Below are 120,794 nucleotides of genomic sequence, written 5' to 3'. Positions count from 1 at the left end.
TTTTTGATTTTTTGTTCACCTTTTTTACACCTGTTGTTTTGGGTCATCCCTGGCTAGTGTGTCATAATCCTTCTTTTGATTGGTCTAGTAATTCTATCCTTTCCTGGAACGTTTCTTGTCATGTGACGTGTTTAATGTCTGCTATTTCTCCTGTTTGTTCTGTCCCCTCTTCTCAGGAGGAACCTGGTGATTTGACAGGAGTGCCGGAGGAATATCATGGTCTGCGCACGGTCTTCAGTCGGTCCAGAACCAACTCCCTTCCTCCTCACCGGTCGTATGATTGTTGTTCTGATCTCTTCAAGAAGCGTTTTGCATCCGCTCCTATCCTTGTTGCACCTGACGTCACTAAACAGTTTATTGTTGAGGTTGACGCGTCGGGGTGGGCGTGGGAGCCATTCTGTCCCAGCGCTCCGATACTGACGATGGGGTCCACCCTTGTGCGTATTTTTCTCATCGCCTGTCACCGTCGGAACGTAACTATGATGTGGCTAACCGCGAACTGCTCGCCATCCGTTTAGCCCTAGGCAAATGGCGACAGTGGTTGGAGGGGGCGACCATTCCTTTTGTCGTTTGGACTGACCAAAAGAACCTTGAGTACATCCGTTATGCCAAACGACTGAATGCGCGTCATGCTCGTTGGGCGTTGTTTTTCGCTCGTTTCGAGTTCGTTATTTCTTATTGCCCGGGTACTAAGAACACCAAGCCTCATGCTTTATCCCGTCTCTTTAGTTCTTCTGTGGCTTCTACCGATCCCGAGGGATCCTTCCTGTTGGGCGTGTTGTCGGATTGACTGTCTGGGAATTGAGAGACAGGTTAAGCAAGCACTCACGCACACTGCGTCGCCGCGCTTGTCCTAGTAACCTTCTTTTCGTTCCTGTTTCTACTCGTCTGGCTGTTCTTCAGTGGGCTCACTCTGCCAAGTTAGCTGGCCATCCCGGCGTTCGGGGTACGCTTGCTTCTATTCGCCAGCGGTTTTGGTGGCCTACTCAGGAGCGTGACACGCGCCGTTTCGTGGCTGCGTGTTCAGACTGCGCGCAGAAGAAGTCTGGTAAATTTTTTTCTGCTTCTGCTCCTGGTCTTGCTGGGTCTCAGTCTGTTCCCTGCCATCGCATCTCTCCTGTTCTTGTTCCTGCCCTTGCTGTGTCTCAGTCTGTCCCTAGTTGTTACTCTCCTGGCCTGTTTGGTCCTGTTTGCTCTAAAGCTTTCAGTTCTCTACCCGTGTCTCATTTTTTTTTTTTTTTTTTAGAGTAGTACCCTAGTTTCCCTTTTTATCGTTTTTCGTTACGGTCCTGAGGAGAGGAGTTGGGTTCTTTCTCGGGACGTGCTGGACCGTTTGTGATCTATGATTTCCTCCGTTGCCGCCAGTGTTCCTCCTCGAGAGCGCCAGGAGGCGCTCGGTGAGTGGGGGGGTACTGTCATGTTTTACTGTACTGTCAAGTCAAGTCACCTGATCAAATACAGTAGTTTGATAGCCCAAGTACACTACGTATTATTGTTGTGTTTTATTTATTTTACATTGACATAGAAAATTGCAAGGAGAAAATCGACATTGAAGTCTTCAGCCTACCCTGGAAGCCTGTGTTTCAGACATATGGAAGTGGATGGCGGCAAACGTTTTACTTTTAAACTCAGACAAAAATATGCTAGTTCTAGGCCCCAAGAAACAAAGAGATCTGCTGTTTAATTTGACAGTTCATCTCAATGGTTGTACAGTCGTCTCAAATAAACCTGTGAACAGGAGGTTGGTGGTACCTTAATTGGGGAGGACAGGCTTGTGGTTGGAGCTCGTGGTTGGCTGGAACGGAATGGGTGGAATGGTATCAAATACATAAAACACATTGTTTCCATGTGTTTGATGGCATTCCACATTTTCTCCATTCCAGCCATTATTATGAGCCGTCCTCCCCTGAGCAGCATCCCCTGTGAAGGACCTCGTCGTTACTCTGGACCCTTTTCTCTCATTTGACAAACATATACAAATTGTTTCAAGAGCAGCATTTTTCCATCCTCGTAACATTGATAAAAAACGTGAAACTTTTGTCAGAAAATGATGCAGAAAGACTAACCATGCTTTTGTCACTTCAAGATTAGAATACCGCAATGCTCTACTCTCCGGTTACCCGGATAAAGCACCAAACAAACTTTAGCTAGTGATAAATACGGTTGATAAAATCTTGACTGGAGCCCAAAAATGTGATCAGATTATTCAACACTGCCTTCCTGTTAAGGCTAGGATCTGATATCAAGATTTTACTGCTAACCTACTAAGCATTACATGGACTTGCTCCTTACCTATCTTTCCAATTTGGTGCTGCCATACATTGTTTATGATGATGGTCACAAGATGAAGGCCTTGTTCCTAGAATTTCTAAGCAAACATCTGGTGGTAGGGCTTTCCCCAATTTTTATGGAATGGTCTGCTGATCCATGTGAGAGACGCAGACTGGGTCTTGACCTTTAAGTCTTTACTGAAGACTAATCTCTTCAGTCGGTCTTACGATTGAGTTTAGTCTTGACTTGGGGTGTGAAGGTGAATGGCAAGGCACTGGAGTGACAAACCACCCTTGCTGTCTCTGCCTGGCAGGCTCCCCTCTCTCCACTTGGATTCTCTGCCTCTGTCCCTATTACGAGGGCTGAGTCACTGGCTATCTAGTGCTCTCCCATTCCATCCCTAGGAGGGGTGCTTGAGTCACTGACGTGATCTTCCTGTCTTGTTTTGCGCCCTCCCTGTCTCAGTCCCCAGTATCTATGCTGCAATGTGAGAATGCTGTTCATCGACTACAGCTCGGCATTCAACACCATAGTACCCTCCAAGCTCGTCATCAAGCTCGAGACCCTGGGTCTCGACCCCGCCCTGTGCAACTGGGTACTGGACTTCCTGACGGGCCGCCCCCAGGTGGTGAGGGTAGGCAACAACATCTCCTCCCCGCTGATCCTCAACACGGGGGCCCCACAAGGGTGCGTTCTGAGCCCTCTCCTGTACTCCCTGTTCACCCACGACTGCGTGGCCACGCACGCCTCCAACTCAATCATCAAGTTTGCGGATGACACAACAGTGGTAGGCTTGATTACCAACAACGACGAGATGGCCTACAGGGAGGAGGTGAGGGTCCTCGGAGTGTGGTGTCAGGAAAATAACCTCACACTCAACGTCAACAAAACTAAGGAGATGATTGTGGACTTCAGGAAACAGCAGAGGGAACACCCCCCTATCCACATCGATGGAACAGTAGTGGAGAGGGTAGCAAGTGTTAAGTTCCTCGGCATACACATCACAGACAAACTGAATTGGTCCACTCACACTGACAGCGTCGTGAAGAAGGCGCAGCAGCGCCTCTTCAACCTCAGGAGGCTGAAGAAATTCGGCTTGTCACCAAAAGCACTCACAAACTTCTACAGATGCACAATCAAGAGCATCCTGGCGGGCTGTATCATCGCCTGGTACGGCAACTGCTCCGCCCTCAACCGTAAGGCTCTCCAGAGGGTAGTGAGGACTGCACAACGCATCACCGGGGGCAAACTACCTGCCCTCCAGGACACCTACACCACCCGATGTTACAGGAAGGCCATAAAGATCATCAAGGACATCAACCACCCGAACCACTGCCTGTTCACCCCGCTATCATCCAGAAGGCGAGGTCAGTACAGGTGCATCAAAGCTGGGACCGAGAGACTGAAAAACAGCTTCTATCTCATGGCCATCAGACTGTTAAACAGCCACCACTAACATTGAGTGGCTGCTGCCAACACACTGTCATTGACACTGACCCAACTCCAGCCACTTTAATAATGGGAATTGATGGGAAATGATGTAAATATATCACTAGCCACTTTAAACAATGCTACCTTATATAATGTTACTTACCCTACATTATTCATCTCATATGCATATGTATATACTGTACTCTACATCATCGACTGCATCCTTATGTAATACATGTATCACTAGCCACTTTAACTATGCCACTTTGTTTACTTTGTCTACACACTCATCTCATATGTATATACTGTACTCGATACCATCTACTGTATGCTGCTCTGTAGCATCACTCATTCATATATCCTTATGTACATATTCCTTATCCCCTTACACTGTGTATAAGACAGTAGTTTTGGAATTGTTAGTTAGATTACTTGTTGGTTATCACTGCATTGTTGGAACTAGAAGCACAAGCATTTCGCTACACTCGCATTAACATCTGCTAACCATGTGTATGTGACAAATAAATTTTTATTTGATTTGATTTGATTTTGATTTGCAATAGTTTTTGTGCCGGGGTGCTAAGGTCAGTATATCCTAGCTGGTGTAATTCTCCTGTCTTATCTGTTGTCCTGGATGATCTTAAGTATGCTCCCTCTAATTCTCCCATCCCTCTCTGTCTCCCCTCCTGGAGGACCTAGGACCATGCCTCAGGATTACCTGGCCTGACGACTCTTGGCTGTCCCCAGTTCACCTTGTCGTGCTGCTGCTCCAGTTTCTGCTGTTCTGCCTGCAGCTATGGAACCCTGACCAGTTCACTGGACGTGCTACCTTGACCTGCTGTTTTGACCCTCTTTCTCCCTCTCTACAAGCCTGTGAATAGAATGTGTCTGACTATATGGTGGAAAGACTACTGTATTTATTTCTTTTTTACTTTTGCGTTTTACTAAGAAAAGGCTGTATGCTTTTTATTTCAGTAATATGTGTTCAGGAAGTGTAAATGTGTCTAATAAGCTATAGGTTTGTTAATGAATATTTATATTTTGTGTTTTTAAGTTATCATTTCAGGTTTACTTGGTGTTATCACTGTTACTCACTGTCCCAAGCTCTGAATGCTCAGCTATGAAAAGCCAACTGACATTTACTTCTGAGGTGCTGACCCTCTATAATCACTATGATTATTATTTGACCCTGCTGGTCATCTATGAATGTGTGAACATCTTGAAGAACGATAGGTTTCTTCCTAGGTTCCTGCCTTTTTAGTGAGTATTTCCAAGCCACAAGGGCTTCTACATCTGCATTGCTTGCTCTTTGGGTTTTTAGGCTGGGTTTCTGTATGATGATGTAAAAATGCTTTTTTAAATACATTTGATTGATTGGTCTAGGGCTACTTAAGACAGAGCTTTTCAAAAAGATATAATCCTATTTTCGTGGCAATGATCTTTGTTCTTATGCAGATATGATTTTTGTGATGTATTTTCGAAATCTAGAATATTTCCTGCTGTTCACAGGCGACTGGTCATTTCAAGTAATAACATATACCAATTGATTCTTGAAGAATGTCTTAGGCAATATTAGTCCATTGTTTTTAGTCATATATACTGAACAAAAATACAAACGCAATGTGCAACAATTTCAATGATTTTACTGAGTTACAGTCAACTGAAATCAGTCAATTGAAATAAATTCATTAGGCCCTATGGATTTCACGACTGGGCAGGAGCGCAGCCATGAGTGGGCCTGGGAGGACATAGACCCAGCCACTTAGGAGCCAGGCCCAGCCAATCCGAATGAGTTTATCCCCACAAAAGGCCTTTATTACAGATAGAAATACTCTTGTTTTATCAGCTGTCCGAGTGGCTGGTCTCAGACGATCCCGCAGGTGAAGAGGCCAGATGTGGAGGTCTTTAGCTGGTGTGGTTCCACGTAGTTGTCAGGCCGGTTGGATGTACTGCAGAATTCTCTAAAACAACATTGGAGATATGTATGGTAGGGAAATTAACATTAAATTCTCTGGCAACAGCTCGTGGACATTCCTGCAGTCAGCATGCCAATTGCACACTCAGATCTGTGGCATTGTGCTGTGTGATAAAATTGCACCTTTCGGTGTTCTTTTATTGGCCCCAGCACAAAGAGCACCTGTGTAATGATCATGATGTTTAACAAAAGGGTGCACAAAATGAGTTAAATTTTTTGAGTGCATTGAAACATTTGAAGATATTTTATGTCAGCTCAAGAAACATGGGACCAACACTTTACATGTTGCGTCTTATTTTTCAGTATAAGTGTTTGTAAACAATGTAGTTTCAATAAAATGAAAACCACCATGCCAATCTCAAACTATCAATCCTTGCATCCAGCTCTGAATTTGAGAATGGCTACATTTCCCCAGCCCTATCCCTCAACTTACCGAACAAAGTGGCAGGGGCAGGCTGTTGAAATGGCAGGTTGTGGCATTAAATTAATTCACTTTTGTTAACTACATTTGTGGTTTATGACTTCAGACATAAATGAATATGATGGATTGATCATTTCTTTAAAGTCAAGCTTGATTTTTAAACATCCGATAACCCCTTTCGTTCTAGGAGAAAAATATTGTTTATGGCTTTAAAAAAAATGAAGTCACATTGATGAACTTTTACTTAATTACAATAACTCCTTGAAACTTTGAGAAAGGCCTTTTATTCAATCATACATCCAAATAAGTAGCATTGGTACATATAAGACCACAAAAAAACAAGAAACCCCATTTCCAGTGTTAGGAACCTAATTTTTAAGCCAAAGAACTACTCTGTCCTAAAAGGATATTGGTTGTGAGAACAACCACTCACTAACCAGGTTGCCATCCAACCTTTTTATGTGAGTAAAGTTTTTTAAAATAATGTCACAACAGTCCTGATGGAAACAGCAAATACGAGCCGGTAAACTTTCCAAATGTCAACAAAACAAAAAAGGCTAGACAAGGTGGGAACTTTGTGTTTCTGGAAAATTAATTACACTAGAAATGGCAGTGGAAACAACTTCATACTTTAAATGTTGATATAATAACCATCATAGCAAAGTAAACTTGGAGTCACGTGATGGTAACATCTCTAGTTGGAAAATGCGCGATTCGTTTTAGAATATTTGCATGAAAATCCATCACCAATTGGATAAAAACCTAGCTACTGTGATAAAGAGAAACTTAATTTAATTTTGGTCATTTCATCCGACATAAGGGACAGTTCACTTGACTTACGGATTTCAAAAAGTAAAATCTACTCTAGAAAAAATGTCAGAAATGCATTGAGAACAGGAGAATTCTGGGATATATCCAATAGCTGTGACAATCTTTAAAAGTGTCCACTATTTGGGGAAAATAAAAATAATCAGACACTTTGAATCTGGGGCACATGGCATAGTTAAATCTGTTGCCTTATAATTGTCACCAAGTTATCAGGAGTACACTTAGCATAAGACTCATTATTATACGGTGCTGTAATAGGCACTAGGCAGTCATTGCTTCTTGCCCTTGCTGGGTTTGGCCAACAGGGCAGGATCGATGTCCTCTGCAGAAAGCCCTATGGTGGAGAAAAGGCGAGCAGCGCGCTCTGACAGGGTTCCCCCACACTTCATTCCCCGTGCAATCAGTTCCGCCTTTAGCCTGTCCAACCCCAAAGTCTCCAACTCCTTGTCTGAGTGCACTGCCTGGAGGTCTAAGGGCCCATCTTCACACTGCATACCAGGGGAGAAACACACATGAGTTCATCTTTAAAAGTAACTGTTCATTACACTGTTCTATTTTGCATGACTGCAGCTGGTCTTGTAGCAAAGTCCTATTCATGGTGCATTGTGAGCCATTAAACATCTTTGGTCATCCCAACATCTCATTTTCATTATGCTCACAAGGAAAGCTGCTTAATGTTTGGGATGACCCAGAACAACGAAGGAGCATGTATGGGTGGATAATGAAAATGGAAAACATTAAATAATGAAATAACAAGGCCCAATAGGACAAATCTTGAGTGGAACATTAAGAAACTCACAGCGGCTTGGTTGACGCTACTCTGAGCTACGCTTAGATTGTCGGGCTTTGGGAATGTTTCTTCTGTGGGGACCACCTTCTGCTCTCCACTACCACTGGTAGCAAAAGCTGCTGCCTCTGCTTGAGATTGTGTCTGCACCTCGGCTGGGCTCTCTGGAGAGCTGGGTCCTGAGATGGAGTTGCTGCTTGCCCTAGGAGCTTCCGGAGTTGCCGTTTGTTCCGCTCTGCTCTGAGAGGCTGATGTGTAAGCTGACGTTGCTCCCGTTACGGGACAATCGGGTACCCCTGAATCGGAAGCAGATGTGGAGGGAGAGTTCCCGCTGTCGCTTGCATCATCGTCATCCTCAGAGCTGTCGAGGTCATCCAGGCCACCAACACCCGTCCTGTAATATCCAAAACATTTCACTATCAGTTTTGTCCGCATGACATTTTTTTGGCATGTTTTAATTTAAGAGGCTTTAAAAAGATTATTATTATTTATTTTATTTACAAAAAAATGTTAAACCAAGGTGACAAAGCTCATTCACCAAAAGCATTTCTTCTTGCTTTTCCCTTGGCCTTTGTTTGGAGGTGGCTTTTTGCGTTTCGGTGCCTCGTCTACTTTCACTAGTCCGCTGGAAGAGGCTTGCATTCCTAAAAACAGACTGTTAGACTCACCCTTGAATTAGTTCTATGGAACAAACAGCTCTTTACATTGTAATCATTTTCCACAGCACAGATCATTAAGAAACGTATATACAGCACCAGTCAAAAGTTTCAATACATCTACTCATTCAAGGGTTTTCATTTATGTTTTACTATTTTCTACATGGTAGAATAATAGTAAAGACAACAAAACAATGAAATAACATATGGAATCATGTAGTAACCAAAAAAGTGTAATAAAATATATTTTGATTTGTCCATTTGAGATTCTTCAAATAGCCACCCTTTACCTTAATCACAGCTTTACAAAAGCATGGCATTCTCTCAACGAGATTCACCTGGAATGTTTTTCCAACTATCTTGAAGGAGTTTCCACATATGCCGAGCACTTGTTGGCTGCTTTTCCTTCACTCTGCAGTCCAATTCAACCCAAACCATCTCAGTTGGGTTGAGGTCAGGTAATTGTAGAGGCTAGGTCATCTGATGCAACACTTCATTTTCCTTCTTGGTAAAATAGCACTTACGCAGCCTGGAGGTGTGTTGGGTCATTGTCCTGTTGAAAAACAAATTATATTCCCACTAATCCCAAACCAGGTGAGATGGCGTATCGCTGCAGAAGGCTGTGGTAGCCATGCTGCTTAAGCGTGCCTTGAATTCTAAATAAATCACTGACAGTGTCACAAGCAAAGCACCCCCAAGCATAACACCTCCTGCTCCATGCTTTACAGTTAGGAAATACACATACAGAGATCACCTGTTCACCGGCACTGGGTCTCACAAAAACACAGCCGTTGGAACCAAAATCTCCAATTTGGACTCATCAGACCGGTCTAATGTCCATTGCTCACATTTCTTGGCCCAAGCAAGTCTCTTCTTATTATTGGTGTACTTTAGTGTTTGTTTCTTTGCAGCAATTCGACCATGAAGGCCTATTTCAGTCTCCTCTGAACAGTTGACGTTGAGATGGGTGTTACGCGAATTCTGTGAAGCATTTATTTGGGCTGGAATTTCTGAGGCTGGTAACTAATGAACTTATCCTCTGCAGCAGAGGCAAATCTAGGTCTTCCATTCCTGCGGTCCTCATGAAAGCCAGTTTCAGCGCTTGATGATTTTTGTGACTGCATTTGAAGAAACCTTCTAAGTACTTGAAATGTTCCATAATGATTGACCTTCATGTCTTAGAGGTGACTGAGGGACTATCATTTCTCTTTGCTTATTTGAGCTGTTCTAGACATTTTTATTTTAACTAGGCAAGTCAGTTAAGAACTAATTCTTATTTACAATGACGGCCTACACCGTCTAAACCCGGACGACGCTGGGCCAATTGTGCGCAGCCCCATGGAACTCCCAATCACAGTCGGTTGTGATAGAGCCTAGAGTCGAACCAGTGTCTGTAGTGACGCCTCTAGCATTGAGATGCAGCACCTTAGACAGCTGCGCCACTCAGGAGCCATAATATGGACTTGGTCTTTTACCAAATAGGTCTAGGCGCTGCATCTCAGTGCTGGAGGCGTCACTACAGACACTCTGGTTCGACTCTGTAAAGCCCCCTCTACCTTGTCACAAATTCCACAAATGAACTTTTAACAAGGCACACCTTAATTTAAATGCATTCCAGGTGACTACCTCATGAAGTTGGTTAACAGAATGCCAAGAGCGTGCAAAGCTGTCAAGGAAAAGGGTGGCTACTCTGAAGAATCTAACTATTATTACAATGTAGAAAAGTCAAAATAAAGAAAAATCCTTGAATGAGTAGGTGTTCAAAAACTCGTGCCCAGTAGTGCATATATAAACATATCTTCATAAACATTACACCAGGGGCTCTGCACTGTTTGGCCCTGTGCAGCTTCCATGTGTCTCAGAGGGGTTGGGTGAAAAACAAACATTTACCATTCTTACAAATGGACAATAAACATACTATTCCACCATTTCATTCTAAATATCCATTTGAAATTCGTGCCTTTTAAAACGGAGTCCTCCAGGCGTTCTGAGAGATCGTGGCACTGCTTCTCGTACTCTGGGTCTGTAAAGTGATGCTTGGGCTCGGCCAGCTTCCTCTGCAGTCTCTCCAGACGCCTTTGCTCTTTCTCTGCCTCGCGGTCTGCCTGCTTCTTAAGCCACTCTGCCATCCTGAAGACACACACACAATATGACTACATTTTCATTACCTATTTATTCATCCCATTGTACCAAAAGTGCAAACTGACGATCAAATCCAACAGGTGAGCTTCATCAAAAACCCCTATTTAGAAAAATAATTCAAATACAAGATAAAATTGAGTCTGTGGGTGACCATTTTACTCTTTCTCATGGTTGACATCTCTTAGTCTCCTTCCACTTAGATCTCTGCAGGCTTCGCGGTTTGTAGTCTTCTCAATTTGTGCCCCAAGAGCCCTAAGCATAGACCCAAAACCTGCCAGTTACAAATAATGGAACAGTTAATTCTTCATTTACTCACTTATTCAGAATCATGTAAGCAACATTTCACACCTGTCCACTAACTTTATGGCTTAACAGTAAATTATCATTTTCTTAAGTAGCTAGCTAACTAGAAGTTATATTAATGAACCTGTTACTGTAAGTCTAAGGGACAAGCAGACTAATAACTACTTAGTTACCTCCTTTCCCTCCACAGAGACGAGGCTCCAGTCGATACACCGCTCCAGCCTGCAATTTCTCATCAAGCTCTGATAGTCGTCCATTATTCTTGACATAGAGATCCGATGATGGGATTCCCTGAAAAGTATAGAAGAAACATTAGGCAAGTAGCTAGCTAGTAGGGACGCAATGATTGAACAGCAAACATTTGAACCGGGGACCGGTGTGAAAGATACGAGTGTGGTTGGTCTTCATGAGTCCAAACCGATCCAAATGTAGCATAGGCCAGGAAATCGATTCAAACGTTACGAATCACAAGTTCCATTTTTTGTTGTTGCTCAAATTACTTTCTACCTTCGGGAAAAAACTAATCTTTGGTAACAAAGTGTAGAACTAAGTATTTAACTAAGTATTTAATTGTGTTGACAGTCAATAAGCTACAACCCCAGGCAATATCAGTAGCTGTAAATAAGAATTTGTTCTTAACTGACTTGCCTAGTTTAAAAAAATTATAATAAAGTGACCTTTAAGTATTCAGACCCCTTTACTTTCTCCACATTTTGTTACATTACTGCCTTCTTCTAAAATGTATTTTTATTTTTTATTCCCCTCCATCTACACAAAATACTGCACATCAACCCTCGATGATAGTGGGCGCTAGATCTGCACAATCGACTGCCTAGGCTATATAAAACATAATCTCATTAACAACTGTGATTATCTTTGTCAAAGATTATGGATATACTGACAAGATACATGTCTCTCCGCCCAAATAATGGGAATCGTGGTCCTCAGAGGCACGGGGGGCTGTCTAGCTCCTGCCTATCCTTTATCTGGATAAATCTCATTATTATACTCCTTTTTTAGATATTAAAATGAGGGTTGTGACGTCAACCGCCTGTAGTCAATGGAGAGAGATGCTATGCTACTAGCTTCAATACATGAATATGCATAGCAATTTAGAGACAACTCCAACAGTGTTTTATCTCAAAGTTGATGGGATGCCACGTGTCCTACTTATATAAATCAGTACACTCTTAATTTGTGCTTTACGAAACTACTTGATCAAATAACATCACATACCAAATAAGCCCCCCGGGACCACCCATACCACAATGATAAATGTTGATATTTAAATAAGCCCCCAAATATAAATGTTGACCAAATTCAACACTGTCATTGACCTCCATAGAAAAACAACTTTCTTAATTGGTAAAAACACAAAAACCACCACCTGCTGGAGGGAGACAGATTTTCCGCTGAGATGGGCCTCTCTGCCTTTGTGCAAAGAAAGGAAGTGAAGTCTCCTCCCTTACAGACAAACTCTTGGCTAAACCCATCTCTTCCGCTAATGTCACCCCAAAACATTTGTGTTTTCAAGAATTTTTACAATAGAACCCATTTTGACTTTGTGGCTGTGGATTCTAGTGGACATCAGTTTAACCACCGCCTTCGCCCAATCCCGAGTCATCCAAATAATCAGACGAAAACCCAAAACCAGGAAAAACTGCTACTCTTTATTAAAAATGCTTTGTCAATGTACAAATACAATAAGGCATAACATATATTCCTTTACCAAGACAGCTTGTCACAAATTAACTTTCCTTTCCTAGATAGTCATCGTATCAAAGATAATTGTGTTGTTTAGGTTTAGAGTGTGTAGTCTTAGAGTGATTATCTTAATTTACCGAGGTTAGCTAGCCAGCTATTTGTCGTCCTTAACGTAGGTGACTCTGCTAGCTAGCCAACGCTAGCCAACGTCTTCTGTATAGAACTCAACAACCCGGTCGCATTCACAGGTAGTATCACATTTTCACTTCATTTCATTACAGTACAACGGTTTGATTTGTTTGATCGTAGCTAGCTACATAGCTAGCTACATAGCAGTCTTTGTATCAAAGATAATTGTGTAGTCTAGAGCGATTTTCTAGGTTCGCTAGCCAGCTATTGTCGTTCTTTTAACGCAACGTAAACAACACTGCTAGCTAGCCAGCTAGCCCCCGAATAGCAACACTGCAGAAACTATTACACTCAACGGAACATTTACATTTAAGTCATTTAGCAGACGCTCTTATCCAGAGCGACTTACAAATTGGTGCATTCACCTTATGACATCCAGTGGAACAGCCACTTTACAATAGTGCATCTACATATTTTAAGGGGGGGGGGGTGAGAAGGATTACTTTATCCTATCCTAGGTATTCCTTAAAGAGGTGGGGTTTCAGGTGTCTCCGGAAGGTGGTGATTGACTCCGCTGTCCTGGCGTCGTGAGGGAGTTTGTTCCACCATTGGGGAGCCAGAGCAGCGAACAGTTTTGACTGGGCTGAGCGGGAACTGTACTTCCTCAGTGGTAGGGAGGCGAGCAGGCCAGAGGTGGATGAACGCAGTGCCCTTATTTGGGTGTAGGGCCTGATCAGAGCCTGGAGGTACTGAGGTGCCGTTCCCCTCACAGCTCCGTAGGCAAGCACCATGGTCTTGTAGCGGATGCGAGCTTCAACTGGAAGCCAGTGGAGAGAGCGGAGGAGCGGGGTGACGTGAGAGAACTTGGGAAGGTTGAACACCAGACGGGCTGCGGCGTTCTGGATGAGTTGTAGGGGTTTAATGGCACAGGCAGGGAGCCCAGCCAACAGCGAGTTGCAGTAATCCAGACGGGAGATGACAAGTGCCTGGATTAGGACCTGTGCCGCTTCCTGTGTGAGGCAGGGTCGTACTCTGCGGATGTTGTAGAGCATGAACCTACAGGAACGGGCCACCACCTTGATGTTAGTTGAGAACGACAGGGTACGACTTGATTAGTGTAGTGTCAACAACGCACCCACTGCTAGCTGGCCTACTTCAGCAGTACTGTATCATTTTAATCATTTTAGTCAATAAGATTCTTGCTACGTAGCTTAAATTTCTGAACATTCGAGACGTGTAGTCCACTTGTCATTCCAATCTCCTTTGCATTAGCGTAGCCTCTTCTGTAGCCTGTCAACTATGTGTCTGTTTATCCCTGTTCTCTCCTCTCTGCACAGACCATACAAACCATACAAACGGTCCCAGCGCGCACGACCCACGTGGAGTTCCAGGTCTCCGGTAGCCTCTGGAACTGCCAATCTGCGGTCAACAAGGCAGAGTTCATCTCAGCCTATGCCTCCCTCCAGTCCCTCGACTTCTTGGCACTGACGGAAACATGGATCACCACAGACAACACTGCTACTCCTACTGCTCTCTCTTCGTCCGCCCACGTGTTCTCGCACACCCCGAGAGCGTCTGGTCAGCGGGGTGGTGGCACCGGGATCCTCATCTCTCCCAAGTGGTCATTCTCTCTTTCTCCCCTTACCCATCTGTCTATCGCCTCCTTTGAATTCCATGTTGTCACAGTTACTAGCCCTTTCAAGCTTAACATCCTTATCATTTATCGCCCTCCAGGTTCCCTCGGAGAGTTCATCAATGAGCTTGATGCCTTGATAAGCTCCTTTCCTGAGGACGGCTCACCTCTCACAGTTCTGGGCAACTTTAACCTCCCCACGTCTACCTTTGACTCTTTCCTCTCTGCCTCCTTTCCACTCCTCTCCTCTTTTGACCTCACCCTCTCACCTTCCCCCCCTACTCACAAGGCAGGCAATACGCTCGACCTCATCTTTACTAGATGCTGTTCTTCCACTAACCTCATTGCAACTCCCCTCCAAGTCTCCGACCACTACCTTGTATCCTTTTCCCTCTCGCGCTCATCCAACACCTCCCACACTGCCCCTACTCGGATGGTATCGCACCGTCCCAACCTTCGCTCTCTCTCCCCCGCTACTCTCTCCTCTTCCATCCTATCATCTCTTCCCTCCACTCAAACCTTCTCCCACCTATCTCCTGATTCTGCCTCCTCAACCCTCCTCTCCTCCCTCTCTGCATCCCTTGACTCTCTATGTCCCCTATCCTCCAGGCCGGCTCGGTCCTCCCCTCCCGCTCCGTGGCTCGATGACTCATTGCGAGCTCACAGAACAGGGCTCCGGGCAGCCGAGCGGAAATGGAGGAAAACTCGCCTCCCTGCGGACCTGGCATCCTTTCACTCCCTCCTCTCTACATTTTCCTCCTCTGTCTCTGCTGCTAAAGCCACTTTCTACCACGCTAAATTCCAAGCATCTGCCTCTAACCCTAGGAAGCTCTTTGCCACCTTCTCCTCCCTCCTGAATCCTCCTCCCCCTCCCCCCTCCTCCCTCTCTGCAGATGACTTCGTCAACCATTTTGAAAAGAAGTTCGACGACATCCGATCCTCGTTTGCTAAGTCAAACGACACCGCTGGTTCTGCTCACACTGCCCTACCCTGTGATCTGACCTCTTTCTCCCCTCTCTCTCCAGATGAAATCTCGCGTCTTGTGACAGCCGGCCGCCCAACAACCTGCCCGCATGACCCTATCCCCTCCTCTCTTCTCCAGACCATTTCCGGAGACCTTCTCCCTTACCTCACCTCGCTCATCAACTCATCCCTGACCGCTGGCTACGTCCCTTCCGTCTTCAAGAGAGCGAGAGTTGCACCCCTTCTGAAAAAACCTACACTCGATCCCTCCGATGTCAACAATTACAGACCAGTATCCCTTCTTTCTTTTCTCTCCAAAACTCTTGAACGTGCCGCCCTTGGCCAGCTCTCCCGCTATCTCTCTCTGAATGACCTCCTTGATCCAAATCAGTCAGGTTTCAAGACTAGTCATTCAACTGAGACTGCTCTCCTCTGTATCACGGAGGCGCTCCGCACTGCTAAAGCTAACTCTCTCTCCTCTGCTCTCATCCTTCTAGATCTATCGGCTGCCTTCGATACTGTGAACCATCAGATCCTCCTCTCCACCCTCTCCGAGTTGGGCATCTCCGGCGCGGCCCACGCTTGGATTGCGTCCTACCCGAAAGGTCGCTCCTACCAGGTGGCGTGGCGAGAATCTTTCTCCTCACCACGCGCTCTCACCACTGGTGTCCCCCAGGGCTCTGTTCTTGGCCCTCTCCTATTCTCGCTATACACCAAGTCACTTGGCTGTGTCATAACCTCACATGGTCTCTCTTATCATTGCTATGCAGACGACACACAATTAATCTTCTCCTTTCCCCCTTCTGATGACCAGGTGGCGAATCGCATCTCTGCATGTCTGGCAGACATATCAGTGTGGATGACGGATCACCACCTCAAGCTGAACCTCGGCAAGACGGAGATGCTCTTCCTCCCGGGGGAAGGACTGCCCGTTCCATGATCTCGCCATCACGGTTGACAACTCCATTGTGTCCTCCTCCCAGAGCGCCAAGAACCTTGGCGTGATCCTGGACAACACCCTGTCGTTCTCAACCAACATCAAGGCGGTGGTCCGTTCCTGTAGGTTCATGCTCTACAACATCCGCAGAGTACGACCCTGCCTCACACAGGAAGCGGCGCAGGTCCTAATCCAGGCACTTGTCATCTCCCGTCTGGATTACTGCAACTCGCTGTTGGCTGGGCTCCCTGCCTGTGCCATTAAACCCCTTCAACTCATCCAGAACGCCACAGCCCGTCTGGTGTTCAACCTTCCCAAGTTCTCACATCACCCCGCTCCTCCGTTCTCTCCACTGGCTTCCAGTTGAAGCTCGCATCCGCTACAAGACCATGGTGCTTGCCTACGGAGCTGTGAGGGGAACGGCACCTCAGTACCTCCAGGCTCTGATCAGGCCCTACACCCAAACAAGGGCACTGCGTTCATCCACCTCTGGCCTGCTCGCCTCCCTACCACTGAGGAAGTACAGCTCCCGCTCAGCCCAGTCAAAACTGTTCGCTGCCCTGGCCCCCAATGGTGGAACAAACTCCCTCACGACGCCAGGACAGCGGAGTCAATCACCACCTTCCGGAGACACCTGAAACCCCACCTCTTTAAGGAATACCTAGGATAGGATAAGTAATCCCTCTCACCCCCCCCCTTAAGTTTTAGATGCACTATTGTAAAGTGACTGTTCCACTGGATGTCATAAGGTGAATGCACCAATTTGTAAGTCGCTCTGGATAAGAGCGTCTGCTAAATGACTTAAATGTAAATGTAGTCTAAATTAAAATGGCTTTCATGGATTTTCTTTAAGCTGGATAAATGCATCTGGATAAACTTTCTATTTTAGTTAAATATATGCGACCAAAGAGAGACATCTCTTTGCATCCATCTGTTAAGTCTGGCCTTGCATTCATCCAAATTATTCCAGACACTGAAAGTCACTTATCTTATCATCTTTGGTAATATGTATACCTAGATATTTGTCTGTGGATTTAATTGGAATATCATGAGCCACCACAAGGTGACAGTCATGCAAGAGCCATTAATTCACACTTCCTTAATTGAAGGTGTAAAACGTATGCTTTGGGAAATTGTTTTATGGTTCGGAGAGCTTTTGGAAACTGGACAATATTTCTCAAAAACAAACTGCCGGCTGATTTATGAAAATCTGGTCATCAAAAACACTCTGCTGTTCAATATCAGAATTCTTGATAAGAATTGACTGAATTTCTGCAGACATAAGAACGAGTGATGGTGAAATAGAGCAGCCTTGTTGAATTCCACGACTTATGTCAAATCGTGGAGAAGTCCCTAGTGTTAAGGACACTGAGCTATTAGTGTTTTGATAAAAGGATCTAATCATGGTCCTGAACTTTCCTCCAAAACCATAAAGCTCCAAAGGATAGAAAATATGGGTGTTCAACCATGTCAAATGTTTTTAAAAAAGAAAATCAAGAAAAAGAGTACATCCATCATTTATCAGAAAAGAGCAAGACTTGGACCGAGCGCATGTTGTTCTACTTGGGCTTTGACAGATTCTTGCTGTTTCATCTGTACACAAGAGATTAACAAAAATAAACTGAACCAGCACTTGCGCACCCCCCCCCCCCTTCTAGCTCGGACTCTAATGATGGCTACTTTGAGGAAAATGTCCATTTATATGCACGCGATGTGGTTGTCGACCATTGCTATTTTAGGATTAAAGCACTAAATGTAAATAACTCTAAATTACAGCATCTGCTAAATCAGGGGTTCTCAAAAGTCAAATTGGGGACCCCACTTCCAGCATTGGGTAACATCCCACGCCCCCCACGACTATTTCTATCAGCAAAAGCACAGTCCATGACACAAACCGTTCACACCCCTCTTGTAGGTGGAAATTATTTTGCAGGGTTAAAACTTTTTTCCTTAATAATATATGCCATTTAGCAGACGCTTTTATCCAAAGCGACTTACAGTCATGTGTGCATACATTCTACGTATGGGTGGTCCCGGGGATCGAACCCACTACCCTGGCGTTACAAGCGCCATGCTCCAATTCTACAAATTGTCATGTGGCGCACAAAAACAAAGTGCAGTTTTAAAGTTACTTTTTGTTTTGCAATTCTATACAATTTGCTATCTAATGTGTATTCATGTAATATTTGAGTGACTAAAAAAATACAACAATATCTACGGGCAAAAAAAAAAAGCTACATTAAAAACAAAACACTGCTGACATAGGCTAGTTGATCAATGACAAACATGACAAGAGGACCGGAATGATTTGTTGTTAATAAAAAAAAATATTTATATATATATATTTTTTTAAACACAAGAGGACCGGATAGTGCACTACTCAATTTCGAAATTGCACATTGTGCATGCTACTATTACAACGTTCAAGAGTACGTTTAAAGCCGGACGGAGTTCTTTATAAACCCACCAAAAAGTTTGGGAACCATGTTCTAAATGACTAAAGTGTTGAAAAATGTTTCGTTATTGAATCGCATCGGAGCCCATCGAACGTTAAATGCGTATCGAATCGTCTTGAAAGGAAAATACGCACATCCCTACTAGTATTAGTAATGCCAGTACTATCTAGCTAGTTAACATTAAAAAAATACAGCGCAGAAAATACTACGTATGTTCAAACCCTGGTAGGCAAAGTGTGTTAAACTAGATAGCTAGCTAGCTTCCGCTAATACCGCGTTAGTTATCAAGCTACCAGTAGCTAGCTTCTTGGATGTAGAACCTATGAAGTAATATTTCAGTTGAATTGATAACACGACCATTTTGATACTAACCTTTTCTTTCGTAAAAATATCAACTAGATCACGAACAGATGCTCCAGTAGGAAAAGAAGCGTTGCAAAAATGAAGAAGTGGACCAGAAAGAAACAACTCCATGATGTTGCCAAAGATAGCACAGAAATAAGTAAGGATACTTTGTCGCGTGACTACCGGATATTTACGCTGACGTCAAAATGTTTTATGCCACGGAAGCCGGAGAGCTTTTAAAAAAACGTAACGTGACGATGTAGCGTTTTTTAAGGGTTTTGTTTTTTTATACTAATTTTGCCACCACCTATGTAATGAGTTTGTTATTTTTATTGGATTATTGTGGTATTCCTTCCTTTTTTATTTAAATGTAACACAAATAAAACACCCACCGTCCTTTGCGGCAGACACACCAAGATGGCAGCTTTGTGCAAGGTCGTAGCAAGTCTGAGGACTGGCACATGTGTGTTTCCAAAACGAGCAATTGTTATTTGCAAGTCCTTATTCAGCACAGATAGCGGGGAGACATCGGAAGGAAAAGCGGTGGAAGAAACGCAAAAACCAGCAGCCGACAAGGTGAAAAGTGGCTTCGCTGCAGCATATGAACAACACACAGACCTTCAGCAGAGACAAAATCAGACGGGAACTACTGTCAGACTTGGGTCGACAAGAAATGAAAAATCATTTGCGTCATTGCTACGAAATTCTCCTCTCATGCAGATGGGACCAGCAAAGGACAAAATGGTAATCGGGAAGATCTTTCACATAATCAAAGACGATTTATACATTGACTTTGGTGCCAAGTTCCATTGTGTATGTAAACGACCGACCGTGGATGGAGAGAAATACCAGAGGGGGAGCAGGGTACGTCTGCGTCTTGAGGACCTCGAGCTCACATCTCGCTTCCTGGGTGCGAACACCGACACAACACTACTAGAAGCAGATGCCTTTCTTCTTGGACTGATCGAGAGCAAGGACGCAAAGACCAAAGAGTAGAACAGCATTGACTCCTCCGACCAATAGACCTGCCCCAGCAGAGGACAGTTTTTCTTGTTGATGTCACTATTCCCACATTATTGGCATTTGTCACTGAGAGCTTGAACAATAAATGTATCCAAATGTAATGTTTGTTTCATTTTGAGAAATCTGCTACATCCATGTTAAATGGTCATTTAATTTACCTATTTATTCTGGAAGAGTCATTAAATGCCTCATGCTTAGTAACAGTCATGTATAATCATAACCCCAAATAAGGTTGTAGCTTTCAAATGTTTAATCAAGATCTCATGGACTGTTAATCCTTGCATGTCAATGTTTGAATATGAAAGTGGTTACATTTCTACCTCAGCAAATCAAGTGTTGGGGTAGCGCTTGATCATGACTCTTAAATTTCATTACACTATACTATAAGTCATTGGACAAAGGTGTCTTCTGTAAGGGAGAGTTCTTTAAAGATCCCAGACGCTCGGTCTGACCATTAACATTGCTTGCGGTACGGTTTTGGAAGCAAAAGGACCTTATATTTCATATCAATGATAAATAATCATTTGTATCAAAAGGTTACATTCATACACACCTTGAATGCATTGGGGATTATAACTATGCATTAACCATTGTTAGAGTTATGTAAATTTGAATCTGGAATCAGGATAAATATGACTGAGTCACTGTATATGTATTTTTTATTAACTAAGCAATAAATGGCAAATGCTTAGTTAATGTAATACTGTAATACCTCGCAGGGCAGAACAGGGAACTGACAGGATGTATGTAAACAGTGTTCTTATACTCTGATGGACATAGTTCCAACCTTTCTGTTTGCCTATCACAGTAGAGGCTGAGCGTGGTTTAGACTTGCTCAGCCTATCGCAGGCCCTCAGGCGGATCCCCGCCTCTTGGCGCTTCTTGGAGTCCTCCCTCAGTCGATGTACAGATTCTTACTGGTCTGGTATCGCAGCCTTGTTATAACAGTTGCTCAGTTCCTGCTATTGTGTTGTTCAGTATTTTTCCATCTCAGTTAAACCTCGTGATTACAACCCCTCCCTATGCCTGCTTAACCACAACTTTGTAAGTTACAGCAAGTCACACCATGTACTCAATATGGTTACATACAAACACAAGGACAAAGCATCTGCTGGGCTGTTATCTACAGTTTTGCAACATGCAGGTCACACCATGTTACTCAGTTCTTGTCACACACACGAACAGGCGAACAGATGTAGCAAGCAGCTGTTTAATCTCATGATGATGCTCAAGTGCACAAATGCAGATACTTTACACAGCCAACATCAGATAATATTTAATCATATATATATGGTAATGGCTATAATGTAAAATACAGAATCCCACACCATGTTCTCAATCATCTTTAGAAAATGAATAACTCAAAAGTTATATAAGTCTGTTTTATTCTGTGACATTCTTTGCATAATTAAAATGTGCAGTTCAGCATACACCTCAGTTACTTTTTACCTTGTCACATTTTGAGGAGTACCTTTCCTTTTTGTGTTTTAGTTGAAAGTACCCTCGCCAATTTTTTGACTAAAATTGCCATCTTGAGAAAAATATTAGTTATATTTCTGTCTTTAACTGATGTAGTTTACTGTACTGAGGTATCCTAAAGACTAAGGCATCAGTACAATTTACAGTTCATTAGCAGCCTATAGCAATACATACTTTCTATAATCCAAGATCCCGTGACAGGTAGTCAAAAATACATAATGTCAGAGTATGATGTCATCATCTCTTATTACAGACTAGCATCTGAATTTGATGGTTAAACAAAGAGAGGAAATCCTAAGAGGTTTGAAATGGAACTTTAAAATACAGGCATTTTTTTGCACAACGGTATGTCCTGAAAACTTTGCCATTGTATAATGCGTGCAGTGATTTATATGCAGCGACTCCCTTAGTAGAGCATTTTATTTTCATTGCGTGTAATTGACCAGGTTAAATGCAATTGCCAAGTTATTGAGCAGAGGCAGCAAAGTATTTGTGGTGGTTATTAAAAAGTAGGGAATAGTAGATTCTTTGAGATTGTTTGAGATGATGCAAGCCTTAGTTGGGTGCACTGAGATGCTTTGGAGGCTCTTTGAGGCTATGGTTGTCCTCTACTATGGGTGTGTATGTGTCCTCTTCTACAGCATACTAGGTCACCATACACTTCAACCACACATGGTCATATACAGCCACGGTGAGAGACAAAGACAGAGTGGATAAGGTTATGTTTCCATCGTGAACCAGTGATTAAAAGACACAAAGCATTGAAATTAAAATGGTCTCACCTCTATGACATTAATTTCAGCAGTTCCAGTGCCTTCTCTATCCAACGCCTGGAAGGCCTCTGTGAAAATTAGGGGAAATATATATATATATATTTAATTGTGCTTTAACACTATCTATAATTAAGGCCATGAACTTTTCTTGACCATCTGACCAATGACATCTTTAACCTGTATTTCGATTCTTAGCACCACTGCAGGCTCCCCCCGCCCCTTCCCCCCAATCTCACCAGTTAAATCTCACATTAGGACCTAATTATTAACAACTTTAAAGTAGAAGACTGGAGTTTGTTCACAACGAACAAGACTGTTAAACATCTCTTTGGAAGTATTTCCCTGCTTGCTGTTGTCAAATGAAAAATAACCATTGTTGAACAATTTTTTGTTATGGTGGGTAGCAGAAGTAATATAAATGACCCAGTTAAAGAAGAGTGCATGGACAATTCACATGCATAGAAGCTTAAATAGAAGCTTAAAGGGATACATTGGGATTATGGCAGAGGCCATTTATCTACTTCCCCAGAGTTGGATGAACTTGTGGATACAATTTTTAAGTCTCTGTGTCCAGTATGAAGGAAGGTAGAGGTAGTTTCGTTAGCCAATACTAACTAGCGTTATCCCAAAGACTAAGTCTATGGGTACTTGCTAGCATTCTCATTGTCAAAATCCTGAAGTATCCCTTTAATGTGTGATAAGTAGAATATTAATGGAAATGATTAAGGTATGAAGATGTGATGAATGACTGTAAGCTTCAGAGGACATTACATCAATGTCTTGGTGCTGGAGGACAGAACTAGCAGTACAGACAGAAGTCAAGAATATCTCCTGGTCCTAGTTATGAAATTATCATGTGAATTCAATCACAAAATCACAGTCCAGAAACAATCACTGGCCTAGCCCTCCCCTTTTGCAGATGTAGAAGAATCAGATATGTATGCAAAATGGTGATAATGGCTCCACTAACCATTCCAATCAGGCATAGGGGAGCATACATATATCCAAAACCTTCAGGGCTAAAATGTTCTATATCTGGAGCTCCGCCCCATAGTGGAGCTCTGTTTCTATTGGTTTACTGGCGCCTCAGTCAGTGCATCTCAGACCCGTGTTGCGTTCAGGAAGGGTTGGAACCACAACGCTGTTTTTATTTTATTGGTTTTACCTTTACTTAAATTGGCAAGTCAGTTATGAACAGATTCTTATTTTCAATAAAGGAACAGCGGGTTAACTGCCTTGTTCAGGGGCAGAACTACAGATTTTTTACCTTGTCAGCTCGGTTACTAGTTCAACGCTCTAACCACTAGGCTACCTCCCGACAAAATGTTGGCGCCCCCGTTTCTCACAGGAGGTGCCAATATTTCCTCCCCCTTTCGAGGGGGGCCCACCCTGGCCTGTACCACCACTTCAGTGTCGAGGGACATCAGCAGCTTTCGCCATAGAGGAATACAGGTCCTTCCTAATGTCTATACCACAGCTTCTCGCTCTCCCACTCTCAGAGCTTTACTCGGAGTGGCAGTGAAGCTCAAAATCAAATCAAATCAAATGTTATTTGTCACATACACATGGTTAGCAGATGTTAATGCGAGTGTAGCGAAATGCTTGTGCTTCTAGTTCTGACAATGCAGTAATAACCAACAAGTATTCTAACTAACAATTCCAAAACTACTGTCTTATACACACAAGTGTAAGGGGATAAAGAATATGTACATAAAGATATATGAATGAGTGGTGGTACAGAGCGGCATAGGCAAGATACAGTAGATGGTATTGAGTACAGTATATACATATGAGATGAGTATGTAAACAAAGTGGCATAGTTAAAGTGGCTAGTGATACATGTATTACATAAAGATGCAGTAGATGATATAGAGTACAGTAGATATGTATACATATGAGATTAATAATGTAGGGTATGTAAACATTATATTAGGTAGCATTGTTTAAAGTGGCTAGTGATATATTTTACATCATTTCCCATCAATTTCCATTATTAAAGTGGCTGGAGTTGAGTCAGTGTGTTGGCAGCAGCCACTCAATGTTAGTGGTGGCTGTTTAACAGTCTGATGGCCTTGAGATAGAAGCTGTTTTTCAGTCTCTCGGTCCCAGCTTTGATACACCTGTACTGACCTCACCTTCTGGATGATAGCGGGGTGAACAGGCAGTGGCTCGGGTGGTTGTTGTCCTTGATGATCTTTATGGCCTTCCTGTAACATCGGGTGGTGTTGGTGTCCTGGAGGGCAGGTAGTTTGCCCCGGTGATGCGTTGTGCAGACCTCACTACCCTCTGGAGAGCCTTACGGTTGTGGGCGGAGCCGTTGCCGTACCAGGCGGTGATACAGCCCGCCAGGATGCTCTCGATTGTGCATCTGTAGAAGTTTGTGAGTGCTTTTGTTGACAAGCCGAATTTATTCAGCCTCCTGAGGTTGAAGAGGCGCTGCTGCGCCTTCTTCACGATGCTGTCTGTGTGGGTGGACCAATTCAGTTTGTCTGTGATGTGTATGCCGAGGAACTTAAAACTTGCTACCCTCTCCACTACTGTTACATCGATATGGATAGGGGGGTGTTCCCTCTGCTGTTTCCTGAAGCTGCACCCTCTCCTCCGATTTAAGTCGGACACTGGAGAATGGTTATGCCATCCAATTCCACCGAACTCCTCCCCCGTTTTCGGGCTTGGTGGAGACGGCGATGAAGACTCCAGAGAAAGTTGCCGCTCTTGTAAAAGAGATTACGGAATTTATGGCGAAGGTGGCGGTTACAGTAGTTTCCCAACACCAAAGGAACAGTGGGCTATAATTCGCCCTGCTTCATAATGCCAAAAAGGATGGGGGGAATGAGGCGACTATTGGATTTATGCACTCTCAATGAGATCGTAGTCAAAAGGCCATTTCGAATGCTTACGTCAAAACGTCTGCTGGATTGTATGTATCCACAACAAATACTTTTGTGTAAGTATAGACCTAAAGAACGTATACTTTCATGTGCCGGTGCATCTACCTCATAGGAAGTTTCTGTGTTTCACCTGTCAATGGGTGGCATAGGAATATGCAATGATGCCATTGGGGTACGTCCTGGCACCCCGCACCTTTTCCAAATGCGTGGAGGCGGCATTGGAACCGTTGCATCATCAGGGGATAAGGCTACTAGCCTACCTAGAAGACCTAATGGTTGTCGCCACGTCAGCAGAGCTGGCGATCACACACACGACACAGACTGATTCATCTCACACGTCTGAGGTTCGCTCTGTATTTGGGAAAAGAGCGTGCCTTGGCCCAGTCATCGGATTGTCTACCTGGGGTTACACCTAGACACCGACTTTGTTGCTAGCCCTACGAAAGTTTTATCCGAATGACATGGTGACAGCGCATTCCGTCATTACGCTTTTGGGTCTCATGTCGTCTGGACACTCTGTGGTTCCGCTGGGACTTCTGCACATGCGCAGAACACAACGATGGTTTGCCTAACTACGACTGGACTAAGTGAGGCATCGTCGTCGGTTGTTCCCCTCTTACGCAGCGCGAACCTGCACTATTGGAGGACGCAAGGGGTTCCAATAGGCAGTCTTCCTACATTCCAGTGTTTACAGGCGCTTGTCTGACTGGATGGGGAGGGACATGCCAGGCTCAGGCGGTCAGAGGTGTGTGGCCTCCCTCGGGACGCCCCATCAACCTCCTAGAGTTGGAGACAGATCTACTGGTTCAGACCAGGCGGGCTGTCAATCATATTGTTAGCCCCGGATTGCCCAGCATCTCTGAGGTACACAGAGATGACGCAAATGTTGATTGCGCCATCATGGTTATAATATTGTTTATGGTTTAAAAATACAAGTCACATTCACGTATTTGAGCTTAAAACAATACAGTAAGTCCTTTTATTCAACCATATATCCACAAAAGGAACATGTATAAGACCACAGAACAACAAGATAGCCATTTCCAGAATTATGAACCTAATTTTTAAGCCAAAGATAATTTCTCTGTCCTAAAAATATGTTTGTTGTGAGATCAACCACTCACTAACCAGGTTGCCATTCAACTTTATGTCAGTAAAGAACATTGGATTTTAAAAAGTCAACAGGCCTTTTGGAAACAGCTAATTGTGTTAACTTTCCAAATGTCAACAAAACACAAAAGGCAAGACAAGGTGGGAACTTTGCGTTTCTGGAAAATTAATTACACGAGAAATGGCAGTGGAAACACCTTCATACTCAAATGTTAATATAATAACCATCATATCAAAGTAAACTTGGAGTCACGTGATGGTAACATCTCTAGTTGAAAAATGCACATATCGTTTTAGAAAATTTGCATGAAAATCTGTCACCAATTGGATAAAAACCTAGCTACTGTGATAAAGAGAAAGTTCATTTAATTTGTGACATTTCAAACATAAGGGACAGTACATTGACTTAATCATTTCAAAAGTCAAATCTACTCTAACAGGAGAATTCTGGGATATATCCAATAGCTGGGACAAGCTTTAATTGTGTCCACTATATGGGGCAAACAAAAGTAATCACACTTTGAATCTGGGGCACACGACATAGTTATATCAGGAGTCCACTTAGCAGAAGACTCAATATTATATGGTGCAATAATAGGCACTAGGCAGTCATTGCTTCTTGCTGGGTTTGGCCAATAGGGCAGGATCGATGTCCTCTGCAGAAAGCCCTACGGTGGAGAAAAGGCGAGCAGCGCGCTCGGACAGGGTTCCCCCACACTTCATCCCCCGTGCAATCAGTTCCGCCTTTAGCCTGTCCAACCCCAAAGTCTCCAACTCCTTGTCTGAGTGCACTGCCTGGAGGTCTAAGGGCCCATCTTCACACTGCATACCAGGGGAGAAACACACATGAGTTCATCTTTAAAAGTAACTGTTCATTACACCGTTCTATTTTGCATGACTGCAGCTGGTCTTGTAGCAAAGCCCTATTCATGGTGCATTGTGAGCCATTAAACATCTTTGGTCATCCCAACATCTCATTTGCATTATGCTCACAAGGAAAGCTGCTTAATTTCTGGGATGACCCAGAACAACGAAGGAGCATGTATGGGTGGATAATGAAAATGGAAAACATTAAATAATGAAGTAACAGGGCCCAATAGGACAAATCTTGAGTGGAACATTAAGAAACTCACAGCGGCTTGGTTGACGCTACTCTGAGCTACGCTTAGATTGTCGGTCTTTGGGAATGTTTCTTCTGTGGGGACCACCTCCTTCTGCTCCCCACTACCACTGGTAGCAAAAGCTGCTGCCTCTGCTTGAGATTGTGTCTGCACCTCGGCTGGGCTCTCTGGAGAGCTGGGTCCTGAGATGGAGTTGCTGCTTGCCCTAGGAGCTTCCGGAGTTGCCGTTTGTTCCGCTCTGCTCTGAGAGGCTGATGTGTAAGCTGACGTTGCTCCCGTTACGGGACAATCGGGTACCCCTGAATCGGAAGCAGATGTGGAGGGAGAGTTCCCGCTGTCGCTTGCATCATCGTCATCCTCAGAGCTGTCGAGGTCATCCAGGCCACCAACACCCGTCCTGTAATATCCAAAACATTTCACTATCAGTTTTGTCCGCATTACATTTTTTTGGCATGTTTTAATTGAAGAGGCTTTAAAGATTATTATTATTTATTTTATTTACAAAAAATGTTAAACCAAGGTGACAAAGCTCATTCACCAAAAGCATTTCTTCTTGCTTTTCCCTTGGCCTTTGTTTGGAGGTGGCTTTTTGCGTTTCGGTGCCTCGTCTACTTTCACTAGTCCGCTGGAAGAGGCTTGCATTCCTAAAAAACAGACTGTTAGACTCACCCTTGAATTAGTTCTATGGAACAAACAGCTCTTTACATTGTAATCATTTTCCACAGCACAGATCATTAAGAAACGTATATATACAGCACCAGTCAAAAGTTTGAATACACCTACTCATTCAAGGGTTTTAATTGATTTGGACTATTTTCTACATGGTAGAATCATAGTGAAGACAACAAAACTATGAAATAACATATGGAATCATGTAGTAACCAAAAAAGTGTTATAAAATATATTTAGATTTGTCTATTTGAGATTCTTCTCAATCGCTGCAGAAGGCTGTGGTAGCCATGCTGGTTAAGCGTGCCTTGAATTCTAAATAAATCACTGACAGTGTCACCAGTAAAGCACCCGCAAGCCATAACACCTCCTGCTCCATGCTTTACAGTGGGAAATACACATACAGAGATCACCTGTTCACGGACACTGCGTCTCACAAAGACACGGCCGCTGGAACCTAAAATCTCCAATTTGGACTCATCTGACCGGTCTAATGTCCATTGCTCGCGTTTCTTGGCCCAAGCAAGTCTCTTCTTATTATTGGTGTCCTTTAGTGTTGGTTTCTTTGCAGCAATTCGACCATGAAGGCCTATTTCAGTCTCCTCTGAACAGTTGACGTTGAGATGGGTCCGTTACTCGAATTCTGTGAAGCATTTATTTGAGCTGGAATTTCTGAGGCTGGTAACTCTAATGAACTTATCCTCTGCGGCAGAGGCAACTCTAGGTCTTTCAATCCTGCAGTCCTCATGAAAGCAAGTTTCATGATAGCGCTTGATGGTTTTTGTGACTGCATTTGAAGAAACATTCTAAGTTCTTGAAATGTTCCATAATGACTGACCTTCATGTCTTAAGAGGTGACTAAGGGACTGTCATTTCCCTTTGCTTATTTGAGCTGTTGAGATGCAGCACCTTAGACAGCTGCGCCACTCAGGAGCCATAATATGGACTTGGTCTTTTACCAAATAGGTCTAGGCGCTGCATCTCAGTGCTGGAGGCGTCACTACAGACACTCTGGTTAGACTCTGTAAAGCCCCCTCTACCTTGTCACAACACAACTGATTGGCTCAAATGCATTAAGGAAAGAAATTCTGCAAATGAACTTTTAACAAGGCACACCTTAATTGAAATGCATTCCAGGTGACTACCTCATGATGTTGGCTGACAGAATGCCAAGAGCGTGCAAAGCTGTCAAGGCAAAGGGTGGCTACTCTGAAGAATCTAACATCTAAAACATATTTTGATTTGTTTAACAGTTTTTGGATTACTACATGATCACATATGTTATTTCATAGCTTTGAGGTCTTCACTATTATTACAATGTAGAAAATAGTCAACATAAAGAAAATTCCTTGAATGAGTAGGTGTTCAAAAAAAATAGTGCCCGGTAATGTATATATAAATATATCTCCATAAAAATTACACCAGGGGCTCTGCACTGTTTGGCCCTGTGCAGCTTCCGTGTGTCTCAGAGGGTTTGGGTGAAAAACAAACATTACCATTCTTACATATGGACAATAAACATACTATTCGACCATTTCATTCTAAATATCCATTTGAAATTCGTGCCTTTTAAAACGGAGTCCTCCAGGCGTTCTGAGAGATCGTGGCACTGCTTCTCGTACTCTGGGTCTGTAAAGTGATGCTTGGGCTCGGCCAGCTTCCTCTGCAGTCTCTCCAGACGCCTTTGCTCTTTCTCTGCCTCACGGTCTGCCTGCTTCTTAAGCCACTCTGCCATCCTGAAGACACACACACAATATGACTACATTTTCATTACCTATTTATTCATGCAATTTATACATCCCATTGTATCAAAAGTGCATACTGACAATCAAATCAACCAGGCGAGCTTCATCAAAAACCCCTATTTAGAAAAATACTAAAAATACCAGATAAAATTGAGTCTGTGGTTGACTATCTTACTCTTTCTCATGGTTGACATCTCTTAGTCTCCTTCCGCTTAGGTCTCTGCAGGCTTCGCGGTTTGTGGTCTTCTCAATTTGTGCCCCAAGAGCCCTAAGCATAGACCCAAAACCTGCCAGTTACAAATAATGGAACAGTTAGTTCTTCATTTACTCACTTATCCAGAATCATGTAAGCAACATTTCACACCTGTCCACTAACTTTAGGCTTAACAGTAAATTATAATTTTCTTAAGTAGCTAGCTAACTAGAAGTTGTAGTAATGAACCTGTTACTGTAAGTCTAAGGCACAAGTAGACTTTAATAACTACTTCGTTACCTCCTTTCCCTCCACAGAGACGAGGCTCCAGTCGATACACCGCTCCAGCCTGCAATTTCTCATCAAGCTCTGATAGTCGTCCATTATTCTTGACATAGAGATCCGATGAGGGATTCCCTGAAAAGTATAGAAGAAACATTAGGCAAGTAGCTAGCTAGTAGGGATGTAATGATTGAACAACAAACATTTGAATCGGGGACCGGTGTGAAAGATACGAGTGCGGTTGGTCTTCAGGACTCCAAACCGATCCAAATGTAGCATAGGCCAGGAAATCGATTCAAACTTTACGAATCACAAGTTCCATTTTTTGTTGTTGCTCAAGTGACTTTCTACCTTCGGAAAATAACTAATCTTTGGTAACAACTGCCTTATCTCCTTCAGTGTAGAACTAAGCATTTAATTGTGTTGACAGTCATTGAGCTACAACACCAGGCAATATCAGTAGCCAAGTCAAATCGCACGCTGTATGCAGCTTTGCGCGCTCACCAACGAGAGGTAGGCTGATTCCTGATCTGGCACATTTTTATTTTATTTCACCTTTATTTAACCAGGTAGGCAAGTTGAGAACAAGTTCTCATTTACAATTGAGACCTGGCCAAGATAAAGCAAAGCAGTTTGACAGATACAACGACACAGAGTTACACATGGAGTAAAACAAACATACAGTCAATAATACAGTATAAACAAGTCTATATACAATGTGAGCAAATTAGGTGAGAAGGGAGGTAAAAGGCAAAAAGGGCCATGGTGGCAAAGTAAATACAATATAGCAAGTAAAATACTGGAATGGTAGATTTGCAGTGGAAGAATGTGCAAAGTAGAAATAAAAATAATGGGGTGCAAAGGAGCAAAATAAATAAATAAATAAAATACATACAGTAGGGAGAGGGGTAGTTGTTTGGGCTAAATTATAGTTGGGCTATGTACAGGTGCAGTAATCTGTGAGCTGCTCTGACAGTTGGTGCTTAAAGCTAGTGAGGGAGATAAGTGTTTCCAGTTTCAGAGATTTTTGTAGTTCGTTCCAGTCATTGGCAGCAGAGAACTGGAAGGAGAGGCGGCCAAAGAAAGAATTGGTTTTGGGGGTGACTAGAGAGATATACCTGCTGGAGCGTGTGCTAAAGGTGGGAGATGCTATGGTGACCAGCGAGCTGAGATAAGGGGGGACTTTACCTAGCAGGGTCTTGTAGATTAAATGGAGCCAGTGGGTTTGGCGACGAGTATGAAGCGAGGGCCAGCCAACGAGAGCGTACAGGTCGCAATGGTGGGTAGTATATGGGGCTTTGGTGACAAAACGGATTGCACTGTGATAGACTGCATCCAATTTGTTGAGTAGGGTATTGGAGGCTATTTTGTCAATTACAATCGCCAAAGTATTACAAGTTTTACATACCCAGTTTTACAAGGGTATGTTTGACAGCATGAGTGAAGGATGCTTTGTTGCGAAATAGGAAGCCAATTCTAGATTTAACTTTGGATTGGAGATGTTTGATGTGGGTCTGGAAGGAGAGTTTACAGTATAACCAGACACCTAAGTATTTGTAGTTGTCCACTTATTCTAAGTCAGAGCCGTCCAGAGTAGTGATGTTGGACAGGCGGGCAGGTGCAGGCAGCGATCGGTTGAAGAGCATGCATTTAGTTTTACTTGTATTTAAGAGCAATTGGAGGCCACGGAAGGAGAGTTGTATGGCATTGAAGCTTGCCTGGAGGGTTGTTAACAGTGTCCAAACAAGGGCCAGAAGTATACAGAATGGTGTCGTCTGCGTAGAGGTGGATCAGAGACTCACCAGCAGCAAGAGCGACATCATTGATGTATACAGAGAAGAGAGTCGGTCCAAGAATTGAACCCTGTGGCACCCCCATAGAGACTGCCAGAGGTCCGGACAGCAGACCCTCCAATTTGACACACTGAACTCTATCAGAGAAGTAGTTGGTGAACCAGGCGAGGCAATCATTTGAGAAACCAAGGCTGTCGAGTCTGCCGATGAGGATGTGGTGATTGACAGAGTCGAAAGCCTTGGCCAGATCAATGAATACGGCTGCACAGTAATGTTTCTTATCGATGGCGGTTAAGATGTCGTTTAGGACCTTGAGCATGGCTGAGGTGCACCCATGACCAGCTCTGAAACCAGATTGCATAGCAGAGAAGGTATGGTGAGATTTTAAATGGTCGGTAATCTGTTTGTTGACTTGGCTTTCGAAGACCTTAGAAGGGTAGGATAGATATAGGTCTGCAGAAGTTTGGGTCAAGAGTGTCCTCCCCTTTGAAGAGGGGGATGACCGCAGCTGCTTTTCAATCTTTGGGAATCTCAGACGACACGAAATAGAGGTTGAACAGGCTAGTAATAGGGGTGGCAACAATTGTGGCAGATAATTTTAGAAAGAAAGGGTCCAGATTGTCTAGCCCGGCTGATTTGTAGGGGTCCAGATTTTGCAGCTCTTTCAGTACATCAGCTGACTGGATTTGGGAGAAGGAGAAATGGGGAAGGCTTGGGCGAGTTGCTGTGGGGGGGTGCAGTGCTGTTGAGGAGTAGCCAGGTTAGCCAGGTGGAAAGCATGGCCAGCCGTAGAAAAATGCTTATTGAAATTCTCAAATTATGGTGGATTTATCAGTGGTGACAGTGTTTCCCATCTTCAGTGCAGTGGGCAGCTGGGAGGGGGTGTTCTTATTCTCCATGGACTTTAGTGTCCCAAAACTTTTTTGTGTTAGTGTTGCAGGAAGCAAATTTCTGCTTGAAAAAGCTAGCCTTGGCTTTTCTAACTGCCTGTGTATAATGGTTTCTAGCTTCCCTGAACAGCTGCATATCACGGGGGCTGTTCGATGCTAATGCAGAACGCCATAGGATGTTTTTGTGTTGGTTAAGGGCAGTCAGGTCTGAGGAGAACCAAGGGATATATTTGTTCCTGGTTCTAAATTTATTGAATGCGGCATGCTTATTTAAGATGGTTAGGAAGGCATTTAAAAAAAATACCCAAGCATCCTCTACTGACGGGATGAGATCAATATCCTTCCAGGATACCCCAGCCAGATCGATTAGAAAAGCCTGCTCGCTGAAGTGTTTCAGGGAGCGTTTGACAGTGATGAGTGGAGGTCGTTTGACCGCTGACCCATTACGGATGCAGGCAATGAGGCAGTGATCGCTGAGATCTTGGTTGAAGACAGCAGAGGTGTATTTAGAGGGCAAGTTGGTTAGGATGATATCTATGAGGGTGCCTGTGTTTAAGGCTTTGGGGAGGTACCTGGTAGGTTCATTGATAATTTGTGTGAGATTGAGGGCATCAAGTTTAGATTGTAGGATGGCTGGGGTGTTAAGCATGTTCCAGTTTAGGTCGCCTAGCAGCATGAGCTCTGATAATAGATGGGGGCAATCAGTTCACATATGGTGTCCAGACCACAGCTGGGGGCAGAGGGTGGTCTATAGCAGGCGGCAACGGTGAGAGACTTGTTTTTAGAGAGGTGGATTTTAAAAGTAGAAGTTCAAAATTTTGGGGTACAGACCTGGATAGTAGGACAGAACTCTGCAGGCTATCTTTGCAGTAGATTGCAACACTGCCCCCTTTGGCAGTTCTATCTTGTCTGAAAACGTTGTAGTTTGGGATTAAAATGTCAGAATTTGTAGTGGTCTTCCTAAGCCAGGATTCAGACACAGCTAGAACATCCGGGTTGGCAGAGTGTGCTAAAGCAGTGAATAGAACAAACTTAGGGAGGAGGCTACTAATGTTAACATGCATGAAACTAAGGTTATTACGGTTACAGAAGTCATCAAAAGAGAGCGCCTGGAGAATAGGAGTGGAACTAGGCACTGCAGGGCCTGGATTCACCTCTACATCGCCAGAGGAGTAGGATAAGGGTACGGCTAAAAGCAATAAGAATTGGTCGTCTAGAACGTCTGGAACAGAGAGTAAAAGGAGGTTTCTGGGGGCGATAAAATAGCTTCAAGGTATAATGTACAGACAAAGGTATGGTAGAATGTGAATACAGTGGAGGTAAACCTAGGTATTGAGTGATGAAGAGAGAGATATTGTCTCTAGAAACATCATTGAAACCAGGAGAAGTCATCGCATGTGTGGGTGGTGGAACTAATAGGTTGGATAAGGTATAGTGAGCAGGACTAGAGGCTCTACAGTGAAATAAGCCAATAAACACTAACCAGAACAGCAATGGACAAGGCATATTGACGTTAAGGAAGGGCATGCTTAGTCGAGTGATCAAAAGGATCCAGTGAGTAGTGAGGTTGGTTGGGGTCACGGCGATTTAGACAGCTAGCCGTGCAATCGGTAGCAAGCTAGCATAGGATGGAGGTCTGTTATTAGCCACCTCGTGCGTTTCAGTCGGTAGGATTAGTGGGGTTCCGTTTGGTAGAGGGGATGAATCCAAATCACACACAAAAAAAAATAGATATAGTTAGAGGCCTAAGAAAAATAAATAATAATAAAATAAATTTGCCGATAGGTCTATCCAGATAGCAGCCGATAAGACAGCTAACGGTTAGCGGGCCACAGATGGGCATTCAGGTAACGTTGCGACGGAGGATGATGGAGATTATTCAATTTTACTTTGATTGTTCAGGTTCACCATCAGCAATGGTGTCACTTGAAAACAGAGTGCACACACACACACAAAAAGTGGTGCAGCGCCCTAAGGCACTGTATGTCAGTGCAAGAGGCTTCACTACAGTCCCTGGTTCAAATCCAGGCTATATCACATCCAGTCGTGATTGGGAGTCGCATAAGGTGGCCCACAATTGGCCCAGCGGTGTCCGGGGTAGACCATAATTGTAAATATGAATTTGTTCTCCACTCACTTGCCTAGTTTAAAAAAAATATTTTAAAAAAGTGAACGTTAAGTATTCAGACCCCTTGACTTTTCCACATTTTGTTATGTTACTGCCTTATTCTGGATTTTAACAAATGTTTCCCAATTTAAAAATAAACACTAAAATATCACATTTACATAAGTTTCAGACCCTTTACTTTACTTTGTTGAACCACGTTTGGCAGCAATTAAGACTCGAGTCCTCTTGGATATGACTTATTTAGCTACCAGCACTTCATGGTTGAAGCAGGAGAAGAGAAGCTCAATCAAGTGTGTCAAAACTTCCAAACGGTCTAAACCATTTGATGAGACGGGGGTGAAATCCAAATTCATGCCATTTATTCATTGACTATGTCATCGATATTTTTTTAAGATATAGATATATATAAATATATATATATATTTATATATATCTTGATACATTACTAGCGTGAAGACTTTAAATCTGATGGTTATTTCAGCTGAAAAGTTAGGAGTGTGCACTTTCGAAAGCGGTGCGCAACATCCTAAGAAAGCGGTGTGCAACATTCTAAATTGTCTGAAAATACGAAAATGGTGGTGGAAGGTGTAAAGACAGGACACATTTTTCCTGTTTTATTTCCAGTGACTCGCCATTATAGAAAGCAAAGGAGGAAAATTATGCCTTTGCAACCTGAATGGAAGATGCTTTATGTACGAGCCGGTCCACGGGGTACACGAGTGTAGTACCAAGAACGCACATCAATCCTAGATGATTGTGCAGATCTAGCGCCCACTATCGGCTGCATAGGCTATATAAAACGTTCTCTCATTAACAATTGTGATTACCTTTGTCAAATATTATGGATATACTGACAAGATACACGTCTCTCCGCCCAAATAATGGGTTGTGGTCCGCAAAGAAGCACAGCGGGCTATCTAGCTCCCGCCTATCCATCATCTGGATTGGTGGATAAATCTCACTACTGTACTCCCCCCCCCCCTCCCAACTTTCTAGCTCGGACTCTAATGATGGCTCTGGATTACAAATCACTCTGGATTACAACATCTGCTAAATCAGGGGTTCTCAAACTTTTTCCAGTTGGGGCCCCCACTTCCAGCATTGGGTAACATCCCGTGCCCACCACCTCTATTTCCATCAGAAAAAGCACTGTCCATGACACAAACCGTTCACACCCCTCGTTGGTGGAGATAATTTTGCAGGGTTAAAGTTTATTTCCAGCAATTCTACAAATTGTCATGTGGAGGACAAAAAAAAGGTCGCTTTAAAACTGCAATTATACATTTGTCTATGTCTAATGTATATTCATGTAATATTTGTGTGACTAAAATATTACAACAATATCTATGGGCAAAAAAATAAAAATAACACTGCTGACATAGGCTAGTTGATCTGGACATTTCTGACAAGTTATAAATAGTTATCTAAAAAGGTATGCAAAAGACAAACATGACAAGAGGACCTGATGGTGCACTACTCAATTTCGAAATTGCACATTCTACTATCACAACTTTCAAGAGTACGTTTAAAGCCGGACGGAGTTTTTTATAAACCCACCAAAAAGTTAGGGAACCATGTGCTAAATGACTAAAGTGTTGAAAAATGTTTCGTTATTGAATCGCATCGGAGCCCATCTAACGTTAAATGCGTATCGAATCGTCTTGAAAGGAAAATACGCACATCCCTACTAATATTAGTAATGCCAGTACTAGCTAGCTAGTTATAAAGAAAAGTACAGCGCAGAAAATACTACGTATTTTCAAATCCTGGTTGGCAAAGTGTGTTAAACTAGATCGCTAGCTAGCTTCCGCGAATACCGCGTTAGTTATCAAGCTACCAGTAGCTAGCTTGTTGGATGTAGAACCTATGAAGTAATATTTCAGTGGAATTGATAACACGACCATTTTGATACCAACCTTTTCTTTCGTAAAAATATCAACTAGATCACGAACAGATGCTCCAGTAGGAAAAGAAGCGTTGCAAAAATGAAGAAGTGGACCAGAAAGAAACAACTCCATGATGTTGCCAAAGATAGCACAGAAATGTAAGGATACTTTGTCGAGCTAATACCGGATATTTACGCTGACGTCAAAATGTTTTATGCCACGGAAGCCGGATAGCTTAAAACAAAAACGTAACATGACGATGTAGCGTTTTTTAAGGGCTTTGTTTTTTTATACTAATTTTGGCACCACAAATGTAATGAGTTCGTTATTGTTATACACAGTACGAATTGGATTATTGTGGTATTCCTTCCTTTTTCATTTAAATGTAACACAAATAAAACACCCACCGTCCTTTGCGACAGACACACCAACATGGCAGCTTTGTGCAAGGTCGTGTCAGGTCTGAGGACTGGCGCATGTGTGTTTCCAAAACGAGCAATTGATATTTGCAAGTCCTTATTCAGCACAGATAGCGGGGAGACATCGGAAGGAAAAGCGGTGGAAGAAACGCAAAAACCAGCAGCCGACAAGGGGAAAAGTGGCTTCGCTGCAGCATATGAACAACACACAGACCTTCAGCAGAGACAAAATCAGACGGGAACTACTGTCAGACTTGGGTCAACAAGAAATGAAAAATCATTTGCGTCATTGCTACGAAATTCTCCTCTCATGCAGATGGGACCAGCAAAGGACAAAATGGTAATCGGGAAGATCTTTCACATAATCAAAGACGATTTATACATTGACTTTGGTGCCAAGTTCCATTGTGTATGTAAACGACCGACAGTGGATGGAGAGAAGTACCAGAGGGGGAGCAGGGTACGTCTGCGTCTTGAGGACCTCGAGCTCACATCTCGCTTCCTGGGTGCGAACACCGACACAACGCTACTAGAAGCAGATGCCTTTCTTCTTGGACTGATCGAGAGCAAGGACGCAAAGACCAAAGAGTAGAACAGCATTGACTCCTCCGACCAATAGACCTGCCCCAGCAGAGGACAGTTTTTCTTGATGTCACTATTCCCACATTATTGGCATTTGTCACAGAGCTTGAACAATAAATGTATCCAAATGTAATGTTTGTTTCATCTTGAGAAATCTGCTACATCCATGTTAAAATGTCATTTAATTTACCCTGGAAGAGTCATTAAATGCCTCATGCTTAGTAACAGTCATGTATAATCATAACCCAAAATAAGGTTGTAGCTTTCAAATGTTTAATCAAGATCTCATGGACTGTTAATCCTTGCATGTCAATGTTTGAATATGAAAGTGGTTACATTTCTCCAGTACCATCCTACCTCTCAGCAAATCAAGTGTTGGGGTAGCACTTGATCATGACTCTTACATTCCATTACACTATACTATAAGTCATTGGACGGAGGTGTCTTCTGTAGGGGAGAGTTCTTTAAAGATCCCACACGCTCGGTCTGAACATTAACATGCATCTCTTGCGGTATGGTTTTGGAAGCAAAAGGACCTTATTTATCGTTGATATGAAAGGTAAATAAAAGGTTATTCATACACACCTTGTTTGCATTAGGGATTATAACTATGCATTAACCATGTTCTTAATCATCTTTAGAAAATGAATAACTCAAAAGGTACATGATCAGTCAGTTTTTATTCTGACATTCGTAGAATTAAAATGTGCAGTTCAGCATATGCATCGAAGTTACTTTTTACCTTGTCACATTGAGGAATCCCATTCCTACATTTAGTGTTTTAATTGAAAGTACCCTCACCAATTTGTAGACTAAAATTGCCATCTTGAGAAAAAGATGAGTTATATTTCTGTCTTTAACCGATGTAGTTTACTGTAATGAGGTATCCTAAAGACGAAGGCATCAGTACACTTTACAGTTCATTAGCAGCCTATAGCGATACATACTTTCTATAATCCAAGATCCCATGAAAGGTAGCAAAAAATACATAATGTCAGAGTACGATGTCATCATCTTATGACAGACTAACATCTGAATTTGATGGTTAAACAAAAGAGGAAAACCTAAGAGGTTTGGAATGGAACTTTAAAAATACATATATTTTTTGCATAACGGTATATGCCCTGCAAACTTTGCCATTGTATAATGCGTGCAGTGATTTATAGGCAGCGACTCCCTAAGGTGAATGCACCAATTTGTAAGTCGCTCTGGATAAGAGCGTCTGCTAAATGACTTAAATGTAAATGTTAGTAGAGCATTTCATTTTCATCACGTGTAATTGACCAGGTTAAATGCAATTGCCAAGTTATTGAGCAGAGGCAGCAAAGTATTTGCGGTGGTTATTAAAATGCAGGGAGTAGTAGATTCTTTGGGATTGTTTGAGATGATGCAAGCCTTAGTTGGGTGCACTGAGATGCTTTGGAGGCTCTTTGAGGCTATGGTTGTCCTCTACTATGGGTGTGTATGTGTCCTCTTCTACAGCATACTAGGTCACCATACACTTCAACCACACATGGTCATATACAGCCACTGAGAGACAAAGACAGAGTGGATAAGGTTACGTTATCTGTAGTGAATCAGTGACTAAAAGACACAAAGCATTGAAATTCAAATGGTCTCACCTCTGTGACATTCATTTCAGCAGTTCCAGTGCCTTCTCTATCCAACTCCTGGAAGGCCTCTGTGAAAATAAGGGGAAATATATATATATTTTTAATTGTGCTTTAACACTACCTGTAATTAAGGCCATTACCCTTTCTTGACCATCTGACCAATGACATCTTTAACCTGTAATTCGATGATGCCCCCCCCCCCCCCCCGGCCGGGAAAAGGGAAATGTGAAAGTATTTCCCTGCTTGCTTTTTTTTTTTTTTTACACCATTGCTGAACCATTATTTTGTTATGTTGGGAAGCAGAAGTAATATAAATGCCCCAGTTAATAGAAGACTGCATGGACCATTCACATGCATAGAAGCTTAATAAAGGGAGACTTCGGGATTTTGGCAATGAGGCCATTTATCTACTTCCCCAGAGTTGGATGAACTTGTAGATACAATTTTTAAGTCTCTGTGTCCAGTATGAAGGAAGGTAGAGGTAGTTTCGTTAGCCAATACTAACTAGCGTTATCCCAAAGACTAAGTCTATGGGTACTTGCTAGCATTCTCATTGTCAAAATCCTGAAGTATCCCTTTAATGTGTGATAAGTAGAATATTAATGGAAATGATTAAGGTATGAAGATGTGATGAATGACTGTAAGCTTCAGAGGACATTACATCAATGTCTTGGTGCTGGAGGACAGAACTAGCAGTACAGACAGAAGTAAAGCATTTCTCCTGATCCTAGTTATGAAATTATCATGTGAATTCAATCACAAAATCACAGTCCAGAAACAATCACTGGCCTAGCCCTCACACCCCTTTGCAGATGTAGAAGAATCAGATATGTATGCAAAATTGTGAAAATGGCTCCACTAATCATTCCAATCAGGCATAGAGGAGCGTACATATATCCAATACTTTCAGGACTAAATGTTGTTTCTGGACTAGGTTGTGTAGTCAAAGACGAAAAAATACATACTGAACATGGCTTCTAGCTTGACCAGACAGCAGACAAAGTTATCAAAGTCGATGACCTCATTTTCAGCGTATCTGGCCACAAGCACCTGGTTCAGCCTGTTGTTCAGTTTGAATCCTGTGAAGATCATAAAGCATGTAACACATGAAAACCAAACTGTTTTTCCGACATCACATATGGTTGTCTAAGCCTGGTCCCAGATCTGGTTGTGTTATCATGTCAAGTCATAGTAATACAATGGCAATAAGTGACAAGGAGTTGACATGATAGCACAAACAGATCTGGGACCAGGCTACTGTAGTCTGACTGTATAGATGAAAGCAGTGTTATCTATTGATATCAACCAGTGGAGGCTACTGAGGGGAGGACGGCTCATAATAATGGCTGGAACAGAACGACTGGGATGGCATCAACTTATTCAGCTCCAGTCATGACCACAAGCCTGTCCTTCCCAATTAAGGTGCCACCAACCTCCTGTGATAAACAGTACTGAATGACCTATAATGTCCTTGACGTAATTGACAACATCAACTCTGCAATTCATAATGTGTTGTAGTGCATAAGTTATCGTTATTAGCTGTTTAATTGAAGCCCCTGGATTGTGTTCAGTAGGTACACTGTAGCAAAACCTACACGTTATTTTCAAGTGCAGGTAGCTAGTACATCTGTCTTACTCTATTCAAAAATACTTTTGCCTGTTTCATGTCTACTGTACAACACCAATCCAGTAGTGCGAAGATAGAGTAATCACCAGCAGACTCCAAGGCCAGACGCATCTCATAGGAGCTCATACATCCAGACTTGTCCAGATCAAACTGGCGGAAGATTCCCTGGGAAAAGAAGAGATCAGAGCCTTGCATTCTTGCATGCCATTGTCAATTGTACTATTACAGAAGTGAAATATTGTCATACAATTATCAGCATATTTCAGCATATTTCAACTCACCAGCCACTTCCTGATCTTATTCCACAGAATCTGAAACTCAACTATACCAAGGCGAGCGCTGCCATCTTTCTGCGTGACAGGTGAGTCAAGGTATCATGATAGCAATTGGAAATAGAGTGCAACATTTGTCTGTTCGTGTCACATCAAAAAGTAATGATACTTTTTTTGTGATCACGCAATTGGTTAGGTATGTATTGTATTTTTCATTAATACTGCCGTAATATATCCTTGCCCAAATAAAGTTGAGTATGTATTGAAATGAAGGGCAGGGAGTGTTGAAGTGACTAGCTGAGGAAGGATACGTCTAATAGGCTGACCATGCCTCTACAGGACTCCATGCTGAACCCATCAGTCTTCAGGTCCTTGTCTGGGAATCAAATCCAATTTAAAATCACAACACACTTTACATTAAAGCAATAAATGCAAAAAAAAATTAAAGAATTAAAGAGGATAAATAAAAGAAAATAAGATCACAGAAGATGTGTAAAATAATCACTTATTAAAGGCCCGGCTAAAAATGTGGGGTTTTAAAAGTGATTTAAAACCTCAATGGTGTATTCCCCTTTTACCTGAATATAGGATAACAGACCACATTTCAGAAATTGCATTGAATGGACAATGAGTCACTAAACCCCCTGGACCTGAAGAGCATTGAATGAACAGTACTTACGTTTGGTCACGACCCTATTGAGAATGGTCCTGAGCTCATGGACAGAGATCTCCATGTCCTAAAATATAAAGCAGATAATGGTTTTGTTCTCAAAATGTCTCCATGTTCTTAAACATAAAACACATCTTTGCACTCAAATGCGTTTCGGAGCAAAACCAAACTTGAAACTCACCTCCCCAGATAACTGAGCGAACATGGCCCTGAATGAGTCCTCAATGTCACTCTCTGAGATGTCCTCCTGTGAAGATAAAGACTCGGTTGTCCATCCATGTTGATACATGGTCAACAAGTGAAATAATAGTGCCTTGTGAAAGTATTTAATTGCTTGCAATGTTCTGACATGTTGCAGTAACTATATATATATATATATATATATATATACACACACACACAACCTACTCCACACTTTCAAACTTAAAGAAAAATACATTTGTATTTTTCCCGAAATAAAAAATGGAATGTCTCAATTGCATAAGTATTCGCACCCCTGAGTCAAGTTCTTGGTTAAGAACGTATTGCAAGAGAGTTGACACTTGAACATCTAAGCTTGACTCTTTACCTCATCTTCAAAGTTTGCCACCACATCATCATCCAGTTCTCTGAAATGACATAGCAACTATTTAAAAATAAAATTCCATAAATGTTTACATGCAATGTTTAGATTATACCAAAGCTGCTTTTTACATTCAGTAATAGCCATACAATACAATAGCCAGACTCTTATTCCAATTCTTTAACAAATTGTGCCAATGTCTAGAAGCTACAGTGGTATACAGATGTCAAATCTTAACTTGATCACTCTTGTCACTGAGAATTTTCCTACTGCATCAGGAAATTCAAATGTGATACCCTGAAAAGTTATTTTATAAAATGGGTCAATTTAAGACCCATCATCTGTACATAATTACCAACAACTGATTAAGGTGTATTGAGAAAACCAGACGAGAAATTATTTAGGATTGACAATTTTGCTGCTAAGAGAACTGTATTTCTCCATTTAAGTTGCACATCCCTGAAGTACTAATATACTGTACTCACTGCGTCTCTGACTGCTTCTCAGTGAAGACTCTGAGGACAAAGTCAGCCTCTTTCCCAGGTTCGAAGGTGGAGGGTACCACCAGATACTCCCCGGGTGGCAGGCGCAGCCGTGCGCTCACCTCCCTCAGGTTGATAAAGGTCTCAGAACGTGCACATGATGAGTGCTTCAAGAAGAAGTCTTTCTTCAAATGAACACTTTGACAACCCTTAAACTGAGAGAAGGACAGGGGTAGATAGGGCAAGTCTGTGTGTGTGTTTATGTGGGTAACTGTTACATACCTCTTCTGGAATCTGTAATGATAGAAAGGACAAGGTCAGTTTTAGGGACATTTTGTTTTGGTCTACTGTTGATTCTTTGGTCACTGGGTATCACATCAAATAAACAGACATTATACACAGAATCTACTCTACTTGGCTAAATGCATCTTTAGTTTATTCTACCTTTCATCAACTTTTATTGCAGCTTAATTTTCTCCTCTGCTACTGGCATGTCACCTTTGACCCCTCACCTCGTAGATGGCAAAGCCAATGGTGTGCATGTCCTGCCCCTGGCGTCGGTAGCGACGCCTATCCTTCTGCATGAGAGCCACCAAGAAGCTGCAGGCCTCCTCTTCATCCTCAGGGTCGTCGTCCTCCTCCAGCAGGGTAATCTTATACTGGGGGTTGATCCAAAAGGTGTCTAACAAAGACAGAAGTCATGATAATGCCTCCTTTTGAACATAGCAAGTAAAAACGCCTGCAGTCAAGTCTAACTAAACTCAGGCCTCTATTCTAACAAACCAAACACAAATCTTAGCACACCCGCGCAGTGCTGTGGGTGTGTCAGAAATAATTGTTTGTTTTGACAGCGGGAATTATGGGCACAACAGCTGGTGGTAGTGTAGAGGCACGCTTTTCATTAATTTGTTGTGGGTGTAACGAGGGCTTGACCACTTACTGGCCAATGAAAACCTGCTCTGAAGCTTTTAATGTGGTTGTGCATTTACGGTGTTTGATGTTCCGTTGTCATGAACTCCAATTCATTAGGAAGGCATGGCTGTGCGTCCTATCCATTGAAGACTGTTTATTAAACGACATAGGCCTACAGTAACCCTATAATAGGCCTAGTTTAATTTAAAAAAACATGTACCCAGTTATTCACAAAAGGTCATTTCCTTCAACATGGGAAAACTAGCCTACACATTGCATTTGCATTTCCATAGCCTAAAATGCAATGCAGGTCCGAGCCATGGACATTGCCTGCAAAAGGTTTTAAGATTAGCCAACCTTCGCTGTTGATATGGTCTGTATAGTGACTTTGCCACGTGAAGAAAACAAACAAACAAACAGGCAAATATCTTAGATCATGTCTCTCTGTCTGCAGTACTTGTTCACTTCTCTCCTTTATCTGATTCCTTATGATCCTACAGCACCCCCTAATGTCATAACTAGGTACTTGAAAGCATTACACCAAAATATCAGTATATTCCTTATAAAATATGTTATGTTATGTTCTCACTAGGATATTTGTATTTAGCAACATATGCAATCCATGAACAATGTATGCAACTCATGTGATAAACAAAAGACATGCAGTTAGTGACTGATGAAGTTGAAGTGTATCCCTGAATCCGAAATCAACTCCTAGCCCCTACCACCTAGGTGGAATTGTTACCATATTGCTTACAACTATCCAATCCTATCAGGACTACACAAGGGCCTACAAGGTAGTGGGTGTAGTGTGGTGGTCATGGTGCTCTCTCACTTGGGTGGTTCCGGCAGCCTCCAGCCGTGCTGCCCTTCCTCCAGCCTCCGTCAAACTTGATGGTGTTCCAGAAACTCTGGCTGTCATCACTCAGAGCATCTGCTGTCAGGTTACAGATCTCCAGCCGGGAAAACTGGCGCAGGAACTCCTGGAAGGGCATCCTGGATATTCAGAGAGCAGGGAAAGGGAGACAGATGGAATCTGTTTGATAAAATTGGAATATTTCCATCTGGTTTAGGTCAGGTGTGGGTTGGGTTAGATTATTATCGGGTGCCGGTATGGTATACAGGGTCCAGCCTCAACAAACAGGACACCATAGAAAACAGAGTTGTGGGTGGAAAACACACAAGGTAATATCTCAGAATGTGAACTCACCAGAACTCCCCGTCCTCCATGTGACAATTCATGTCCTCCCTCTCTGTTGGATCAATCGCATTCCACTCAGACGAACTAATAGCAATATCCAAGAGAGAGAGACATGGAGAGAGAGAGAGAAAAAAAGAGAGACAGTGATGAGTATTGATTAACTACAAGGCAAGCAGGTACGAGCTCCGCAAATCCATTAGGGACGCAAAAAGTCAAAGACACGAACTTGAATTGATGTTCAACAACTCAGACTCACGACGCATGTGGCAAGGACTACAGACTATCACAGGCAAATCCAGCTTTGTGTGTGGTGCTCACCGAAGCCCACCTCCCAGACGAGCTTAACACATTCTATGCTCGCTTCGAGGCAGCCAATAAAGAGCCTTCCAGGAAAACTCTCGCTGCTCCGGATGACCAGGTGCTTTTGCTCTCCGAGGCTGACGTGAGGACAACTCATGAGTGAATACTCACAAACCCACCAGCCCAGATGAGTGTGTACTGACAAGGGCTGGGATGATACCAGTAACATGATACTCGTTAGTATCGTGGGCAAGGAAACAAAGCACAAAGCGGATTCACCTTCTTTAGGAAAACAGCCCTAATGTTGGTAACAATCATCATCACGTTGTCATCCAGAGTCACATTTATTTATTTTCCAAGCTATAGCAGACAATATGTTACATATCGAAGGTTTTAAAGGACCAAAGAGTTTGTTCTGCTTCGTTTTTCCATTTTTGCCATGGAAAAGAAATATTCCGATATCATCCCAGTCCTAGTGCTTACCAGCTGGGGGGCATCTTCTCTGACATCTTCAAACTGTCCCAGGCTGTAGACCCCACATGCTTCAAGGAGAAAATTACATACCAGTGCCCAAGAAGAACAAGGTGACATGCCCAAATGACTATCAGACTCACCCCGGTCATCATGAAGTGCTTCAAGGGGCTGGTCATGGCCCACATCAAGGCTAGCATGCCAGGCACACTGGACCCACTCCAATTTGCCAACCTCTCCAACAGATCCACAGAAGATACCATTTACATCACTATTCACATGGCCCTAACACATCTGGACAAGAGGGACACTTGTGAGAGAATGCTGTTCATTGACTACAGTTCAGCACTTTTGTTTCCTCCAAGCTCAACACCAAGCTCTGCAACTGGATCCTGGGCTTCCTGACAGGCAGACCACAGGCTGTGAGGATTGGTAACAACACCTCCCCCACACTGACTCTTAACATAGGGCCCCCCATGGGTGTGTCCCCATCCCTCTTCTGTGCTCCCTGTTCACCCACGACTGCGTGGCTTTGCATGACACCAACAAGTCAGCCTATAGCAAGGAGGTAAGTGAACTGGCATTGTGGTCTCCCTCAACGTCCACAAAACAAAGTAGTTGATTGTTGACTTCAGGAAGCAAGGGAAGGAACATGCCATGATCCACATCAACGGGACTGCTGTAGAAAGAGTCTGCAGTTTTAAGTTCTTCGGGGTCTACATCACCAAGGACATGACAATAACCAACACCACCACCACCAGTCTTGTCAAAAGAGTGCAACGGCATCTCTACTTCCTAAGGTGACTAAAGAAATTTTGCATGTCACCCTGGGTCCTCTAAATACTACAACTTCATTATCGAGAGCGTCCTGACCGGTTGAATCGCGGCCTGGTACAGGAATTGCTCCGTCCACGACTGCAAGGCCCTTCAGCCTGTGGTAATGAGCATGACGTATCGGAGCAATAGACTGTCGGAACTAGAAGCACAAGCATTTCACTACACTCGCATTAACATCTGCTAACCATGTGTATGTGACAAATAACATTTGATACCAACAGACTCAGACACTTTCTATCTACAAGCCACCAGACTGCTGAACACTTGAACTGGACTGACCAGCAGCCTCCGATTCTCCACACCTTAGCACACATGCACCCACTCACGGACACACCCAACCACACAGATATACACACACACACATTCATGCTACACACACACACACACACACACACACACACACACACTGCTGCTAACAAACAGACTCTTATTATTATTGCTAAATACTGCACAATTTAAAACACTTGCCCCCCAATCCCCCCTTCCCCAAAACAAGTGTAAATATTAGATTATAAATTGTGGCCTCCTCTACTATACTTATGCTAAAATGATTATTCTAATAGTAAAAAACTTTATGTTTGTATCCTTAACTTTTCTTAGTTCTTATTGTTGTTGCATTGTCGAGAAGGAACCTGCAAATAAGCATTTCGTTGGATGGTGTATACAATGTGTATCCTGTACATACGTCTAATAAAACGTGAAAATTCAATAGCGAATTTGTGCACACAAACAGATGTACACAGACACACACGCAGCCTTTTGGGGGCCCTAAGCGAGATTTGGTTGCAGTTTTAAAGCACATTTTGCCTTGACTTATGCCATGTTCATACGATATCTGGGTGAATAACAAAATCAATGGGGGACCCCTGGAGGTCAGTTGCCCCCTGAAGATCAGGGCCCCTGGGCACATGCCCTTCATGCCCGGTAGGTAATTCAGCCATGAAGGTTTAGATATAGCTGGCTTGGCTAACTTACCTAGCAATCTTAGAAAATATTAGCTGACATGGGCTAATTGAGTGACTGTCAGTGACTGACATAAGAGAAAAACTGCTGATGCGCATTGACTATTATACCCGACTGAGCCACGGAGCCCTACGCTGTCAAGAAAAGCATGATGGTTGTGATGTGAACTCACTTATCACTCCAAGCCCCGGTCCACTCCACCTGACCCCAGGGGTTACGAATACGGATCAACCTCTCCATGCGACCCCGGAAATCCACCTATGATGATAGACAGACACAAAATTTGCGTCAGATTTTACTTAGAAATTTTAACCACTTGCCACATTCCAATTTGAGAGTAGAATTTCTCAATCATGATGTTTGATAGTCACAGATGCCCGTATAACTATTAATTTGGTAATAAGTCATTTCTGTAAAATACTGCCTGTTTACTGAAAGATGAGAATACGTGCTTCTTATTTTGCTTTTTGTGATTTGTTGACGTTTATATTCCTGTTTTCACCACTCCTTTTCCTCCTATTCCAGATTCACACTAGGGTCAAGCTGAGCCACGTTATGCTAAGTTGTACTTAGCTGGCCTGCTTACGAATCCACCATGGAACCCATGCTGGAAAGGACAATGTGAAAATGAAAAATCTGAGCTATTACAGTATGGTTCGGGTCTGCCCTTTAGTATGAATCAGGCACAATCGCCTAAGGCTTGAAATGGCCCGCAGGAAGAGGCAAATCCCTCACTTTTCCACAAAGCCTCATTTTCACTCACTCACCTGCTTCAGACCTGTGACAGAGTAGGCATGGCCTTTAACCAGCTTCTTAAAGGTCACTGCCTCCATGTCGAAGGCACTGGTGATCTGGTAATGCAAACAGATGTCATCATACATTTCCAATTGTTACCACACACACTTCGGACATGACATCTATGGCCAAAACTACAATTGTGACAACAGACACTTTTTATCTCCACTTTAAAGAGGCTGCATGGATGTTTAGTTATTGTTTACCTAAAATGTTGGCTTGAGTGTTGCCTGTGTGGTACATATACACATATTACAATATAAATAATTTCTTAAGTAGCTTCAGGCTAACAATATACCTTATGTCCATGGGCGTGGGAAGATGTGCCCATTTCTGTCCAATGTGGCAATGTCTAAACCAATATTTCTGTCCATTTTAGGGGACCACTTTTGGCTCAAACCATCCCCAGAGGCAAACGATGAGCATACTGCAGCTCAAAATTCCAATATGTGGAAAAATAGCTTGTTTTAAAATAAGCCAAGATTCATGTTGTGAGTGATTGTTGTTTTGGGGAATTTAAAAGCTGAATGGGGTAAAATGTCAAGCTAGATTAGAACCAGTGACATAGGTCCCATCCAGAAACAACCCCCATCTGAGAGGACTGCATATGTGTACTGCAGGTTGTCGTGTGTGCCATGTAACAGGGACGCCACTTACATCAATGGAGCATCCCAGAAGGGAACCTCTCTCCAGGGCTTTACCGATGATCCGGTACAGATCCTTAGGTGCCTTACGTAGCTCGTAAAACTCTGCCACGCCACCGGTGAAGTCCTCAAAGCCCTCTGTGGTGCTGCCACCAGACAAGGCCTCATAGGAGCCACTCAGTCTAACACAAAAATGTCAGTGTGTGTCAATCCTGGAAAATAATTATATCCCTTCATGCAACAATGTAAAAGTATTTGCAATCTACAATATTCGTAAATGAAATGTTCATAAAACAAACATAATAAACATAACATTATAGCTACATAGATTTATGAAAGCTTAAGAAATGTATGATGCAATTACACATTAGTCAGAGCTAACTGGACTTGTGACATGTATGCTTTATGAACATTCAGTTGTTACCCACTGTTTACTTGGTGTAGCAAATTAAACTTAGAAAAAATACAATTCTATTCTAAGATGGATGCACTGTATACCTGAATTAAAGCCTGTTTTACGGTACCATTAAAAACATTTAAAGCTTTTGACACGGACAATAGCTAATATTAGGAAAATCATACTTAGCATAAGCTTTCTCAATCAGGGCACTCCAGAACTCGTTACCCTCAGCAGAGTGAACAAACATGAGCTCGCCATCTTTGACAGGCAGTCGATCATCGATGACAACATCCACCCACTCTCCAAACTGCCAGAACTGTGAACAAACAAAACAGTTTGGAGTCAGACACGAAGGTTATAATTGTTTTATGCTCCCATATGAAGCTAAATAACGTCTCCAGCATATGTTTCTAAATGCTCCCCATAATCACCTAATAATATATGCGAGAACTGTTGTCTCTCTAGGAATTTTTGTGGAAAAGCACTGTGACCTGATAATTCAGGAATTGAGCCTCCTACAAAAGGTTGATTTAAAATCCCTCCAATCAAACTTCTGAATATGGCAAGTCATTCTTTCTTACATATTTAGGCTACAATGCTGTATCATTATATTATCTTTCATTAAAAGGTTCTTCTATTCCATTTCCTCTATTGTATTTGATTGAATGGACCTGGAAGTGGAAGATGCCAGCGTAGTTGTCTTGGAAGGATTGACCATGAGGGACCACCCTGTGTAGCAACTTCTCATTAAGGGTGAGGGAAGCAATGGCTGCCAGGAGCCAGCAGTCACCTAACCAGAGGTAAAATAGTAAAAAAAACAATTAATCAAATGTATTTATAAAGCACTTTTAAACACTGAGCGATTGTCACCAAGTGGTTCACAGTAACCTGGCCTAAACTCCAAGAGCAAGCAGATGCACAGTGGCCTGGAAAACCTTCCTACGAGGAGGAGGAAACCTAGAGAGGAACCAGGCTCAGAATAGAAGCACCTGGCCCAGATGGGAGAAGAGGGAGATAGTTAAAGCATTTTCAAACGTAATCATTTCAACCTGGGGTGAAAGTGTGAGAGGGTGAATAAATAAGCTAGCTTAGCCTCAAATGTTTTCTTAGAATAACACCAAATAACGATACAGAAACCTTAACATTCAAAATCTAAAAAGGCACCATAGCCTAAATTAGTAATGTGTGCATCTTTCTAAAATATTACCCATGTGTCTTAAAAACACAACATTTACACTGGCTGGTGCGGTTTCTATCTCACCACTTTAAATGAAGGCTGCTGTTAGTAGAAAACAAAACACATAACTCATTTCAAGCACTCAGCTCAAATCACCCTTGTTCAGCATTTAGTAGTGAGTGAATAGCCAACCTAATGCATTTTGGCCAGTCTGAGCCAAGCCTTCAAACATTTGTTCTGGTTTTCCAAAACCTCAACTCCTCTTTGAAAATCTCTTCCAATTTGCTTTAACTGAAATCATATACCATCAGTAGACTACTATCAATGGCATGCAGCAAGAACAGCTGAACATGTCAAAGGCTTATTCCCACCATCGTCACATTGTTAAAACCATGAGGCAACCTCAGCTATTATAGTCCCGTGTAGATCAGTTGGTAGAGCATGGCGCTTGTAACGCCAGGGTAGTGGGTTCGATTCCCGGGACCACCCATACGTAGAATGTATGCACACATGACTAAGTCGCTTTGGATAAAAGCGTCTGCTAAATGGCATATATTATTATTATTATATTATTTTAAGTGTAATTGCTGTTATCGACTGAGGGGTTGAAATCCTAAGGCTAAGGCCACACTCAAATACATTAACAGATTAAATTGTGTATGACCAATATTATTGTCTGTTTTTGTCAAAATGACCACTTCAAAAAGCACTGGCTTCATATGAAATTCTCGAACATAAAATTCTAGTGTGTCGGCGTTGGAATGTGGGTGCATATGACAGCAGCCTTATCCATATAAGTGTACACTCAGAAGTAGATGTGTTTAATAAGCTTAGCACTGCTTTCTGGTGAAGAAGTTCAAGAATGGACCTTATAGTGAGGAGTATTATCAGATTGTCAATCATTGTCACATCTTCTATTACATTTCAAGCACTGGTTAGCTTCAACCTGAAGTTTGACGAGCCTTATAGAATACTTGAAAGGCTACATAACTCAGTCAAGATAATTCCCCAAAACAAACAGAGGGGGAGCCCACAGGCCGTGACATAACAGGAGAGTCGACTCCTGCCAAAGACAGAAAGAGAGAAGTTGTTCGTGGGCTGGGTCTTCAGAACGTCGTGTGTATAACAATTACACATCCGACCGCCTTTTCAGTTCCAACTAGACTAGAGATGTGAGAAAAATTTAACCAAGACAGAACAGTTTTGGGCTTTTTTTGGGCCATATCCTGTGATCTACTCACAACAACATTTTCTCAGTAGTTAAAAAGGAAGCTGATCATGGCATTAATCACGACTGATAGCTCGCTGATTGAACAATCTTTTATCTTGAATTCCATTCCAGTGGCTAGGTCCATTATCCGCCTCCCTCCACCCTGTTTTGCAAACATACGCCAGAGATTGCTGCATGGGACATCAGCCAAGATCCATTAGCACGCTTTCTCTGTAGGCGTGTCCGCTATTAGCCTTTCTGTGAATCATTACCAGTGTCTCCCTGACTCACAAATGGGTTCTGCCACACCCAAACAGTCAGCTGCCTAGTCAGGGTCATTCTTATTTTACACACAGAGCTATTACAAAAGAGATATACAGTACCAGTTAAAAGTTTGGACACAACTACTCAATCAAGGGTTTTTATTTGTTATTATTTTCTACATTACAGAATAATAGTGAAGACATCAAAACTATGAAATAACACATGTGGAATAATGGAACCAAAAAAAGTGTTAAACAAATTAAAATATATTTTAGATTATTCAAAGTAGCCATCTTTTGCCTTGATGACAGCTTTGCACACCCTTGGCATTCTCTCAACCAGCTTTATGAGGTAGTCACCTAGAATGCTTTTCCAGCAGTCTTGAAGGAGTTCCCACATATGCAGAACACTTGTTGGCTGCTATTCCTTCACTCTGCGGTCTAAATCATCCCAACCATCTCAATTGGGTTGATGTCGGGTGATTGTGGAGGCCAGGTCATCTGATGAAACACTCCATCACTCTCATTCTTGGTAAAAGAAATAGCCCTTACATAGCCTGGAGGTGTGTTGGGTCATTGTCCTGTTGAAAAACAAAATGATAGTCCCACTAAGCCCAAACCAGATGGGATGGTGTATCGCTGCAGAATGCTGTGGTAGCCATTCTGGTTAAGTGTGCCTTGAATTCCAAATAAAATCAGACAGTGTCACCAGTAAAGCACCCCCACACCATCACCTCCATGCTCCACGGTGGGGACCACACATGCGGAGATCATCCGTCCACCTACTCTGTGTCTCTCAAAGACATGGCGGTTGGAACTAAAAATCTCAAATTAGGACCAAAGGACAGATTTACACGGGTGAAATTTCCATTGCTTGTGTTTCTTGGCCCAAGCAAGTCACTTCTTATTATTGGTGTTCTTTAGTGGTTGTTTCTTTGCAGCAATTCAACCATGAAGGCCTGATTCACACAGTCTTCTCTGAACAGTTGATGTTGAGATGTGTCTGTTACTTGAACTCTGTGAAGCATTTATCTGGGCTGCAATTTGTGAGGCTGGTACCTCTAATGAACTTATCCTTTGCAGCAGATGTAACTCTGGGTCTTCCATTCCTGTGGCGGTCCTCATGAGAGCCAGTTTCATCATAGCGCTTGATGGTTTTTGCGACAGCACTTGAAGACACTTTCAAAGTTCTTGAAATTTTCCAGATTGACTGACCGTCATGTCTTAAAGTAATGATGGACTGTCATTTCTCTTCACTTATTTGAGCTGTTCTTGCCATAATAAGGACTTTTACCAAATAGGGCTATCTTCTGTATACCAACCCTACCTTGTCACAACACAGCTGATTGGCTGAAATGCAAGAGTGCGCAAAGCTGTCATCAAGGCAAAGGTGGCTACTTTGAAGAATCTCATATATTAAATCAGCGAGCAGGCCTTTCTAATCGACCTGGCCGGGGATTCCTGGAAGGATATTGATCTTATCCCGTCAGTAGAGGATGCCTGGATTTTTTTATTTAAATGCCTTCCTAACCATCTTAAATAAGCATGCCCCATTCAAGAAATGTAGAACCAGGAACAGATATAGCCCTTGGTTCTCCCCAGACCTGACTGCCCTTAACCAACACAAAAACATCCTATGGCGTTCTGCATTAGCATCGAACAGCCCCCGTGATATGCAGCTGTTCAGGGAAGCTAGAAACCATTATACACGGGCAGTTAGAAAAGCCAAGGCTAGCTTTTTCAAGCAGAAATTTGCTTCCTGCAACACTAACTCAAAAAAAGTTCTGGGACACTGTAAAGTCTATGGAGAATAAGACCACCTCGCAGCTGCCCACTGCACTGAAGATAGGAAACACTGTCACCACTGATAAATCCACCTTCATTGAGAATTTCAATAAGCATTTTTCTACAGCTGGCCATGCTTTCCACCTGGCTACTCCTACCCCGGTCAACAGCACTGCACCCCCCACAGCAACTCGCCCAAGCCTTCCACATTTCTCCTTCTCCCAAATCTGTTCAGCTGATGTTCTGAAGAGCTGCAAAATCTGGTTCCCTACAAGTCAGCCGGGCTAGACAATCTGGACCCTTTCTTTCTACAATGATCTGCCGAAATTGTTGCCACCCCTATTACTAGCCTGTTCAAACTCTCTTTCGTGTGGTCTGAGATTCCCAAAGATTGGAAAGCAGCTGCAGTCATCCCCCTCTTCAAAGGGGGGGACACTCTTGACCCAAACTGCTATAGACCTATATCTATCCTACCATGCCGTTCTAAGGTCGTCGAAAGCCAAGTCAACAAACAGATTACCGACCATTTCGAATCTCACCATACCTTCTCTGCTATGCAATCTGGTTTCAGAGCTGGTCATGGGTGCACCTCAGCCACACTCAAGGTCCTAAACGATATCTTAACTGCCATCGATAAGAAACATTACTGTGCAGCCACAGTATTCTTTGATCTGGCCAAGGCTTTCGACTCTGTCAATCACCACATCCTCATCGGCAGACTCGACAGCCTTGGTTTCTCAAATGATTGCCTCGCCTGGTTCACCAACTACTTCTCTGATAGAGTTCAGTGTGTCAAATTGGAGGGTCTGCTGTCCGGACCTCTGGCAGTCTATGGGGGTGCCACAGGGTTCAATTCTTGGACCGACTCTCTTCTCTGTATACATCAATGAGGTCGCTCTTGCTGCTGGTGAGTCTCTGATCCACCTCTATGCAGATGACACCATTCTGTATACTTCTGGCCCTTCTTTGGACACTGTGTTAACAACCCTCCAGGCAAGCTTCAATGCCATACAACTCTCCTTCCGTGGCCTCCAATTGCTCTTAAATACAAGTAAAACTAAATGCATGCTCTTCAACCGATCACTACCTGCACCTGCCCAACATCCCTACTCTGGACGGCTCTGACTTAGGTGTCTGGTTAAACTGTAAACTCTCCTTCCAGACCCATATAAAACATCTCCAAACCAAAGTTAAATCTAGAATTGGCTTCCTATTTCGCAACAAAGCATCCTTCACTCATGCTGCCAAACACACCCTTGTAAAACTGACCATCCTACCAATCCTCGACTTTGGTGATGTCATTTACAAAATAGCCTCCAATACCCTACTCAACAAATTGGATGTAGTCTATCACAGTGCAATCCGTTTTGTCACCAAGGCCCCATATACTACCCACCATTGTGACCTGTACGCTCTCGTTGGCTGGCCCTCGCTTCATACTCGTCGCCAAACCCACTGGCTCCATGTCATCTATAAGACCCTGCTAGGTAAAGTCCCCCCTTATCTCGGCTCGCTGGTCACCATAGCATCTCCCACCTGTAGAACACGCTCCAGCAGGTATATCTCTCTAGTCACCCCCAAAACCAATTCTTTCTTTGGCCGCCTCTCCTTCCAGTTCTCTGCTGCCAATGACTGGAACGAACTACAAAAATCTCTGAAACTGGAAACACTTATCTCCGTCACTAGCTTTAAGCACCAACTGTCAGAGTAGCTTACAGATTACTGCACATAGCCCACCTATAATTTAGCCCACCTATAATTTAGCCCAAACAACTACCTCTTTCCCTACTGTATTTAATTCATTTATTTATTTTGCTCCTTTGCACCCCATTATTTTTATTTCTACTTTGCACATTCTTATTGCAAATCTACCATTCCAGTGTTTGACTTGCTATATTGTATTTAATTTGCCACCGTGGCCTTTTTTTGCCTTTACCTCCCTTATCTCACCTCATTTGCTCACATCGTATATAGACTTGTTTATACTGTATTATTGACTGTATGTTTGTTTTACTCCATGTGTAACTCTGTCGTTGTATGTGTCAAACTGCTTTGCTTTATCTTGGCCAGGTCGCAATTGTAAATGAGAACTTGTTCTCAACTTGCCTACCTGGTTAAATAAAGGTGAAATAAAATCAATAAAAATATATATTTTGATTTGTTTTGCACTTTTTTGGTTACTATGTTATTTCATAGTTTTGATATCTTCACTATTATTCTACAATGTATAAATTAGTTTAAAAAATCTGAAAAACCCTTGAATGAGTAGGTGTGTCCAAACGTTTGACTAGTACTGTATGTATATATGTACACTACCGTTCAAAATGTTGGGGTCACTTAGAAATGTCCTTGGTTTTGAAAGAAAAGCTCATTTTATGTCCATTAAAATAACACCAAACTGATCAGAAATACAGTGCAGACCTTGTTAATGTTGTAAATGACTATTGTAGCTGGAAATGTCTTATTTTTAATGGAATATCTACATAGGAGTATAAAGGCCCATTATCAACAACCATCACTCCTGTGTTCCAATGGCACGTTGTGTTAGCTAATCCAAGTTTATCATTTTAAAAGGCTTATTGATCATTAGAAAACCCTTTTGCAAATATGTTAGCACAGCTGAAAACTGTTGTCCTGATTAAAGACGCAATAAACTGGCATTCTTAAACTAGTTGAGTATCTGGAGCATCAGCATTTGTGGGTTCGATTACAGGCTCAAAATGGCCAGAAACAACTCGTCAGTATATTCTTGTTTTGAGAAATTAAAGCTATTCCATGCGAGAAATTGCCAAGAAACTGAAGATCTCATACAATGCTGTATACTACTCGATTCACAGAACTCCCACCACTCCCAAGGAATGTGAAAAACCATAATTGTAATCTATCCCACTGCAAATCTAGGCAAGTTAGGTCTGGCAAGAATTGATGAGTTGTTTTTCTGTTCTATGGAGCAGAATGAACTACTGTGTTTCTCAGAATGAGGGAAGAGCTATTCACTGTTCCATGCAGGCAGTAATTTTGTTAGTTTTTCTAGTCCTCTGGTTTCACTTAAGTGCTCTGTCAAGGAAAATAACATTCACATTGAAAACATGCAACACATTAGAGGGAGGGGGAGGGACACTGCAGTTAAGCAACAAGTTTTTTTTATAACAGGGACTTTTTCTCCCAGAAACCGCTTAAGCAAGAAACACACAGAAAATCTGAGTGTAGATAGACTCCCAATAGGTACTTATCACAGAAGGAGGCCATTCCTTTTCTTGCTAGTACAAAATACATACCTGCTGAGTATCGACCTAGTACCGCCAAAACTACAGCTTCTACTTGTAGAATCGCAATGCTAGGCAGTAGCCGACAACTTGACTTTGAGACAATCAGAGAGCACGAACCTCCACATGGGGGAGCCGACAGGAGTTACAAGGGGGGAAAAAAATAAGGCACTTTTTCTGGTCTAATCCACCCTTTTCGCCAGTGTTCTAAATAAAACAAAGCTCTATAATACATATTTTTTTCTAGAGCAAGTCTTTATATTTTTTTACGTCTAGCTAAGGAGTTTTGTGCTCGAATAATTACTTTTTACTAATGCGCACTAGCTTATTAGTTTGCTAGATAGCTAACGTTAGCTTGCTAACTGAGCAAGGGAGTCACACAGACTTCATATAAAATGAATGGGGTGGTAATAAGTGCAGCACAATGCACACAACACTAAATGCTTTACCAAGCTAGCTATCTGGCCACTGTAGCTAGTAACATTATAATGAAATCACAATGGACTCATTTCCATGAAGCAGCAGCCTGTAGCTGGCTGCCCAGAGTCAATACAGTGTCTTTACGTTACCTAGCTAGCACAACAGCTAGCTAGCTATCTAGAGAATCATGCTAACAATTTAGCTAATGTTAGCCAGCTAGCTAAACATCTATGGACTGTCCATGTGAGAGTAAATTAAATAGTTTCTTTGTCATCTTGCTAGCTATTATTTAGCTGTTGCCAAACTAGCTGTGGCCAGCTGGCTGGTATCAACAATGGCTTTCTACAACAATAGCAACATTAGCGCAGTTGGCTAGTTAGCTAAGTAACATTGACTAGACCATGAAGCAACTCACATGGATATGCATTGCCAAACAAGGCTACTGCCACCTTCTGGTCTGGAGTATTTTAACAAGGCTGAATAGCTGATTACTTCAAGGTCTTTGCTGTGTGAATACAAAAGAGATCGACTGCCAACACTCTGTTCAGAGGTGCTAAGTACTGTCGGCAAGCAAAAGTTTGACAATCCTACCATTGTGTCGGAGCTATTACAATAGTAGTACTGTAGTTCCTGGAGTACCACACTGCAGAAAACAGAAATACATATTATTTTTAAGGCCTTCCATTAAGCCCCCTTTTAGTGTCAAATTATTACAGCACATTGACACCTAAGCACATTGATACTCACCCAGTGCTCCTTGACAGATATCAGTCCTTGTGGCACCGCCCAAAATGAACTCAGGGTTATCTGAAAACTCCTATTGAAAATGAAGTTAAATCAGAAACAGTATTTTAAAGACACGCAAATATGGACACATCAAGACAAATATCATGAATGAAAATGTGGCTGATGTTTTTAAATCTGGTGCAAAAGCTTGTGTAATTACAGTACCCCTACTTAGGATTTTGCAACTTTAACCCATGGCCATTTTGGACTGACACTGAAAGTATCTTTGGTAAAACTTTTCAAGCTTTCAAAATGTCTGTCAAAAGTAGATTGTTACTCTCTCAACAAATCAAATGTTATTTGTCACGTGCCGAATACTTACAAGCCCTTAACCAACAATACAGTTTTAAGAACCCCCCCCCCAAAAAAAGACAAATAACAAATAATTAAAAAGCAGCAGTAAATAACAATAGCGGGGCTATATACAGGGGGTACCGGTACAGAGTCAAATGACATCAAAGCATGATTTGAGGAGTGAAAAGCTGCCGCTAGTGTGAGAGAGCAGGGCTGCCATCTCAGCCTTAAGTTATTTAAATAAATTAGCAGCTTGTGCTGTTCGTTAGTATACACAAGCAGCAGCTGTTGGAGGAGATATGTCTGGCATGTAGGCCTCTAGACTGTTTGTTCAACACTTCCCGACAAGGGGCGCTGAATGAAGTGAGCATGGCCCTCACGCCAGCCCACCGCCACATTAATCTATCAACAGTGCTGTCTTTACCTCTGCTACATAATGACAGTGTCATCACATGCTGCGCGAAAGAGGGATTTTGAGTTACATTTGTTTTTTGCCCACCAGACACTAACATTTTCCAATACAAAGAACTAATTTGAAAACAGAAATAGACTGGCACATTGTGACCACAGTAATGTATCAACCATTTGTGGATACATAATCAAGGAAGGGACTAATTTGTTGTTTGAGTGTTTTATTTTTATATTTCACCTTTATTTAACCAGGTAGGCCAGTTGAGAACAAGTTCTCATTTACAACTGCGACCTGGCAACTGCGACCTTTATCTTTGCATGGAGTGGGAGGAATCACTGGTAAGGACACAGAAGTCACAATGAGAGACTCATCTTAACCTGAAAAGGTGCTGTTTTGGTGAAATGCTAACCCTAAAAGCTAACTCTCAACACCCTAACCCTCTTTGTTGAAAAGACCAGCTGTTTTTTTTTCTCATGACATGCCATTCATTGTGCCCCTCCATGCCAAAATAACTATTTAATTCTCAGCACAGGCACAAAATATATCTAGAGTTCCATGTGTCTGCAAGTAGCACATACTGTGCACATCCTGCAGTCTAACCACACAGGAACAAGGGTTTGATTCAGAGGCTGGAGCAAAAGCCATTTAGACACCACAAGAATAGCTTACACACTTTTTTGCAATACCATTTATGAGTTTAGGGACAAATCCTTGAGATATGCATTTATTTTATTTAACCTTTATTTAACTAGGCAAGTCAGTTAGGAACAAATTCTTATTTACAATGACGACCTACCCCGGCCAAACCCTAAACCAGACGACGCTTGGCCAATTGTGCATGGCCCTATGGGACTCCCAAACACGGCGGTTGTGATACAGCCTGGAATCGAACCAGGGTCTTTAGTGACGCCTATAGCACAGAGATGCAGTGCCTTAAACCCCTGTGCCACTCAGGAGCCCAAAGGGTTGATACAACCATGGGATTTGTATGTGTATCTCTTGTATGGCTTCAAATTCAATGTTAATTTGGAACACTAACTCCTATCAGTCTCTTACTGTGGGCCTCATCCACTCCACGCCCTGGGTTTTGGATGAGTGGGGGGCCAGCTCTTTGAAGCCCAGGGATGGTGGCTCGGGGGGGAAGCAGGAGTCCTCGAACAGGCAGCCGCTCTCCAGGCACTCCTGCTTCAAGGCCTCGTAGTCCTGGTTGAGGAACTTCAGCGCCCGCTCGTTGGTTCCCATTCCCTCGGCGTGTAGTCTCTCCCTCTGGATGCGCGCTGAGACCCCTCCGAATGGGTACATGCTGGGATGGAAGAAATAAGAGGGTGTGTGGGTGTGTATTAAGAGGTGGGTTACTGGAAGCTAGCATATAAATAGCCCCAACAGAATAAACATGCAGGCAGAGGGACATTGTTTCAAATAAGAGGGTACACTGTACGATGTGGCTCATTATCAGTAAATGCTTTTTACTCATGACAATGGAGATAATGTATCAGAACTAGGAGCCGTGATGGGCCCTGAGTGGCCATGGATAGGACACTCTCTCTGAGTGCTATCTGAATATTTCATAGGTAAAACTGAGTGCCACAATGTAAAGGCATTTGGATTGTCTGGAATTCCACTGGTATTTTCATGTAAATTAATAAGTGGGATGATAGCCTTTTGCAGATACAGTTTGACTATTGATCATACACTTTCAGTATGTTTATATCCAGCCATATAAAACATATATTTTGTTTATATGGCTGGATAGTTATAGGGTAGAACAATCACTATGCTCAAATACTTTGAAGAGGCATTCTTCCTGGCCTGCCCTAAAAAAGGTGATCATGCTCTAACATAATTGGATACAGAGGAAGGACACCCTGTGTCCGTCAACGCAATTCAGTTAGGCACAAAACTGAAACTGCAGCATAAAACATTATTTGATGCTTAAGTTAGAGAAGGGACTACAATTCAAATCTGTACATTAGACTCCATTCCAGTCACTGAACAGACCATGACAAGAACACACATATATATTATTGTACCTTCAGTCCTTCAGTGTGGGAGGCAGCAGGCTTGGGAAAACAAAAGTCCAGTTAATTTAGGATTCAGTCTTCACAGGCGCAGTCACATGGATACATAGCTGGAATTTCACTGTAGTATAGCAAAGCAGTGAGCTATACACACATGCAAGCAAGAAGCACTGTTCGTTGTCCATGTCGTCCGTGTTGTACATTTCACTGACATGAGATTGATAAGGACAGTAGCTGGTAGAGAACTCTTGTAGGTACCTATAGAGCTGGATGGTACAGTATGTCATGTCATTCACTAGGTTAATTGACTAGAGGGGGGATTGCTTTGAAGACAGCGGCACTGTAGCATCACAGACTTATAACAAGAAGCAACTGTTTTTGAACGCTGAACTGTGTCTCATCACGAAAAAGGTTTATGGTACAATAGTCAATCTTTGTAGCAGATCTGTATGGTACATGACAAAGTAGGAGCTAAAAACAGAATTCAATTGTTGCAGACAATGACTCCCTTCCTCCATCCAAAGACACTTGCTGTGGAAATCAAACACAATTCAATAAACTGGTAGTGATGCTCAATTTTCAAACAGTTGGAATCCCCTTTTGTTTTTGCACTCATTTACACCGTGCACCTAATACAATAAACAGCCCTTGTCTTCTTCTATTACCAATAAAATACATTTTTTATGGGGTATACTCCATATATACATTTCACATAGTAACCAGAAAGAAAGTCTAACAAGGCATTTGTTTGGGTTGATATATCAATAAACAAGGTTGCAACAATACATTTGAATCAATACTGTTGATTGAAACTGAAATGCTTGTGGCAAGTCCATTGGAACTAACGCCAATTTGCCTGCCAACACTATAGTTAACTATGTGGAATTAAATGTGCATTTCTTGTTCATTTCATGGTCATCAAGAAAACGGTGAATGATCATTTCATATTCTTGGATAAATCCAACAGCCTATGCTGTAAGCCTGCATCAAACTGATCAAAGTGTTGCTTTGAGTATTGATTTCAGTCTAGTCAGGTTCACACCCCTTCCAGAAAGCTGCATCACCTTTAAAATAAACCCTCAATAACACTGTGTTAGCCTCCTTATTACAATTCATTGAACCACAATCTACATGGTTGCGAGTCATTTGAAGTATAGGCCTGTAGACTACTTTACTTTCTGCAACAATCCCTGTGCATATCACATTTGTTCATGTTGTTTTCAGTGGATCAAATGAGCTCATGATATTTTTATAGTTGTATAAATAAAATGCCACAGAGCAGCATGTCAAGTGTTGACCGTGAAGGGTGTATGACAGTAATGGAGCCTTTCAGAGATAATTTATTTTGTTTTAGAAATCATATCAAGGACCAAGGATAACGTCTCTCAAAGAAGAGAGTCGCCTGCCATGTTTGGAGGAATCAGCTGATACTGAGCAGTTCATCACATCATATTGCATCATCCAAACCCGCAAAACTAATTTCAAAGACTGGACATGCTTCACATATATCACCATTGCAATGAAGCATGGTAACATGCACTATATGCTGTTATGCTGAGTTTCAGCGCATTTAATTTCAGTAAATAGTCCCAATTCAATAACACAATCACATAGAGACATGCATCTTGCATTCCAAATCATAGATCAGACATAACTTACCACTGACCCGAAATCTTTTTAGACACTTTCCGAGGTGACGTTCAGTGTCTCTGTTAACCGATATGTGTAAATATATCTATCATGTCATATGAGTGAAGGCCAGAACAAAGATGCAATCAGTGTTGTTACTGCAGTGTCTTGCCCAGCCCATTCCGGTGGGAGGGGTTTAGCAGCATCAAAATGAAGGGATTCGATTAATCCCGCCCGGCAGGCGTGTTTTGCGACGACTAAAAGTTGATTGCATTCGATTTGGAACAGGACTGCCAGGAGTCCCGTTCAAAGCCCACGGCGAAGTCGGTTCATTTTTTATTTAACCTTTATTTAACTCGAAAAGTCAGTTAAGAACAAATTCTTATTTACAATGACGGCCAAACCCGGACAATGCTGGGCCAATTGTGCGCCGCCCTATGGGACTCCCAATCACCGCCGGATGTGATGCAGTTCAAAACAAAAGTGACGCAATGAACCTACTGTTCTGTGTTTTCCCATGTAAAAGGGATTGCGTTAGATAAAAACGCGTTATCTCCTTTCCTATTGAAAACTAGATAGAACATTCAAACATTTATTTTATGGAAAAGAGATGTGTTTCTGGACGATGCACCATGCTGCCTTGATGCCAAAATGACCGAGCGAGGCAGATTACTGTTTGGTTTGAGAAAGGAACGCCTCCTTTTCGCCCGATGACGTGTGGTGCCTATGTGCGGTGCCCCGCGGCTCAGCATAAATGAATCAACCAGGCCAATCTTATCCACCCAATCGTATTTAGCGTATTATTGAAGGGCCAAGATCCGTGTATAGTTGGTGCGCAACTGGGCATCATAGGCCTATAGACAGTCGTAGACCGTTGGTTTATAACCTAAAAGCCTACATATAGCGGATGGATTCATTTCCGACTGTTAACATTATTAGAATATAAGAAATATTTATTTGAGCATTGCATGGAATTCCATGTGGACATTCCATAAAACAGGGCAAAATAAAAAGCAATTTCACAATTTCTACAAGGCATATTTTCTAATAAAAAAGGAAACAGATTACAATGGTTTGCGAACAAATATTTCCTTGTTCCTCTTACAGAATGACATTCACATGAAATCTACCACAGTAATATCATACCACAGCTAGTAATGTCTAACCAAATACACAATACCATGCAGCAGTGAATAAAATACATAAAAAATGTGACGTAAAAATATTTTTTTAAATCCATTAAATAATGAATTTAATACTTGTTTTTTTAACTTGCACATTTTTCTTCGGAATGAACAGGGGTCTTCTAGATCATCGTAAATGTTAGCCACTGTAACAAAAAGAACAGACCATCATATTGCATTAGGCCTACCTGTGATGTGAATCCAAGCTATCTGCAGTACCATATCCATCATATCCAAGTCTGAGCAGCCATCCTTGTTTCTTTGAATAATTCATTCACTGACCTGATGGAAGTTGAGCTCAATGGAGCCACTGTCATGAGCATCAATCTTCATAAAGACTCCTGTATAAAATAGAGTAGTTATCCATTGTTTACAGTAAAAAACACACAGGTTACAGCTCAAACTATGAAATCAGTGCCTGGTGTTAGACAAGCTAGATTTTATATAATTGAAATGTTTTTAAACACTGTTTCTTCATTAGTTTTAAAATGACCACAAACTGAAGTTTGTGTTTCTGCCCAAACAGCCACTTAGTCTGGAAGAGAACAAACTACATTGTTTGGAGTGAAACTACAGGCTTTGGGTTATGATACGGGGCGGCAGGGTAGCCTAGTGGTTAGAGCGTTGGACTAGTAACCGAAAGGTTGCAAGTTCGAATCCCCGAGCTGACAAGGTACAAATCTGTCGTTCTGCCCCTGACCAGGCACTGGCGGCCTGTTCCTAGGCCATCATTGAAAATAAGAATTTGTTCTTAACTGACTTGCCTAGTAAAATAAAGGTAAAAAATAATAATAATAAATAAAGCAACTGTAATTAAATCCCTCAAGAATAAATGGCTATATTATTAACTGAAATGATGAACAACAGGACATCTTTATGGTTTGGGATTTTGAGAAATCCAACTATACTCACTGAACATCATATCCAGACGCATAAGGCAGGCCACAAAGTTATCAAAGTCGATGGTCATGTCTGGCTCAGCGTAGCGAGCCACGAGGATCTGATAAATGCCATTGTTCAAAGTGAAGCCTGAGGAAGGAAAAGAAGCGTTTCCTTGTTAGAAACTGAGCAGTGAAGCATTGAGTGCAATGACAGCCTGTGTACCTAAGAGTTTCTTTCTGTTGCAAACACCTTCAGTTCAGCTCAATTCCCCTTACTCCAAACTGCTTCAATGGGTTTTTAGTCTGTTATGCACATACATTATTCACTTCTAAGACCAATCAGCTTAGGCCTTGCTCAACGGCTCAATTTCTGGAATTTGAACTCTATGGTTACGAGCACCAGTCCTTTTCCAAATCGGGTGCCTCATTGCAATACCATTGATAGTTGTCCTTCGCCTATCTACTTCTACTTAAACGTGAACACTTTCACCAACCCATATTTGTCAGATCAGCGACATCTCCAAGGAAGTCAAAAAGATAGGCTCAATTAAAAAGTAGTCACAGGATCAGAAAATGCCAAGAGACTCGCCTGCTTCTTTCAGGGCCATACGCATCTCTGGAGTACTCATGGTGCCTGAATTGTCCATGTCATTCTTCTTATAGATACCCTGTAGGAACAAACGGCACGTTACCCAATTAAATCTTTTTTTGGTTATATATGCTCATAATAACAATGACGTCTTCTGCACTGCTGCCAGGTAAAACATAGCATGCTCCACATTATCAGCATGGGTAAGTACTACATCCACTATTTCCAACTTAAATGTAATGTGTGATTGTATACATTGTGCATTATTTCTAAGTAGTATTTAGTTGGTTTGTTTATCTTTTAGTTTTGTTGTAAATGTTGAGTGTCTTATGTTCTAGTGTTTAAAATATGAGACCTTATGTTAAATCTATTCCGACATATATATCTGTACTATGTCGATTAGATTAAGATCACTTTATTGGTCAATTGAACACAAGGTCCAAAATGTGACTTCTGCTTAAAACCCAACCCCTCCGAGAGCACACATTCACTCACATACAGGTGGAGATGCCACACGGGGTGCCCAGGTAGCTGTTGTTTTTAAGTGCCTTGCCCAAGGGCACACATTGGCATTAGGATACCTTCGGGTTGCCAACTCACTTCCCAACAAATTTCTTCCATCAGACCTGGGATTGGAACTGACAACCCTACAGTTGCTGGCACGCCTTTCTAACCGCTCGGCTACCTACCGCCGAAACGATGACCATCTATTTGTAATAAATATGAGAGTATTACAGGGGTCAAGACCCTCCCCTTTTCTTTGTGTAACTAATCTCAGATATGCATCTCATCATTGTTTTTGGTTGAGCATGTCATGTCATACCTGTGACACCTGTTGGAGAAATTGCTGGGAACTACCAATAGAAAATTGCAATCAGGGCACCCACTTTGGGGTAGAAATTCAAACCCTTCTCGACACATATCTTACCAGGTATTTCTGCACTTTCTTCCACAGAGTAGCGAATTCCCCAAGGCCCAATTTTCCATTCCCACTGTCCTACTGTAGAGTTAAGATTCAAACTTTCAGTACGAGCACACCATATCATATAATTGGTTGAACATGGAACTTAAGCAAATGTGTACCACTGGCCAGCAGATGAAAACACTGCTTTACTTAATGTGATATAAGTTAAGAGATTGACATACTATAGTATAGAACAGAGGAGGCTGGTGGGAGGAGCTATAGGAGGACGGGCTCATTGTAATGGCTGGAATTTAATCAATTGAACGGTATCAAACACATCAAACATATGGAAACCACATTTAGTCTGGGAATACTGACAGAAAGAAAGGATACATCCATGAGGTTGACCATGATTCTACAGGTTTCAAGACTGAAGCCGTCTGTTTTGATGTCAGTTCCTGGAAAACAATAAAAAGGACTATTGAGGGATGTTCCAGAAAAGGGAGATTAATGAGTTAGCCAGCAAATTTGTCAGATCTTGAATCAACGCTGCTCTAGATAGAATGTTCTGCGCCAGAGAGAGCTGAAACGATGGCAACGAATCATCCACAAAAAAAGGATAACTCAACTCTATCCTGAATTTGTGGCTACATTCACAAGTTCTCAACTAATCAAATCAAATGTCCTACCTCTTCCAAGAATCATGTCACTATTCCAACATGTGACACAGTGACAGATAAAATGTGGATGAATTTGCTAGTTGTTTGTTGCACTGATACATTTGTACTAGGGCATCAATGAGTGTAACCTACATAATAAAAGCTTGCATTTGCTTTATTTATCTTTCTGGAATAGCCTTCAGGTCCATCTGAAGCTGTGTGCTATGTAAGTAGTAGGAGTAACAGAGACTAACCCTGAACAGCAATCCTTGGACAATCCAATGGTCCCAGCAACACCTTGTCACTCAAGTCAACTGTGTAACCGGAGTGAGCAACAGTTGACTAGATCTTAGGGTGGTTGAAATCACTTGTACAATGGGCTATCCAGCACTGCGTATCCAACACTGTTGCCTGGTTTACAGGCAACATTTGCACTGAGCTAAAGGGTAGAGCTGCCAATTTCAAGGTGCGGGACTCTAACCCGGAAGCTTACAAGAAATCCTGCTATGCCCTGCAACTAACCATCAAACAGGCAAAGCGTCAATACATGGCTAAGATTGAATCATATTACACCGTCTCAAACGCTAGTCGGATGTGGCAAGGCTTGCGAATTAATACAGACTACAAAGGGAAGCACAGCCGCGAGCTGCCCAGTGACACGAGCCTATCAGACGAACTAAAACAATTCTATGCTTGTTTCAAGGCAAGCAACACTGGGGCATGCATGAGAGCATCAGCTGTTCCGGACGACTGTGTGATCATGCTCTCCGTAGCCGACCTGAGTAAGACCTTTAAACAGATCAACATACACTAGGCTGCGGGGCCAGACGGATTACCAGGACGTGTGCTCCGGGCATGTGCTGACCAACTGGCTGGTGTCTTCACTGACATTTTCAACATGTCCCTGATTGAGTCTGTAATACCAACATGTTTCAAGCAGACCACCATAGTCCCTGTGCCCAAGAACACAAAGGCAACCTGCCTAACTGACTACAGACCCATAACACTCACGTCTGTAGCCATGAAGCGCTTTGAAAGGCTGTTCATGGCTCACATCAACACCATTATCCCAGAAACACTAGACCCACTCCAATTTGCATACCGCCCAAACAGATCCACAGATGATGCAATCTCCATTGCACTCCACACTGCCCTTTCCCACCTGGACAAAAGGAACATCTATGTGAGAATGCTATTCATTAACTACAACTCAGCGTTCAACACCATAGAACCTTCAAAGCTCATCACTAAGCTAAGGAACCTGGGACTAAACACCTCCCTCTGCAACTGGATCCTGGACTTTCTGACAGGCCGCCCCCAGGTGGTGAGGGTAGGTAGCAACACATCTGCCATGCTGATCCTCAGCATTGGAGCTCCCCAGGAGTGCATGCTCAGTCCCTGTCCTCCCAGTTCACCCACGACTGCATGGCCAGGCACGACTCCAACACCATCATTAAGTTTGCAGACGACACAACAGTGGTAGGCCTGGTCACCGACGATACAGCCTATAGGGAAGATGTCAGAGACCTGGCCGGGTGGTGCCAGAATAACAACCTATCCCTCAACGTAACCAAGACTAAGGAGATGATTGTGGACTACAGGAAAAGGAGCATCGAGCACGCCCCCATTCTCATCAACGGGGCTGTAGTGGAGCAGGTTGAGACCTTCAAGTTCCTTGGTGTCCACATCAACAACAAACTAGAATGGTCCAAACACACCAAGACAGTCGTGAAGAGGGCACGACAAAGCCTTTTCCCCTCAGGCAACTAAAAAGATTTGGCCTGGGTCCTGAGATCCTCAAAAGGTTCTACAGCTGCAACATCGAGAGCATCCTGACCGGTTGCATCACTGCCTGGTATGGCAATTGCTCGGCCTCCGAACCACAAGGCACTTCAGAGGTCATTGCGTACGGCCCAGTACATCACTAGGGCAAAGCTGCCTGCCATCCAGGACCTCTACACCATAGACTGTTCTATCTACTACCGCATGGCAAGCGGTACTGGAGTGCCAAGTCTAGGACAAAAAGGCTTCTCAACAGTGTTTACCCCCAAGCCATAAGACTCCTGCACAGGTAACCAAATGGTTAGCCGGAGTATTTGCACTGTGTCCCCCCCAACCCCTCTTTTACACTGCTGCTACTCTCTGTTTATCTTATATGCATAGTCACTTTAATTATACATTCATGTACATACTACCTCAATTGGCCCGACCAACCAGTGCACCCGCACATTGGCTAACCGGGCTATCTACATTGTGTCCCACCACCCACCACCCACCAACCCCTCTTTTTACGCTACTGCTACTCTCTGTTCATCATATATGCATAGTCACTTTAACCATACCCACATGTACATACTACCTCAATAAGCCTGACTAACCGATGTCTGTATATAGCCTTGCTACTGTTATTTTCAAATGTCTTTTTACTGTTGTTTTATTTCTTTACTTACCTACACACACACACACACACACACACACACACACACACACACACACACACACACACACACACACACACACACACACACACACACACACACACACACACACACACACACACACACACACACACACACACACACACACACACACACACACACACACACACACACACACACCTACTTTTCACACTATTGGTTAGAAACTGTAAGTAAGCATTTCACTGTAAGATCTACACCTGTTTTGTTCGGCGCACGTGACAAATCAACTTTGATTTGATTTGATTCACATCTGCCTCAGATCCACAAAATAAAACTTTTACTTACGTTTGGAGACAATCTTATTCATGATGGTTTTCAGCTCTGCTGCAGAGATCTCCATGTCCTGAATAAATAAACAATACATTTAAAATACAAAATGTTTTTTTTTTTACACAATTTTGAATTGAATACTAAAGAAATCAGAACTCCCAAGAACCGCAAAGAGAATCCTTTTCCAGATTAATGATGTTTAGGTTCACCCTCTTTAACATCCTTTGTAAGTGGATGAGGTGGTTAGGAGGTTGTAATGCACTGATAAAAGTGTCAAAAGAATGATGTGTAAAAATGAATGTACATCTCCTGCAAGCTTTGTAAACAAGCCTCTAAATCCTGCGTCGACTTCAGCATCAGATACAGTCTCCTAAAAAATAAAATAGTTGATTTTAGAACATAATTAGAATGTTTATACATGTAAAGATATGAGAGCAATACTCACAATAAACCAAGAAACCTGAGTTGTAATCACATGTTTGTTTCTTTGGGATTCTTCTAAACAAGGACTATTAGGCACGGTTAGTTATCAATTGTCTTAAGTATCAGAAAGTACCTTAAGCATTGTTACTACCCAATTTCCTAGTAAATACTAGAGGGAACAATAGCATAAAATAAAGTGAAACCGAAACATTCTGTGCACTACTCACGTCATCTAAATCTGCCTTGACAGGATCGTCGCATGGTCTAAATAGCACAACATACAAAAAGTTGACATCAGGCAGTAACAAGTCAGACTACCAACACATTATACTGTATGTCAGAGGTCATTGTGTGTGCAGGAGTCATTTTATCACTTGGCCCTGAAAATGTATGAAACCTGAGCAAAGGTGAGAGCATTACCGAGTCTCAGTCTGCTTCTCTGAGAAAACACGGATGCAGAAGTCACCATTTAGGTGGGGCTCGAAGGTGGAGGGCACAATGAGGTACTCCCCGGGGGGCATTTTGAAGCGGGTGCTAACCTCCCGAAGGTTGACGAAGGTCTCAGACCGGGCCTTTTGAGCATGTGTCAGGAAATAATTCTTGTCCAGGTGTACCTCCCTCTGACCATGAAACTGACAGGAGAACGAACCAATCAGGGAAAGATGCAGGGTGTGTTTTAAGAAACAAACAAACAAAAGGCATTCCTAAAGGTTATTTAAAGAAACAGGGGTTGGAACCAAAATTATTTTCTAATTGTTTCATTCTGAACAGAACCAATATTTTTTTCATCCCGTTCCACTGTTCCGAAAAGCAAAATAAAATTCTAAACCGGTTTGAACCAAAAAGCAATTTATATTGTTCCCTTTTCAACCTCTGAAATCAGCATATTTTTTACATTTAGCTCGACATTACATAATTTTACCAATGGATAGAGCAGCTCGCTATGGAGCGGGCAAGCTATGTAGATGCATTGGACAGGCAAGTGTAACTAACGCAGGGTGCGACATGCGACAGAAATGATGCGGGTGAGGAGAGTGCTAGGCATGAAGCGCTGGGCATCTTGTTATTATAACGTGCATTATCTGAATTAGGCCTACAAAACTTTACCTACGGAGGAGCAGCTTATATGAAGGAACTTTGAATGTCTTTGTACTTCAGAGAGTTGGCTTAACTAACATTTTACCAGAGCTTGATCATAATTCTCAGTTCCATCACATTACACATAATGCCACCTAGAGTTTTCAAGGGCTAGACCAGAGCTAGCGAACAACCGTATTCTTTTTTTTTACCTTCATTTAACTAGGCAAGTCAGTTAAGAATAAATTCTTATTTTCATTGACAGTCTAGGAACAGTGGGTTAACTGCCTTGTTCAGTGGGTTAACTGCCTTGTTGTTACCTTGTCAGCTCTGGGATTCGATCTTGCAACCTTTCGGTTACAAGTCCAACGCTCTAACCACTAGGCTACCTGCCACCCCAAAGTGTATGCAGAGTGGCACTAGAATTCAAATAAAAACACATCTTACCTTTTTGTAGTTAATAAATCCAATGGGAAACATGATAACTGTAGTTTCCTTAACTTGCATTGAAAAAGTAAATCTATTGTTCTCGAATAAAAAATCTCTCTCCCTAATTTCGGAATCATGCCTGTAAATTCAGTAGCTTACAGTAGACTATGCATGCTTCGGATAGAGGGGGAGGGGCAGGAAGCCTACACACACACTGGCAAAGATTTTCAGCTGGCAAGCAGACACTGGAATATACGTTTCTGAGTGACAGTGAGGGCTTGAAATTTTTTGTGGGACTGGAAAAAAATGCCTGGAACGTAAAATAACGTTATTAACCGGTTCCCATGTTTTTAAAATAACAGTTCTGTTCCAGAACAGTAGAGATCACTTTCATTCTCGGTTCTGGTTCTGTTCCTAAATTTTTTACAATTATTTTCCAGATTTTGGTTCTGTTCCCTGAACCAGTTCCAATCCCTGGTACGGAATACAATTAAAGGAAATAACTGTAACATATGTAAACATATGTAGCAGACCTTTGTTGACTATTGGTCCTTACACACTGCATGGTCTCTTTAATCCCTCACCTGTGATGGAACCTGAAACAAAAGAAAAATCACTATATTTTCACCTCATATCAACAAATTTGTTTTCTGCCAATATCTGTTATTGTGATGCAGTTATAATCATTATAAAACTTCTGATAAGTCTTAGTATCATCTCATAATGACAATGAAATCCTGAATTAATAACAGATATTTTCAGTCAGTTAAAAAATTACAGCATCGAAATAAACAGTTATCCAAATATATACATTCAAATATATAAATGCCAAAAACAAAACAAAGCATTTAAATGCATTTGCTAATGCCAACAGAGCATGTCAGACGCCTTTTATTGTGATTTAAACACCTTGAACACTATCTAGTTCAACTTGTACGAGGAGTATGGAGTATGTGGAACTTTTAGTGAAACTGCTTTGCCCACTACAACCTACCCCCCTTCCTCAAGCCACACCGCAGGGGGTTGAGAAAGACCTTTCTCACCTCATAGATGGCAAAGCCAATGGTGTGCATGTCTTCGCCTACTTTCCTCAGCCGGCGCCGGTTCTTCTGGATCAGGCCCACCACGAAGCTGCAGCCCACCTCGTTATCATCAGGGTCATCGTCCTCCTCATCCAGCCTGATCACAAACTGGGGGTTCATCCAGAAGGTGTCTGGAGTTGGGAGGGAGGTAATGGAATATACTTTTTTAAAGCATGAAATAGTGTGAGTTTACTTGGAAAGTATTTTGTTTGAGGAGTGTTAAGCTGAATGAGGTTGAATACAAGCACAAGACAGAGTAACAGTACACCCAGCAAACCAAGGACATTCCCAGCTAGTATTAGCTGACAATTCCATTATTAATTTTTATTTAGGTAGCATTATATAATAATAGCAAACAATAGCATTATATAATTTCACAAACAAAGTGCTATTTATAGTCTACTTTCAAATATCGTTGGAATGTTGTGCTAATATTGAATACAATGTTGTGTACAGCATTTGTAACAACTACCACTGATACCACTGAACAAGCACTGTACACAGGCAGTTGTTTTGTAAACAAAGACACTGTGTAAACATTGCTATGAGTTCAATATAATTCCAGCTTTTGTACTGGCTTTTGCACTATTGATGCATATCAAATAGGTTCCATTGAAATGAATGGTTCTCTGCTCTCTAAGTGAATGTGAAAGTAGAGAGAGACGAATATGGTCACTTTTGAATACTTCAGCAATTGTACTCACAGGCGTGGTTCCTGCACCCCCCAGCAGTGGAACCCTTCCTCCAGCTACCATCATAGTTACACACACTCCAGTGCTTCACAGAGTCATCCGTTAGTGTATCTGGGGTCAGAGTGCAAATCTCTATGCGAGAGTAATGCCGCAGGAACTCTGTAAATGACATCCTGCACATGGGCAAGAATGGATGGAATACTTAGCTGATACCAGTTAATAGAGGGGACAGATCCACTTTAAAGGTAAATGCATTTTGTAACTTTCATTTAATTGTCATATTAGGTACTATAAACACATTTGAGCAAGAAGCATAACTAAAAGATAAAACAGAAGAAAAAAAAACAGGAACACTAACAAATAAATGACATTTGCTACGATCCACCCTTCAGTTTAGAAACAAAAACAGCGGCAGCACTTTTGACTGGAAATGACAGAATGCACCTTTCATTGGTTATAACATAAAACATCTTCTGGTACCAGTGGTGTAAAGTATTTAAGAAAAATACTTTAAAGTACTACTTAAGTAGCTTTTATGGGTATCTGTACTGTACTACTTATATATTTTTTACTTTTACTTCACTACATTACTGAAGAAAAGTATGTACTTTTTACTCCATACATTTTCCCTGACATCCAAAAGTACTCATTACATTTTGAATGCTTAGCAGGATGGGAAAATTTTTCAAATTCAAGCACTTACTAAGATAAATTCCCTGGTCATCCCTACTGCCTCTGATCTGGTAGACTCACTAAACACACATGCTTAGTTTGTAAATGATGTCTGAGTGATGGAGTGTGCCCTGGCTAAGTATATTTAAACCCAAATACTTTTAGACTTTTACTCAAGTAGTATTTTACTGGGTGACTCACTTTAACTTGATTCATTTTCTATCAAGGTATCTTTACTTTTACTCAAGTATGACAATTGGGTACTTTTTTCACCACTGTCTGGCACAATAGTTACTGTTAAGCGAATGCATATAACATAACATATCTCTTAAGGCTACAGCTAGCAATTTTAGCCTAACAGGTTTATTAATGCTTTGACTACAGGTAGAACATTTTAACTAACAGGGTTCAAGGCTTTGGCTACATCTAGAAATGTTGGCCTAAGTGTAGCGGACATGAGTCCGGCTCATAGTCTCGTAATGGGGTATCCCCGCATGCAAGCGACTTCAAAATCAATGTCACTCTGGGCCCAACAGGAAATATTGTGGGTTTCTCCTGTGAGAGACCAGGGTTCACATCCTGCCCATGACATAAGGGCAACATTTTTGTAATGCAAAACCATTATGTGCAAAACTTATCATAAACCTCAATATAATTTGGCAGCTTGATTTATTTGGAAACTCTTCAACAATAAGCATTAAAAGGACAAGGTTATCTAAACTAGTATTAATCACCTCATAATACACATTATTGAAAAGTTTGTAACTTGGCATAAGATATGTAGCTCAATGTGTTACCCATATTTCTTAGTATTAGACACAAGGTTATCAACTCTAAATAACTAAAATTGTTGTACCAGAATTCTCCATCATCAGCTTTGACGTTCTGGCGCTCTGAATCATCAACGGAGTTCCACTCTGAGGAGCTGGAAGGAGGGCAAAGCAGTGAAAGGTCATATTAATATAAGGTACAAGGAACCTTCATTTCTCTGAGCTGTAGCTCAGTTGGTAGAGCATGGCGCTTGTAACGCCAGGGTTGTGGGTTCGCTTCCCGGGACCACCCATACGTAGAATGTATGCACACATGACTGTAAGTCGCTTTGGATAAAAGCGTCTGCTAAATGGCATATATTATTATTATTATATTACTATTGTTCTGATAGAGGCACACCTGTCACTCCAAGCCCCTGTCCACTCCACTTGGCCCCAAGGGTTACGTATCCTGATCAGCTTCTCCTTACGGCCACGATAGGTCACCTAAAAACACATGCACAACTTACACATAAGTACCCTCATGGACCATCAATTGGGATCATGTGGGTGGGGGAATGATTGCGTCTTCACAGTCATTATCATTTGGGTGACACTTTACATTAAGTTGCCCTTATGCCATAACAAGAATGTTTATATTTAGAAGAATGTAGTAATTTATCATTTATCTTAATTTTTTTGACCAAAATGTTTAAAAAACCTCACATATCTATAGTTGTCGGAAGTTTACATACACTTAGGATGGAGTCATCTGTACAAACAATAATATGCAAGTATAAACACCATGGGACCACTCAGCCGTCATACCGCTCAGAAAGGAGACGTGTTCTGTCTCCTAGAGATGAATGTACGTTGGTGCGAAAAGTGCAAATCAATCCCAGAAGAACAGCAAAGAACCTTGTGAAGATGCTGGAGGAAACAGGTACAAAAGTATATATATCCACAGTAAAAGGACTCCTATATCAACATAACCTGAAAGGCCACTCAGTAAGGAAGAAGCCACTGCTCCAAAACCGCCATAAAAAAAGCCAGACTACGGTTTGCAAATACATATGGGGACAAATATCATACTTTTTGGAGAAATGTCTTCTGGTCTGATAGAACTGTTTGGCCATAATGACCATCGTTATGTTTGGAGGAAAAAGGGGGAGGCTTGCAAGCCGAAGAACACCATCCCAACCGTGAAGCACGGGGGTGTCAGCATCATGTTGTGGGGGCACTTTGCTGCAGGAGGGACTGGTGCCCTTCAGAAAATAGATGGCATCATGGGGTGGGAAAATTATGTGGATATATTGAAGCAACATCTCAAGACATCAGTCAGGAAGTTAAAGCTTGGTCGCAAATGGGTCTTCCAAATGGACAATGACACCTGGCACACTTCCAAAGTTGTGGCAAAATGGCTTAAGGACAACAAAGTCAAAGTATTGGAGTGGCCATCACAAAGCCCTGACCTCAATCCTATAGAAAATTTGTGGGCAGAACTGAAAAAGTGTGTGCGAACAAGGAGGCCTACAAACCTGACTCAGTTACACCAGCTCTGTCAGGAGGAATGGGCCAAAATTCACCCAACTTATGGGAAGCTTGTGGCTACATTGTGGCTACATGAAGCGTTTGACCCAAGTTAAACAATTTAAAGGCAATGCTACCAAATACTAACTGAGTGTATGTAAACTTCTGACCCATTGGGAATGTGATGAAAGAAATAAAAGCTGAAAGAAATAATTATCTCTACTATTGTTTTGACGTTTCACATTCTTAAAATAAAGTGGTGATCCTTCCTGACCTAAGACAGGGAATTTTTACTAGGATTAAATGTCAGGAATTGTGAAAAACTGAGTTTAAATGCATTTGGCTAAGGTGTATGTAAACTTCCGACTTCAACTGTACATCATCTACTTTCATTTTGGGTCTCACCTCAACAGCCCCTGTTAGGGAGTAGGCATGCCCTTTCACCAGCTTCTGTCGTGTGACTGCCTCAGAATCAGCGGCGCTGGTTATCTGCACCAACACAGGAAAACTAGGATTAGACCAAAGAATTGTAGGGGTGTGAGAAAAAACTTGGAATGAACTATGAACTGAATAGTTACACAAGACCTAGATGTTAATACTGTATACAGTATATTTTGAACTTCAACTTGACCAGGTTACTTCCTACCAAGATACTTTTTCCTTGCCACTGACACCCCTGATAGGTATTTTGGCTTAGGTCTAGGTTACTATTGTTAAGCACTTTGCAACAATTTAAAAAAATAATAACTGCATAACTTGCTTGATTGATTGATCTGTTTATGTTACACATTTACGCCTTTCTACTCTACCTCTCGTAACGTACTTCACACATTGATTTTCCATTTCTAAACACACACACTGTGCAAGTAAACCTATATACCCAACACACTATCCAAAAGTATAACTTGAAACATATATTTTAATGATATTTTTAAAATATCTATATTTTAATGGTCAATTATTTGTGCTGTTAAAATAAACAGAGTGAAAAGGACAGAAAAGAGAGCCTTACGTCAATGGAGCAGCCAAGCAGAGCCCCTGACTCAATTGCCTTCTTAATAATCTGGAACATGTTCGGAGGGGGTTTCCTCAGGTCGTAGTTCTCTGCAATGCCCCCAGTGAAGTCCTCAAAGCCCTCAGTGGTCGAGCCCCCAGACAGGGCCTCGTAGCAGCCATTCACCCTGTGGGCAAGGCAGAAAGACTGAAATTAAAAAGACTAAATCACACATGTTTAAAATAGGTCACACAATGGTTTCCCCTACAATGCCTAAAGAAAGTATTGTATTCTTAGCATTTGCCATGCAATATTTGCATTCTGTCAGCATAGATTTTTGACTGCTACACCGGCAGTTAATCATTAAAGCAGCGCAAATATATAGACTCACTTAGCGTAGGCCTTCTCCAGCAGTGCACTCCAGAACTCTGAGCCCTCAGCTGAGTGAACAAACAGCAGCTCTCCATCTTTTGTGGGCAGCCTGTCATCAATGACAACATCCACCCACTCCCCAAACTGCCAAAACTGTGTGGGGGACAGAAATTAATACATACAATTTCGTACCATAATTTAGATTTAGTTTAGACCTGGTGTATTCTCAACCTGTGGATTTAAATGGTTAAACACATGTAGCATATGTTGATTACGTTAAAGGTACACATAGTTACCTATTTGTATTTTGGGTGAGTACACAGAGTACACATAGATTACAAACAGAGGCCTAACATTATTTTGCTTTTTTCGCTTTTATTTTACCTGAAAATGAAAAATGCCAGCGTAACTTTCCCCAAAGCTCTGTCCAACGGGGACCACTCTAGCCATGACATCTTCATTGAGTGTCAAAGAGGCAATGGCAGCTAAAAGCCAACAGTCACCTAAATAAAAAAAAAGAACAGAATCTAAGTTTGTATATTTGGGTTTATTTGCATTATTTATATAGATTACGGTTGTGTACTTTAGGGGAATACTTGCATTATGATGTTAACCACAAGCAGTGAGTGCACCAAGCTATTGCCCAATGCAAACAAGAGTGCATTGTGACATGGCAACACACTGGAAGGATATGTCTGTAGCTAACCTCCTCTCATGTTATGTAGTTTCCAATGGGGACAGGGAACAATAAACAGATCTGTGTCCACCCAGAGAACAGCAGAAAGCGAAAAGCCAACAGTCACTTGACAATAAAATAACTGGTTCTAAGTGGTGTAACTGGTTGATTTTGGGTTATCTATTATATTATCAATGCAGTTGTGACATTTGCAATGGAAGGCGAACCATTAACTGGAGACAAACGATTCTGTATACTAGGGTCCTATCATAAAGTTTGTTATGAGGACATAGGCCATTGAGTCCAATTTTCAAGTTAAGTCAATTGAGGAAATCCAATGAACAAAACTAGGTAACAAAATATTAGTTATATTATAACGTTTTTCTCAATCGCGTGCAAGCATTTTTTTTCCTCCAGAACTGTGGACAAACGTAACTGTAGCAGAACAACAATGATCAAATGGCCAAATTAATTTGAAAAACTTCTGATCACTTTTTTTGTCTTTGTATCTGGATTGCATATCTTAGACACCCTTTTGCACAACTATAAATACAAATAAATACAAATCAGTGAACACAAAATTTGGTAACACTTTACTTGACACCTAGCATCATAACACATTATGATACGGTCATAACCATGTCATAAGGTGTCATAACAGCTGACATACCTTGTGATAACCTGTGATAATATGGTGATAACACTGTCATGACCCTTATATTTACACCTGCTGTGACATATATGGCGTTATTCTATGGCTGGTTATGACACCTACATTCAAATGTGTTTTTTTCCCTGCCAAGAAGTTTCCTTTCGATTGAAAATGTGTTTCTGAAATCCTGTGTCGTTGTTGTAATGAGTTCTTTAAAGTTGTGTTATTAAACTTTATAACACTGTCAAGAAGCACTATGACCATCCTGTGTCACTTTACTTGGACTAATAAAATACACTTTAAGACACTGTCAAGAAGCATTATGACCGTCAGAATCATATAAGCCAGATAGGCCTATTACATTACATGCCCTTATGTCAATCATCAGTCTGCTCCTGCATTCATCCCAGTCATCAGCAACAGAGAATTGGGGTAGGTACATGTTTGACATCAGTGTGTGCGCAATTACAATGATAATTCAATATGGTCAATTTCAGAAAATGTTTACAACATATAAATACTGATGACAAATAGGCTATGGTGTAATTGAATGTTTTGCCTTGTGATGTGGGTTTTGACACTCTTATGTTGGTGCCATAACCAGCCATGAAACAATGCAATATATGTCACAACAGGTCTAAATATATGTGTCATGACATTGTTGTGACCATATTACGACAGACGACACGCTATGTCAGCTGTTATGACATATAACGTGTACTGACACTAGGTGTCAAGTGTTTTGTTCTCTAAATCATTTCACATTTTCATCCGAAGAGAAATAAGTCTGATTGTGTTCCCTGTTGCCAGCCATCATCAGTAAATAATAGTGCACAAAATTCTAAATCACCATCAGTTCCATATTTGAACAACAATGCGGACATGCAGAGGCGCAGAGAATAAAGGTTGGGTTATTTCTAAGTAACTTTGGTTTAGTCCTAAGTCGTCATTTCCAACATTGTGACCTTCTATTACAGCGCTTTTCTTTGGTGTGTGTTGAGGCTTATACATTCATCATATAAGTTGTGTTTCTCCACTGTATTTCTATTTCGTTACTTCTATTGGGGATTGTCTGCTTGGTGATGGAAAGGCTACAAAGGTATACGTAGACCAGCCTACTTATTATATACATGGAATTGGTTTCTGATGATACCGATTAATATATCCTGCACACAATGTGCTATTTTCCATTTTCTTTTTGATTCGAAACAATATTTAACTTGATGTATATCAATTTATTTGGTGAAAAACGCATAAAAGGACAATAATTGCCCATAATATAGCACCTTGATAGTTGAATTTCCAATTTGATCAATAGGTTACTGCAAAGAAAATATATTGATTTTTTTTAAGACAGACTAACTTTCTGTTTTGTCAGTTTGACTCAAGAGGTATGTATGTTGTGTTAATCCTTTTGCAGGAAGTCATGTTCTTTTAATGATTGTATTTGCGATTGATTCATGCATTTTCTGTTTTGATAAGGTAACTAGTGTACACTGTTTTGAAAATCAAAACGGGTCTAAAAAATGCTTGTATGCGAGTGAAAACATTTGAAATATATACGTTAATTTAACTTAATATTTCACATCAGCAGGGTAACTAAATTGAAACAGATAAACAACTTACAGTCTGTTATACACGCTCAGAACATATCAAGATTAAAAGAAGCATTATAAATTGGCCTTGAAGCTGTCAGTTTACAAAAAGAAAGCTTAGCTGGCATGCACGTTTTCACAGTGGTAGCTTTGAAAAAAGATAAACTAGAATTCTGGTGTGGTTTTACAGAGGCACGCACACAAGTGGTGAGCCAGCCTGTGAAAAACAAACAATTATATTCTCCAATTCTGCAAACTAGTTACAACAGGGAAAGGCAGACTTTGCGTGTGTGTGTGTGTGTGTGTGTGTGTGTGTGTGTGTGTGTGTGTGTGTGTGTGTGTGTGTGTGTGTGTGTGTGTGTGTGTGTGTGTGTGTGTGTGTGTGTGTGTGTGTGTGTGTGTGTGTGTGTGTGTGTGTGTGTGTGTGTGTGTGTGTGTGTGTGTGTGTGTGGCCTTCACTTCCCACTTGGGCACAGTCTCCTTAAAAGCATATGGTTCCGTTGATTAAACCAGTGACAAACAATGGCCAAACCCCTTTCTGTGGTATGAGGATGATATCAAATTTCAGCTGCATTTTTTCAAGGCCAAAAAAACTTTATTATCCCTTTTAGATGATTGCCCTTCCTGAATATATACTAGAAAAGGCACAGTTATATGTTTCAGGTGGTTTGTATTATTTATTTGGCAGAAGACTGGACTCTACAATAAACAGTGCTGAATAAGGCCATAGAGCTCTTATGCAGTGCATGAAGAATGTAAATGTTTTAAGCCATGAGTGTAGGGACTGTACTGGTTCAACTCGCCTTTTGATGCAATGGGGGCTTTTTCCAAAGGCAGTTTTTCGAATAAAATTTGCTTTGCAGTGGAGCCTATAAGAGTGTGACATAACTTACCTAGAGCTCCTTGACAGATATCTGTTCTGGTGGCTCCTCCAACAATGAACTCTGGACTTGAGCACAACTCCTGAGGATATTATGTCACATTTAACCATGCATTAACTACAAGAACAGAACACAAACAACAAAGCCAAGAGCATTTTCTATGCTTAGGATATCTCATGTAAAAGCAAAGGAAATATGGATAAATCAAGTAACAATTTCAAATGATATATTAAGAAATTCACAATCTACATAGTATATGGAATATTGTCAAGCTGTCGCAAATTCCAAATTCTTTACAAGCATTCCCTAGAATCATTAAACTGCATAAATCAATGCTTAGCGTGGTTTTATCCTGGCCTCCGTTGGACAAATCTTGTCTCAGCAGCAGGAGTAGACTATTGACGCAGTTGAGTTGAGCTTGATTCAAAAGCCCCTCTACTTAATATTTTAGAAAATAATCACAGAATAGGCTATAGGCCAAATGATGCACGGGTAGTTTAAAACGCACGGAGCAACAATATGAACGGAGCAAATATGATGGGAAATTGGAAATACATATATATATTATAATGTTTAAAATAAAACTTTCTAAATAAACTTAAACATATAACATTAATGGGTGGAAAAATAGACTTACTCCTGGCCTTTTCCATTGCACTGCTCTAGTTTTGTACGAGCCTGGTCCGAGTTCATTAAAGCCCAAAGATTCGGGTGCGGCTGGGAAAGTTGGATCCGAGAATAGCCCTCCACGACTTAAACATTGCGCCCTAAGCGCTTCAAAATCCTGATTGAGATATTTCACCGCATTAGCATTAGTGCCAAACCCTGCAGCCAATGCCCGCTTTTTAGCTAGGTTAGACGCCATTCCAGACATTATCAGTGAGATGCTGTACAACGTCGTTATCACCAAAAAATCTACAGATGTTAATGGAAAGTTTTGCTGTGACTCTCCGCCCAAAACTTTTACAGGCGTGGCTTGTCAGACGCAAGTTAATGCGTGTTTTCTCAACATCTCTTACGGGAAAAAGAAAGAGCTCTTGAACATCTCCATACAATTTTCACATCTTTAATTGCACATTAACAACACATATTTTAGAAATCAGAAATCTCTAATATTCATTGGGCATTTGACATTAATTGAACGTTCTTTGTAGTGTAGCCAACACGACGAGCCTTTCCATTAACAAGGTCAACTAATAAAAGTCTAGGCCAGGTATTCACATTTTTTAAATATATATTTTTTTAATTAAAAATATATATTTTTAAACATTCTTCACATTTTCAAACAGTCCATTTATATTTTCCAATGGGGCTATACATTTGGGTGAGGTTTTTTTCTTGCCTGAGTAGCCTTGTTTCACTGACATCTGACCATCTCGTGTTCAGCGAAATTACAATACAATGTCAAATACAGGTAGCATAGTCATATAATTAACATCCAATCACATTAACCTTTACTCTCTAGCGGGAATTCCACTAACAGTCCATATGTAGTCAGTCGAAGAGGCGCAAATATGATGAGAACTACATTGATTTGGGGTTCACTTATATTGGGAGTAGTGCCTTTCCTCAGCCACAGTGTGTCATATGTGCAAAAGTACTATCTCACAACTCGATGAAACCTTCACTCTTGCACAGACATTTAGAAACAAAACATGCCAATTTGAAAAATTGGCCACAGGAGTGTTTTGAGTGAGAATTAAGACAACTTTCGAGTAGTAAGATGTGTATAAAAACAACAGATACCATTAATAAGAAGGGGCTAGAAGCGTCTTATATGTTGAGCTACTGAGTGGCAGGACAGGCAAGCCCCATACTATTGTGGAGGACTTCATTCTACCTGCTACTGCAGATATATATGGCTGGGACAATGCTGGGGGAAAAGGCCCAAAAAACTTTTTTTCCTTCTTTTTTTTCACCTTTATTTAACCAGGTAGGCTAGTTGAGAACAGGTTCTCATTTGCAACTGCGACCTGGCCAAGATAAAGCATAGCAGTGTGAACAGACAACACAGAGTTACACATGGAGTAAAACAATTAACAAGTCAATAACACAGTAGAGAAAAAAGGGGGAGTCTATATACAATGTGTGCAAAAGGCATGAGGAGGTAGGCGAATAATTACAATATTGCAGATTAACACAGGCAATGCCTTCATCAAACAACACTGTTTCACAACATATCAGTGACATGGCAGGAGATGTTTTGAAACAATTACTGCTTCGCATACAAGCCAGTGAATTATATGCATTACAGCTGGATGAGTCAACAGGCGTGGCGGGCCTGGCACAGCTCCTGGTATCAGCTCCTGGTATATGTCCATTACGTTTATGGGGGGTCAATTAAGGAAGACTTCCTCTTCTGCAAACCACTGGAAACCAGGACAACAGGAGAGGATATTTTAAAAGTACAGCTTTGTGAGATTAAATGGACTTTGGTGGTCAAGATGTGTTGGTTTCTGTACTGATGGCGCAAAACCCATGACAGGGAGACATAGTGGAGTGTTAAGCGTGCAAGCAGTTGTTCCCGACGCCACTTGGGTACACTGCAGCATCCACCTATACTGCAGCATCCACCTATACTGCAGCATCCACCTATAATGCAGCATCCACCTATACTGCAGCATCCACCTACACTGCAGCATCCACCTACACTGCAGCATCCACCTATACTGCAGCATCCACCTATACTGCAGCATCCACCTATAATGCAGCATCCACCTATACTGCAGCATCCACCTACACTGCAGCATCCACCTATACTGCAGCATCCACCTATACTGCAGCATCCACCTATACTGCAGCATCCACCGAGAGGCTCTTGCTGCCAAGGGAATGAATGCCTGACAGCTTGAAAGATGTTTTGGACACTACAGTGAAAATGGTTAACTTTGTTAAAGCACGGACCCTGAATATTTCTGCACTATGCAATGATATGGGCAGCGACCATGCAATGCTTTTACAACATACAGAAGTGCACTGTTTTTTTTAAATTGAGAGACGAGCTTAAAGTTTTCTTCACTGACCATCATTTTCACTTTGTCTGACCACTTGCATGATGGCGAGTTTCTCACATCTGGGTAATGTTTTTTCTCACCTGAATGATCTGAATCTAGGATTACAGGGACTTCCCTCAACTATATTCAACATGCTGGACAAAATTGAGGCTATGATTAATTAAGAAGTTGGAGCTCTTCTCTGTCTGCATTAACAAGGACAACACACAGGTCTTTCCATCACTGTATGAATTTTTTTGTGTGCAAATGAACTCAAGTTTACGGACAATGTCAAATGTGGTATAGCGATGCCCCAGGGTGAGTTGGGTGCGCAATTACGCAGATGACACAAACAACTGGATTCGTTATCCCTTTCATGCCCTGCCTCTAGTCCACCTATCACATTTACATTTACATTTAAGTCATTTAGCAGACGCTCTTATCCAGAGCGACTTACAAATTGGTGCATTCACCTTATGACATCCAGTGGAACAACCACTTTACAATAGTGCATCTAAATATTTTAAGGGGGGGTGAGAAGGATTACTTTATCCTATCCTAGGTATTCCTTAAAGAGGTGGGGTTTCAGGTGTCTCCGGAAGGTGGTGATTGACTCCGCTGTCCTGGCGTCGTGAGGGAGTTTGTTCCACCATTGGGGAGCCAGAGCAGCGAACAGTTTTGACTGAGCTGAGCGGGAACTGTACTTCCTCAGTGGTAGGGAGGCGAGCAGGCCAGAGGTGGATGAACGCAGTGCCCTTATTTGGGTGTAGGGCCTGATCAGAGCCTGGAGGTACTGAGGTGCCGTTCCCCTCACAGCTCCGTAGGCAAGCACCATGGTCTTGTAGCGGATGCGAGCTTCAACTGGAAGCCAGTGGAGAGAGCGGAGGAGCGGGGTGACGTGAGAGAACTTGGGAAGGTTGAACACTAGACGGGCTGCGGCGTTCTGGATGAGTTGTAGGGGTTTAATGGCACAGGCAGGGAGCCCAGCCAACAGCGAGTTGCAGTAATCCAGACGGGAGATGACAAGTGCCTGGATTAGGACCTGCGCCGCTTCCTGTGTGAGGCAGGGTCGTACTCTGCGGATGTTGTAGAGCATGAACCTACAGGAACGGGCCACCGCCTTGATGTTAGTTGAGAACGACAGGGTGTTGTCCAGGATCACGCCAAGGTTCTTAGCGCTCTGGGAGGAGGACACAATGGAGTTGTCAACCGTGATGGCGAGATCATGGAACGGGCAGTCCTTCCCCGGGAGGAAGAGCAGCTCCGTCTTGCCGAAGTTCAGCTTGAGGTGGTGATCCGTCATCCACACTGATATGTCTGCCAGACATGCAGAGATGCGATTCGCCACCTGGTCATCAGAAGGGGGAAAGGAGAAGATTAATTGTGTGTCGTCTGCATAGCAATGATAGGAGAGACCATGTGAGGTTATGACAGAGCCAAGTGACTTGGTGTATAGCGAGAATAGGAGAGGGCCTAGAACAGAGCCCTGGGGACACCAGTGGTGAGAGCGCGTGGTGAGGAGACAGATTCTCGCCACGCCACCTGGTAGGAGCGACCTGTCAGGTAGGACGCAATCCAAGCGTGGGCCGCGCCGAGATGCCCAACTCGGAGAGGGTGGAGAGGAGGATCTGATGGTTCACAGTATCGAAGGCAGCCGATAGGTCTAGAAGGATGAGAGCAGAGGAGAGAGAGTTAGCTTTAGCGGTGCGGAGCGCCTCCGTGATACAGAGAAGAGCAGTCTCAGTTGAATGACTAGTCTTGAAACCTGACTGATTTGGATCAAGAAGGTCATTCTGAGAGAGATAGCGGGAGAGCTGACCAAGGACGGCACGTTCAAGAGTTTTGGAGAGAAAAGAAAGAAGGGATACTGGTCTGTAGTTGTTGACATCGGAGGGATCGAGTGTAGGTTTTTTCAGAAGGGGTGCAACTCTCGCTCTCTTGAAGACGGAAGGGACGTAGCCAGCGGTCAGGGATAAGTTGATGAGCGAGGTGAGGTAAGGGAGAAGGTCTCCGGAAATGGTCTGGAGAAGAGAGGAGGGGATAGGGTCGAGCGGGCAGGTTGTTGGGCGGCCGGCCGTCACAAGACGCGAGATTTCATCTGGAAAGAGAGGGGAGAAAGAGGTCAGAGCACACCCATCGATATCTGAACAAGAGAGCCTCATCAAAATTGCAACAAGCGGTCCTGTGAAAATTGAATTTAATCAATAGCCACTGCCAGATTCCTGGATTGGGCTGCGCTCAGAGTATCCCGCCTTGGCAAATCGTGCTGTTAAGATACTGATTTCCTTTGCAACCATGTACCTATGTGAGAGTGGATTCTCAGCCCTCACTAGCATGACTACTAAATACAGGCACAAACTGTGTGTGGAAAATGATTTAAGACTGAGACTCTCTCCAATACAACCCAACATTGCAGAGTTATGTGCATCCTTTAAAGCACACCCTTCTCATTAACATGTGGTGAGTTATTCACAATTTGCAATGAACAAATAAGGTTTTATATGTAATATGGTTAAATAAAGAGCAACATTATTGATTATTATTATTACTTGTATCCTGGTCCTATAAGAGCACTTTGTCACTTCCCACGAGCCGGGGTGTGACAAAAACTCACACTCATTTTTATGTTTAACGAATGTATCGTATAGTGTGTGCGTGGCAGGCTTACAATGATGAATGTTTGAAGGGGTACGGGACTATAAAAAGTTTAGGAACCACTGGTCTAGGCTTATAGTAACTAGTCTACTTTGCATAAAAGGGTTCCCTTTGAAGGACCATCAAGTCCGCGCGCGCGCGCGCACACACACACACACACACACACACACACACACACACACACACACACACACACACACACACACACACACACACACACACACACACACACACACACACACACACACACACACACACACACACAGCACTCCGCTCTTGCTGTTGTCATATGCCATCTACAATTATCCCCTGGGAATATGTTCCTCAATATTGCTGAGACTTCTTAGGCCAGTACCTATATGGGGCAGGCAGAAGATGCCACACCTCCACCTCTGTCTTTATAGACTGCAGGTAAATTGACTCCACCCCTTCACATCTACCTCCCCAGTCCCAAAAGCCTTTTAGCATACACACAGAAGCAACTACGGCACAGTTCACACAGTCACACTTCACACACTGCAGCCATCTGAGTTCACAGCACCATGTCCAGTATAGCTAACCACTTGGCCAGGAGGAAAGCTAGGGAGGAAGGTGAAGGTAGCAACGACAAGGCCATCCCCTTTAACAAGCAAAACTTCCAGACCCTGAGGAGAGAGTGTCTGGAGAGCGGGAAACTCTTCAGTGACACATCCTTCCCTGCTGATTGGAACTCTCTTGGGTACAATGAGTTGGGTCGCTACTCTTCAAAAACCCGGGGCGTGGAGTGGAAAAGACCAAAGGTAAGGACTATGTCTCAGTGTAAAGACTTTGTCTCAGTGTAAAGAGGATAGCTGTAGGAGGTATATCCACAAGGATGTGGTAGGCTAACCACATCTCACATGATATTAGCCATTTCTGCTTTAGTGATTTGTTAGATGTGCAGTAACAGAGGCACTTATCAATGAGATTCTTGCTTTGGTACTTTCATCAAGATACATGTATCGAGTCTTTTGGATTATTAACTTGATTTAGGCTTTTGTTTTACTTTGTTTTAGAAGGGCCCATTGTTTTCCATTCTCTTACTTTCTGTGTGCTTATTTAATATTCTGTGTATTGGGATTGGTCAAATTCCATGAACCGTCCCTATATTCTGTCACTGTTTTTGCTCTGCCCTTGAAACAAATTACACTCCATTCAACACATTTGGTCTTAATGTCGGGAAACAATTCATGCCATTTAGCATCATGTGGAGCAAAGTACCGATTGCTTAGTAATTTTTAAATGAACCGAATTCCTCCTATTCATTCTGTTCGTTAAACAACCTATGCATTTTCCAAACAGGAGTTGTGCTCAAACCCTCAGTTCATTGTTGAAGGAGCCACGAGAACTGACATCTGCCAAGGGGCTTTGGGTGAGTTTGACACCTAACCCCCATATGTATATTGCTCTGTATGTTTGCCATAACATGGGATAGGGTGTAATGATATGATCTTTTATTGTTTGTTTGAAAATGTATTGGCTTTACATATCCAAACGGCACCTTTACTACAGATATGTATTTTGATTAAATCAAAAATTCTAATAATACATTAAACCACATATTGTTGTCACTAGTTTCTTCCAGACAACATACTGTAGTGTACATCCCAAAGCATGGTTATTAAGGATAAGTTATCTCACTTATCTCACTCACCTATGTTTATCTGTATTCAATGACAAAGGTGTGTGTCACTGTAGTCATCGAGTCATCAATGGGAGTGAAATGGAAGTGGCACCAATTGTTCAAAACCTCTTACTTTTCAAATAGTGTCTATACACCTGTTGTATGTGGTATGTTCCCACTTCCCTTTAGTGTCCCAGTAATGTTCACAAAATGTTACATTCATGTAAAGGCCTACAGTACACATTAGTATAATTTGCCTACTATACTGCTGCTTGAAGAAATGATACACCAGGTTCGCCCTTTGTAGTAAACATACACCACCTCTAATTTACACATACATGGAAGACTCAAGTGTGCAACGCTGAACAAACAAGATTTTATTCACAGCTAGCTACAGATTTGACTCAATTTCTATTACAATATAGGGTGGTATACACCTATTCATATAGTCATGAAGAATTACTCATGCTGAGAATGTTTGCTCACTGTTGTGCAGTCCCTTTGCTTTGGCTGTTACTGTTCATGTTTGTACAGTTAACTATGCCTTGATTTTACAGTACTTTGATTTCGCTCTCCAAAATTGACACCGGAGCTGATATATCTGCAGTCTTAAACTATTCAGCATTTATGTTTCACTATATTGCATCATGTAATATTAGTATTTCATAATATATTAATATAATAATAAGGGATACAAAACTACCAGTAATTTACCAAAGTTACCTAAATGTTCTGGAATTTTGGTAATTAACAGGTAATCTATGGCAATCTATGGTAACTTTGGTAGTTTATACTTGAATACTCTACCAAGTGACATACCCATTTCTTGGTAGCACACTAAAGTATTCAAATGCAATGTTTTTACTATTAGCACTTTGAGTGTAAGATATGAAGTGTTTAACAAATTAAGTTATTCAATAAAGTTGGATTATTATCAAAATCAAAATAAACAAATGAATATCAAGAAGAATCTCAAAGTTCTCTAGAATGTTCCCGGTATCTAAAACATTCATAAGAATGTATACACATGTTTTATTACTTATTTATTATAGAGAGTAAACATATTCTTATTCCCACTGGTGTATGTATACAGGTGACTGTTGGTTGCTGGCAGCCCTTGCCTCTCTTACCTTGGACAAAGACATCTTGGCTCGAGTGGTACCCCCTGGCCAGAGCTTTGATGAGAATTATGCTGGCATCTTTCACTTCCAGGTGAGCAATGTGTTTTTCGTAGTGATAGATGAGGTTGCTCATAAGTGCTGATTTAAGATCAATTTGTTTTTTTTTAACCCCCTTTTTACCTCCAAAAGTTAGGATTGGGGGTGTAGGGTAGATGTTATTGTACACTCAGAGAAATGTTCAACCTTTAATGATGTATTTGTGAAGAGTGGTAAAGAAGAAACAGTACTTAAAGGGTGAAGCTGAACAGGAAGGGGAAGTTGTGTTCTACCTCTGCTCAGATTTCCTTGTTTACAGTTTTGGCAGTATGGACAGTGGGTGGATGTTGTGATTGACGATAGGCTGCCCACAAGAGAGGGGAAACTGCTGTTTGTTCACTCAGCTGAGGGCTCAGAGTATTGGAGCGCCCTGCTGGAGAAGGCCTATGCTAAGTGAGTAAACATGGGGTCCTATTCAATGAGAATTGGTAACCACACATAAAAACACATTTTCTTACAGTTTTTCTGTTGTTGTCAGTCTATAAATACTTTGCAGTCAGATTTATTTTATTTATTCAAATATGCATCCCTGCAATTCAAGAAAATGTGGCTTTGACTTATCCCGTAAACCCAGTGACTGGGTTTGATTAAAAAGGGCCCAAGGCATTGATACTGCACAAAGTGAATAACACAAAGGACATGGATTTAAATAGAACTGTTCCGAATGAATTACAGAACATTCGCTATAGTATAATTTTGATCTGGACCATTGTGGTGACCAGCAGAGTCTTTAGTCATAGAGTGACTGTTGAATAAATATTGAAGTGTACCTGTAGCCACCAGGCACAGCCTCAAATGTAAACATGCCACCAGATTGCTCCCCTCACCTTCTTTACTTACTGTGTTTGTTATGCCAGTCCCTATTATGCTCTAAATTGTATCATTTGTCATATCTTTTACAAAACATCCCTGTACAAAAACCTCAACACCTATTGCAGTATTTTGAAAACCTTCTTAGCATGGCTTTTGGTTAGCAATATTATTGCTATTGTTTTAATATAGTTATTTTAGCTTATTAAAAAAAGTTATTTTATTGTAAAACGATTAATTAAAAATAATTAACTATTATTAACCCTCATAGTACCGACTGGGGTCATTTTACCGCAGAGGCATATTTATTATCATAGCTCAAAGGTGGTTTATTCAATTCTTAAACTTTTTCCGGACTTTGTCAATAACCTTGTTCTTACTTATAACTTCGGGCATCATTTTGACCCCAGCTAAAAACACCTAATTCCACCTGTAATAATTTGATAGATGGGACCTTTATTTGAATCTAGGTTTCTCTGGAGACCCAATAAGTTATCCATACCACCAGAGGCTGGATTTTACTAAAACAACAAGCAAAATATTATATTTTCAGAACATTTATTAAGTGAAATACTGTATATGTGGACAACTACAAATACCTAGGTGTCTGGCTAGACTGTAAACTCTCCTTCCAGACTCATATTAAACATCTCCAACCCAAAATTAAATCAAGAATCGGCTTCCCATTTCGCAACAAAGCCTCCTTCACTCACGCCGCCAAACATACTGTTATGCAGGTGAATGAGGACCCAAAAGCGACTTGGCGAAAACAGAGTCTTTAATCCAGTTAAGGAAATATGCAACACTCCTAGACAAATCGGAGCGGTAAATAAAGCACAAAAAACAATTCCACTCGTAATGATGAGAACAGACTGGAGACTCGATCATAAACTGCAGGTTGCCTCGGGAAGGCACTTGACCGTAGCAGACTCAGACACCTGCTCACCACGCAGCATCTGAGGGAAACACGACACGACAGGGCGATACAAAGACACAGCACGGTGAACAATATACAAGGATCCGACAGGACAGAAACGGAAAACAAGGGGAGAAATAGGGACTCTAATCAGGGGAAAAGATAGGGAACAGGTGTGGAAGACTAAATGATTGATTAGGGGAATAGGAACAGCTGGGAGCAGGAACGGAACGATAGAGAGAAGAGAGAGAGAGGGAGGGAGAGAGAAAAAGGGGAACGAACCTAAAAAGACCAGCAGGGGGAAAACGAACAGAAGGAAAAGCAAAATGACAAGACAATATAAGACAAAACATGACAGTACCCCCCCACTCACCGAGCGCCTCCTGGCGCACTCGAGGAGGAATCCTGGCGGCAACGGAGGAAATCATCAATCAGCGAACGGTCCAGCACGTCCCGAGACGGAACCCAACTCCTCTCCTCAGGACCGTAACCCTCCCAATCCACTAAGTATTGGTGACCCCGTCCCCGAGAACGCATGTCCATGATCCTACGTACCTTGTAAATAGGTGCGCTCTCGACAAGGACGGGAGGGGGAGGGAAGACGAACGGGGTGCGAAGAAAGGGCTTGACACAGGAGACATGGAAGACAGGATGGACGCGACGAAGATGTCGCGGAAGAAGCAGTCGCACAGCGACAGGATTGACGACCTGGGAGACACGGAACGGACCAATGAACCGCGGAGTCAACTTACGAGAAGCTGTCGTAAGAGGAAGGTTGCGAGTGGAAAGCCACACTCTCTGGCCGCAACAATACCTAGGACTCTTAATCCTACGTTTATTGGCGGCTCTCACAGTCTGTGCCCTGTAACGGCAAAGTGCAGACCTCACCCTCCTCCAGGTGCGCTCACAACGTTGGACAAACGCTTGAGCGGAGGGAACGCTGGACTCGGCAAGCTGGGATGAGAACAGAGGAGGCTGGTAACCCAGACTACTCTGAAACGGAGATAACCCGGTAGCAGACGAAGGAAGCGAGTTGTGAGCGTATTCTGCCCAGGGAGCTGTTCTGCCCAAGACGCAGGGTTTCTGAAAGAAAGGCTGCGTAGTATGCGACCAATCGTCTGATTGGCCCTCTCTGCTTGACCGTTAGACTGGGGATGAAACCCGGAAGAGAGACTGACGGACGCACCAATCAAACGACAGAACTCCTTCCAAAACTGTGACGTGAATTGCGGGCCTCTGTCTGAAACGGCGTCTAACGGGAGGCCATGAATTCTGAACACATTCTCGATGATGATTTGTGCCGTCTCCTTAGCGGAAGGAAGTTTAGCGAGGGGAATGAAATGTGCCGCCTTAGAGAACCTATCGACAACCGTAAGAATCACAGTCTTCCCCGCAGACAAAGGCAGACCGGTAATGAAGTCTAGGGCGATGTGAGACCATGGTCGAGAAGGAATGGGGAGCGGTCTGAGACGACCGGCAGGAGGAGAGTTACCTGACTTAGTCTGCGCGCAGTCCGAACAAGCAGCCACGAAACGGCGCGTGTCACGCTCCTGAGTCGGCCACCAAAAGCGCTGGCGAATAGAAGCAAGAGTGCCTCGAACACCGGGATGACCAGCTAACTTGGCAGAGTGAGCCCACTGAAGAACAGTCAGACGAGTGGAAACAGGAACGAAAAGAAGGTTACTAGGACAAGCGCGCGCGACGCAGTGTGCGTGAGTGCTTGCTTAACCTGTCTTTCAATTCCCCAGACTGTCAACCCGACAACACGCCCATAAGGAAGAATCCCCTCGGGATCAGTAGAAGCCACAGAAGAACTAAAAAGACGGGATAAGGCATCAGGCTTGGTGTTCTTGCTACCCGGACGGTAAGAAATCACAAACTCGAAACGAGCGAAAAACAACGCCCAACGAGCTTGACGAGCATTAAGTCGTTTGGCAGAACGGATGTACTCAAGGTTCTTATGGTCTGTCCAAACGACAAAGGAACGGTCGCCCCCTCCAACCACTGTCGCCATTCGCCTAGGGCTAAGCGGATGGCGAGCAGTTCGCGGTTACCCACATCATAGTTGCGTTCAGATGGCGACAGGCGATGAGAAAAATAAGCGCAAGGATGAACCTTATCGTCAGACTGGAAGCGCTGGGATAGAATGGCTCCCACGCCTACCTCTGAAGCGTCAACCTCGACAATGAATTGTCTAGTGACGTCAGGAGTAACGAGGATAGGAGCGGACGTAAACGTTCTTTAAGAAGATCAAAAGCTCCCTGGGCGGAACCGGACCACTTAAAACACGTCTTGACAGAAGTAAGAGCTGTGAGAGGGGCAGCAACTTGACCGAAATTACGAATGAAACGCCGATAGAAATTAGCGAAACCTAGAAAGCGCTGCAACTCGACACGTGACCTTGGAACGGGCCACTCACTGACAGCTTGGACCTTAGCGGAATCCATCTGAATGCCTTCAGCGGAAATAACGGAACCGAGAAAAGTAACGGAGGAGACATGAAAAGAGCACTTCTCAGCCTTCACGTAGAGACAATTCTCTAAAAGGCGCTGGAGAACACGTCGAACGTGCTGAACATGAATCTCGAGTGACGATGAAAAAATCAGGATATCGTCAAGGTAGACAAAAACAAAGATGTTCAGCATGTCTCTCAGAACATCATTAACTAATGCCTGAAAAACAGCTGGCGCATTGGCGAGACCAAACGGCAGAACCCGGTACTCAAAATGCCCTAACGGAGTGTTAAACGCCGTTTTCCACTCGTCCCCCTCTCTGATGCGCACGAGATGGTAAGCGTTACGAAGGTCCAACTTAGTAAAGCACCTGGCTCCCTGCAGAATCTCGAAGGCTGATGACATAAGGGGAAGCGGATAACGATTCTTAACCGTTATGTCATTCAGCCCTCGATAATCCACGCAGGGCGCAGAGTACCGTCCTTTTTCTTAACAAAAAAAAAACCCCGCCCCGGCCGGAGAGGAAGAAGGCACTATGGTACCGGCGTCAAGAGACACAGACAAATAATCCTCGAGAGCCTTACGTTCGGGAGCCGACAGAGAGTATAGTCTACCCCGAGGAGGAGTGGTCCCCGGAAGGAGATCAATACTACAATCATACGACCGGTGAGGAGGAAGGGAGTTGGCTCGGGACCGACTGAAGACCGTGCGCAGATCATGATATTCCTCCGGCACTCCTGTCAAATCGCCAGGTTCCTCCTGAGAAGTGGGGACAGAAGAAATGGGAGGGATGGCAGACATTAAACACTTCACATGACAAGAAACGTTCCAGGATAGGATAGAATTACTAGACCAATTAATAGAAGGATTATGACATACTAGCCAGGGATGACCCAAAACAACAGGTGTAAAAGGTGAACGAAAAATCAAAAAGAAATAGCCTCACTGTGGTTACCAGATACTGTGAGGGTTAAAGGTAGTGTCTCAAATCTGATACTGGGAAGATGACTACCATCTAAGGCGAACATGGGCGTAGGCTTGTCTAACTGTCTGAAAGGAATGTCATGTTTCCGAGCCCATGCTTCGTCCATGAAACAACCCTCAGCCCCAGAGTCTATCAAGGCACTGCATGTAGCACCCGAACCGGTCCAGCGTAGATGGACCGACATAGTGGTACAGGATCTAGATGGAGAGACCTGAGTAGTAGCGCTCACCAGTAGCCCTCCGCTTACTGATGAGCTCTGGCTTTTACTGGACATGAATTGACAAAATGTCCAGCAAGTCCGCAATAGAGGCACAGGCGGTTGGTGATCCTCCGTTCCCTCTCCTTAGTCGAGATGCGAATACCTCCCAGCTGCATGGGCTCAGTCTCTGAGCCAGAGGAGGGAGATGGTTGCGATGCGGAGCAGGGAAACACCGTTGACGCGAGCTCTCTTCCACGAGCTTGGTGACGAAGATCTACCCGTCGTTCTATGCGGATGGCGAGAGCAATCAAAGAGTCCACACTGGAAGGAACCTCCCGGGAGAGAATCTCATCTTTAACCACTGCGTGAGTCCCTCCAGAAAACGAGCGAGCAGCGCCGGCTCGTTCCAGTCACTAGAGGCAGCAAGAGTGCGAAACTCTATAGAGTAATCCGTTATGGATCGATCACCTTGGCATAGGGAAGCCAGGGCCCTAGAAGCCTCCCTACCAAAAACTGAACGGTCAAAAACCCGAATCATCTCCTCTTTAAAGTTCTGGTAATTGTTAGAACAATCAGCCCTTGCCTCCCAGATAGCTGTGCCCCACTCTCGAGCCCGGCCAGTAAGGAGTGAAATGACGTAAGCAACCCGAGCTCTCTCTCTAGAGTATGTGTTGGGTTGGAGAGAGAACACAATATCACACTGGGTGAGAAAGGAGCGGCACTCCGTGGGCTGCCCGGAGTAGCAAGGTGGGTTATTAACCCTAGGTTCCGGAGGCTCGGCAGACCAGGAAGTAACAGGTGGCACGAGACGAAGACTCTGGAACTGTCCAGAGAGGTCGGAAACCTGAGCGGCCAGGTTCTCCACGGCATGACGAGCAGCAGACAATTCCTGCTCGTGTCTGCCGAGCATGGCTCCTTGGATCTCGACGGCAGTGTTACGAGCGTCTGTAGTCGCTGGGTCCATTCTTTGGTCGGATCCTTCTGTTATGCAGGCGAATGAGGACCCAAAAGCGACTTGGCGAAAACAGAGTCTTTAATCCAGTTAAGGAAATATGCAACACTCCTAGACAAATCGGAGCGGTAAATAAAGCACAAAAAACAATTCCACTCGTAATGACGAGAACAGACTGGAGACTCGATCATAAACTGCAGGTTGCCTCGGGAAGGCACTTGACCGTAGCTGACTCAGACACCTGCTCACCACGCAGCATCTGAGGGAAACACGACACGACAGGGCGATACAAAGACACAGCACGGTGAACAATATACAAGGATCCGACAGGACAGAAACGGAAAACAAGGGGAGAAATAGGGACTCTAATCAGGGGAAAAGATAGGGAACAGGTGTGGAAGACTAAATGATTGATTAGGGGAATAGGAACAGCTGGGAGCAGGAACGGAACGATAGAGAGAAGAGAGAGAGAGGGAGGGAGAGAGAAAAAGGGGAACGAACCTAAAAAGACCAGCAGGGGGAAAACGAACAGAAGGAAAATCAAAATGACAAGACAATATAAGACAAAACATGACACATACCCTCGTAAAACTGACTATCCTACCGATCCTCGACTTCGGCAATGTCATTTACAAAATAGCCTCCAACACTCTACTCAGCAAACTGGATGCAGTCTATCACAGTGCCTTCCGTTTTGTCACCAAAGCCCCATATACCACACACCACTGCGACCTGTATGCTCTCGTCGGCTGGCCCTCGCTACATATTCGTTGCCAGACCCACTGGCTCAAGGGTTTCTATAAGTCTTTGCTAGGTAAAGCTCCATCTTATCTCAGCTTACTGGTCACGATAACAACTCCCACCCGTAGCACGCGCTCCAGCAGGTATATCTCACTGGTCATCCCCAAAGCCAGCACCTTCTTTGGCCGCCTTTCCTTCCAGTTCTCTGCTGCCAATGACTGAAACGAATTGCAAAAATCGCTGGAGACTTAGATCTCCCTCACTAACTTTAAACATCAGCTATCTGAGCAGCTAACCGATCACTGCAGCTGTACACAGCCCATCTGTAAATGGCCCATCCAATCTACCTCAATCCCCATATTGTTTTTATTAACTTTTTTGCTATTTTGCACACCAGTATTTCTACTTGCACATCATCATCTGCACATCTATCACTCCAGTGTTAATTTGTTAAATTGTAATTACTTCGCTACTATGGCCTATTTATTGCCTTACCTCCTCACGCCATTTGCACACACTGTATATAGACTTTTTCCCCCTATTGTGTTATTGACTGTACGTTTGTTTATTCCACGTGAAACTCTATGTTGTTGTTTGTGTCGCACTGCTTTGCTTTATCTTGGCCAGGTCGCAGTTGTAAATGACAACTTGTTCCCAACTGGCCTACCTGGTTAAATAAAGGTGAAATAAAAAAATAAACATAGAAATATCATAAACAAGCACTCTTTTCATGAAATAATACAAGTTGGGCATAAACTAATATTTCACAGCCTTTCAAACCTGATTCTGGGGTCCATTCTTCATCGTTGTCGTGGTCCTCAAGCTCACTGTCCTCACAACCAGAGGGTATGATCCTAACTGCTCGATTAGGCTCCTTTCGCCCATAGAACGTCTCTGTGTCCATTGCCTGTGAATGTCAGATGATGTGTTTGCACATTTTTTTTTTTACATCAAATTACATGTCTTTCATTGAGCATGATACTGAATTGCCCTGAAAAGTAGCCTAACTGCACAACGTTGCACTGAGGCAAAAAAAGTAGCTTAAATGCACAATATTGTCCCGAGACAAATATATATATATATATACAGTACCAGTCAAAGTTTGGACACACCTACTCATTCAATGGTTTTACTTAATTTTGACTATTTCTACATTGTAGAATAATAGTGAAGACACCAAAAATATGAAATATCACATATGGAATCATGTAGTAACCAAAAACGTGCTAAACAAATCAAATAAATTAAATCACCTGTTTTGTTTGATGTGAGTTTTTAAACAGAGATGGATTCTTACTTTGTTTTTTTTCAAGAAATGTGTTGTATTGATGACATTGCATTTGATTTTGATATAACCAAACATAATCAAACTCTTCTTTTCTTTGTAGAGTCAACAGTTCCTATGAGGCCTTGTCTGGGGGCTCCACCACAGAAGGCTTTGAGGACTTCACTGGGGGCATCGCTGAGACATATAATCTTGGCAAGGCCCCACAGTGCCTGTTCAAAATCATGAAGAAGGCCCTGGGGCTGGGTTCTCTTTTGGGCTGCTCCATTGATGTAAGGGTGTTTTTGATGAGTCATCTTTAAATACAGAATATTCTAGTTGTACATTACAAGAACCAAGAAATATAATGCTGCCAAGGTCCTGACGTGTTTCTGTACCTTTGGGATACACCGAAATGCTTTTTCATTGTGAGCCTTAATCCCAGAAATCCAATGTCCATAGTAACAGTTTTTTGAATATAGGTCTGATGTCATGACTGTTTTTTAAATGTATATGTCAGACAAAGGGCGAAACCCTACCTTAAGATTGGCATGTGTAACTACATACATCTCTTATTGACGTGAGAAGACAAAATTATACAATTATACACCTGTTTGGATCGGTCCTACATGAATAAATTAGAGTATGCAGTAGCAGTAAACATGTTTGATATGTAGTGTTCTGGGGTACTGTAGATAACAAGTGCGTACGAGACGGAGGCAGTTACTGGTCAGAAGCTGGTGAAGGGGCATGCGTACTCAATCACTGCAGCAGAAGAGGTAAGAATACATTCTCAGTACATAAAACTATCCAGGAGAAGTCAAATAAGTTAATATAATGTGGTCAGCTTTTTTAGCAGTTCAATGAGTTTAACTGTTTTAAAAATACTGCTTTGGTAACATTACACTTAATGTTGTCTCTGCAACAATGTCATAAAAACGACTATGATATCATTAGTAGTAGTCTAACTGACATACTATTACTATGTCATTTTATGACACATGACACATAGATCATTTAAAAAAATACGTATTTTAGACAACAGATGGTGATGCATGAAGTTTGTAGATGGCGTGTGTTTTTCAACAAGATAAGATAGCCAGGTAGCCTCTTGTCAATCGTAACAGTCTGTCGAATTTCCGTGTTGAGTGAAGGTACACCTGCATGGGAATCCAGTTGAGCTGGTGAGGATCAGAAACCCCTGGGGTCAGGTGGAGTGGACGGGTGCCTGGAGCGATGAGTGAGTAAATAACTCAATTAGTAGCAGTGTTGAGCAACTTTATTGACCATATAACAATTTTTGATTGCTGTGGCACACACACAACAAACATTTATTCAACACTTAATTGCAGGTATATACAGTGCATTCTGGAAGTATTCAGATCCCTTGACTTTTTCCGCATTTTGTTACATTACAGCCTTGCTCTAAAACTTTTTTTTTTTAAATGTCCTCATCAATCTAAACACAACACACCATAATAAAACAGTGAAAACAGGTTTTCAGAAATTGCTGCAAATGTAAATTTAAAAAACAGAAACACCTTATTTACATAAGTTTTCAGACCCTTTGCCATAAGCCTCCAAATTGAGCTCAGGTGCAACCTGTTTCTATTGATCATCCTTGAGATGTTTCGACAACATGATTGGAGTCCACCTTTGGAAAATTCAATTGACCTGACATGATTTGGAAAGGCACACACCTGTCTATGTAAGGTCCCACAGTTGACAGTGCATGTTAGAGAAAAAAAACAAGCCATGAGGTCGAAGGAATTGTCCGTAGAGCTCCGAGACAGGATTCTGTCGAGGCACAGATCTGGGGAAGGGTACCAAAAGGGTACCGACCCATAGCAATCACGTCTGTAGCCATGAAGTGCTTTGAAAGGCTGATCATGGCTCACATCAACACCATTATCCCAGAAACCCTAGACCCACTCCAATTTGTATACCGCCCTAACAGATCCACAGATGACTCAATCTCTATTTCACTCCACACTGCCCTTTCCCACCTGGACAAAAGGAACACCTATGTGAGAGAATGATATTAATTGACTACAGCTCAGCGTTCAACACCAATATTCCCTCAAAGCTCATCACCAAGCTATGGACCTTGGGACGAAACACCTCCCTCTGCAACTGGACTTCCTGACGGGCCGCCCCAAGGTGCTAAGGGTAGGCAACAACACGTCTACCACACTGACCCTCAACACGGGGGACCCTCAGGGTTGTGTCCCCTCCTGTAATCCCTGTTCACTCATGACTGCATGGCCAGACACGACTCCAACACCATCATTAAGTTTGCAGATAACACAACAGCCTGATCACCGAAAATTATGAGACAGCCTATAGGGAGGAGGAGACCTGGCCGTGTGGTTCCAGGAAAACAACCTCTCCCTCCACCTGATCAAGACAAAGGAGATGACCAATCAAGAGCATCCTGAATGGTTGCATCACTGCCTGGTATGGCAACTGCTCGGCCTCCGACCGCAAGGCACTACATAGGGTAGTGTGTACAGCCCAGTACATCACTGGGGCCAAGCGTCCTGCCATCGAGGACCTCTATACCAGGCGGTGTCAGAGGAAGGCCCTAAAACCTTTATTTAATTAGGCAAGTCAGTTAAGAACAAATTCTTATTTACAATGATGTCCTAACCCGACCAAACCTGGACGACGCTGACTCCCAATCACGGCCAGATGCGATACAGCCTGGATTCGAACCAGGGACTGCAGTGATGCCTCTTGCACTGAGATGGAGTACCTTAGACCCTGCGCCATTCGGGAGCAGAGCTCTCTCTGCTATCAGCACGGCAAGCAGTATCGGAGCGCTAAGTCTAGGTCTAAAAGACCTCTTAACAGCTTCTACCTCCAAGCAATAAGACTCCTGAACAGCTAATCAAATGGCTACCCAGACTATTTGCATTGCCCCCCTCTTTTACGCTGCTGCTACTCTCTGTTTATTATCTTTAACTATACCTACATGTACATATTACCTCAATTACCTCTACTAACCGGTGCACCCTCACATTGATTCTGTACCGGTACCCCCTGTATATAGCCTCACTACTGTTACTTTACTTGTGCTTGTTAATTATTTGTTACTTTCTTGTTTTAAATGTACTTATCTATTTTTTATTTAACACTAATTTTTCTTAAAACTGCATTGTTGGTTAAGGGGGCTTGTAAGTAAGCATTTCACTGTAAGGTATACACTTGTTGTATTCAGCGCATGTGACAAATCAAATTTGATTTGAAAAGTTAAGGGGTCTGAATAATTTCCAAATGCACTGTAAGCTTTAAAAATTGTGATACTGTGTTGACAATGTCTGGGAGAAAGCTGTAGGTAAGCCTCCAAGAAAGCATATTTATTTGGTTGTGAAATTCCCTGATGTTGTAATACCGCTTGGGGAAGCCACGTGACAAGCTTAAACTCTTTCTCTCAATAGTTCCAGGGAATGGGATGGAGTACGACCGGAGGAGAAAGCCAAGCTAGACCACTCTGCCGAAGATGGAGAGTTTTGGTGAAACTGTTATTTTTTTCTATTGGAATTGCACTGTATTAAACACCCCAATAATATTGTTTGCTACAGTATAACACTTTCATTAGAATGATATTGTCTAACAGCTGGCATAAAAATAACATTTACAAAAAAAAGTGTTTATTTCCATTATTGTCTCTTTCAAATGTCATACATAAAATGTATATTCCTTTATATTTGATGTACATGGTAGCAACCTACTCCTTGTTCCTTATCCAGGATGGCCTACTCTGATTTCCTAAGGCAGTACTCCAAGCTGGAGATCTGCAACCTGACTCCAGACACGCTGGTCAGTGATGAAGTGGGTCGCTGGAACCACTACCAGTTTGAGGGGATGTGGAGGGTAGGCTCTACCGCTGGAGGATGCAGGAACCATGCAGGTACAGAACCTGTCAATCTCTAATAATATAACATTATATTCAGTAGGTATTAAAACTACTTGTAAGAGATTTTGTGCTGCTTGCCTATTTGCACTAATCCTATCTGCAATATTCATGGACAGCTGATGAGTTATATTATGTTTAACGTTATGGTAAAAGCCGTGCTTAATTTGTAAATCGGGAGGTTCCGGAACAAAAAGTGAGCACGAGAGGGGGTTGACCTGGGGAGTTGTGAGGTACCGGAATGCATTAAAAACTTTATAATAAACCATTGCATGCATAGCATCGCATTTGCGTAGTGGAATAGAGCAGTAGAGTAGAGGCACTTACAGAAGTTGCACACATGGATAACATTTTTAGTATTCTAGGATCTGGGAAAAATATGGCATTTTATTAACGCATTTCATGCAATTCTACGTTATTTTACATAACTGGAGACTTCAGCAGAATTGTTTTTAATACCACTAAAAATAATCAAAATGGCAGACTGCGTTGACACTGACAAACAGAAAATATGAGACATATGATTAGGCTACAATATGAAGAGGAAATTATTGCCCTAAAAATGCTTTCCAGTTTCACTGACTCACCCAATGATGCGCAGCTCACGTGCCGATGCGCTCATGCCAACAGCCTCTCTCTTTTGTAAAACAATATTTGGAAGTTGATCAAATATGTTGGTAACCTAAAGCATAGTCTTCTCTTTTCAGCAGTAGCCATTTGCTTTACAACCTATGTTTTCCCTCAATTTAAAATATTGTGAAAACTTTAAACAGGTCAACATTTACAAAGCTGCGGGGACAGATGACCAGGATGTGTACTCAAAGCATGCACGGTCCAACTGGCAAGTGTCTTCACTGACATTTTCAACCTCTCCCTGACCCAGTCTGTAATACCTACACGTTTCAAGCAGACCACCATAGTCCCTGTGCCCAAGGAAGCGAAGGTAACCTGCCTAAATGATTACTGCCCTGTAGCAGTCACGTTGGTAGCAATCAAATCAAATGTATTTATATAGCTCTTCATACATCAGCTGATATCTCAAAGTGCTGTTACAGAAACCCAGCCTAAAACCCCAAACAGCAAACAATGCAGGTGTAGAAGCACGGTGGCTTGGAAAAACTCCCTAGAAAGGCCAGAACCTAGGAAGAAACTTAGAGAGGAACCAGGCTATGAGGGGTGGCCAGTCCTCTTCTGGCTGTGCCCGGTGGAGATTATAACAGAACATGGCCAAGATGTTCAAATGTTCATAAATGACCAGCATGGTCAAATAATAATAATCACAGTAGTTGTCGAGGGTGCAATAGGTCAGCACCTCACGTGTAAATGTCAGTTGGCTTTTCATAGCCGATCATTAAGAGTATCTCTACCACCCCTGCTGTCTCTAGAGACTTGAAAACAGCAGGTCTGGGACAGGTAGCAAGTCAGGTGAACAGGTCAGGATTCCATATCCGCAGGCAGAACAGTTGAAACTGGAGCAACAGCACGGCCAGGTGAACTGGGGACAGCAAGGAGTCATCATGCCAGGTAGTCCTGAGGCATGGTCCTAGGGCCCTGGTCCTCCGAGAGAGAGAAAGAAAGAAGAATTAGAGAGAGCATACTTAAATTCACACAGGACACCAGATAAGACAGGAGAAGTACTCCATATATAACAAACTGACCCTAGCCCCCAGACACATAAACTACTGCAGCAGAAATACTGGAGGCTGGGACAGGAGGGGTCAGGAGACACTGTGGCCCCATCCGATGATACCCCCGGACAGGGCCAAACAGGAAGGATATAACCCCACCCACTTTGCCAAAGCACAGCCCCCACACCACGAGAGAGGTATCTTCAACCACCAACTTACCATCCTGAGACAAGGCCGAGTATAGCCCACAAAGATCTCCGCCACGGCATAACCCAAGGGGGGGCGCCAACCCAGACAGGAAGATCACATCAGTGACTCATCAATTAAGTGCTTTGAAAGGTCGGTCATGGCTCACATCAACAGCATCCTCCCAGATACCCTAGACCAACTCCAAATTGCATACCTCCCCAACAGATGATGCAATCTCAATCGCACTTCACACTGCCCTTTCCCACCTGGACAAAAGGAACACCTATGTGAGAATGCTGTTCATTGACTACAGCTCAGAGTGCAACACCATAGTGCCCACAAAGCTCATCACTGAGCTAACTGGATCCTGGACTTCCTGATGGGCCTCCCCTAGGTGGTAAGGGTAGGCAACAACACGTCTGCCATGCTGATCCTCAACATTGGGGCCCCTCAGGGGTCTGTACTCCCTGTTCACCCATGACTGCAAGGCCAAACACGACTCCAACACCAAACACGACTCCAACACCATCATTAAGGTTGGTGACGACACAATAGTGGCAGGCCTGATCACCAACAATGATGAGACAGCCTATAGGGAGGAGGTCAGAGACCTGGCAGTGTGGTGCCAGGACAACAACCTCTCTCTCAATGTGAGCAAGACAAAGGGGCTGATTGTGGACTACAGCAAAAGGTGGGCTGAACAGGCCACCATTAACATCGAAGGGGCTGTAGTGGAGCGGGTCGAGAGTTTCAAGTTCCTTGGTGTCCACATCACCAACAAACTATCATGGGTCCCCAGATCCTCAAAAAGTTCTACAGCTGCACCATCGAGAGCATCCTGACCGGTTGCATCACCGACTGGTGTGGTAAATGCTCGGCATCTGACCGTAAGGTGCTACAGAGGGTAGTGTGTGCGGCCCAGTACATTTGGATAGTTACTTCACTACTACCTACTTGTACAAATGACCTTGACTAACCTGTACCCCCACACATTGACTCAGTTTATTTGGTAAATATTTTCTTAACTCTATTCAGTGCATGTGACAAATAAAGTTTGATTTGATAGGTCTGTTTTTTCACTGACAGATTTTCTCCAGTCAAGAACGTGCTGCGACAATCCACAGCGAGGGCTATTTAAAAAAAAAGAATCTATTGATCCTCTGTGGCTAAATTATAGGCCATATCATTGTGTAGTAGGCTATTCTGAATTATTTCATTTATTTCTGAACAGACAGCAGTAATTCTAAAGCTTTGGCAAATGTATTTCAATGTATAAGGGGTGCTGCAGTTACTTCAGAACCCTTCGCGTGGCGATGATTCTATAAGGAAATGATGATGTGCAACGCTAGAGAGATGAGAGTTGCAGGCTCATTCATGTCTATCAGAGCAGATCATAGAAAGTGAATCTCATTCTACCTATGTGAGAGATACTGGCGCGCTTCTCACACAGCGACGTCTGTTTGGTCTCAAACATAGGTTACAATGTTGCGCAAACCATAAACCCGGGCCGGCCCAACCAAAATCAACTCTTAGAATATTAGGCACCAGCGGAAAATCAACCTTTTCACATTATGTTCTGTTGTGGGGGCATGAGAATGAACGAATAGGCAACTCGAATGAACTTTGATTGCTTTTATTTGAATTTTTACATTGCAAAAAGGGGAGAGAAAATACATTCATGCCACGAGAGGTACGGGATTCAGACAAATCGTTTCTGGAAGAAAACCTCCAAAATGTAGAGTCTCAAATTAAGCACTGGTTTAGAGTAAAAAGTGTATAGTGTTCAGGGTAGCCATGTCCACGATTTTCCGGGAAAATGTTGCTAGTGAAAATGTATTTGTCATGGGTTGTGGGATTTTGGGCTACATCTAAATTGCACTGCGTCCATCATGGCATTTCTCTTATTTTTTTTGTATCTATTAATTTTACTGTGACCTGCTGCTTCTGATTATCAGACAATGAGGCAGGCAGTTGCTGAGTGAGTGTGTGGGCCAGATGCATGTATGTGTGTGTGTGTGTTAGATGAATGTATGTGTGTGTTAGATGAATGTATGTGTGTGTTAGATGAATGTATGTGTGTGTGTGTGTGTGTGTGTGTGTGTGTGTGTGTGTGTGTGTGTGTGTGTGTGTGTGTGTGTGTGTGTGTGTGTGTGTGTGTGTGTGTGTGTGTGTGTGTGTGTGTGTGTGTGTGTGTGTGTGTGTGTGTGTGTGTGTGTGTGTGTGTGTGTGTGTGTGTGTGTGTGTGTGTGTTGAGATGAGCGCTGTAGCAGGCAGTGTTGCCAACACATTTTCTGGGTAAGTTGCTAGAGGCAGGTTGATTTGTTGCTAAATGTTGCTAAATGACGTTGTGATGTCGTAATGTAAAACTGCGTCATTAAGTAGAATACACAATAACGTTTCTCAAATTGACTTGCCATCTCTGCAAAAAATATGATTTGACATTTGTTCAGGTACAGACACCCACTCTTTTCTATACTTATGGCAGTACGCTTTTGATTGGGATATGTTGATTGATGTTGTATGTTCTGTTCAAGATCAAACATTTGTGACCAACTATATTCATTGAGTTTAGCTCGTGCCGCAGTCAGCCAACAATTATTGGCAATTTGCCCAAATTGCTGCTTGCCTGCTGCTGCCTGTACACGAGCTGAGCGCCTGCTGCTGACGTCACTCACAATGCACTATTGCAGCCAGGCACGTGTGTTGTGACTGAGAGAAAATCGTTTTTGTGTCATTTAGAGGGAAAATGTGTGCATTGTAGCATTTGAGTCACTTTTCAAAAGTTGCTAAAAGTTCCAAACAAACTTTTGATAAATTTGTTGCTAGGTGCTGTTTAAAAAAAAAGGTTGCCAGGGTAGTCTGAAAAGTTGCTAAATTGGCATCACTGGCAGCAGGCAGCTGAATCACGTAAATGAGGAAAGCAGCACGTGCGCTCACACCTTGACAAGTGATGTGAGAACAACGAACTGACGGCACTAGCTATCTAATATGGAGACACTTATTCGATACATGTGGCAACTCCTCTCTTGAGGCTAGTTTTCAGGCCTTTGTGCAGGTTTTGAGTGGTCATACATAGACTGGACATTGTAGCTAAACCTGGCAACTCTGATAGTGTTGCCTCGATTAGTCACTAATCCTTTTTCACAAATCTTTTTTCTCACCCACTTCTCTGCAGCCACATTCTGCTCTAACCCCCAGTTTGCCATCAAATTGGATGATGTGGATGATGACCCTCATGATGGCAAGGATGGCTGCACCTTCTTGGTGGGCCTCATGCAAAAAGACAGCCGCAAAGAGAGGAGATTCAGCCGGGACCTCAACACCATTGGCTTTTCAATATACCAGGTGCAACATCACCACCCCAATTTATTCACTTAATCCATAACTGGCCAACCCTCCACCTGTGTATGCAGGCATTTGTTCCAGCCCTGCCTGATAGGGCCAATGCAGCTATTTTTATCTCAATGTTTAAATCATTTCTGGGTAACAATGAGGTTCCTTAGTGTAATAGTTTCCCATTAAAATTGTCAAAAAGAAACAAACAGCTTTTTTTTTGGTGGGGGGGGGGACAACTTCACAAGCAAGACTTTTGCTAGGACTGTCTGGGAGTTGTCTGAGTGAGGGGCCTAATGGGAGGGATATGTAACCTGAAAACTAGCTGTTATCGGCAGAGAGGTTTGGAACTCTCTTTGTTATTGGTCTATGAACTTACACCACCTGGTGATGTCACCAGGTAAGCCAAAACTCCACCCATGCAAAACCTGCTAATTAGAAGGTCCTGTTAAAATGTTTTTTTTTTCAACCAGCAACTATCAGAAAATAACACTGATCATATTTGTTTTACACTTTTACCGCATTAGTTTAATCAGCTGTTGTACAATATGATACAAAACACAGAATTCTTTTTTCTTCTATAAATCAGCTGTTTATGATATCATGCATTCGCTGAATGAGGTGTTTTAGAGCAGGGCTGGAGCAAAAGCATGCATACCCAGTAGTTCTCAGAGAGGAGAGTTGGCTACTCCTGACTTAATCCATTTTAAAATGATATGGTCAAATCTGTTAATATTCTGATGTTTGTTTTGTTTTTCAGGTTCCTGATGAGGTATGTATGGTACATAAACACATACAATGAAAGAAACTCAAGCATAATTATAGATACACTATAAGGCCATTTTCATGCTGATCTGTTCATATCACATTCTCAACTTATTATGAGCCAAAATATGAGTACAGTGTCGAATGCACAAAAAGCAAGGTAATATGTTGTTTGAAACCAATGTATAATGTAATTCCACAAGGTAGACTACAGTAACAAGGCCCTATCCTCTGTGTTTGATGGCAGTATAAGGGCCGCACCAACATCCACCTGGGCCCAGATGTGCTGCTGAGACAGAAGTCTGTGGCAATGAGCAATACCTTCATCAACCTGCGGGAGATCTGTGACCGCTTCAAGTTGCCCCCCGGGGAGTACGTCATCATCCCCTCCACGTTTGAGCCGCACAAGAAGGGCAGCTTCCTCTTGAGAGTCTTCGCCGAGAAGCATGCTGCCACCAGGTGGGCCCCGTGTTTATGAAGAGGTTATACAGCCTGCAATAGAGTGGGACTATACCATTTTTATAGTGATTATTTGAAATACATTATTAAGTCGTAAGGCATGTGAATAGGTCCACATGTGTCTTATTGTTTTATTAACATTCTTGGTTTTATGTTTCTAGATGCTGTTGTGAACACTAACGTTTTATATAATGTAGGCCTATGTAGCAAACACGGAAGTGTTTTTAAAAATAATGCAGGCCTTTATAGCGAATGGGGATCCACTCGTGCTGACAATTTGTTTTATGGCACAGCTGGGTAAGACGTTTCAGGAGGGCGGTCATGTGTGTTTGTGAGGCAGAGAGGTCCTGGGTTCGAGCCTCGGTATGAGCCGAATCAGGAGGAAGTGGTACTCGCTAATGAAGCAACGTGACATTATTGACACTTACATGAGTTCGATCATACATTTCCATTCAATTTGAAAATGTAGCTTTGTTTCCAGGGCACAATGACAAACATATGTACAAACGTGATGCGTTTATCATATGGTGTATGTTATATGTATATCTTTCTATGTGTTTTGTTGCAGTCCAATGGAAGAGGATATCAGTGTGGAAGTTGACGAGGTACATCATAGTTATTATTTCTTGTCTTTTGATCTCAACATCTTCCAACACAATTTTGTTTTTATGTTTACTGAGGTGTTTCCGTCTGGATATTTCAAGTGCAACATAATATTTAAACAGAGATTTATGAACGTTTAAAAAATATACGTTTACCCTTTCTAGCCTGATATTACAGAGGGTGATGTGGATCCCTACTTCAAACGTCTATTCTTGCAGATTGCTGGAAGCGTATGTATTTCTATATTATTTTTGTTCTTTATTTAAATCAGTCACATAACAATCTTATTTTTCTTTCTAATATATTAATTTAATCTTGACAGGATTCCGAAGTTTCTGCCTTCGAACTTCAAAAGATTTTAAACAGAGTGGTAACTCAGAGTGAGTAAAGGAGATGTATATACATTGTGATGCATCATCTGTGATGAGACACAGTGGGTCTATATTTGCCAACATTAGAAAAAGTTTCAATTTAAACCTTTTCTCCACCCCAATTAAAATTGTTGACGTGGTTGCATGTGATAAAATGCTACATTTGAGTTGTTCCCATTACATATTTGTTTTTACACAGGTGCTTCTACACCTGCATTGCTTGCTGTTTGGGGTTTTAGGCTGGGTTTCTGTACAGCACTTTGAGATATCAGCTGATGTACGAAGGGCTATATAAATACATTTGATTTGACATAAACTGGCACATTTAACCCTATGCTAACCTGACCAAGTGGCAGTGATTATGTCCGGTGTACAAATGTTGACGAAGGTGGACGTGATTTAACACTTTTTCATGAAAATGTTCTTAACAGAAGTTTAAAAAATAATCATTAAAAAACGGTTACTAAAAAACACGCAAAATCTCAACTAAACGATAAGCTCACAGTGTAGCGAACTTGGTTCCTGTGTAATTTTTGCAGTTTGTGGCAAGTTGGAATCCCAGGAGTTTTTTTTCATTTGAAATGTAGAATTACATTTATTGTGATAGTGTTATCCAAAGTACGCCCAAAACCTTGTAAATGAAGATTACAAATATATTTGTAGAGGAGCTTCTTGGAGTCCCTATTGCAGACTAACATATAAGCTACTGCTACAGTGGTGTAACGTTAACGTTAGTGCTGCCGATGTGCACCGAAGCGACGCTTCTCAGAATGGTGCTTGTTTAATAAAGTTTAGATCAAAGCGGAATCAATGTCTCGCAAGATCACCTACAGTAACTGTCCAGTGTTTCCAGATTTCTAGGAAATATTACCTCTATTTACTTACAATATGAGTGAAATAGCTTTTCTTCCTAAAATTGGTCATTAAAAAGCAGCTTTTCTGTGTTGGAATGGTGTAGGTATACTCCAACAAAAGAATGGTATGGGTATATACTGGTCATTAAAAATATTAATCAAAGTAGACAGCTGATTGGCAAGCTCATCCACCTCTAGAACGCTGATTGGCCTGTTTATCCTTCTCAGGAGTATGACATCATACTCTATGACGAAATAGCAAACGTTTTTGAAAGTGTTTTTAAGATACATGTTTGAGGTGTGGGTTTTTCTCTCCAGTTTATGCTTTGGCCACAAATATGAGTATAGGACGAGTCAACAAAATTATTTGGGTATGAGTTAAAAGAATATGAACTTTTAAAAGTGAGATTATCACTGGACACTTAACTTTAAGGATTAATTCTTATTCTATATAGGCCTAGCATACCGAATATACTGAACATAATGGCATAGTATAACGTTACTGTTAGACCAAAACGTCTTAATTTCTTATGTAGGCTACACTTACAACATTTGACATGCATTATAATCATCCAGTTCATCGCCTATTTGAATCGATCATCGAGGACCAGCAGAGAACAGTTTTTTCCTAAACAAAAAAGCTTGACACGAGTGGGACTCGAACCAACTGATACTGTACCCCACAAATTCACAGTTAACCAGTTTAGTGTGTATGCCACCTGGCAGTGATTGTAATAGAGGTACATGACAGCTTTTTATTTTTTATTTTTTACAATGTACGATAAACTGAAATGTTGTGTAGACCTCCTTTATCTTTTTCCTGTAAAACACATGGATGTGTGAGAAACGGATAAGCAAAAACATGTGATTTTTTTCTTCATATATACGAAAAAACATTCCTTTTTAATGTTGTCTAACGTTAGAAGCTAGTAGCCTAGTCAATGATTCATCATGCAATATTGGGACACGACACTTTACAGACCAAGTGAAAGAAAAGTAAACCTTTCATTTGGAGGTTTAAAATATCCCTCTGGTGGCCAAATGGACCTATTTTAAGAAACAATAAATATGCCAGGTTATCTTATGGGAAGCGTTGGCCAGTAACTGAATGGTCACTGCTTTGAATCCCTGAGCCAATTAGGTAAAAAAATCTGTTGATGTTCCCTTAAGTTGGTCTGGATAACTGACTAAAATGCACATGTAGTATTGTATCACGTGCAACAACATTTTTTGAATTGGCTGATGTGCATTTTGAGACAGATAAAATGTCAACTTAAATATTCACCAGTATGGACCCAGTATGTGTTAACAGTACGGTATATTAGCTTTACTTGTTGCCACTCTGTTTTCAAGGATCTCACGTCAAAACGGATGGATTTAGCCTCGAGACCTGTCGTCACATCATCAGTCTGTTGGATGTATCCTTTCCTACAGTAGCATGAGCCATTCATTCTCAATATGATATGGAAAAATGCACATTTTACTTTTCAACATGTGGTATTAGGAAATTGTTCCTGTGTGGCACAGTTGGTTGACCATGGCGCTTGCAACGCCAAAAGTTGTGGGCTCGGTTCCCACAGGGGAAAATGTATGCATGCACTACTGAAAGCCGCTTTGAATAAGTGTCTGCTAACTGGCATATATTATATCTGTCTTGACCACAATCAGATGGATGGCAATGCAAAGTTGGGCCTGGTTGAGTTCCATACTGTGTGGACTAAGATCCAGAAGTATTTGGTAAGATTAAAGTCAGAGACTGTGCTGAGTGTACAGCATTGAAACTGGTATTATTACTCGTATTCGAGTCTGTCAATAATTTCGATGTCTTATAGGAAATCTTCAAAAGTCACGACTCTGACAACTCTGGCACGATGAGCACCCACGAGATGAGGGAGGCGTTGACTGAAGCAGGTATTGTTAAGAAACATTGACTTATCTAACCATTTAATTTACAATGTACAAAACATGCTCTTTCCATGACATAGAATGACATAGAATGTCTTATTGATGTCACTTGTTAAATCCACTTCAATCAGTGTATGTAGATGAAGGGGAAGAGACCGTTTAAAGAAGGATTGTGTATGTGTGCCATTCAGAGGGTGAATGGGCAAGAAAAAAAGATTTACAGTAGGTGCCAGTAGGGCTATCGTAGTAGCTGCAGGCGCCATGGCCGCGGGAACATGTTTTGGGGGGTATTTTTCCCCCTACTGTGCTGACGACAATTTTTCTCTGCTCATACAGGAGTAATAAAGGCCTAGTGCACTAAATGTGATTTTTTTCTCACATTATTATAATACTTAAAATATATATATAAATTATTGTTTTAATTGTAATTTATCAGGGGTTCTCAGCACCCCTATCCGTGGCTATGCCAGGCACACCGGTTTGAATGTGTCGAACTGCAACGCTGCTGGGGTTTTCATGCTCAACAGTTTCCCGTGTGTATCAAGAATGGTCCACCACCCGAAGGACATCCAGCAAACTTCACACAACTGTGGGAAGCATTGGAGCAAACAGGGTCAGCATCCCTGTGGAACGCTTTCGATACCTTGTAGTCCATGCCCTGACAAATTTAGTCTGTTCTGAAGGCAAAGGGGGGTGCAATTCAATATTAGGAAAGTCTTCTTAATGTTTTGTACACTCAGTGTAGTTTAACAGAAGGGTATTAGAAATCTACCTATGTGCGGGCCTCCCGAGTGTCGCAATGGTCTAAAGCACTGCATCACAGTGTTGAGACGTCACTACAGCCTGGGGTTCGATCCCACGGCTGGCTATGTGTCATAGCCAGCCGTGACCGGGAGTGCCATAGGGCGGTGCACAATTCATCGGGATAAGGGGAGGGTGTGGCCGAGGGGGCCTCCTTGGCTCATTGTGCAATAGTGACTCCTTGTGGAGGGCCGGGCGCATGTAAGCCTGACAGCTGACTTCAGCTGAATGTTGTTTCCTCCGACACATTGGTGTGGCTGGCTTCCGGGTTAAGCAAGCAAATCTTAAGAAGCAGCGTGGCTTGGCAAGTGAGGTTTCGGAAGACACTTGACGTTCACCTCTCCCTTTGGGGAGTTGCAGCAATGAGAAAATGGAGTATTGCCCTTCAGGAAAACATTGCCAACTGTACACTAGCACAGACATAGAGTCAATAGAACACACTCTTTCATTTATAGAGAACTTCTTTAAAACACATTTAAAGGTGTGAATTAGTGGTAGTTTCGCAAGCCAATGCTAACTAGTGTTAGCACAATGACTGGAAGTCTACAGGTACGCTAGCTGCTTGTGTATGCTATCTCGCAGTATCCCTTTAAAGTCACATTAATGTGGCTACCTCTTACTTACTGTATGCTACCCCTACCACAACTACTACTACCGGAGGGGCTCTTACTATTGTAATATTGTAATATTATCAATTCAAATGCATTTGTTAACTGTAAATATTTATTAGAATGCAGCATTACGCTGTTTCATTTACCCCCATGTCACACAACATTTACATGGGTCAGTCAATAACAAATTGTTGTATTAGGACTTTGGTTGAAATGCTGGGCCAGGATTTTATTATTGTGTTTATTATTGTCGCAGGATTTCAGCTTAACAGCGAGGTGCTCCAGCTAATTGTGTCCCGCTACGCTAACTCAGATTACTCCATGGACTTTGACTGCTTCATGGGCTGCCTGATACGACTGGAAATGCTATTTAGTGAGTGGTTTTTGACTTCATAATGTCTTCTAATAAGAGGTGGTTCCAATGAGTCAATCCAGAGCATGGTGCTTGCATCTCTGGATATTGTACACTATAAATTGCCTTGGATAAAAGTGTCTGTTCCATGACCATTATTATCATCATTCTTATAAATAAAAACTTAACTATCTGGGGAAAGCCCATGAACTGAGTGTGCACAGGATATTGTTTTAAATTAACATTTATAAAGTTACTACAATCAAATTAAAAGGTATTAGCAATACCTGTTATGGGCAGGCAGATTCTCAGAGTCAGAATCACCTTGTATTTATCTCTCTCTCTCTCTCTCTCTCTCTCTACTAGAAATGTTCAAAACACTTGACAAACATGACAGTGGGAAGATCGAATTGGATGCATTGCAGGTATGTCTTCACATCTAATCGTTAATTCATTCATTTAATAAATATTTTCCTGATTGTTTCCAATCAATTCTGAACGATTTTGTGTTTGTGTTCATGTTTTTCAGTGGGTCTGCCTGGGCCTCAATTAAGATTCCAGAGATAATAATCTACTACAGGGACAGATGAAGACAAACAACTCAATTGCATTGGACTCTACGGCAAAAATTTCTCAATGTGTTATTTTACTGTTGCTTTTATTGAATGAGACTTGGACAAAATCATTTATAGGGCTCTTGTCTACAATAGCCTATGGATCACTCTACACCAGGGTTGGGGTCAATCAGATTGAAAAAAAAACATTTTATATTTTACCATAAAACATATTGAGACCTAGGTCTCTTATTCAAATGTGCCCTGCGCAATACAACAACAAAAATATACACATTATGGGAAGCACAAGTAAAACATCACAAATCACGCAGAAAAACAGTTACATTCCTACACAATTAAGTCCCCGGTCAATACTCTAAACTGCCCCGAACAGCACCAGAATATTAAGATGAAATGTATTTTGAATTTTGTCCCAGCAGCACAGTGCTTTAAAAGTAAAAAGCAGATTTACCGAGCTTGGTGGAGACCCTAGGAACCTCAAGATTTAACCAATCCAAATGGGGCCTTGTAAACGAAAACAGAGTAATGTAGAGATCTACGGATCTTTAGCGAAGTCCAGCCAACCTATTGATACAGTCTGCAGTGATGAGTATCACAACGGTCACCTGTAACAAACTGAAAGGCACAATGGTAGATGGCATCCAAAGAACCATCTAACGAGGGAACATGTAGTTCCTCTGAAACATTCTTACAACATGGATTTTGTTTTGCCCGTACATATAATTAATTTCAACTCAGAATTGAAATTTGAATTGAGACATGAAAAGTCTCATTCATATAAGTAAAAGCATCTGCCACTAGCCATAGCACTGCAAAATATTGAATATAGCATTTAAAATAATAACTTGATTATCACTTAAATATGTTTATTTTATGTTTCGTTTTTTTGGATGTTAGATTGTAACTATATTCATGATATACAGGGAGCTCCAACAGTATTGGGACTGTGACAATTTGTTTTGTTTTGAAATGATACAATGACTTATGAGGTTGAAGTGCAGACTGTCAGCTTTAATATGAGGGTATTTTCATCCATATCGGGTGAACTGTTAAGAAAATACATCACTTGTAGGGGACCAAAAGTATTGGGACAAATTCACTTACACTGTATGTGTATTAAAGTAGTCAAAGGTTTAGTATCAGTCCCAGATTCCTAGCACACAATGATTACATCAAGCTTATGACTCCACAAACCTGTTGGATGCATTTGCTGTATGTTTTGGTTGTTTCAGATGATTTGGTGCCCAATAGAAATGAATGGTAAATAATGTATTGTGTCATTTGAGTCACTTTTATTGTAAATAAGAATATAATATGTTCCTAAACAGTTCTACATTAATGTGGATGCTACCATGATTAAGGATAGGGAATAATGATGAGTGAATGTTACAGATGCAAAAAATAAAGACATGCTAACCTCTCACAATTACAATAAGGAAGTTAGCATTTTTGGGGGGTATGATATTTGTGCGTCTGTCATTTTCTCACTCATTATTCCCTATTCATTAAGGACTATCCTTAATCATGACTATTCATTATTCCCTATTCATTAAGGACTATCCTTAATCATGACTATTCATTAAGGACTATCCTTAATCATGACTATTCATTATTCCCTATTCATTAAGGACTATCCCTAATCCTGACTATTCATTAAGGACTATCCTTAATCATGACTATTCATTAAGGACTATCCTTAATCATGACTATTCATTAAGGACTATCCCTAATCATGACTATTCATTAAGGACTATCCTTAATCATGACTATTCATTATTCCCTATTCATTAAGGACTATCCTTAATCATGACTATTCATTATTCCCTATTCATTAAGGACTATCCTTAATCATGACTATTCATTATTCCATATTCATTAAGGACTGTCCTTAATCATGACTATTCATTAAGGACTATCCTTAATCATGACTATTCATTATTCCCTATTCATTAAGGACTATCCTTAATCATGACTATTCATTATTCACGATTCATTAAGGACTATCCTTAATAATGACTATTCATTAAGGACTATCCTTAATCATGACTATTCATTAAGGACTATCCTTAATCATGACTATTCATTATTCCCTATTCATTAAGGACTATCCTTAATCATGACTATTCATTATTCCCTATTCATTAAGGACTATCCTTAATCCTGACTATTCATTATTCCCTATTCATTAACCTGTTACTCCTACCCCCTACTTTTGCGAACATTCTGTTAAAAATCGCGCAACATTTCAGCGCCCTGCTGCTCATGCCAGGAATATAGTATATGCATATGATTAGTATGTGTGGATAGAAAACACTCAGACGTTTATAAAACTGGTTAAATCACGGCTGTGACTATAACAGAACGTGCGTTTCATCGAAAAGCGCAGGAAAATCTGATCACTGAAAATGGAAATATATATCCATCCGCCACTTCAACCAATTGATAAAGGCGAACCACAATAAATGGGGCTGAGGTTGCAATACCTACAGCTTCCACACGATGTCAACAGTCTTGTCATTTGCCTAGGCTTTGTTTCTTGGTCAAACGAACAAGACACAAGCCATTTGTTCAAGCCTCCGACCGGATATTTTGGTTGAGATTTACCTAGACATTATTTCCAGACGGACAGCTAAAGAATATACTTCGCCTCGTGATCAATTTGATCGCTTATTAAGGACTATCCTTAATCATGACTATTCATTATTCCCTATTCATTAAGGACTATCCTTAATCATGACTATTCATTATTCCCTATTCATTAAGGACTATCCTGAATCATGACTATTCATTATTCCCTATTCATTAAGGACTATCCTTAATCATGACTATTCATATTATTCACGATTCATTAAGGACTATCCTTAATCATGACTTTTCATTATTCACGATTCATTAAGGACTATCCTTAATCATGACTATTCATTATTCCCTATGCATTAAGGACTATCCTTAATCATGACTATTCATTATTCCCTATTCATTAAGGACTATCCTTAATCATGACTATTCATTATTCCCTATTCATTAAGGACTATCCTTAATCATGACTATTCATTATTCCCTATTCATTAAGGACTATCCTTAATCATGACTATTCATTATTCACGATTCATTCAGAACTATCTGTAATCATGATATAGCATCCACATTAATATAAAATACAGACGCACACGTATCCTACCCCCCCCAAAAAAAATTCTAACCTCCCCTGTTATTGTAATGATGAGAGGTTAACATGTCTTGAGGGTCTGATATTTGTGCGTCTAACTTCCTCACTCGTCATTATTCACAATTCATTCAGGACTATCCGTAATCATGGTAGCAGTCACATTAATATAGAAGTGTTTAGATACATATTATATTCTTATTTACAATAAAAGTGACTCCAAAAAGAGACAATACATTATTGACCTTTCTATTGACTGTGTACAAAAAGTGCTGTAATTTATCAATGCTTCACCCGATATGAATGGAAATACCCTCAAATTAAAGCTGATAGTCTGCACTATAACCTCAATAGTCCTTGTATCATTTCAAATCCAAAGTGCTGGAGTACAGTGCCCAAAAAACAAAATGTGTCACTGTCCCAAAACTTTTGTAGCTCACTGTATCAGAACCACTTGTATAGAATAAATAAATAAATAAGACATTTTAAATTCAATCAATCAATTCAGTGTCCTTTCATTCCAATTCATATTCTACATATAGCCTTATTAAAATTCAAGAATTCAATTGGAATTAAAGCGCAATTATAAAATATATTCTGTATCGAATATCGCTCTCGTGCTATACTCATACATATGATTTAATTGCACGTGTCATTACCGGTACAGAATTATAAATTATTTGTACACTGAAATTGACTCAATATATATAGATTTCCTAAAATAAAATCACTTAGAGCAGATTTCCTGGTGATTTAACAGTCTTTTCTGTCCAACAACAAATTATTTTACACAGTATATATATACAGTGGTGAGAACAAGTATTTGATATACTGCCGATTTAGCAGGTTTTCCTACTTACAAAGTACTTACAAAGCATGAGGTCTGTCATTTTTATCATAGGTACACTTCAACTGTGAGAGATGGAATCTAAAACAAAAATCCAGAAAAATCACATTGTATGATTTTTAAGTAATTAATTTGCATTTTATTGCATGACATAAGTATTTGATCACCTACCAACCAGTAAGATTTCCGGCTCTCACAGACCTGTTAGTTTTTCTTAAAGAAGCCCTCCTGTTCTCCACTCATTACCTGTATTAACTGCACCTGTTTGAACTCGTTACCTGTATAAAAGACACCTGTTCACACACTCAATCAAACAGACTCTGACCTCTCCACAATGGCCAAGACCAGGGAGCTGTGTAAGGACATCAGGGATACAATTGTAGACCTGCACAAGGCTGGGATGGGCTACAGGACAATAGGCAAGCAGCTTGGTGAAAATGGAAGAAGTTCAAGATGAAGGTCAATCCCTTGATCTGGGGCTCCATGCAAGATCTCAACTCGTGGGGCCAATGATCATGAGGAAGGTGAGGGATCAGCCCAGAGCTACACGACAGGACCTGGTCAATGACCTGAAAAGAGCTGGGACCACAGTCTCAAAGAAAACCATTAGTAACACACTACGCCGTCAGCGCATGTCTAGGCCCATCTGAAGTTTGCCAATGACCATCTGGATGATCCAGAGGAGGAATGGGAGAAGGTCATGTGGTCTGATGAGACAAAAATAGAGCTTTTTGGTCTAAACTCCACTCGCCGTGTTTGGAGGAAGAAGAAGGATGAGTACAACCCCAAGAACACCATCCCAACAGTGAAGGATGGAGGTGGAAACATCATTCTTTGGGGATGCTTTTCTGCAAAGGGAACAGGGAGACTGCACCGTATTGAGGGGAGGATGGATGGGGCCATGTATCGCAAGATCTTGGCCAACAACCTCCTTCCCTCAGTAAGAGCATTGAAGATGGGTCGTGGCTGGGTCTTCCAGCATGACAACGACCCGAAACACACAGCTAGGGCAACTAAGGAGTGGCTCCGTAAGAAGCATTTCAAGGTCCTGGAGTGGCCTAGCCATTCTAGCCAACCCCCAGCGACAGCCCCGAAACCTGAAGGATCTGGAGAAGGTCTGTATGGAGGAGTGGGCCAAAATCCCTGCTGCAGTGTGTGTAAACCTGGTCAAGAACTACAGGAAACGTATGTTCTCTGTAATTGCAAAGGTTTCTGTACCAAATATTAAGTTTTGCTTTTCTGATGTATCAAATACTTATGTCATGCAATAAAATGCAAATTAATTACTTAAAAATCATACAATGTTTGTTTTTTGTTTTAGATTCCGTCTCTCACAGTTGAAGTGTACCTATGAAAGAAAATGACAGACCTCTACATTCTTTGTAAGTAGGAAAACCTGCAAAATCGGCAGTGTATCAAATACTTGTTCTCCCCACTATATATATATATATATATATATATATATATATATATATATATATATATATATATATATATATATATATATATATATATATATATATATATATATATATATATACACACAACACACATACACGCACACAGTAAACATATAAATATATATTCCCACATTTTGTTGTGTTACAACCTGAATTTAAAATGGAGCAAATTTTGACACACAATACGACATAATGTCAAAGTGGAATTTTGTTTGTTTTGAAATTTATAAAAAATCAAAAGCTGTAATGTCTTGAGTCAATAACTATTCAACCCTTCGGTTATGGCAAGCCTAAATAAGTTCAGGAGTAAAAATGAAATCACATAATAAGTTGCAAGAACTCATTCTGTGATCAGGAATAGTGGTTA

General features: G+C 42.0%; 7 protein-coding genes and 1 long non-coding RNA gene across 10 annotated transcripts; 3 read left to right on the top strand and 5 right to left on the bottom strand.

Moving 5' to 3' along the window:
- Positions 1 to 6,363: 6,363 nt before the first annotated feature.
- Positions 6,364 to 19,179, bottom strand: LOC124002441 (replication stress response regulator SDE2-like). The gene is made up of 7 exons (XM_046309815.1): positions 19,009 to 19,179; positions 10,988 to 11,105; positions 10,671 to 10,782; positions 10,330 to 10,499; positions 8,252 to 8,357; positions 7,726 to 8,107; positions 6,364 to 7,414 (listed from the first exon to the last, which is right to left on the bottom strand). Exons 1-7 carry the CDS (start codon positions 19,108 to 19,110, stop codon positions 7,196 to 7,198), a joined length of 1,209 nt encoding a protein of 402 aa, XP_046165771.1. The 5' UTR covers positions 19,111 to 19,179; the 3' UTR covers positions 6,364 to 7,195.
- Positions 19,180 to 19,240: 61 nt separating this feature from the next.
- On the top strand, positions 19,241 to 20,105 carry LOC124002442 (28S ribosomal protein S28, mitochondrial-like). The gene has a single exon (XM_046309816.1). It carries the CDS (start codon positions 19,399 to 19,401, stop codon positions 19,975 to 19,977), a length of 579 nt encoding a protein of 192 aa, XP_046165772.1. The 5' UTR covers positions 19,241 to 19,398; the 3' UTR covers positions 19,978 to 20,105.
- Positions 20,106 to 21,198: 1,093 nt separating this feature from the next.
- On the bottom strand, positions 21,199 to 24,452 carry LOC124002443. Its single transcript, XR_006833032.1, has 3 exons — positions 24,392 to 24,452; positions 22,266 to 22,324; positions 21,199 to 22,143 (listed from the first exon to the last, which is right to left on the bottom strand). It is a non-coding gene; the product is annotated as an uncharacterized LOC124002443 (long non-coding RNA).
- A 1,644-nt stretch (positions 24,453 to 26,096) lies between these two features.
- On the bottom strand, positions 26,097 to 37,241 carry LOC124002439 (replication stress response regulator SDE2-like). Of its 2 annotated transcripts, none has more exons than XM_046309812.1 (7): positions 36,991 to 37,241; positions 30,286 to 30,402; positions 29,968 to 30,079; positions 29,614 to 29,783; positions 27,917 to 28,022; positions 27,391 to 27,775; positions 26,097 to 27,079 (listed from the first exon to the last, which is right to left on the bottom strand). In XM_046309812.1, the coding sequence occupies exons 1-7, from the start codon at positions 37,094 to 37,096 to the stop codon at positions 26,867 to 26,869; spliced, it is 1,209 nt and encodes a 402-aa protein (XP_046165768.1). In that variant the 5' UTR covers positions 37,097 to 37,241; the 3' UTR covers positions 26,097 to 26,866. The 2 variants fall into 2 exon arrangements, with proteins under 2 accessions (XP_046165768.1, XP_046165767.1); XM_046309811.1 differs by having other exon boundaries at positions 36,995 to 37,213.
- Positions 37,242 to 37,309: 68 nt separating this feature from the next.
- Positions 37,310 to 38,549, top strand: LOC124002440 (28S ribosomal protein S28, mitochondrial-like). The gene has a single exon (XM_046309813.1). The coding sequence runs from the start codon at positions 37,397 to 37,399 to the stop codon at positions 37,973 to 37,975; it is 579 nt and encodes a 192-aa protein (XP_046165769.1). The 5' UTR covers positions 37,310 to 37,396; the 3' UTR covers positions 37,976 to 38,549.
- Positions 38,550 to 38,626: 77 nt separating this feature from the next.
- On the bottom strand, positions 38,627 to 64,066 carry LOC124002437 (calpain-1 catalytic subunit-like). 2 transcript variants are annotated; one of them, XM_046309808.1, is made up of 23 exons: positions 63,005 to 64,066; positions 61,358 to 61,387; positions 60,384 to 60,630; positions 58,583 to 58,652; positions 50,386 to 50,504; positions 49,897 to 50,030; positions 49,328 to 49,496; positions 48,643 to 48,726; positions 48,048 to 48,133; positions 45,314 to 45,388; positions 44,939 to 45,099; positions 43,704 to 43,873; positions 43,474 to 43,485; positions 43,195 to 43,406; positions 42,716 to 42,755; positions 42,329 to 42,394; positions 42,157 to 42,214; positions 41,789 to 41,853; positions 41,487 to 41,555; positions 41,292 to 41,370; positions 40,544 to 40,657; positions 39,588 to 39,646; positions 38,627 to 39,495 (listed from the first exon to the last, which is right to left on the bottom strand). In XM_046309808.1, exons 3-23 carry the CDS (start codon positions 60,627 to 60,629, stop codon positions 39,469 to 39,471), a joined length of 2,115 nt encoding a protein of 704 aa, XP_046165764.1. In that variant the 5' UTR covers position 60,630; positions 61,358 to 61,387; positions 63,005 to 64,066; the 3' UTR covers positions 38,627 to 39,468. The 2 variants fall into 2 exon arrangements, with proteins under 2 accessions (XP_046165764.1, XP_046165765.1); XM_046309809.1 differs by lacking the exon at positions 61,358 to 61,387.
- Positions 64,067 to 64,207: 141 nt separating this feature from the next.
- On the bottom strand, positions 64,208 to 82,711 carry LOC124002438 (calpain-2 catalytic subunit-like). The gene is made up of 21 exons (XM_046309810.1): positions 82,403 to 82,711; positions 81,778 to 81,847; positions 78,346 to 78,464; positions 77,981 to 78,114; positions 77,608 to 77,776; positions 77,001 to 77,084; positions 75,487 to 75,572; positions 75,173 to 75,241; positions 73,657 to 73,817; positions 72,914 to 73,083; positions 72,455 to 72,466; positions 70,785 to 70,996; positions 70,592 to 70,628; positions 70,246 to 70,311; positions 69,957 to 70,014; positions 66,926 to 66,990; positions 66,557 to 66,625; positions 65,629 to 65,707; positions 65,071 to 65,187; positions 64,441 to 64,499; positions 64,208 to 64,304 (listed from the first exon to the last, which is right to left on the bottom strand). Exons 1-21 carry the CDS (start codon positions 82,637 to 82,639, stop codon positions 64,281 to 64,283), a joined length of 2,097 nt encoding a protein of 698 aa, XP_046165766.1. The 5' UTR covers positions 82,640 to 82,711; the 3' UTR covers positions 64,208 to 64,280.
- A 5,147-nt stretch (positions 82,712 to 87,858) lies between these two features.
- Positions 87,859 to 116,413, top strand: capn8 (calpain 8). The gene is made up of 21 exons (XM_046311937.1): positions 87,859 to 88,192; positions 88,734 to 88,803; positions 90,149 to 90,267; positions 90,532 to 90,665; positions 98,717 to 98,885; positions 99,288 to 99,371; positions 99,747 to 99,832; positions 102,033 to 102,107; positions 102,345 to 102,505; positions 107,501 to 107,670; positions 108,419 to 108,430; positions 108,671 to 108,882; positions 109,451 to 109,487; positions 109,650 to 109,715; positions 109,808 to 109,865; positions 112,064 to 112,128; positions 112,379 to 112,447; positions 112,543 to 112,621; positions 114,284 to 114,400; positions 114,746 to 114,804; positions 114,909 to 116,413. Exons 1-21 carry the CDS (start codon positions 87,956 to 87,958, stop codon positions 114,930 to 114,932), a joined length of 2,103 nt encoding a protein of 700 aa, XP_046167893.1. The 5' UTR covers positions 87,859 to 87,955; the 3' UTR covers positions 114,933 to 116,413.
- The last annotated feature ends 4,381 nt before the right edge of the window (positions 116,414 to 120,794 follow it).

The sequence above is a fragment of the Oncorhynchus gorbuscha genome, linkage group LG18, assembly GCF_021184085.1.
Source record: "Oncorhynchus gorbuscha isolate QuinsamMale2020 ecotype Even-year linkage group LG18, OgorEven_v1.0, whole genome shotgun sequence".
NCBI classification, from domain to species: domain Eukaryota; kingdom Metazoa; phylum Chordata; class Actinopteri; order Salmoniformes; family Salmonidae; genus Oncorhynchus; species Oncorhynchus gorbuscha.
Note: the sequence above shows the minus strand (reverse complement) of the source record. Positions and strands in the feature narration are given on the sequence as shown.

Excerpts from the sequence above, each read along its gene's own strand:
- LOC124002438 (XM_046309810.1), bottom strand. The coding sequence starts at position 82,639 with ATGTCTGGAATGGCGTCTAACCTAGCTAAAAAGCGGGCATTGGCTGCA. Across the intron at positions 66,626-66,925 it reads TCATGGTCAACCTCATGGAT|GACAGTGGGAATGGAAAATT; the intron begins GTATCCTTTCTT and ends ACTCTACAGTAG. Across the intron at positions 65,708-66,556 it reads AGAAAGTGCAGAAATACCTG|GGTATCTATAAGAAGAATGA; the intron begins GTAAGATATGTG and ends TTGTTCCTACAG.
- LOC124002439 (XM_046309812.1), bottom strand. The coding sequence starts at position 37,096 with ATGGAGTTGTTTCTTTCTGGTCCACTTCTTCATTTTTGCAACGCTTCT. Across the intron at positions 27,776-27,916 it reads AGCAAGAAGAAATGCTTTTG|GACGGGTGTTGGTGGCCTGG; the intron begins GTGAATGAGCTT and ends TGGATATTACAG. Across the intron at positions 27,080-27,390 it reads GTAGCGTCAACCAAGCCGCT|TGTGAAGATGGGCCCTTAGA; the intron begins GTGAGTTTCTTA and ends CCTGGTATGCAG.
- LOC124002441 (XM_046309815.1), bottom strand. The coding sequence starts at position 19,110 with ATGGAGTTGTTTCTTTCTGGTCCACTTCTTCATTTTTGCAACGCTTCT. Across the intron at positions 11,106-19,008 it reads ATATTTTTACGAAAGAAAAG|GGAATCCCATCATCGGATCT; the intron begins GTTAGTATCAAA and ends TATACTTTTCAG. Across the intron at positions 8,358-10,329 it reads GGAGGACTCCGTTTTAAAAG|GAATGCAAGCCTCTTCCAGC; the intron begins GCACGAATTTCA and ends GTCTGTTTTTAG.
- LOC124002442 (XM_046309816.1), top strand. The coding sequence starts at position 19,399 with ATGGCAGCTTTGTGCAAGGTCGTAGCAAGTCTGAGGACTGGCACATGT.
- LOC124002440 (XM_046309813.1), top strand. The coding sequence starts at position 37,397 with ATGGCAGCTTTGTGCAAGGTCGTGTCAGGTCTGAGGACTGGCGCATGT.
- capn8 (XM_046311937.1), top strand. The coding sequence starts at position 87,956 with ATGTCCAGTATAGCTAACCACTTGGCCAGGAGGAAAGCTAGGGAGGAA. Across the intron at positions 108,883-109,450 it reads GAGAAGCATGCTGCCACCAG|TCCAATGGAAGAGGATATCA; the intron begins GTGGGCCCCGTG and ends GTTTTGTTGCAG. Across the intron at positions 109,716-109,807 it reads TCTTGCAGATTGCTGGAAGC|GATTCCGAAGTTTCTGCCTT; the intron begins GTATGTATTTCT and ends TAATCTTGACAG.
- LOC124002437 (XM_046309808.1), bottom strand. The coding sequence starts at position 60,629 with ATGTACCCATTCGGAGGGGTCTCAGCGCGCATCCAGAGGGAGAGACTA. Across the intron at positions 58,653-60,383 it reads TGGAGTGGATGAGGCCCACA|GAGTTTTCAGATAACCCTGA; the intron begins GTAAGAGACTGA and ends CATTTTCAATAG. Across the intron at positions 42,756-43,194 it reads GAGAAGCAGTCAGAGACGCA|AGAACTGGATGATGATGTGG; the intron begins GTGAGTACAGTA and ends ATGTCATTTCAG.